This window comes from Lepisosteus platostomus, chromosome 6 (genome assembly GCF_059453375.1).
Source record: "Lepisosteus platostomus isolate fLepPlt1 chromosome 6, fLepPlt1.hap1, whole genome shotgun sequence".
Classification (NCBI taxonomy): Eukaryota; Metazoa; Chordata; class Actinopteri; order Semionotiformes; family Lepisosteidae; genus Lepisosteus; species Lepisosteus platostomus.
Genome location: NC_142616.1, coordinates 54,628,757 through 54,772,935, shown reverse-complemented (window position 1 = coordinate 54,772,935; position 144,179 = coordinate 54,628,757). Strand labels below are relative to the sequence as shown.

Here is a 144,179-nt window from a genome sequence, read left to right as displayed (position 1 = left end):
ATAGCAGAGACCCTCAATTATGCTACCATATACATTCTAGGAACTGGGCAGATAATAAATGTTCAGAGATAAGGGGAGGCCTATCTTTATAATTATAATAATAATTGCTTACACATATAGTGCTTTTCTGGACACTCCACTCAAAGCACTTTACAGGTGCGCCAGAATGCTCACCACACACCAGCTATCAGTGGGGAGGAGAGCAGAGTAATTAAGCCAATTTATAGATGGGGATTATTAGGAGGCCATGATTGGTAAGGGCCAATGGGAAATTTGGCCAGAACGCCGGGGTTACACCCCTACTCTTTTCTAAAAACGTCCTGGGATTTTTAATGACCACAGAGAGACAGGACCTCGATTTTACGTCTCATCCGAAGGACGGTGCCTGTTTACAGTATTCTGTCACTATACTGGGGCATTAGGACCCACATAGACCGCAGGGTGAGCTGGGTGAGCCCCACTAACACCTCTTCCAGCAGCAACCTTAGTTTTTCCCAGGAGGTCTCCCATCCAGGTACTGACCAGGCTCACACCTGCTTAGCTTCAGTGGGTTGCCAGTTGTGAATTGCAGAGTGATATGTAACAGGAAAAAGCACATTCCATAAATGCATGTATAAATGATTATTGTATATTTGCCACTTTGTTGTAAACCTGTTTTGTAATGACAATGAGTTGAAATGTAAATGATTTATTTTTACTAATTTTCATACACTTTTAATAGGTGGGGACTACCCTGTTTAGAGCATAATAGGAATGCCATTACATATCTCTAGGAAGCTTTAATCAGTATTAGGATGCAATTGAATGATTAAACTCTGTTACGAGCTGTTAAACTTGGGAGCCTGTTAAAGGAAGTCTTTTTATCAAAAGATCGACATGAGCGTTATGTGTGCTATTCCCAATTCCCAGCTTTGTTACTTTGTCCTCCTGCATTTCTTCCATTGTTCCTGCCGTGTTTGTTTTCGGTTCTGGCCTCCAGCACTGGAGATAAGCTGGGGGGGCTCTTTTTTCAGCTCTGCCACTGGAGCTTAACCGCTGGAGCTTCTCCAGTATGCCAGCAAATCCAGAGCACTGCCAGCACTAATTGGCACTCTCAAGAAACAAAGCCCCCTTGCCAAAGCATGGCAACATGACAACATAAACAGCTCATTGGCATAATTCCTTTCACTGTGATTGCAAACAAACAGACAAGAACTCGGGGCTAAGGTTCTCTCACCAAAAAAGTCGGTCCTTTAATGTTTAGATTACTCCTGTTATTACTTCTGCAAGGCACCCGTCACATTCAGTGCAGAATTGACATTAAAATCCAATTTCTGACTTTCAAGACTTTGAAAGGCTTGTTCCTTTTTTATGTAGCTAACCTTTTGCCCAAATATATCTCCAGCCACACTTTTCAGTATTGTTTTGCAGGTTTCTCATGTGTTCCAGACTGTGCACCACAGGTCACAGTGACTTCTGGTAAGATCTGATGCCTGCTGAGGACTTTTGCATGTTAAAACTCCTCTCAACCCAACATTAATCAAGGATCTGCAAGTACTGTAGTTACTGGTTGTAGTCAGGTTCAAAATGAATTAACAAAACGAGTGCCTACTGTAGCTCTGTTTGAGTTCAAGGTATACAAGTGATAGTACCCTATCTAAAACAATACATATACTGTAGTTCTAATGTGTAGAGAATACACACACATTGTGTAACACAATGCAAACTAAACAGAAATGAAAAAGTAGGGGTTCATTCTGCTTGGACAAGTAGAAACAATACAAAACAACATTTCAGCTGTGTTTCAAACCTGAGCTACCTGAAGAAGGCTCCAAGGCTAAAAGTATGTTTTTTTGTACAGTTTAGCATGGAATAAAATTATATGTGTCTCTTTGCAGCTTGCAGGCTGACAAAGCTCCCCACTGGAACAAAATTTAAATGAACAAATTCAAAAAAAACATTTAATGAATGTACCACTCATGGAATAAAGTCCCAGTCCCTTGGAACAGATGTGCATGACTTCCATACTTTTCCTGAAGGATTTTAAAAAGTAGCCAGTTAGAAGGTTTTGAAGAAAGAGCAGAGCCAATATAAGTTTCATTCCTAGTAATTCAATTTATGAAAAAAAAACATTAATAGGCAAAAGTTCTATCTTGCCTGTATATTCCAAAAACCACTGCTTCTTCTAGCAACAGGGTATTCAACTTATCCAGGGTCTGTTATATAGGCTACCTAAATAAAATCGGAAGATGTAGTTCTTATGAAGAACTTATTTAAATACATATATCTAAATATTTTTGTTGAAGATTTGCACTTTATTAAAATTTTAAATGATTTCACAGTCACCACCTCAGCTCTTGTTGAAATGCGTTCCTTTATAGAAACTTGTGCATGTACTGTAGATACAATAAGGAATGAGTCAAGCACATTAAACTTAATATGCAACATTTATGGTATCAACATTACTATAAACATTTTTGTTTATAGCAAAGCCCCAGTACTTACCTGGAGTCACTGCATTCGATACTTACTTTAAAATTCAGCATTAATTGGAAAGTACACTTGCATGGATTAGTATGTACAAAAGCCTACCAAACAAACAATTTCTAATAATTTGTAAAACATCTAAGGTAGAATCCAGCAATATTACAAACCAGTGCCTCAAATGCATTATTACCTGCAAATGCTGACAGTATTTACAGTGCACCTGAAACATCTGGTGGAACTACACTGAAAGGATGAAGTGTCTCTTAGAACTTGCCAGTCACCTGTGCAAACGTTAAAAACATTAACAATTGTGCGATATCACTTGTACTTAATGCTGTCCTAAATCAGTTCACCAAATAAGTCAATAAGAAAAGTATTCTCATCATAAGAAGGACAATTTATTCATCATAATTACATAAAATAACAGTTTAAGTTGAAATGCAAGACAATTCTTTTTCTGGCTGAAATTCACAAAGAAAATATGGGATACTGGAAAACTACAATGCTGGAAGTTTTAATTGTTAAACCTGACAGACCAGAATTTGAAATATCTGCAGTCTGATTATTAATACTGTAAGCATTTTAAAATGTTTTGCATTTATTTCCTGCATGGAATTTTAAGACCATAAAGGAAAAAAAATCCATCATTACTGTTAATAAAATCAGAGTATTCAGCTCCATGTTGTTTTGACAGATGATTTTACTTAGATACATTTAAAACAGTGAAGTGCATGAGGGCAAACGTGCAGAAATGTACCACAGGTAATTCTGTAAAAAAAGAATCCATTATATGGATCACACTGTATTATACTGTATGATCAAAATGAGTAGATAGAGGTGCTTTGTTGTGACTCATACTGCTAGTCTATAATGTAGCTTTTTTCTTAAACAGTTACATGCACTTTAAAAAGCACACATGGAGTAATCAAGGTCTTCCACATGTCATAAGCACATAAAAATTGTGCAAATGAGAGGCTATTTGGGCAATCTTATTTTTGTTTGGTTGACAGGAGCTTGCCAGGGAAATCATCCAGACATTTCCCAGATCTGTTTCTACAACACTGGTGAGTATTTTGCTCCATAAAATCAGGCACATACTGTACTGTGTCAGTCTCACAGTATTGTTGGTAAAGTGCTTATTGAAACAGATTACAGATCAGCAGTAAAGGGAAATGAAAGAATCTGATAATGAATGCCACACTCTGAATGTTCACCACTGTGGATGAATCAGAGAGAATGCATACAAGGAGAAGGGGCTTAATTTAAGACAGGGATATGAATGGTGCCTGCCTTTTGACAGGTCTTCCATCAAAGCTTAATTTTCATAAAACAAACACTGAATGCCTACTAAACATACAAAGCTCTGGACTCTTGTTGACATTAAAACATTTACTTGTTCCTTTCAAGAAAAAAAAAAGTGCATTTTTTCCATCTGCCAAACAACATGTTGGAGGGAAAGTAATGCTAAGATATGCAAAATATGTATATAGAAATAAAAAATATCAATAAACAAAAACTTAATCTCTTTTTAAATTAAGAATATTGATTGTTTCTGTGCATGGCTTCCTTTTGGCTAGTACCAATATTACCAGCATCCTAAGAACTGTGAAACAAATGTGCACAGTAGGCATCACCATTTTCGGATGTTACATCTGTATCAGTCACTTTTATCAGGCAAATGCAAAGCATATTAACCATAAACTGACTTTAAACTTATCAGAAGCAAGGCAGTGAGAGCAAAGTCCATTGAGGCTGCAGATGGATCTGTATGCCCATTTTAGCTGTATTTCTCTGTTTTAATTCATCAGAAACTCCTTTTTACAATGAGTCCTGTGTCTCTTTTTTGCAAAGTTGAATTCTATAAATAAAGGCTATTTACAAATAAACTTTAAACCACTTAGTTTTTTTTCTTCTGTTTGGAAAAAAATACAATATACTGTAAACCCTTTTCTAAATTAGAAGGGCTTCTGTAAATAGGTCTTTCTTATAATAGTTTCAATTGGCGGACATGATATAAAAAACATAGTGCAATCGTTGTGTGAAAGTCCGAAGACGTGGCGCGCCGAGCTCATGTGGAGGAAGTTTGAGTGATACTCTTCTGGCTGCTGCTGTTCTTGATGATGTAGGTGGAGGAGTTGCTTTTGCGGCTGGAGTCCAACTCGCAGGAGCACTGCGTGGCTTTCAGGTAGCTCGTGGAGCAGCACAGGAAGTGCTGCATCAGGTCGTGGAACAGATGTCCCGCAAAAAACATGTAAATCCAGGGATTGCAGCAGCTGTTCAAGCTGGCCAGCAACATGGCAATGATGAAGGCCAGCTCTGCAAGATAAAACAGAAATCACGCTTACTTGTACTCCGGAGCGGCGCTCACCACAAAGTTCACAGGTTTCCCCTGGGGTTGCACAACGTCTGCCGTTTATAAATGGTTGTTGTGTTGTGTTTCTACTAATCCTATCAGAGGGCAATTGAATTACCGAACATGTTTTCTTCACTTCTTACGTGCGTACCTTAATTTCAGATATTACATTTTATTTTAATAAATTATATTACTTTTGAGACACCTTGAAGCAAACCTGTAATGTGTTTCTTGATAATATTGGCAGTATGACTTATTTTGCCGTTTGTATTTTTCAGCATTCTTTTCACAATCATATCAGAAATAATCTCTTTAAAAAAAATTACGGATTGTTACCTTTTAGGAGTTTATCATGCATTACATTCCCACCATTCTAGATTGAATTAAAAACAGAAGTAACACGTTTTACCTTATTGATCTTTTATGTCTACTGATGCTTTGATGTCTAGCTGGGAGTGAAAATCTTCCACTGCTGTGTTGCAGAAATGAGCACACGCACACATTTCTGTGAAAAATTAAATCTGGCTGTGGCTCTGTTGTGTATCAAGCACAACAAATCACATTATTCATGGGTAATATTTAGGCAATGTTGAATAGGCCCCTGAAGCAAACTGGCATTTCGGAAATCAGTTCAAGATTAATCGAGGCAGCATTTTTCCTGTGTTAAAACCCATACTGCTGATCCTTTTTGTATTAATCTTGGCTTTCCTTTTAAATCTAGCGCAAAGACATTTTTGAATTTTTAAGTGGTTAAGGTGAATTAGAATATCAGAGGAATGCAATGAAGTTCCATCTTTAACCAGCAGGTGGTACTAATGTACTCGTGTGCTTCTAAATCATTAATTTTAATAAGATCAAAGAACTATCATCCACTTCAGGGACAAGAAAATATCTGGCACTTGGAAGATAATCTCATTATATTTAAGAAAAAAAACCCATTGTAAATCATACTTCATGACTCTCACCAGAATCATAGATGCATAGATAAATCATGCAAAAGAAAGCAGAAGAAAAACAATGCTATTCTTCAACCTCATTTAGCTTGTAGGAACAGTATTATATGAAACACTGAAAAAACACTGAAGCACTATTGAGCCACTATAAACAAAGAATTATGTCTTTTATAAAATCAGAAAAATTCACATTTTAAAGTTTAAAGTAAAAATCCTTTGTTTTCGTGACATGTGTGATGGTTTGCTTAATTTTAAAACACTGGACAGACATTTCCAGTACACAGTAATGTACCAGATCGACACCCTAGACACTTCACTACACAATATGATATGAAAGCAAAGAAACTGACAAGATATGCATTTCGACTGAGGGACCTTCACTTTCATTTATGTGTTTTTACAACTGTACAAGGCAGCTAGGTGACCTAATTTCCGCATCTGCCCGGTCTAGAGCCTGCAGAAGCAATGAAAGAATAAAGTGTGCAGCAGTATGAATGTCTGTGTATAGCAGGCTATTGACCACAAGGAAAAAAAGCCAAGCTACAGTATCTGCCACATACAGTGCCTTGCGAAAGTATTCGGCCCCCTTGAACTTTTCAACCTTTTGCCACATTTCAGGCTTCAAACATAAAGATATAAATTTTTTATTTTATGTGAAGAATCACCAACAAGTGGGACACAATTGGGAAGTGGAACGAAATCTATTGGATTTTTGAAACTTTTTTAACTAATAAAAAAATGAAAAGTGGGGCGTGCAAAATTATTCGGCCCCTTTACTTTCAGTGCAGCAAACTCACTCCAGAAGTTCAGCGAGGATCTCTGAATGATCCAATGTTGTCCTAAATGACTGATGGTGATAAATAGAATCCACCTGTGTGTAATCAAGTCTCTGTATAAATGCACCTGCTCTGTGATAGTCTCAAGGTTCTGTTGAAAGCGCAGAGAGCATCATGAAGACCAAGGAACACACCAGGCAGGTCCGTAATACTGTTGTGGAGAAGTTTAAAGCCGGATTTGGATACAAAAAGATTTCCCAAGCTTCAAACATCCCAAGGAGCACTGTGCAAGCGATCATCTTGAAATGGAAGGAGTATCAGACCACTGCAAATCTACCAAGACCTGGCCGTCCCTCTAAACTTTCAGCTCAGACAAGGAGAAGACTGATCAGAGATGCAGCCAAGAGGCCCATGATCACTCTGGATGAACTGCAGAGAACTACAGCTGAGGTGGGAGAGTCTGTCCATAGGACAACAATCAGTCTTACACTGCACAAATCTGGCCTTTATGGAAGAGTGGCAAGAAGAAAGCCATTTCTCAAAGATATCCATAAAAAGTCTCGTCTAAAGTTTGCCACAAGCCACCTGGGAGACACCCCAAACATGTGGAAGAAGGTGCTCTGGTCAGATGAAACCAAAATCGAACTTTTTGGCCACAATGCAAAACGATATGTTTGGCGTAAAAGCAACACAGCTCATCACCCTCAACACACCATCCCCACTGTCAAACATGGTGGTGGCAGCATCATGGTTTGGGCCTGCTTTTCTTCAGCAGGGACAGGGAAGATGGTTAAAATTGAGGGGAAGATGGATGCAGCCAAATACAGGACCATTCTGGATGAAAACCTGTTGGAGTCTGCAAAAGACCTGAAACTGGGACGGAGATTTATCTTCCAACAAGACAATGATCCCAAACATACAGCAAAATCTACAAAGGAATGGTTCACAAATAAACGTATCCAGGTGTTTGAATGGCCAAGTCAAAGTCCAGACCTGAATCCAATCGAGAATCTGTGGAAAGAGCTGAAAACTGCTGTTCACAAACGCTCTCCATCCAACCTCACTGAGCTCGAGCTGTTTTGCAAGGAAGAATGGGCAAGAATTTCAGTCTCTCGATGTGCAAAACTGATAGAGACATACCCCAAGCGACTTGCAGCTGTAATCGCAGCAAAAGGTGGCTCTACAAAGTATTAACGCAAGGGGGCCGAATAATTTTGCACGCCCCACTTTTCATTTTTTTATTAGTTAAAAAAGTTTCAAAAATCCAATAGATTTCATTCCACTTCACAATTGTGTCCCACTTGTTGGTGATTCTTCACATAAAATAAAAAATTTATATCTTTATGTTTGAAGCCTGAAATGTGGCAAAAGGTTGAAAAGTTCAAGGGGGCCGAATACTTTCGCAAGGCACTGTAGCTCCTGCTTTAGTGGAGAAAACAATGCAGAGACATGGCTATCCCCAGTGCTGAGATTTGTGAGGTTGGAAAACAAGACAAAAGCAATTTCTCCCCATGAGCTTCATAAACCACAAGCTGCAGTCAATTAACCTAAAATGTTCTCAAGTTAAAAAGCTAGAGCCTGTGTTAAAATAATGGTTAATTGTATACTAAAAAAAGTTATATCAGCCTATCAGTTCTATCAAATTCAAAACTCCTGTTGGAGGGAGCTAAGCAAAGCATTAAATTGCTTTTCTTTTCAGCCATGTAGAAACGTTATGCCAAGATGGAGTAGGGTTTGTAAAAACTCTAGATAAAGATGTTCCACAAGTTGTGACAAGTGCCACCTGCCCAAATAAAAACCTTCTCGGTCTATCTGTGCTGTGGCACGTCAAAACATTTTTTTTTATTTGTCTGCTTTCTAGTTTGTAGTTTAAGAGGGATATCATGTTCATTAAGTACTCAGCATTAATAGAAGGAGGATTATCAAACTGAAGTTACAGTAGATCGCAGCCAAAGTCACATTGCTTTGTGCCACAGGCTGCCTGCTCTGAGGTTTTATTTCCTCACTTAATAAAAGTCTTGCTACTGATAAACACATTCAAAAGCCATGAGGGGGTTTTATAAGGGACAGCAGGCTCTAATTTCCGTTGAAAAGAACAATGATGTGATGCTATATTAAAAAACAAACGTAATAAAAGAGAAGTGTTGCAAAATTTGAAATCCTCTTGAACACTGTGCTGTTAAAGAATTGAACCCAGTTAAGATCACTTTAGCCATATACAATTTCTTGCATTACAAATTTGTCTTTTTCACATACCCCAGCTTGCTCTCCATGAGACACACAGACAGGGAGAGAAGCTTGGGGTCAGAGTGCAGGATCAGCCATTTATATAGCAACCCTGGAGCAGTTGGGGTTAAGGGCCTTGCTCTAGAGCCCAAGGGAGTAGAACTCCCCTGCCAGCCATGGGACTTGAACCAGCAACCTGCCAGCCACAGGTGCAGATCCTTAACCACAGAGCCACCACTCTGCCCCTAAAAAAAAAAACCCAGTTAAGACTTTATCCATAGATTATCAGAAAGCAACAAATCCCTGGCAAGGCTTACGGCAACCATAGGTCTATCCTAGAAGCACTGGGCATAAGGTAGGACTGCACTCTCTATAGGACATCAGTCCCTCACATGGCACTAGCATGAGCATAATTTAAACACACCAGATAACATACCCAGCATTTCTTTGGGAGCACCCAGAGATGGCCATACCAGACATAGAGATAGCATGCAAGCTCCACACAGATGGTACCCCAAGCTGGAATCAAACTACGAACTGTTTGGTCCATATGCATTTTTTTTCTTTTGTTGAATGGTCAAAATGTAGAAAACAAAAAGATGTTGTTTTAAGGTGCTTGAAAAAAATGGAAGCTATTAACTGAAGTTCAGGAGGGATAACAGGGACAAGTCAATCTCCCACAGCTGTACCTAATCACCATCATTAAAAAAGTAGTTATATACAGTATATACTAGACTCAAATGCCTCTCAAAAATCGCTCCACCACCCCATCTCCACCTTACAGCTACCCCCAAGTTCACTCCTTCTGAATGGGGTTTGAGCCTCTTCATCCTATAGGTACAGTAGGAGCTTATACATTAACCAACAAGGTTAAGACATCTAATTAAATATTCCAAACATTCACAAAGCATTCAATTCTGGATATTGTTGTCTCTAGTGAAATAAGCATCAGCTGTCTTTATTTCCATCCAATGACAGGTGAGTGAAAAAAAGCAACAAAAAAAAATGCTATTAAAGATATAGTTAAAAATGACAATGTACCATTAATTTTCTGTTTGTCATCGTCTAGACTAATACATACTGTCTGCGAAGCTTCACAAAAACTATGTAATAGTCTAGAAGATGCAGTTCAAAGCATATTTCTGCAGTGTGTTTAGTTATACTGTCTAAAAATACTTTACAGACAAGAACAAATACATACTTTAAGAAAAGATAATAGAGAGACTAAGCTTCACATAATTAAAAAGATAAATCAAGTTGATAAATGCATGTGAGTTTATCAGGGATTTGCACTGCAGCACAGAGAATACAGTAAAAACTTTACATAATATTTAAAAAAAACAATGTAAAAACTTGTCTGTAACTCATAATTGATGTATTATCCGTATATAAATGGTGGAGACGTGAGCATACAGGATGTGCATGTTTTTAATAATGGACTAATTCACCAAGGTATTTAAAATTCACTACATAGAGAGCAACACCACTTGCATATTGTACCAATTAACACAGAGAGTTCTTGTACAGTACAGTATATGAACTAAGTGAATTGCTAAAACAGACATACAAGCATGGAAAGGTTAATGTCTTTAAATATCATTTTTTGAAATATATTAATTCTTTTTAATTTTGATTAGTTTATCCATAAATTATACTGCTCTAAAAGTATACTTTTTGTACATTCTTCTTTCCACATTAAATTACGTAGCACTTGCTGTGCCATGTTACCGTATAATATATTTGTTTTTCATTAGACAAAAAAAGTCAGCATAGTACAGTATTTTGCTTCATTTTTTTAAATGTTAACTAATCTACTTCTGAAGCTTCCCTTTACAGGACGTTAACTAAATGTATTTTCTAGATCAAGAAACAAATTTACAAACCACTTAAGCAAAAGAATAATATGAAGGCTTCTGGGCACGAATGTGTTAACTATAAGACACTTATGTACATTGAAGTAGAACTGATGTAGCTGTGTAGATGTAGCTTTTAATGGTTACCCTTAGGCCAAAAACTCAGATTTTAATGAAATTATTCTCATGTTTCCATTTTCCATCCCTGTTGTTGGCTTGTAGTTAGTTCAGGGGGAAATAAAAAGAAAACAATGTGGAATTATGCAGTCACTCATCTACTTAATGTAAAAAAGATGGAGTTAGGTTTGCCTTTCGTGCACTTCTATATAAAAAAGAAATTTGGGAGTAGGTATAGCTCAATATTTATGTTAGATATTGATAGTTGTCTGTCTGCCATCATCTCTACAACGTTATCTGCCAATCTCTCTTTCTATAAGTGGAAATATATAGATAAATAATCTAATAACCTTACTGAAACAATTGAATTTTATTGAGCCTGTAAGGTATCTCTCAGAAAGGCTGGTACAGATATGTTTTTTCTTAGCATTGAGCTACAGTATAATTCTTTTGGCAAACATTCCTTGAGGTTTTGAAAGCAGTCTGTAAAAGGGTTAAGACAAAAAGCGTTATTTTCTTTCAGCTTTCCTTTAAAAGAAAATTTAATATGCGTACATTTTCTTTTGTGATAAAAGGGGTTTTTAATACTCAGTATCATGCATATCACAAAAGGAAATTGCACCTCTCAAAATCCAATCACGAACTTTGAAGTAAAGATGTAAGAGAAATAATGGAAAAGTTTAAAGCAACAGCATATCCGAATTTACCTTTATCTGTATGCCATAAGCAATCATTGAAATTACTGTGACTTCTTTTTTAACATTTGCTTATAGTTCAAGTTATTTAAGGAATGAAAATACTTTTGTATATAATTTAGATTTGATAAGATCTGTTTGTTCAGTCTGGAGATAAAGACATAATCATAAATCATTTTCTTGGACACACAAATTTAGAATTTTTCGGAACAGTTATACCAAATATAGATTTAATTTTTGAACGTCTGTCTTCAGGGTGGATATGAGAATAATTTTTTAATGTATTATTTTCATGCTAACCAGTAGTCACGTCTTCTGCAAAATTCTATTTTATCATGTGTTGCATAGCAATATAAAGAAGAAGAAAATGAAGAGGTAGCAGAAAAATATGAAGAATGTTTTATAGGAATTGTAGCATACCTCCAAAAAAGTCTCAAAATATGCTTTTGAATGGCTTGTGAACTCACTCCATATTAATTTGATAAATTAGATAGATATTATTCTAATCGTCTAGATGTGCATCACATAAATGTATTTCTTCCAAGACAAATTCATGCTTGTTTTTGTATTCATTAAATTTTAATTTTAGTTAAGGCATCATATTATTGCTTAATGGAAACAAACATTTGTCTCCAGAATGCAATCACAAAGACATAACTGAATAATCAAAATTTTAGAAGCTACTGTAAGTGCTAATACATTACTGGTCAAATATTTAGATTTATCTGCCTTTGTTGCTTCCTTAGAGGAGCTTCATATGCACATAATGTCATTGATTAGTTGAATTAAACAATGAATTGCATGTTGACTACAGTTTCTATAGAGGTTCATCTGTATGGCAATAAAATTCTAAGGGATATTTAAAATGGATTTAGAATAAGGTTGGGCTTGTTTAACTGTTAGAGGTCTTTGAACAAGTTACTGTACATCAGTAACACATACAAAAAGAGCACCTTTAGATTTTCAAAAAGCTTTTGATAAGGTTTCTGATAAATTCTTATTATTAATATAATTCTCAAATTTCTGGTTATTGGCATACAAAGTAATGCAGTTTTTGGGTCAAACATGAATTAATGGAAAACACAAAGTATAGGTAAGGGGTGAATGCAAAAAAATGCTTACTGTATATCACTGACTTAGATTCTGGGATAGGTTAGGATATCTCACTTCCTGAGCTTCCTTTTGCACATCTTTCTCACATCCCTCTTACCACCCCATATGCACCCTTGCTGCAGCTCCCTGGCTCATTTCTCGTTAAAGAGAGCCTGCCTTTCCCTCAGCTAGGTGAATTACACCAAACAAAGCCCTAATACATTTAATCTCTATATCGTACTTAATAAGATCTGACTGAACTAATAGAAACAACAGAAAATTGATTGTATCTGCATTACTGGAGAAAACCTTTGGGTTCCTATGCTTATAGGAAGTAGGACTCTAAAACATACTTACTGTAAAAAAGCTGTCTTTAGTGTAACCTTTGTATAATCGTCGCAAAGAGTTCCAAGAACCTGTCTGTCATATGTGAGCTTGATTTATTACTCTGTCACCAGATCTGTGCCGGAAAATAAACTCACGTGCTTCTCATTTTGTTAACAGTTTATTATTTACCATGAGTAATAATAACCCAAGTTATTTCCCACCTTGCTATTTTGCTACAATATATTAATAAAGTATACTGAGGAAAGGTGCTTTAATTGCACATAAGTACTGGCATAAAGAATTTCCTTTTCCTCCTTTTTCTTCCATATGTTGAAAAATATTAATTTGATTCAGTGATTAATAAAAATAATGGAATGACAATTGTGACCAATTCTCTGAAAAGGTAAATTAATGTAGTCTTTAAACATTGACATCCTAATACGTGTATTTTACCTTATGATATTAATTTCTGTATGTGTCTTAAATGGGTAATAAAGTACATTTTTTCTCTAATTTACATAGATATTTGTCCTACGTATTAAAGCTGCACATGTAAATTCATGATTGAATTAGGCTAATTGTTTATCATGAAAAACACGTCTGATTCTGAGCTACAGTATGTTACAAAAAACATATTTTTCTGCATTTACTGTTACAGTATATGAGGAAGATCATGCTTAAACGTGTTGCCTATTTTCTGATGTGCACAATGTCCTATTTGTGAACGTTGTGAAATACACATAGAGTGGGACACATTGATTTTACACCTTTTATCCTGAATCGGAATATTTCCAATCAAGGTGTTTTGAACACTCAGCCACGAGAAAAAAAAGAACATTTTGTATTGTGAAGCATTGTGGGACTGGGTTCATCGTTTCTTGTTACTGTATTAACTGTCCGATGCAGTTGTGCAGCTGAGGAATTTTCCATTCCTGAAGTACATTTTGCAGTACTGTGAGACAAACAGATATTTTTATAAATCAAAACCAGCTCTTATAAGAACTGTATTACCAAACGTTCACAGTCACACAGTATAAAGGAAAGGAATGTTAATATTTATGCTACTGGTTGTTGTGGTATTCATGATTTTACTGGCAATCTAATTGGAGTTCTACAGTACACTGACCTTGTTAAAGTTGAAGTGCCACAGTGGCCTGTCCATCAGAGTCTTTTGAATAAGTTCATTCAGCATACAGTAAACAAACAGTTGGTGTAATTAGATTGGAATCCCTTCAGCACAAGCGGGGCCAGAAACTATAAGGACTATTGTTGCACGTAACAAAAAATTCATAAACTATGACAACTTGCTTTTACTCCTAACAATTATGATTATAATGATAGCAAAGAAGACTAAAAAAAATACTTTACTTGGCCTTATATAGCATTGACGGTAGATTCCGCACAAGACTTTAAATATTTCCAAGGAAGATATATCAGAAATAGTACTCTAACAACTGCGTTCATGCCAGGATTACCTTAATGGTCTGGCAGTATAGACATTCCAGTTCTTTTTAATACACTATATTTGTTTTAGAAATTGGTCTTTTCAGACCAAGCTAAATGTACTGGTCCTCAGCCTGTGACTTACTTATATGAACTTTAATGTAACTATTTTTTGAGTGTTTGCATTATTCGTATATGTGTGATCTGATGGTGCAGTGGTTAGCATTGTAGCCCCTCAGCACTGGTACCCTGGGGTAAACTCCTAGGCTGCTATCTATGTGAGTTTGCATGTTCTGTCCGTATTTATGTAGCTTTCCTCCGGGTGCCCTGGTTTCCTCCCACAGTCCAAAGACACACTGGTAGGTTAATTGGCTTCTGGGAAAAAACTGGCCCTTGTATGAGTGTGTTTGTCTGTGTGTCCTGCAATAGATTGGCATCCCACCCAGGGCATATCCTGCCTTGCACACTTTGCTTGCCATATTAAGCTCTGACTCCCCCGCCACCCTTTATTATTTAAAGCGGTTAGAAAATGCTGGATATTTGGGCATTCATCCTGCCTTTTAATGTGTCACTTTTTCATACTTTTATTTGAACAAGTAATTCAAAGGAGAAAAAAAGAATCTGCATTTAGAAGGACAACACAGAGACCCATTTTTACTGCACGACTCTCCAGGCCACAGACCGCCTTTACACCTTATTGGGAATGTTCCCTCCCACATTATCTGGGAAGAGCAAAGTGAAAAAAACAATAAGATAATTAAACCAATTTAGGACATGTTTAATGCTGAAACAAAGAAGCTATGAAAGACTACATCTCAAGCTCTAAATTTAAAGCTTATCTGAGTACAAAATGAGTGAAAAAGCTCAGTGGTGAGTCTTCCAGTGCCCATTCCTTTTTGCACTAGTCACTATTTAGGTCTTTTCTTTTTATGTTTTTATGCATTTCTAATAGCAATGTCAAACATTTTAGATTTTGAGAACATTGCATAAGTAACTGCATATGCAAAATGTAATACCAAAATATTGTCAGTATACTGAACTGTGCTCCATCCAAACCCCATGTCCCTGCTGCTTGCTAGAATTAAAACAACCTGAGTCTAAAATCTCTACTGCTGCAGATTGGTATGCCATCTGATGTGCCACAGTGGCCTATCCATGAGAAACAAGGAGAAAGCTCCTTATGCAATTTTGCAGAACCACCAGGGTGCTCAGGATAACATACGGAACAGATAAATTTGATGCTGACTTCAAGCATTTTTTGAGAAAGCTATACTGTAGTATAATGTTGTACTGTTTCATCTACAGTATAATCTGTTGAAATGTTGATGATACCATGCTGTATATTAAATGTTTAAATGTGATTTCTACTGTCATAGAAACTAAAAGGCATCTTTTGCTCTATACAAAATTCTACAGAATAAGGGATAATGGATGAGCTCTTAACAAAGAATACATATTTTTCCACGAATCCCAATTATACATTCTCAAAAACAATGCACCCAGATTTTTCCTATCCACAAACATCGTCCTGTTTTCATTTCAGGAACGCAAAAACGTTTTCTTGGAATGATCTTCTCTAAAAGCATTTCTAATTTAAACGTGTGTTTAAATGCTGTTTTCCGTCACTGAGATGTTTTGACAGATTAAATTTACAGGCTTCACAAAGAGGTCTATTAAGAATGTCCTTTTTCTCAAAATCCTGATTAGGAGGATGAGGATGCTCATACTCTGTGTTAGGTCATCTTGTTCTTTGTTGTGTTTGTACACCAGTCACGCATTTTCTGATTAAGCATACTGCATGTGCGCCGATAGCAATGTCAGTTTGGAAACATTTGTCATCACAGCTGCATCCTACATTTCTTCTGCACAAACAACATAATGAAATACAGTATGTACTGTATCTGATGTAAACTTGCTGATACGATCGCGACATACTGTACAATATAGTACACAGCTAACAGTCTAGCTAATTAATTTGAGGTCAATACGTTTATTTAGTTTTTTTTCTCTTTAACGAGTTATTTTCTTAATGCAATTTATCTTTAACAAAAATATATACTGTAAGTTCATTTGTAAAAAAAAGACCGAACTAAGTTGTGTTATTTTAAAAAAACCTATTCAGCTAATTTCCAGTGTAGTCAGGGGTATTCAACAGTTATGTCTCTTCAAAAGTTCAAAAGTTACCTTGCCAAAGAACTAAATACCAAAGAAGTTGCTGTCGGCCTAATTTTATATTCTATTATATTTAATGAATCAGGCAATGAGTGAAGTATCGAAGAAGATCAATCCTACACATTAATTATTAATACAATGTAACCTATTCACAACAACAGGGAACGTGTAGCATTTGGTTTTGTAAAGCCATGAAGTGGACAACTGCAATATTGGTGACTATATCCTAATTGCCCTCGCTATAAAACAGAACACCAAGAACATTATTGACACAATCTTCTGCTGTGCTGTATGCTGTGTGTTAAGAGTTTGATTCAGCTGGCAACAAACAGAGGCTATAGTCACGTAAGTCAGCCTTGGTTACTTTTGGCTTTATAACATTTCTAAATAAGCAAAATAATATATACACTAAAACTTAAAAACGGTTCTATCGTCTGCATTGTTGGTCTAGCCCAATACTTGCTAAATTAATACTCATCAATACCTAATACTTTGCCACGTCATTTGTTTCTATGATTTTATATGATGGATTTCCAGGGGATACTGAATTGGACACGACACCGGTGTCCACTGTATCTTGCGCTTTTGCCATTACATGCTTTTTTGTGAACAAACAAGACAAATAAAGACAATATCCTGGGACGTAGTTAGGAGAGCCCAAGTGCATGTGTCTTATGGTACTGAAATGCTTCAAATGATGACCTTAACAGTATTAACGGGCTTTTCTGTAAAACGCAATTAACGCACTGCAATTTGCTTTTTTTCTCCCTCCCCTACTCGATTGTCAATTTTGAGAATTAATTCACGGCAACAGAAGATGTACCTTCTCTGGGAGCTGCCGGGTCCCACGCCGACCACATCTGCACAAAGAAAAAAGGGGTCCAGCAAACGATGTAAGCCAAAACGATGACAAAAGTCATTTTCACCGTTCTGATTTTGGCTTTGGAGATCAGCTTTACGCTGCTCACTCGGGAAAGTGCTGACCCTTTGAAAGCTTTCGGCGTTAAAGGTATACTTTGGTCCTTCCGAGTTTTCAGTTTGAAGTTTTGCCATATTTTAAAACTGATCAGTCCGTAGCAGACACTTAGTATGGCCACTGGTATTATATAGATTGTGAGGCTGATCCATGTCACATAAGCTTTGGCGCCCCAAGGCTGAATAAAATCCCCCCAGCAGTCATAAACTCCAGAACCTGCCGGTATCTCCCTCAAAGAGAATATGTACACTTGTGGAATGCTAAACAAAAGACTGAGGACCCACGATGTAATGATGTAGAACCGATCGGCTCTTCTGTGTAAGGACCGCAGAGGCTGGCATATCGCCAAACATCTGTCTATGGACATCAGAACAAGCATATACGTTGAAGCGAACATTCCCACAACCTGCAGGTACTTTACTAATCTGCAGAGAAAATCGGGCCCATAAAAGCGAAAGGTGATGTCCCAGATGAGCTGCGGCAATACTTGAAAGATTGCCACGACCAGGTCTGCAATACTGAGGTGCTTCATGAAAAAGTACATCCGAGACTGGTTGTTTTTAGTCGTGTATATAGCCAGGAGGACACACAGGTTACCGGTCAATGCAAGTAGCAGGATGAGGGCTAGCACTGTTACTTCGACTTTGGCTACTTCTTCGTTCCGCAACACCGGGTTCACGGTGCCGTTTGCCTCTCTAGTGGCGTTAGCGAGGCTCGAGTTCTCCAAAGACGCATTCACGGACCACAAATCCTGATCCTTAAAGAGAATATCCTCCATCACGCTTAAAACTTTCCCCCCTTTTACCGTTTCGTTTTAAACGTCTGATGGGTCTACGTTTTTGCTTCAGTTGAATCACACGCAGGTGAGCATCTTTATGTTGTGGACTTATTGTCTTCGTTTAACTAAACAGATGCCACGTGAAATGATCACAATTCATTTAGCAGTTTCCATCATTTTGTTTTGCAAAGTCAGTTGTTTGTTTCTTGCGATTTTGCAGGAGAGCGTAGCTTCTTTGACCAAGGCAAAAACAGCTCAGTCACAAACTAGGAGAAACGAGAGTAAATAATTTGTTGATATGAAAGCAAAACATTCTGGTAACATGCATTATTTAAAAAAAAAATCAATGGCTCAAAATATAAGCATTGTGAATAATGAATTGGAAATAACTGGCAACGAAAAACATATTGACAAAACATTAACATACATTTTTAATATGGTAAATTATTTATGCAAGTAAAATTACATACCTTTAATGTTTTTTTTAACAAAAATCCAATTCCACAATTTAAGGTCTAAATTGTTGCTTTATATCCTTTATTGTGAATGTATTTAGTTCTTATATCCTTTTATAGAGATTATATTTGGTTTTCACACATAGTTCTTCATAGGTTTAAATCCAGCAAGTGAAGCCTCACTCTGAGCGCCACGCAATATATGTCCCGGGTCTTGATATTTATACCTCCTGTGCATCTCAGCCTATTGAAGGGGTCTGGCCTGGTCTTTTACATTTCTACCAGTAGGTGGAGCTTCGTGCAGTAATATAGCTTGAGCTAAGTACAGTATGATTAAGATACAGTACGCTCCTCTGCAGTTGCTACAGTACATTTACCCACAGTTACCTTTTTCAATTGGATGATTGATTTCATTGGCATTCTACCTATAATTTAACATATTTTTTTAGCCTACGTTATTCTAGGAAGATCTGTACAATGCTATTTCTCTGAGTTGCTATTTCAGAAAAGCAAGCAAACATAGTACTTTTTATTTCAACTTAATTTGAGAAAACATCGTAATGGTAAAATTAGATTATAGGATAGTACATTTAGACATGGATATTCAGTCAGAGTTGTCAAATCGATATCTGGCCAAAAAGCATTGCAACTAAACTGAAAAGACCAGCATTTTTAACAAACTGAAAAACTTTAGGATATTCTAATTGGGAACAATTAGAACAGTTTTTATTTTAATTCCCAGATAATTGGGGATTATATATAATTTGTGGGTTAAAGCTTTGGTTTCCATTGGCTCATAAATAATAATCATAATTCATATTTTTCTGCTAATAGACTGTACGTCTTAAGGTTCAGTACAAAACTACAAAGCGTCTTGAGTTACATTGAGCTACTTTGTCATTCTAAGCAAAATGCATGCAGATGGGAGGAAAATTGCATGTAACAGTTGGGAGGGAATATGTGCTACCTGTTGGCACAGCTGTCCAGAGGACACATTCTTCATGTTTACATTTTCAGTAGAGAATATTCTTTTTTGATGAAAATTAAAGTTTCTTTGAACTAGCTCCTTGAACCAGCTTCAAAGTGAACTAGCATTATGGAGAAACAAATTAATGTTATAAGTCATGGCTTTGTAATACAAGACAAGAAAAACAGCTAAAAATAGAGTCCATATTTTACTAAATAAATTGCTTTACTCATCAAACAAATGTCCCTCTATGGAGATTTTAATATTCTGAAGGGAAATTAAGCTTCATATGAAGTGTTCTTCTTTATACTGTAGATATATATATATTAAAGCAGAAAAAATTACTGATTTCTGACTCTATTGACAAATAATGTTCCACATACATGGATTAACTTTTGAAGGTCTAACAACATAGCACACATACTGTAGGAGATCGCTGTCTACATAAGTGCAAAAATAATATGGAGTGTAAACAGTTAAAGTAAGGAGTAAATTCATTTTATCCATATGTCTTTGCATCCATTTTTAACATATTAAGGTTGCATGTCATTTCTGTCTATACAGTTAAAAGAAATGTGTACTACAGACTTAAGCAACAACATTCATCTTACTTTGCAAGCATGCCTTTCACGAATCTTACAGAAAGTTTTCATTAGAGTGTGCAGCTATCTCAAAAGTTGTTTTCAAATGTTTCCACATTAAAAGCAAAGTTTCTTACTTTTTTTCTTGTCCATATGCTTCTGTAGAATCACCCCCTGCCAGCAGGCAGAAACAACAGTAGAACAGTTGCATGCTCGTTTGAGTATATGATATTCAAATCTGGTTTACTGTATGTCATCCTATCTGAACTCTCTCTGAAAACGTGAAGGTTTTTATAACATAGGATTTTGGAAGTGAAGACTGGATGTTAAAACATTCAGAAGGCATCTGTCTGTCTTTCAAAGAGAATATGGCAGTTTCTACAAAATGTACAATCACAGACTTACAGTACAGTTTACTGTAAATGCTTCACATGCAATTCTTACAGAATTGTTTCTGATTAAGTATACACTATGTGCGCCTATAGTAAATATAGATAAAATATCAGAACGGTTTATGGAATGTTTCAGGGCCACCTTGCAATTAATACATTTAAACCTTTATTCATTTTATATATTTCTTTTGTTGAAGTGGCCATACCATTTCAAATTAAACCAGGGATATTCCCCAAAAATTATTACAAAATATTTCAGATACAATATTTATACTGTTTGTTATTATTGTTATATATTATATAATGTTATTTATTTTTTTAATTAGCTTAGTTGTCAAGCCTGGCTCTTTATCATGCAAGGAGATGACAGAAATTCCCCATCATCATTTCCATAGCCCTGTATATATTTCTTAAAATGCTTAGTCTGGAGTAAATGTTTTTCTGGTCTCATAAGCTTACGAACTTTTATTCTAGGTTTACTTTTAGAGAGTTTCATCAACTGTGCTTCTGGATGTAATTATCAGAGAGAACATCTTACTATTTAAATTCATTCATAATTTTTCAAAGTTGTTGTAAATTATTGCAAAACAAATACTATTAAAACTTTGTTGAATCAAGGTCACTGATAATGCAGAGAGCAGGGAAAGCAAAAATGATGATAAATCTTTTTCCATTGCACTCTCAGCCTGTCTAAAACAATCTAGTAATTCATTACTATATCATCAGACATGTAATTGCTTAGATGTCTGTACCTGCAGAGAAGTTGAAAATAGCAGGGACAATTTGTGATTGTATACCTTGATTCAGCTGGATAATGAAAGGATAATATTATGTGCTATTTGGCACATATTTGATGTCTCATTGTATATTATTCTACTAACGTCACTGTATTTTCTGTCACACACTTTTAACAATTAATTTTTATCTGCCTTCACCCATTGCATAACATTTTGAATTAAATGCTAAATAATGAATGTCTAGTATTCACACCAGTTTAATCTGTTAGTATGCATAAAAATGTTTAAGATCAAGTACAGTAAATAAGTCTCTCAATTGTCATAATTAGAGATAATTGTTTTGTGTTTTCAGAGGAAATAGTCTTTACTGTTCTTAAATACTGTTCTTAAGTACAGTATGAACAAAATGAATGCTAGTGTGATGCTAGCATTTGTTTTGAAAGACGATTTTGACAAAATATCTGTGCAACTCAAAACAATATGACAGAAAAAATTAGAGAAAGCCTCAGGAATGTGTATCACTACAAAATTGTGTTTACAGTTTAGACCCAGCTGGAAAATAATCTAATCTTAAATAAAAATACAGAAGTGTTTAGACTTGGAGCTCACACTAGTTTAAATCATAAAAGAAACCTGAATTTAAAAATGGCAAACAAAGTACCACTGTTGTTTGTTGTTCTGTTTTAACATAATTATGTATGAAGGCCTTTTCCTCCGAAGCCCTAGCTTTTAGAAATACTGCCGTTTTCACTGCTGTGCCGTGGACACATACCGACAAACACGGAAAGACAAAATTGATATATTTAACAGGAGAGGAGGGGTCTGACACAGAACTCATAGCTTATTAATTCTTATGATGTCTGAAGCATTACTGTTCAGTATATGGTGGAATGGAAATGGTACAACACTAACACTGAGATCATAAGGGAAAGGCTTCTTTAGTTATACATGATTGATGTGTTCATTCTCTACCTCAGATTCAGTATGGTAAGCAACAGGAGCCCTTCCTATATTCCACATTAGACACCCTTGACTACAAATGCTAACATTTGTGATAAATGGTAGCAGGAGATAAGCAATGTATTCTCAATATACACAAACCGGTGTAAAACCACACTAAACTCCTTAATCCAGGTTGCCAGTTGGGTGTTTGCTCTTCTATCACAGCCTGATTAGGAATCTCAATTTGCTTTCCACAAGGTCAGTTAGCAGGCAAGACGTTTAGGTGAATCACTCTTAAAAGTTGGAAATATCTGGTCTTTTGAGGTCTGTATTTATTAAAACCAGCTTAGCGTCTCATGAGATCACAACCTGCTTTGTTCTCTATTTTCTCAGAAAAAAAAACTGTGCTGTAGCGATATTTTCCATTTTTTCAGAAATATGATTTTCTAGAGACGTTTGCATTGCCACTTTGATGCTACATTGAAAGGTCTACATTTATTTTACGTACATTATTTTTTAAATGTCTGTGTATTTCTGAAAAATAGATATCTGGTATTTTTTAGAGGTGTTATGCCAACGTTTTTGTTTGGTATAAGTACATCTTTAGATAATTTAAAAGACTACCAATATAGTGTTGCATAAAACTTTACCATTCGGTGTCCTTCTTAGTATTAAAGTCCTTTGCCATTTTCTCAATTAAGAAATATAAAAATATCAATTGGCTAGGGAGGGCACATTCAGTGGCCAGAACTGTTTTTTAAATTATATGATTTAAAGTTGCGCACAGCTTTTAAATCCAAACGCAGAAAAAAAAATCCTCTTTATGTACCGTACAAACCAGAGTATACATGCATTATGAGAAAGCTGCTTAGTTCTAGTAAATGACACAGCATATTAGGGATTTTTATATGGTGATGATTATTAGACTGCATAGATAGATCACTTTCAAGGTTCTCATATACTGTATTATGCAATACAAGAAAAGGATGTGTTTTTTGGTGTGGGGGCTGTGTGTATCATCCTGGTTTGTCATGTTTCAGAAGCACAAGGCAGACCTCACCATTAACAATCCAAACATGTTCTCTTCAAGCATCAGATATTTTTGTATTTTATTTTGTTCCAGAATGTGATATATCACAGAAGTATAACAGATAGTATCACTAGTAAAGTAATTGGGAGGTTAGAAATAATATAAGATTTTCTTCCTCAGTAAAAAAAAATAATTCTGGTTTCTGCTGGTTTGGCTCCCAAGGGAGGCATAGTGGCGCAGTGGTTAACATTGCTGCCTGGGAGAGCTGGGACCCTAGGTACAATTCCTGGGGTCCTATCTGCATGGAGTTTCTATATTCTCGTTGTGTTTGTGTGGGTTATCTCCAAGTGCTGCATTTTCCACCCACAGTCCAAAAAAACATTACTCTAATTTGCTTTTGGGAAAAACTGAGATGGACTGGCATCCTGTCTCTACTGTCTGTACTCACCTGTTGCAGAGACATGAATTGGATAAAGTTGTTAGAAAATGGATGGGTGGATGGATGATTTGCCCAATGGCTGTTAAGTTGTTCCCTACAAAGGAGAAGAAATGACAGAGAGCAAGGATGGAATTAATATTAATAAATGAGATCAAAGAACAACCAACACTGTTATGTGACATACTGTATCTCCATAATACCCCAAGATTAAAGGCTTCAAAGTTCTGAAAATGTTAAACTTTTTAACAATCTTGGTTTAGAAGAACCGTTATATCACTGTGCATCATAAGTATGCATCATAGCATCATTTTCCTGGAGTTGATAGGAAGTTTTTTTACATGAATTCAAACAATAACATCTGCATACAATATTGTAATATTTTGCTGTAACACATTGTCAGATCTGAAACCCAATAATTCCAATGTAAAAGGGAAAGGATGTAGACTTACCTTGCCAAGATTTTTTCTGCAACGTTTTATTAAATTACCTGCTCAGTTTATATTCAAGTCACAGTGAGCAAGAGAGCTGAGGAAATCCCTTATAACCTCAATGTGATACAGAGTGGAAAATACTTCAATGATCTGCTTGAACATTCTAAACTATTTCAAAAACTGTGGTGTTTTTGAAAAAAATAAAATAAAATGCATATATTACTTGGATAACATGTTTTGGGTTATTCAAAGCACTGGTGAAATGTTGAGTTTCTTATAATCTAACTTTAGTTTAACATTAAAGATGGAGAAGTCAGTTTTCAGTTTTCTCATACTCTCTCTCTCAGCTTTGCTTTAGGTATTCCATTGATTTAGTGAGGTGGAAAACAAAGATATGCTTTGATTGCTCCTAAAGAGACTTTTGTTGGTACAGTTTGTACAGCCTGATTAAGGATATGCGGCTTCCAAAGAGAGAACTAATTATATTAAGGAGATGCTGAGTATTTGTTGAAAAAGTGATGATGACAACATTTATGACATAACAATGAACTAAAGCAAAACAAGAAAAAAAGAGAAGACACATTTATGAAATGTTGTTCAAGTGCTTCTGCTTAGTAGAATAAGAATAAAATACATACATACAATTATTGTATTTATAAAAGCACCTCACATACAGGGGGAGACTCACCTCATTCATAATTGAAGTATAAAACACACCTGGGTGATACGAGGTAGATTTAAGAATAGCAGCCCCATAAGAAAATGCTCCCAGGGGAAATTTAGGAAGGCCAGATTGCTGAAGCCGAGATGGAATTTAGTCCCAGAAACATAGATTAACAAATCTGATGTCAACATTGTCATGAGATATTAATTGATCAAGTAATTGGTGTCACGGACGTCCAAAGGGACTAACCGTGGGGAGCAGGAGAGCGGAAAAAGACCCATATGCGTAGCGGCGAGACGGGAAAAAGGCCCGGGCTCATAATGCAAAGAGTTCAGGAATGCCGTATAGAAACCTATGCCCTCAGGGAGCGGACGTGGGGCGCCCTGGTGCTAGGCGGGTCTCAGGACATCCGAACGTCAATGCTGAGCGAGGACAGAGTGCAAGACCCGGAAATATATAGCCCAAGGGAAAGAGGGGGACAGGAAGGACAGCAGACCGGAAACTAGGGACAGGACAGAGAAGGAGCGCCCTCTGGCTGCAGAGGGCGTGACAATTGGAACCTCTGTTTAATGTCTCAAGAATGTGCTTCAGAAAAAAGAGGGTCAACTACTGGTACTCCCAAAAAACTTGTTTTCTACCACATCTACATCACATCTTTTGTTTCTATAGTCGTTCTTTGTGGAATTCGACGGAATTTATCCCCTGCTACGCATCCCCTGTACTAATACACATTCAGTTTAACAGTGTTGATGAATAAATGACATCACTCCCCCCAAGAAAAACATACATAAAAAATATGCAGTCATGAAACCAATGGTGTAATCAAAAAGGCATGCCTTTCACAATCTTTTCAAACATGTGCAGCTCAGTCCCATTCTTTTCTTTTAGCAGTATTGCTTTCAGATGAGGTTGTGATGAAGGAATTAGGGTTGGGACTTAGTAACTTAAAAAGGAAATGAAATCAAGAGAATTGTGCTGGTCAAAGAAAGGGTGAAAGCCTGTATTCTGCTTCTCATATCAACTATATATTGCATGCAGGTTCCTAATATCTTGTTCAATGATTGCATTATAAGTGATGTTATTATTGTTACTATGTGTGGTACTTGGGTGTCATTATTCCTCTTGAAACTAAATGTTTAAGCTGTGTGTTCCCCTCTTTTCTGTTTATACCAAGACTGTGGATATTTTAAAATTTGGTCAGTATGTTGCATCTCACTTAAAAAACAGAAACAAAGTTATCTAAAATGTTAAAATACCTGGTTTTGCATCACACCCAACTCGAACCAGCAGTTTATTTTATGATGATAAATCTTGAAGCTTATGTCTCATCCACTTCATTAACATCATACTGATCTTCAATACATTGCTATGCTGATGAAGTGGACTTTTACAGATTCATGTATTCTTAGATAAACAGATACTGTAAATTATTGTTCACCTTTACTGGATTCTCATGAGCTTTCAAGCCAGAGGAATTTGCACAAAACTACGTAAGGCAAGGAAAGTACTGGGGCCAGAGACCAAATGTTTCAATGCTTTTACACTAGAAAAGGGTAGCTATTTTCCCGAGAGTGACATTATCCTTTGCTGTGTTGTACTTTTGAGATGTGTCAGAAATAATCTCAGCATGCTGATGCAACATTTCACTCTATTCTCAAAAATAAGCAATATTGTGATTGCTTCTAGTTAAGTGACATTTACAGTACGAAAACAATACATGCTCCTTCATAAGAAAATGTTGTTTTAATTATATTTAATAAAATATATGATTCTGATAGAACACAATCAGTAATTTAAGCACCTTTTGCATGTACGAGTATGCATATACTGTACTGTATGTCAGGCTGGACTCATCTAATGTAAAATTGCTTAGGCTTATTTGTTACACATTTAACATTACAGTATTTACTGTTTCTTTATCCTGTGTGTCAGGAAAACAATTGAAAACTATATTGATTCATGGCACCAGGAGATCAGCTATCCCTGTAGGAACTCAGAAGAAATTATTTTTCAAGTCAAACATAAAATGCATGTAGTCTTACTTCTTTATTACTTATTTATATTGTATTTTCAGTTATTTGACATTTGTAATTATCCTACTTGTGAAAAAGCTGTTTATTTTCCTCCTTTTCTATAATTACTCTCCTTTACTGAGAAACATGATAAACCCATTAGTCCACATTTTCTGCACGTAGTCTGCTTGGTCAAATCTCCTGATGGTGTCTGTGAGAATCTATCAGCATTCCGTCATTGGCATTAACATGGATTTTTCATTAAAACAATTTCAAGCACATTTTTCTCATAAATAAACGTATTGGTTTGACAGGCATAGATACGTGATGTATTATCCTTTTGAACAACCAAGAGTAAAAAAAATATTTTAGCCACAACTCTGTAATCAAAGAGGAAGAAAATACATTTGGTTTAATTGAAATACTTTCAGTATGCCAAAAGTTGTGAGGAGGTTGGGGAAGGGAGCTCTGTCAGTGTGTATTGGCTGCAAAGGAAAAATTAAAAGATCTCATGCTGAAAAGTAAAAGAAAAAGTAAAAACAAGTTTCATGTGTGGAACCTTCTTCAGGTGTAACAAACTGAAACATCTTCTGATCTCCTTTTTTTTTTAACATATCGTGGTTAGGACACCTTCAGCCTATTTACAGTTGTGATAGCAGTTAATTTTCCTACTGCATTAAACCTTCAAAGTTCCTCACCTTGGTGAAATGAAGCTCACACTTTTTATACAGACAACAATCACACCAGCAAAATGTTTAATTAAGAATTTTAACTGACAAGAATTCTACTGCCAAGTCATAGACAGGTTGTTGTGTCTATGAGAAAATGTAAGCAAGGCATCCTAATTTAAATTATTTGTATTAATTTCTTTTTTTTTTATTTTACCGCATATTTCCTAGGAACTGCTATTATAGATAGTAGGTCAAGGTTTAAACAACAGAGACCAGAGACATACAGTACATTACATTCTTTACTTTAGTGCCGCTCACTGCTTCCTAAGAAATTCTCTTAAATCCCAAAGTACCACAGAAATGTAATACAATTATTTTTTTAAACTGGATGAAAACCACATATAAGATTTGTATAATTCAGGATCCCATTTTAAGAATCAACTGCTACTGTCTGATTTATATATGTTGTTTTAACTTCTTCACATACTGTACAGTATATCAGATATGTACATTGCTTTTTGTACTTACAGTATATTAATGATTTCACATTTCTTCTCTGAGGTAGCTGTTTTAGGAAGTCAGTCACCAGCCACAGATAAAAAGGAATGGTTCCCTGAAATAATCAATCTTTCATTATCCAACCCCTTCTTCCCTATTAAGACCCCAAGTGTCTAGGGGTAAAGGGGTGTAACATTTAGGATCATTTTTGATGCAGGTGGGTTCTGGTGAGGGACTAGGAAGTGTCCCTTCCTTGGGGTTGTAACATTTTTGGGGGCTCGTCCGGGATTTAAGGTCATGCAGGAGACTGAGCCCATCTCGGAAATCAACCAGAGCAAGACAAGGGTACACCCTCGACAAGATGCCAGTCTATCACAGGGCAGATGGACGAAAAACATAGACACGCACACACTCATGGCAGGGCTAATTTTCCCAGAAGCCGATTTATGTTTATTTTTGGACTGGGGGGGAAACTGGAGCACTGGGATGAAACCCATGCAAAACACGGGAAGAAAATACAAACTCTACACACATACTGTAGCACCCCAGGGGTGGGGCTGAACACTGAACCCCAGCTCTGCAAGCCACCAAAGTACCACCATGCCGCCCACTCTTAAATATACAGTACATAATAATAGTAATAGTAAAATAGGGAAAGTAAAATTAATTACAGACTATCTAAAATTGCTAAAATGTGTCGTTTTTGCTCTGAGAACTAGTTTTACTTATTACTAAACTCTTTGCCAACTTCTGAAAATCAGGGCTATACACTTTAATGAGGATTTTATGAATAGAATATGAAACCCTTAAGGCTACCAAGAACAGCTGCATCATTCACTAATTTGATTAATTCCTGTTGCTCCCTAGTGTTTCTGGTGTTGTGGCACATTGAATAACCATCTGTAGGACTATCTGAAACATTTAGCACTGGAAATAAGTTGTCACTCAGAATATAATAACTTTTGTTATTGAGAACATTTCACATTTAAGCTTCAAAATGGAGATCCTAATTAGTTAATCTGGGGGCAGTTGTTTAAGTAACAGCTCTAACTCTTGATTTAAAGTGAAGTGTCTTCTGTTATGCAGCTTTCGCTGTGAGGTACTGTGAGATGTAATCAACTTTAATTTTACATTTTGTAGGAGCAATATAACATTAACATCTGTTTCCAGTTGTGAATTATATTCCACAATACTGTACATATTGTTGACATATACTCATATATGAGGCTGCAGAAACAATGCATTTCTGCTATGTTGCAACATATATTTCAATAATAATTATACTGTAGTTTCTTGAATTTATAGAAAACATTTCATGCAAAAGATTTCAATGACCAGGTAATCAGGAGCTAAATGAGACTTTAACATCCACTGTAATTCAAAGGATGGCACCTCCTACAGCACAATGTCTCAGTCGACATACTGGGACATTGGTCTGTTGCAGAGGGAAGAGCACCACCTACTTGTCCACCAGAACCAATTGCACCAACAACATAGATTTTCCTGGAGGTCTCCATTTTTAATAATACTGATGGGATCTGGCTAAAAGGTAGCAATGTGACTGTAAGTGTCTTCTGCACTCCATTTCAACAGCAAATTTCCCACTTTTCTGCCTCTTCAGATGCTGGGATGCAAAACTGAGTTGCGAGAGATTTGAAACAGTTCTATTTACAGACGATCTATTTAGCCAGCTTTTAGCATATTATCCATGCAGTGAACATATGAGCTTTAAAGTCCATTCAGTTTTAGTCATGTGTACACAGGGAAGGAAAATAAGTAAACACAGATTGTGTTTGTACAACAAGTTTTCAATTAAATAAAAGTCAGGAGGGGATTTCCATGAAGATGCAATTTTAGGTTGTAGATAAAAGTTTCTTTAATTTTATCCTGTACAACAAGGATGTCAAGCAGATACTTCACAATGTTTTTTTAAAAGATTGAATATTTTCTTCCTCAGTTTTGAAATATGAGCATATGTACAGTCACTTGAGTAAATTAATTGGTTTCAAATACCCTATAATTTATGGGGTGTTGATTATTATACATCATAACACCATGTGCTATGGGACTGACAGGCTAAAGTGCATTATTTTGGTTTGCGTTCTACATTCTGGTTCAAAACCAAGAAACCTAATGATTTTCTGCTGTTGTTTTCAAACTGGCAGTATAGATTTTTGCTGCTGTTTCACTAAACTACTCAGTGTGTGTAGTTCTGTGTCATGTTTTTTCTAAAATTGCTTTTGTGCTTAGTATTTGAGCATTTGGTAGATTGCTACCATATTATAATGAGGCAATTTAATGTATTTACTTTTAGTTTTTAATGCATTTACATTTTTTTGTCTTTTCACATCATATGTTATTTGTTTGATTATAACTACAGAGTAAGTATACTTCTTTATCTACTCCTATGACATATAAAACCATATTCTGACATGTGGCTTGAATTTATTCAGCAACAGAGCAAAATGCATAGATTTTTTTCCACAAAGTGCCTTTCCTCTACCTCAAAATTGTCCTTTGCATGGAACTTTAAATGTAAATGATTTTAAATAAGCATAAAATATACTGTATATCTATACTGAAGATATTTTTTCTCTATACTTATTGAAGTATATCACTTCCACAGATATATTTCTGTATCTGAGCATGCCCTGTGTTCTGTGTTCATTTGATTTGGTTCCATGAATTACATGTTCAATATTTTAACGATTTTCATAACATCTTTTATCAAAGATTCTTAAAAACACTGACATTGATTCAATTAACTCTTGAAAATGTGAGCTTGCCCTGCTAACTTTCATTCTTTAATGATGACATTTTCTGTTTCTTTCTGATATTACTATTTTAGTTCCTTGTGTCTTAAAACTATTTGACAACTTTGGTAGACATAATGTAAAAGAAATCAGTTCAAATCAACCCTTACATCTTGAACCCCACTGCTATACCACAGCTATTTTTTACTCAACACTGTATTCCTAGTCTGTCATAATATTCAGATATTCCTTATCTGCATATTTCCCTAAATGTCAACAGATTTGTAAAGAAAATTTGCTTGTCCTAAATACAACTGAAAGCAAATTTATAGGCCACAATGCACGGTAGGGTTACTACATGTACAGTATGTACAAATGAATATGCACTGAGCACAAAAAGAAAACTAGACGTATTCCAGACAGCCACACCACAAACAGAATAACTATTCTGAATGCCAATTATACAGTATTTCATGTATATTTGGAGACAAAAAGCTATTGTATTTGTCAATAAATAGGGGGATGGTGATTAGTGTGCCTAAGAAGAAGAGATAAAAAATCCATAGACATGTGCTTCTTCACATGTGTTAATGTAATTACTGACAGCTCAAAAAAAGACACAGTGAGTAAAATGTGAACTACAGAAGACAACACAAAACTTTTTAAAATGATATAAGGAAATGGAATCAGGATTACTTGAAGAGGTAACAGTCTCTAAAATTCGCAAGCTTTTTTATTACACATTGATATAAAAAGGCACAGAAACAAACTGACAGGATTCTAACACATCATCAAAATCATTGTAAAACTTTTTTTCATTGCATTTTTTTTATTTTTAAGTCATGGCCTTTACTGTCCAAACAATATCTCAAAGGGACTTCTCTACTACACTAAAAATAGATTCTATTTAATTCCTGATAATCCTCTGATTTTTAAGATTCCTCAGCTAACAAGGCATAATCCATTGTCATTGATTTCCCAGTCTCCTTAGTGCACAATATGTATTCCCCAGATGAAAAAAGTAAACATTAAAATAATTTGGGGATGTTTATTGTTTATGTCTCTTTAATTATTCTTGACATTTCACATTTTTTAATTGCTCCTGATGATAAAAGAATGAAAAATAAAAATAGAAGATTGTCAAAAAGAGATGTCAAGTAGAGCTGAGTCACAGGAAGTTGGCATGAATTATGGAAAGTTTTTTTTAAATTAACTTTTTCCAGAAAAAAAGATTAGACTGATTTGCACACTGTATATATCAAAGAAGAAAATATAACACAGAAAAACAATTGTAAGATTGTAGAAATTAATAATGAATACAAAAAGCAAGCTATTACTGATGGAAATCATTTAGATAGGTTAACTGAAATATAAATATATACCTGTATTATTAATATTAGTAATATTAACTAAAGCTTTAGTAATATTAACTAAAACTATAACTTTCCTCCTAACAAAACCACCTGTCCTTAAATACAGTGTGCCAATTGTTCAAAACAATTTTCAGGAGAAATCATTTAATACATACAGTAGTGATATTTCTCTTCACTGTGGCTAACAAAGTGAGTGTAAGGAGTGTCTCACTGATTAACTCATTGTCCGTTATACTGGCAGGTTAATAGGTTTTTATGATAACAAGCTAAATAGTGTTATTGTTAATGCAAACACACAACTAGATTTCTAAATAATTTATTTGCATAGTTTACATTATGGTTATTTACAAAGTTGAACAAGAGGCGTGTTTCCACGCAGGAATCAATCTGAGAATCGCTTTTTGTGAATTCTAATGATGTTATTCTCGTTGCAGATCATGAACCAACACATTTTCTTGAAGAAACATTTAAGACAAAATATATCAGAGCTTGCTGTCTTTATTAGATCCCCATTAGCAGAGCTGACTTTGTCTTTGTTGGATTCCAGTTTAGTCCAATTAAAAACTGAACATGCTAATCACAGATACAGTGTATCCATGGACTATCATGTGCTTTCATTTTGACCTGTAAGACTAAAAGATATTACTGTAAGAGAGCTCGGTGATCTCAGGAGGCTGGCTGAGATTGCAGAGAAGGTGGATTTTGGAGACTGTCAGAGAAGGCAGAGGAGGGATGGAGATGGTGAAGGGAAATGGCGGTTGTGAGTACAGTAGGACTGAAAAGAGGGCAAGTGCAGTCATTAAGGCAGGAATGGACTGGGAGGCTGCGAAGCTAGAAAATAAACTGGCTGGAGAGACAGAGTGGCTGCTCTGGTTCTAAGCAGAAGGGTCATGTACGCTGGTGAGTCAGGTTCAGGACTGATTAGGTAGCCTTCAGGGAAAAAGAACATTTCAGATATGTGGGAACTGGGAGAGCACTGCTGGATGTCTGAAAGCAGCTCAATGACAGAGCTCTGTCCTAGTAACACAACAAGGTTTAAATAATGAGGAGTGTTTAGTGAATCACCTGTTAATTAGATGGGGTGGGGGGGGTTAGATAATAGGCCCAAACAAGTTCCAACTGCCCCAGGCTGAATGCCAGACTGTCACGCCCCACACTCTCCCTCGCATACAGCGTTGCATTCCCAAAACCACTGTTTCACAATCTCATTCCTAATTGAACCCATCACATTCCCACGTGCACTAGATTCCACAAATTCTCACTCCCAAACCAATTATCCAAACACATCCCTTTCCTTTCAGTATTAAAACTTCACTCACACACCTACCCATGCTCACTATTGAGAAGCCTCTAGTAGTATTCTCTTGTGTGTATTTCTAAACCTTTTGTCTGATTTCCTAGTACCAAATCTTTTCCTGCCTTTTTACCACTCCTTTTGGATTTCTCTCAATACTGGACTCATTGCCTCCCTAATTGGTCTAGTCCCTGGATTTTGTCTTTTGGATTTCTCTTGTTACCGGACTCTTTGCTTCCCTAATTGACCTAGCCCCTGGATTTCTTCTTTTGGATTGTTCCTGCGCTACTCTGCGTTCTGTGGGATTCACGGGTACGCATAAGGATCCTCCTATTCTACCAATAGATTCCCTGACACAGACCTTATGGGAATATGTTTGATTAGTCTCTGTGGAGACTATAGTAAGTGCTGGGAGCTCTGGATCTCCTGAAATGACTCCCAGGGCCTGGGAGGAATAATATTGGGATCTTCTTTGCTGAAGCACTAGGATAAAATCACAATGAATCATTATTTCACGTAAATAGTTGTGGTTAAAGACTGGCAAATATTCTAAAGAGAACTACATTTCTCTTTTTAATTTAATTATGCTCTTTAAAAATAAAGCAAGTAGCAAAAAAGGATTAAGTCACTTTCTATAGTGTCTATAAATTTCTTGCTCTTGTTCTTGCTCTTGCTCTTGTTCTAACTGATTAAGGTAGGGGCATTTCAGGCATTATTTATGTTTTGCATTAATGGCCCTTTTTAAATATAAGGTTTACAAATCAACATCCTAGCAGTGTTGAATTGCAAGGCAAATAAGAAAAACCTATTGACATATGGTTATTTAGATAAGCTGTACACACAACTGGTGGCTATACTAAGGCAACTGTAAAAAATGAAAGTGAACAAAGAATGGAAGAAAGTGAACAGATATTGTTTTTGAAAGCCTTTCTTCCATTCTGAAACGTACAGTAAAGCAATGAGAACTGTGATTGATAAAATTCAAGCTTTCAGTTTTCTCATTGTGTTTTTTAAAATGACTCGGACTTATCTTACCATACAGTAGCTTGAAAAGTTAAGAAGCTGTGTGAACTAATCGGAGAGAAAACAACATTTATTTAATAGGTTACACATAATGTATATGGAAAGGCACTGTCCTTTTTTGCTTTTAAGTACTAGCTAAGAAACATAAGAAGATGTCAATCAGTTGAGTTTTTTTTCCAATATCAAATTAAACACACAAGTAGGGTATTTTTTTTTTCATTTTTTTTCAGGAAAATAAGACAGATGAACCAAATTAGAAACAGTCACGAGTTACAGGGCTTAATCACAAACTACTATAAAGGAAAGCAAGAGTTATTGAAAGATTAAAAAATTTTCTGCAAATTAACAGCACAGGAAGTTGCTTGTTTTCCTGACAGCCTCTTCTAGGTTGGATGTAGCAGTGCCGATGCACATCTGGGATTTAAGAGGTTTCATAATAAAAACCTAAGATGATAATGTATGCATGGGATCATTGCATCCATCCATCTATTTCCCAATCTCTTTATCCACTACAGGGTCATAATGGGACCTGTAATCCTGGCAAGCAATAGGCCCAAGGACAGGTGTACCCTGGATGGGACACCTGTCCAGTGCAACGTACACATGACACAGAAGACATGAACTCACTCACAAGCAGATCCACTTTTCCAAGTCAGTTATCCTATGTGTATGTCTTTGGACTGTGGGAGGAAACTGGAACACCCAGAGGAAATGCAAGCGAACATGAGGAGAATGTACAAGCTCTATCATCCTGCAAACTTTGTAATTCAAGCTTTAAGCCTGCATGCGTAGTTACCACTGGAAATTGTAGCGTATCAGATTTAGGACTCCACAGCATGCACCATCCCTTTTGGACAGCACAGCCTATAATGTTGTGATACCACAAGTCTTGCTGTGTTTCAGTGTGTCTGTAGTACATCAATAAGTAATCTTCCTTACTTTCCAGATACCAATTAGCCTCCTAACCACACTTTCCGAAGAAAAGATGAATAAGTAACATAATGGAAAACACAATGTCAACCAGACATTTTAATAATTACATTGCCTTCTGCTGTTTATTTGTGTTACTTCCAAACACTGGAAGATGCAGTGCATGCATCTTCATAATTAGATAAACCATTATTCATGTTCAGGGCACAGAATTTCAAACCCACTGGAAGAATGGTATCCATCTAAGTCCTTTTATTAAGAAAAGATGTAACAATTTGAGTAAACATCTCTGTTCGACACAATCCAGGATGAAGATACAATACAGTTTGTAAGGGATGTTAGCTTTCTTGCTGTGGTTTGTATCAGATTTGGGCTAACACTATATTGTAGCAACAATTACACACCTATAACACAAAGAGCATGCAGGGCAAAATACATCAACAAGTTAGTCTGGCAAAATGTTTTGCAATCCTCTATTTCAATTTTTAGTTCCTGTAATAAAAATGATGAAGACAAGACAACCACCAGCTAACTGTACAACAAGTTGTGATTGCTGTCTGTTTTCAAGTAATTCAGTATTAGTTTAATTTCCAGACTCTTCTCACTTAATATTTGCTAGCATAGACTTCTAAACTGCTCTGACCACAAAGGTTCCACTGGTTAAAAGAAAGTCTACTGTCTTAGCTCTACCTGAGTCTGAGAAGCTTTGAAAGAAGAGAACCTTGAGTATGATGTGTGTTAAGTTCAATTAAATCTTTTCAAGAATAGAAATTCAGTCAGAACTGAAGAATTCTAAGGATCCCATTGGAATTGTTTCATGATCCAGTGGATAAGTCTTTGCCTCAACTCTCAGTATCATGCATCAAGCCTCAGTGGAGCAGAAGATGACGACAGAGAACAGATTTCCCACTTCTGGGATATTTATGGAGGAGTAATATTGGAACCTTGTTTACTGAAACACTAGGAAACAAACATTGAAAAAGTCTCCAATGAGATATGACTTATCTTTAGAGAGATTTGTTTAACGGAATATTAAAACAGAATAGTTTTCTATCTTGTAAATGAAATCGATATATTACCATAGAAGTCCATTTGGTTGGAAAGAAGAGTGTTTTTTGCTGTTGGATAGAAACCATTTATGTATTTTTTTGGATTTGAAATGAACTTTTACTACTGGATAAATTCTATTTGTTAAAATAAATTCAGGATTAAAACTACTACTGAGAATTTGGGGGTTTCAAGATTTACTCATATAACATCACCTATATTTTGTTTTTTTAAATCTTTCTCTATATTGCCATTAATAACCTCTCTTGTCTGCATTACTATACACTTGACTGTGTAAGCTGCAGTCTTTCTGTGTGGGTTATAGATGTATCAAACTGATGTTTCAATACCGTTGTGTTGACCTTTTGCCTTCCAGAATGTGGCCTGGCATCTCATTCTCTAGGCAATTTCTCTCAGAGAAACTATACTGACAAACCATATTGAGTTATAGTGATAGGAACTAGGTAATCTTCATTACTCAATTTGGACATGGTTGCATCTTTTGCTGTTCTGGTAGTAATTAAAATAATGTATTTTTGAGTGGCTATTTAGAAAATTTCTTAATTCAATTTTGGCAGTAGTAACTCAACTCAAACAATAAACACGCAAGCACATTACATGACATGAACTTAGTATTTAATTTCCTAAGGAACACTACAACTTAATCAACCAGTCTGCTTGTTTTGTCTTTTACTGCTCAAAAAACTGTTGAAGTTTTGTTACAGTGTCAATATAGTAATCTTTTTGAAAGAAAATGATCTTCAAGTAGTGTCATGCCTTACAAGCTAATCCCAGAAGGAAAAGGCATCCTTTTGACTAATCTCAAATTCATGTTAACAGTTTTGTGAGCAAACTCCTTTATCACATCTATAATCCTCTTAGTTTATGAAACTGAGAGAACAGCTGCTGACTGGATTTCGCACAAATCAGGAAACCAAAGACAACAGAAGGATTTGCCTTTTAATGTAAAGACCAAATCTTTTTACTATTTGTTTTGTGTAGATTTTCCATTTCTTTTTTGTGACAACAGAAGAAAAGCGATCAAACAAAAAAGTACAACCTAGTCATTTTAAGTGTGTCAGAAAGTATTGGTGATTTGTGATTTTGAAAACTAAAGATAAGTTTGTTTTACAGGGAGTTTTGTCTCTGAAGCGTTAAACAAGCTCAGTTACTAAACAGACATAAGTCTGGAAACTTAATCACAATTTCTTCTGTCACACTAATGCCTAATTTGCTTAAATGTAGTTTATAACAAAAATTTGGGAGGAATGACAAGTTCAGGTTCAATCAGATTCAGCTGTCAGTATTTTGTAATCACTTGTGATGTCATTTCCTCTCCTAAAACATTATAAATACAGTACAGAATCCCCTTTTCTCAATCACATACAGTACAGAATGTCTTTTTGCATGGACCGTGCTACAGCTCTGTTTGAGAAAACAAGAGAATGAAAGAATTAATATGCTACTTATTTCACACATGTTTAACGGAAATGCACCAAAGAAAGCTCTTTTTCTATATGCTGTATCTCTGAAGTTCATGTCAAGCAAACTGTGGTCATTCACATGCTTCCGCATTCATCAAGATCCCTGGGCCACCACTACTGCCAACCACTGGACCATCCACTCTACCTACTTCCCATGTTTGTTTCTTGCTTCAGTACTCTTCCTCAGTCTGTATCTGTATCCTCTTCTTCATTATCCTGTCCAGGCTACTCATTCCTCAGAATGTCAGAAAGCCATGTTCTTCCTTCACGTTCTTTAATTTAATCTCAACACATTCTCCTGCACTCTCTTTTGTTTCGGTTACCCATTATCCAACTCGGCCCCAGATTCCTCCCTCCCTCCCACTCCCATTGCCATCTCCTCAGCTCCGGGTCTGTCCGGCACCCCACAATTCAAGTGCTTATCTCTTTCAGGGATGAGGGACCTAAGCACAAAAATATGCTCAAGGGAATGATCATGTGGGTCCACTGCCAAATTTTATAGAGTGTTTTTTGGTTTGCTTAAAGAGTGCAGCACTTCGTTCACTCTTCAGCTCTGCTTTTTGTTGAATAACCCTGCAAAAGAAGAGTGCCAAATGCCAAAAAGGGGCACCATTGCTAAAACTAATACTGTATTTCTATAGTTTATCTCTTCTGTCTGTGGCTCTTATACCATGACTTTGCCTTTTAGACAAAACCCCTCTGAAGCCACTCCTGATTCAGGGGATAGCCAGGGTCTCTAAAGAGAAAAATAGGAGCAAAACAAAATATTCAGACTGCTGGTAATGGATTAGGATATTTTATCCTTTTCCCCAACAGCCAAGGGAGTCACTAAGCTATAACTGAGGTACACTGATAACAGAAAGAATATACAGTTAGGTATTCCACTGCCAAAAATACTGACACATCAGCTTTGTTTTCAGATAATTTGAACTGAACATAGTCAGGAATCAAGTCACAAAGTAATGGGGATAGATGTTCTTGAGTGCAAAATCCTATTCTTCCAAAATGCACAAAAAGCGAGACAGGGAAATTAATTTGTTATTACAGTAAAAGCAAAACAGGTTGGCATTTGAAATTTGGAATGTGCAAGCTTGCAAACACCTTCAGAAGTTTTAATACATTATCTTATCAATTCTTCATGGTTTAGGATAAGCTCAATTATTAAGCAGACATAAGTCTAGAAGCTTAATTGCAATTTCATTTGTCACACTAAAATGCAGTCTATTAAATTAGATGCCTAATTTGCTTAAATGTGGTTTATAACAAAAGTTTGGGTAGAATGATAACAGCCAAGTTCAGTTTCAGCAAACACATTTTATATAATTGCATGTTCGTCCTTACAGTAAGGAACAATAATAATTTGTTGTCTCTTAACTAATCATCAGCAAATTCACAGTTGCTAGCATCGATAAGGTATTTTTGATAGTCCTGGTTTTTTGCATACTCTTTTTTTCCTTAACCCTATTCATTTTTTACCGTGAATTACTAAGGTCCTTTATTGTCCTTTAATCACACAAAAAAACAGATCAAATTAACCACACTATAAAATCTAAGGGATTAGTTTGTAACACAAGAAGCACGGTACATAAAATTTCATAGAACATTAGTTACTAAAGACACTAAAAACAAGAAAGGATAATTAGAAAGTACTGACAGACTTTAGTATTATATTATTGCACTATTTTATACAAATCATAAATCACTATAGTAAAATCTTCCATTTATCACTGTTTCTTATTTTAGTAAAAGTTTTGAATATTGTAAGCAAAGCAAAACAAGTCTGAATATTTAAATAAGAAAACACAAATACACTGCACAGAGCCATATGAAACAAAAACTGCACTTGAGTTTTATAACCTTCTTGTGTCTCAAAGTAAATTTTTCTTCTATTGCCTATTAATGTTGATTAAAAAAGTACTATTACTAGACTTGAAATCTATTGTTATTGCATTTTAAACTAAAGCTTACATTAATACCATATATCATTAGACTAATAACTAATCCCCTGTATCTTTACATTTCTACTGTATGCCAAATGTGATAGCAATCCAGCAACAAGATAGGCGGATAAACTTCTGGACAGATTCCTCCCTACATCTTAAATAAAAAGCAACTACTGTACTCAAGTAATATGAATATTTTGATTCAAATTGGGAGCAGATCTCCAGGATAAGACTTGAGTCTGCTCCAGAATTACTGTACCTGGTATGACTGTCAGAAATAAAATTAATTTTAGTGTTTAGTGTTAAAAGTGTTTAAAAACTATTGAAATTGCACCTACTCAACATGAATGAATTGTGGTTTCATACAGTACTCATCAATTCAGGGATCTCTAATGTAATTAAATTAACTGGCAATGTTGTCAAAAATGCAAAGCAATACTATTAAACTAACTTATTCCTGGTGACTTTGCTTGGTTAGTGTTGTAAGAGTACACAATAATCCATTTTAAACCTCTTATTCTTAAAGGAAGCATTCACTTATGGTTCACTGAATGCACTTACTGTACATTAATATTGATTTCTCAATAATGTAGATTCACAGAGATGCGTTTGTAATCAGATTATGACATAAAAAAGGTCTCTCGTAGTTTAAGTCAGTGATTGTGGGTAAAATCTGACTGAACATGGTGTCTGGGAGTTGGGGCATAATTGGCTACAGTATATGAGGACACAATCAAGATGTTCTTGGATATAAAAGAATTAGTTCAGCTTGGGTGGGCTCAACAAACTGAAACAGCTACATGCATCAGTGTGTTATACATACATGCCTATAGGCCCGCATTGGATTTTGGGACTACACTTTGAGAATGACAGAAAAAATAAATGCATGACAGAAAAAAAGACATACAGTACAGTACAGACCAAAGTATTATAAACTTATCTTTTTGGCTAAATCTGAGCTGTGTAATTAAATGTTTCTGCTCTCTATAAAAACAATTAAAACACTTGGACATGACTTGAAATTAGGGGGGGCATTGTTTTATCCTACCATTTGGTTCATATCGACTCTCCACAGCCACGTTGGCTGGTGGAGTCTTGCAGCAGTTACCAATTAACTTTGCTAGTGATGAATGTGAACCTTTCTGACACAGAGCCTGCAGCCCTGGAATCCAAACTAGTGCCAGCATTGCAGCCAATTTGAAAGGTCACATAGGCTCTTAATTACCAGCATCTATCTCACAAGGACGTTTAGAATTTAGCTCTTAACCTGTTGTGTACAGTGTAGGTTTTACAGGAGATACAAAAATGAATCATTTTTCCAATGAGGAATACAGTATTAAAAAAATTGCACACCTATTTCATCTCAACATAAAAGTATATTTTATTTTATAAAATAGAACCTTATAGAACCTTTCTTGATTCTCAGGATGTGACTTAGGAGAGAAGATATCTTCCACTGCCTGTGGTAGGCAACCACACACTCCCACATCCTGGGCTCACCATTTTATCCCTGACTCCACCACTATAGATACTGTATGTGAATTACACCACCAGCAAAGCTTCTTCCATTGCTGGATGTCTGGTTTCCCTGTCTTCTTCAGTCATCTCATCAACAGCATCAGTATTCTCCACCGTAGAATCTTACAGCACTGTGTAAAATGTGAAATTGGAATCAACAGGAGTAGCCTTCATTAGCTAAAACATTTCCTGTGTTTTCCATGTTCTTAGTGAAAAACTTGATCAGTACCATCGTTTTAAAAAGTCTCATGCAACGCTGAGACATAGTTAAAAACACCATTAAAATGCAGAGTAATGAAGAGTAATCATAGATTCCTGAGAACAGGACCTTAAGCACAGTGTAGACCATTATCACAACCACTTGGGAAACTGCAACACAAATGGTAGTGGGGCTTTGAGTCCAGGCAGTATTTCTGGGACAGGGGCTTTTTATTGACTTAATACCAAGAACTCAAGTTCTACCCCGTTTCCACATCAAAAGGATGGTAGATTACCTTATGTAAATACAGAAGTGCTTAAAAGTGTTTCTGTGGGTTCAGAAATTCATTCTTAAAAGGAATTTATACTGTACTTTTATTAAGATGACCATAGTTAGCTGACAGCTCTTATAGGTAACAGAGAACAGATTCTCTTCTCTGACTCACAGACTAGTGCCCCCCCACACAGCCACTATCTATTTCCAGAAAGTGGGATGACTTACAACAGAGCAGTAGAACATTTTTGTACATTTGACTCACAGAATGGTCCCATCATGTTCATATGCTAATCAAATTCACACAATGTCCAAAAACCTCTAAAAAGATCTGACACTTATTACAAACACACAAGAACCTTTAAACAGCCAAAGCTCCTATCATGCCTGCATGGTTGTCATGTCCAGGAGAGGTCCAATAAAACCCAAGGCTGCTGTGTCCAACTCCTGCCAACAGCAGCCCAAAGGCATTACCATATGCAAAATCTTTCTACATAAAAAAAACAATATTTGGTCTGCTTCTTCTTGAGTTTTTATAATACATTTTGAGCAACATTACTTGCACAGACGCAGAAATTCCATTTCATTTCAGTCTTTGAAAACGTTGACTTGCTCAGTTCTGTAAATGGTTCTTTCTTTCAGTGAATGATCGAAATTGCAATCGAATCCATAACAAAAGAACCCCTCAGAGGTCTGTGTCTGTAAATGAACACGCTAGTCTGCGGTTGTGCTGATCAGTGTCCGTGTTGGAAGAATGTGTAGTATGTGGAAGTGTCTTTATGAAATGTAATTGTCTGGCACTTGACAAACATTGAAAGCAGCAACGTCTCCATGTTTTGTTTCTTTCACAAAGAAAACACAACAATACCATTCCGTGAGCCCTTTCTCCCAGGCAATCAAAAGAAGAAACGTATGTGAGGTTTTTAAATGTACTTTTTTGTGAGTAGAAAAACAGCCTTTCTCTCCAAGACGTTACGCTTTTTTTCTAGTTTAGGAATCATCTCATTTAGGTTTTTGTTCAGATCTGGATCAAAAGAGTAAAAGAATAGCAACATTTTTGATAAGTGGCCAACATTAAAATGAGTCAGATCCTTTAATGGAATTAAAGCAATAGAGGATGTCAGTAAAATCATGTGCTAGTGGTGTGCAATATATCATCTTATTTGTGGGCACACATTCACATAGGCAGAACAGATTAATTATACTTTTCATCCTTTCAGTAAGGATGCTTAAATTTACATTAATGCGACTAAATAGATTTAAAACACGGCTCTTGGGAGTGAGAGTGCATTATTAGCCTCTGAAACCAGAAGAGAGGATTTAAACTTCGATACCACATGGCCTGGGATCTGGGATTCCCTACCATTTTTTATGGTCAGTTGAAATCCCCCCCCCCCCCCCCCAAAAAAAAAAGAAAACAGCAACCATTCATTGATGAAATAATAATTGTAATTCCTTGCATTTTGATAGCACTTTTAATTCCAAAGGATCTCTTTATGTATAGGAGTCGACCCACTTTTTTATCACTAATTTGCAGCACCCACCTGCTAATTAATGACCAAGTAATTAGGACTTGGGTTTAGTGTCTTTTCCTGAGGATGGCAACTCCTACAGCACAGTGTCCCCATTTCATCATACCGGGACATTATTTTTTTAAAAAGTGCCCCTTGATGGTCCACCAACACTACACCCTGCAGTTACCTGGTTACCCATCATATTGTACTGACTGCCCGGCCCTGCCTTGCTATACTTCTGACATCAAATGAAATTCAGCTGTGAGGTGCAAATGCTGCTGCCAAATAGAATCTGACAGTAATATGCAGTTTGTCAGACTGGAAATTTAAATGTCAAAGAAAAACAAACTGAACATGAATATTTCACATTAAAGCAATAATGGTCTGTCTTCACAGTTTCCTTTTTTGTCTTGGATTTTAACATTCTGCATGCAGATGTCCTAGCATGGAGACAGTTTGGGAGTTCAGCTCCAAAGCAAAACATGAAGCAGTGTCGATATATTTATCCTCAGTGCTTTGCCTTAGCACCTTATTGCTATTGTTTCCAACCACTTTTAGAACTGGGTCTTTTTTGAAGTATGTTCTTCTTTGAAGTCTGTTCCAGGCAGTCAGGAAAATAGTTTTAGGTACAGTACAACAACACAATTTTCCAAAAGGCATTTATATTCTAAATACAGTATGTTTAAACTCTATACATTTTAATAAACAATATTTCATATTAAGAAGGACAACAGCTAAAGTCTTTTTTTCTCATTTTTCTAGTTTTCAGAATAGAATGAACCTTTTCTTGCTGCTTTGGATCTCACACTCCGACTAAATTTCTTATTGATACTTTTCAGAAAATATTGTCTGCCCTTCAAAGTCTGCACATCAAGTTTTTCCACTTGTTTTGTTGAAAATGCAAATATAATTTGCTGTGGGAAAAGCTATAATTCTTTTAAGGCCATTTCTGGCCTAAAAATATATCTGTTTTTAATTAATTCCCGCTTTTAGCGGGGAAAATGTCACCTGAAGTAGAAGAAAAAAGCTCATATGCCTGGACACCTTTGAGAATGGCTATTTAATGAGTATTCCTTGGTCAGCAGCACAGTTTTGTGTTTTGCATGCTGGCAAGTTAATGATCTAGGTAACGTTTTTGTCTTAAAGCAACATCGCACTTTGCAAGTTTTAATTTTAGCTTGACTGTATGTACTGTAGAGTAACAATAATGAGGTATCATTAAAAACCTAAAACATTTACAAAAATCTTTTTATAGTAAAAACACAGTACAGGAAGGCAGAGCTGTTGCAGCGTTTTACTTCCCTCCTAGCAAGATTTAGAAAAATAAAATATATAACAAAATATAAATGAATACTTTTCTGACATTTTGAATTCATTTCAAGCCCGTGAGTGTTAACATGCTGGGGATAAAGTCTTTCATGGTTTCACCACTAAAATTCAGCCTTGGTTTGCTGTCCGAGAGTATCCTCCCTCAGTTACATACAGTACAGTACATATAGTAGAAAGGAAACACTTCTGCAATAAGACAGTGATATACCTGTAAATACTTCCAGACCTTCTAGTTGTGGTCTGACTGAACCAAATAAGTACTATTCTATTACTATATCATAATGCATTTATCTACTGTAAATAATAATACAATTTCAATATCAAACTGAAATAAATGGCCTCTTGTGTCCTACATTCATTTTTAATTTAAATATTCGTACACTTTTAATAAATAGCAAACACTGTTATCCTAAAAAATAATTTAATTTATATTTTTCTTTAAGGATAGCAGTGTTTTAAAACTATTCAATCCGAGGACGACTCAACTGATTTGGACTCTCTAGGGAAGCACCTTTTTGTTCAACTGCTTAATGGAATTTGAGACACCTCAAATTCACTTAAATTCAGGAGACTCATATCTTCAGGGTCTTTCCCAGAAAACAAGTTTTATATAAATATATTTTGCAAAAAAATTTAGTGGTTATTGATTGCATCATCTTTCTAGGCTATATCTTTTGAGGCCATTTAAAAGAACAGATTACCATTGAACAGTAATAAAGCAAAAGCTGGGAAGCTGACATTTTCAACGACTTTACATGATTTAATAATTGCATGAGAGAAGCTATCATTTTTTACATGTTCCTAGCACAAAAAACAATGAATCCACTTGGAATCAATGCATCACAAAGTAAAGCTCTCAAAGTCAGTAAGCTATTTTCCCTTTTTATTACGACTTATCTGAGTGTTACTTATTGTACAGTACAAGCTTTATAAATGTCAAGAAATTGTTCTCCTTGCTTTGAAGCCTCTGAAATTTCATACTTTTCCTTTTCAGGAAATTTGAGAAAATGTTTTTTTGAGATCAAACATGCTTATGAAATGGTTTTCCTTATATCTGCCTATACACTGTAACATGTATTGTATATACAGTACATGTTATATATAATACAGATCCACTTGTTGAACGCATAAGTAAGTGTGTACTGTACACATAATGTCCATAGTGTAAAAATAAATATGTATATACTATCATTATTTATATGTAGGAGGTGTTTGTTATAAAACACTGTTACCTGCATAGAGCAGATATACCCAGTCTGGAAATGCCAAATGTTTCATAATGACTTAGATCACAGCAAGGACTCCTATGAATATTTATAAAATGCCTATTATATAAATAGACTGTATATATACTACACAAACCTGCTCATCAAGCCAGTTATTTCTGTGAAGCTGCATAGTCTCCTGCAGGAGAAGTGACTCATACACGAAGATCGGTGTGTCAATCACTAACGTTACTCTCAATTTTAAGCCTGGCTGCCAGAGTTTAAATTTTGAAAGTGGCTACTTTTAGATGGAAATCTCAGTATTGAAGCATGTTTACAGGTATGTATGGTATACAAGTAGCATTCCATAAGTTTGGAGACTGGCCTAGAATAGAAAGGTACAAACTCTTCAAATTCCATAGACACAGATTTATTTCTCATTGTGCATTTGTTATATGCTGTAAATGTATGTTTTCCCACTGGTGTTCATACTGTACATTCCACAGAAAAGACATCTCATTCAGTGCCAAGATATATTTTCTAATTTTCGAATATTCCTAGAAACAGAAAGTCGTCTGAGGAAAATATGACTATAACCTCTTAAAATCCCAAAGCTTTAGAGTTTGTGCCTACAGTAAGTAAAGCAGAAACATTGACCACAGTATAAGAATATGACAGTGTTTGCTAGAGCTCTCTCAACTCCCAAAGAAACAGCTAATTCTTGAGACTTCCTGGGAGTCTGAAAACTTGCAATGGAATCAGTGAAGTAACAGTGGAGCTTGTTGTATTTAAAAAGCTGAACACATCAATGGAACTTCCTCGTTCTATCAGTTTCATTGTTCTATCAGTGGTTACAGGAGGTAAAGCTGTTAACTGAGACATAGTTACACTACTGGTGATTACAAACTCAGTGGGTATGGAAAAAATAAGAATGGTAAGGATATATTTGCATGAGGCAAAAAATCATTATAACTCTTTCATAAACATTACACAATGCAATAAACCTACAAGCAAAAAAAAAAAACAGATAACAAAATAAAATTTCACATAAACACATCAGGGTGCTGTGATTAAATTCCTGGGGTTTTCCCCATGTTTTGCGGGGTTTTCCCTCTCACAGTCCAAAGACATACTGTTAGGTTGATTGGCTTCTGGGAAAATTGACCCTGGTGTGTGTGTGTGTGTGTGCACCCTGTGATGGACTAGGATACACCCATCCAGGGTGTATCCTGGGTTGCACTCATTGTTTGTCTGAATACACTCTAGTTCTCCTGAGACCCTGAATTGGAATGAAATGGTTAGAAAATGGATGGATGGATACACATACCAGAACCACTGTTACTGAGATGCATCTGCATCTGAAGTTTCTCGTCAGCTCTTCAGCTCTCAAGTCTTCAGTGGTGTCTTCCATTATTTTCTCCTGACTTCTGTCTACCGGGAGTTCACCTCTTAGCTTTTGCCTGGAAGTATGTCTTCATATAAAACTGGTATGGATAATTGTGTTCCTGTATTATAATATGCTCAAATCGTTGTGAAGAATTATACATATTCCTAATGTTGTGTAGTGTTAAAAAAGGACCTATGATATTAACCTCACTCAAGCAAAGCATCACCAAAATAATTGTAGTTTTCTGGTTGATGCACCCACGCCAGAAAATACAGAATATCAAGAACATTAAAAACATTTAATCCAACAATACAGATTCTTTGTCGGGCTCCTCACAAGCTTCCTGTGTGTAACAGGTCTCGTTGTGTAAGATGACACAGTTGTGTCAATGGAACAAGTAATAGGTTTATTCCATGCTGAAAAGAGAAGAAAGAAAACACAACGTTTCGGCTGTGAAGCCGAAATTGTATCAATGTCGCCAACTTGAATTTCCAATGGTTTTCAAGTCTCCTGAAGCAAGAAGTCAGTATTTTACCATAGTGGATTCATCAGGTGCTTGTGTTGACTGTGAGGCACAAGTGCTAGGAGGTGTCTGAGAAATGGCACCTAAAATTCCACGACTAATTGCACAGGCTACATGTGCATGAATCTTGTACATTCTGTATGCATGTTTATATCCATTGCAACTACAGTATGTAAAAGAACAACAGAAAGGCTAAATTTATCTGTATTAAATATTAACTTAAAGCCAGGAAAGTACAAGACTGAAATATTTTAAAAGGATAAAAATATCTCTATTCATTTTTGGAAATAATAGGGGATTACGCTGTGCCCTTGCTGCTAAATAAAGTCCCAGATGTATCAGTGTGGAATCCCCAATGACATTAAATCATGACCTGAGGGGAAGCAGTTCATTCCTCAGACAGACTACAAGCTTTTATGTTTCCCGAGGCACTGAAATCAATTTGGCAAGACCTCCGTGTGCACCAGTGACTTCTTGACTTGAATCTTTGGGAAGAAGAACTGACACTTGACAAGAGTTAAGAACCTTGGAAAAAACTCCCATTGTTTCAGTTTGGATTTTATTTAAAAGAATGTTCAGGTTTTCACCAAAGGATGAAGCTAGAAGACGTTGAAGGGTTTGGGATGTTTTGAATCTTGCCATAAATGAAGTACTCACCTTACTTTTATTCTCGTTAAGGAGATGCATCAGATAACTGACACCCCACTCTTCCATACAGCAGAAGAAATAACATTTTTAGAAGTAAAAATTAAAAAAAATTCTTGACTTGTTTTACTGTAACTTTTCCTTCTGTAAATATTTTGTAAAAACAATACCAAACCTTTGGATTCCAATTAATTTACAAATGGAGTCTTCTCTAATGGCAATTGTTGGATTAAAATACCTTACAAGGCAATTGTATTAATAAATAACTGTAATGCAATGGCTAACATATCATATGGCTTCTCCTTTTCTAGGAAACTACAAAAATAAAGCTGTACAAAGGAAATGCCATTCTGATTTTCTGAGACGTTGATTTGAAAGAACATAACAGGTGTAAAATTGTACAACGGCAAGGGAATTGAATCAATGGGCAAATTGTTGTCCATGGGAAGTTGCATATCCCTGCAAAAGCTTTTTCCTAATGCAAAAATAAATAAGAAAAAATCCACAGGGAATTTAAAAATGCAGATCCACCTTTCCCCTCTTCTTCAGTGGAAAGAGTAATGTCCTTTCTGCTTTTCCAAATTCCATGCTACACTGCCCCAGAAACGCTCAAGATTTTATCAACAAATATTTTGCATTAATGAGACCTTGTCAGTGCAGACCTACTGTAAGTGGAGCTATTCTGCAATTTGCCTGATGTGCATACACGTGGACAAAGACATATTTATGGATTAAGGTTTATTGAGAAGTGAATCACTTGACTGGAATGTTAACAAAAATGGAATTGTGTTTAAGGGATGTCTTCTAATAAAGAGCGTATGTGCAGCAAAAAGATACTGTATACCCGGTCCATTTAATCTTCAACATACGAAAACACTAAGTCCCCATAGAAATGAAAATGTGTGAAAGCAGTTTAATAGTTAAGAATAAAGTAAACTCAGCTTTCTTCTTTACTAAATTACAATTTTCCAAATTGTTCTTTTTTTTATTAATGTATTTTTTACGTATAAGAATCATCAGCAAAATGTAGTCAGGCAATTAATTAGAGATGAGATGGCAAAATATGATGGTAAATGAAAGACAAAAATAAATGATAGAATTATAGGTGCTAAAACTAAGAACAAACTCATATACCATTTTATGAGTGACTTTTGCAATACTCAAACAGAGAACAGTGGACAGTGGTTAAAACATCTACTCATATGTAAGAAAGCACAGACATATTATAAAGGAATAAGAAAAGTACTTGACCTGTTTGGAAAAAAAAAGCAGGATCATTCCCATTGACTCTAACTGATGCCAACCTGGAATCCATCACTGTAGTGAAATATGACTTCGACAAAACACAGGGACCCTGACTTTGTGGCCTAACAGATTTTAACAGCTTCACTGAAATGGTATTTGTATATTTACTGTCTTTGATGGATAACACATCCCATAGTACCTTGTGCTATATCTGAGAAAAAGTTATTTTGATTCTTCTTTTCAAAATATTCTTGCTTACGAGTTTCCAGACAGTTGTCTAACACATTGAATGGATGCGCATCGAGCTGTTTATCCCAGCAGCAGATGTACTTACAGTAATACAGATCTCTCATTAAAAAGAAACACCAGTGTAAGCTCAGTATTGTGCAACTGGTACACCGCTTTATAAATACTCTATCAAAGGAGCAATAAACAAACCCTACTAAAGTATGTTCTAACATGCAACAAGCAGGAAATAAAAGATTTTGTTTTAAACGCACACCGTATTGTATTTTATCATACCCTGCTTGCGGCTTTTTTCCTGACAGAGGGGAAGGTTGGTGGTACACTGTACATATTAAAGTAAACAGGGCTGAGTTATTTGAATGCCTGCAATATCTTGCGTTTTGAAGGCAGTGTGCTTCAAGATTACAGAACTGAAAACATATAAAGTTGTCAAGATTTTGTCCAACATAATTTGCCTCAGTCTATGCTCTCTTTGAAAGGGATGTCCTTTTTAAATGACAACCATAAAAACAAAGATGGGATGATTAATGGGAGATAATGCAAGTGCTGACATGACCGTTGGCATTAGAAAACCCAGGATTTTCTTCAAGGCTGGGGAAGGACAGCGCTGCAGAATACTCTTTTTCACACATCCTTGAAATAACATTGAATACTGCTACTTTTAAATAGAGTCGCACAAACGACCTCTAAAGTGCCTTGTTTTGAGAACATCCTGAACATAATTACGTGGTGCTTCTCAGTATGCTGTGAATTAGGACCATACTGGTTAATATATAACGTGTCAGACTGCCATAATGAAAAAATAAACACGTCAGCATTGTTCACACTTTTCTTTTTCCTGGTTTTGAGCTTGGTTTGACTGCAAAATGGAAATGAGTTTGGCAATCACACAAAATAGGGACACGCACTAAATACTCATTCTTAATGATCTATTGTGCTTAATGTTAGAGGGATGCTTTTAGTGTCGTAAACACTCAAGAGACTAAGAATCCATCATAATAAATAGAAAAACAAGATACAAGCATAATATTTTCAGGGTTGACAGGACTGTTCAAGTAAATGATGACTGTTATCTTGACTTAGACTCCTAACCTGAAGGGACAGTCTAAAATTATGTAATCAGTTCGATTCTTCTGTGTACATTAGAAAATCTAAATTAGTAGAATTGTCTACAGTATTTAATTACAATATTAGTTTTGATTAGTTAAATAAAATCAGTGAATGGCTAAACCATTTAAAAAATTTAATTTTAAAAACACAAGAACATATCTTGATGTTATTTCTAAATCTTAAAAAGGTCCACTGATACACATTTCACTTTGCATTATGTACAGTATATTATTATTATGTGAATTATGCTTAATTTATTATATTGAGCTGCTCATGCAGGAGCTCTCAGCAAGCACTCTTTCTACTTGAGTCTTACACTCTGCAGCATTCTGTCAGATTGTGTGTGGGGAAAACTTCCACCCACAAGCCAGCAGCCAGCTCTCAACTGGCTACCCACTGATGCCAAGCAGGGTTGAGTCTGGTCAGTACCTGGATGGGAGATCCCCTGGGAAGCTATGGTTACTGCTGGAAGTGGTGTTAGTGGGACCAGTGGGGTGCACCCACCCTGCGGTCTGTGTGGGTCCTAATGCCACAGTATAGTTGTGTTGACACTATACTGTAGTGGGTGCCATCTTTCGGATGAGACGTTAAACCGAGGTCCTGACTCTCAGTGGTCATTAAAGATCCCCGTGCATTTCTCTATAACAGTAGGGAGTTATCCCGGTGTCCGGGCCAAATTTCCTCCCTTGACCTTTACCATGGTCTGCAAGTTGTCCCCATGAATGATTGGCTTGCACTTGCCCTGCAATGGAATGGTGCTCCGTCCAGGGTGTACCCTGTCTTGCACTCTTTGCTTGCCAGGTAGGCTCCGGCTTCCAATGACACCGTATGGTATAAAGCGGTTTGGCAAATATATACAAAAACTTCCACCCACTTTTTGGGATCTGGACCGAAAAACATTGCTTCTCTCTTTGGTTTCTCCTTAATGTTTATTTCTGCATCATGGATTTTATAAACATATGTCTTTAGTGCACAAATAATTGAGTTTGTTTGCTCCTTATGTGTTGGGCGCTTTGTTAACTTTGCTTCAAATTTATAATACATTAGACTGAATTCATAAAAGAATCACAATCAGATCAAATACAAAAAAATGCAGGAAAACCTCTTCACCATCTATTCCTCCATACTTGCATTGCATGAGTGGCATGTAATCTAGTTTCCACTAGCTGTGCTGTCATGCTGTGGTTTTGCCAGCAGAAAATTCCCAAACTTGAAACTTTCACAAGCTTTCACTGATCTGGAACAATCCCTTCTTAATTACTGTCTCTCAGCCTTTTATTTATCTAAACATCTTATAAAAAAAAGTTAATACTCCTGTGATATTTTTGATGATAATGGTTTCTGCATGTTTCATGATGCAAGGGAAAGTTACACGCTCAGTATTTGTTTCTTGTTTTATGCACTAATCAACTCCTCAGGTGCAAGAGACATGGGATCCTGCCCTGCCTTCTCATCCACCTCATCTAGAGGTTTATAATACAGTACTTATATGGCAAAGCATTTTCCTGTTTGAAACGCCTCAATCATCAGTTGCTCATTTTAAATGTATACATCAAGGCAATGCATTACAAGTGTTTCACTTTACTTTCAGCCTTATCTGTCACAGATGTATTCAGTGTGCAACCAGAATGTATTTACATTGTATTTATTTATATTGTAATGAACAGTGGATGGGGAGCTTGTGTAAATACATTAGGCTAAGCTAAAGTTAGAAAGTCGGCTCTAATAGTAGGCAGTTTAGCAAGCACATTTGAGAAATTAAAAATGCCACCCTGGTCAGGGAAGGGAGACCTCTTTTTCCCTTAGCACAGCATAGTTTCTTAGAAAATACATACTGTAGGGAATAAGACTAAAAACTTAAAAAACAAAGGATTAAACATGTATTCTTGAACGTATGAGTACCTGGACCTGAGGTTTAACTCCCTCCACTGTATATACCAACACCATCCTAATGAGTCACAAGTCACGTGACAAAAGAAGGTAAACCCATTTCTTCTAACTGGGTGTTACCTTTCTCATTATACCAAATATTTCATTGAAATACATCAATGAGAGGTTTGTCCTCAACAACATTTTTCTAGCACCACTAGTACAAGGGTATCTTTTATCAATACTATGATTAAGGCACAGATTTCTGGAGATTCTGTTCCCATGTCTAAAAAAATGTGACCATACAGTATACTGCTGTACAAGCATGTACATTTTTAAATGCATTATTATTCTTAACCATTAATTGTGCTAGTATCTATGGATCATTCCATATATTTCAGGTCATTTGGGATGTTATTAGATTGATTAGCGAACCACATAAATAAATATCATAGTTTCATTAGGAAATTTCTGATTTTACAAACATCTGACAGGCAGGCTTGAATGCAAACACTATTATTACAGGAATACAACAGGTGAACAAGACCTTGTAATAGGTTTATTCCATGTTGAAAAGAGAAGAAAGTAAACACAGCGTTTCGGCTGTGGAGCCTTCTTCGGGTGTCAAGCCTTCTTCCTTCCTGGGCTACTTGCCCCCCTCTCTTACTGAACAAGAACGTTTTGCTTATGACTAGGACTGTAATGAGGATGTTTATTTCACACAGGACTCAAATAACAAAGTATATTAACATTTAAGGAAAAGCTTTATCAATATGATATAGAAGTGGAAGCAATTAAAAGAGCCAATGTCTGTAATATTAAAATCTATGTAGCCAGACTTTAATTAAGCTGATACACATATACTTCATAAAATAAATTAGAATCTGATAGAAAGTAATTGACACACTTTGTTCCTGTAAAACATCCAAATCTGTTGTGAGCAATAACTCCGTGAGGCTGCAGTACTTTCATTTTGGACCTTAATTATTCTTCAGACACCCTGTTGAACCAGTAGGAAGATTTTAACTCTCTTTCTTTATACATTTATCCAGCCAGTAAGAACCTAAGTGGCCGATAATGAAATAAATGAACTGCAAAATACTTCTTTATGAAAAACTAAAGAACAAACAACTTTATCATAAATTAAAGGACTTTCATTATCTATCCATTTTCAGGCAAATTAATCTTTTTTCAATCACAATATCATTTCATATGTATAATCTATCTAAAATTTAGTAAAACAAGCCAGGATTTGAGAGTTATTCAACCTCCTCTCTTCCTTTAAATAGGTTTCACAATGTAGTTGAATTGCTTTGATAAAGTATCTTCTAAGCACTACTTCAACAATAAGCATCATTAAGCATATTGACAAGCCTTGGAAATTCAAATAGCTCTGAATCAGAAAACATTTCCTTAGAAATAAAAGTTTAGCCTCTTTCTGTGAGTCATGAGCTGCTTTACATGGAGCTGTACTTTTGTGGTCATACCAATAATGTTTACAGTGTCAGTAGAAAAAGGAAAAGTTATGATTACATAGCATTAGATTAGACACAGGCAAGTTACATCTTAAGAAACAATGAGTAAAGGAAACATTGATCACAGAAATATAATATGATCGTCACTGCGGAGATTAATAAAACTGCTAATTAAATTTTTTAAAAAACAAAAGAAATAACACTATAAATATGGCTATGGAAATGTTTTAGGTATATTTGACACAATCAGAACCTAGACTCTAGGGTCAGATTGTGTCAAAGATACAGTACCTGAAACTTTTCAATGTTGTTGTTTCTTTTGTTATTTTTAAGAGTATGCAGTATATGATGAGCACCAACAATTTACTCAAAGTGTATATCACTGTTTCCTACAATTACAATAATTTTAATTATAAGTAATACAGCCTAACTTGGGGGAGAAATCATGTTTACTATAGCAATATTTGATTAATATACATTAACATCTTTAAACACTTACTGGTTACAAATAACTCACGAGAAATTATCCATGCCACCAATATGACGTTATAATAGCTAACTCCTCATATTTACCAGTCAAATTAAATTTATTTATTCTAATTGAATTATCAGATGTTCAAGCTAAAAGATAAAGTTTTGTACAACAAAAATTGTACCTACAGTATGTGATATAACTCTTAAAACAGTTACCAAATCACCATAGAATTGTGTTTCTTTGTAAAGAAGGGAAAACTACAGTTGCATAGAACAATGTTAAATGTGTTTTGACCAGCAGTGTAATATAGGCCATACAATTACACAAAGATGTTTTATGCCGTTCCAATTTCTAGAAAAAAAAGCTATTATTGTGAAACGTGTCCATAAAACCTCACTTTCTACTGTTTCACGTATTAATCCTTCTGTTTTATAACTCTAAGAGCTTCAAAGGATTCTTGTTCAGCTTGCATATCTAAGGCTTCAGTGCTTTTGCCTAAGAAAATTGGGAGTGGAAACTGTCTATGATGATAACTCCTCCTGATGAATTCCCCTTGTAATACATTGTTGATTGGGCTCAGCTTTTTATAATTTATTTTGACTCAAATTTTTCCATTTGCTTGTCTTAGCCTCACGCCACAGTCTTTCTTAAGATGAACGAATGGATGGGTTATGAGTTAAAATAAATTAAAACAACTGAGCCTAAACAACAATGTATTACAAGGAGAGTACACCAGGACTTATCATAAACAGTTTCCAGTCCCAATTTTCTTAGGTCAAAGCTCTAGGTCTTAGCTTCGCAAGCTGAACAAGAATCTTTTAAAGTACGAGAAAACATACAGTATGGTGTTTCCAGCAAGTCTTTGTTCCCATATTTTCTTTCATGACTTATTCACCTCCTTTCCCTAATAAAACATCCATAATGCCCTAATGTTGAAACTTGACAAACAGACTATCAAGCAAGACCTGCAGGTTTACTTGTTCCTCAATCAACATTCACCTGTTATAATAAATGTTTTTTAACAAGAGACCTCTAGAAATAGACATCACCCCTTCATTGTGGCTGGTCTCTGACCAGTTAAATGTTTAGTCCAGTTTATTACTATATGACGGTTAGACTCTGACACTTGAGAAACACAATACAGAACATGGAAAAGTACAGCAGATCAGGGTCAAACAACAGTGAGTTGTCTGTGTCTGTGAGTTGACTTCATCTGTCAAAAACAATCTATGTAATTGGTTGTTCACAAAAAGACTACAGTCTGTACTACAATGAGTGATTTCCTCTTCCATTCTTGTTTAACATTTTTTGTGCCACCATATGAATCCTTTAGGCTTTGATCTGTCTCCATCTCAATAGCTGTAAAGAATAGGGGCAAGTAAAATTACATCCTTTTGGTCAGAGCTAAGACCAAACATTTTTTTAAATCAAGTTAATACATCTGTCCTTGCGGTCAGTATAAATACAGAAGAGGAAAAAAAGATTAATTTACTAAGGAACATCACATTCTTGACCACAGTGCAGTGATTCGAAATAAAGATTTTGACACTTCATAAATGTACTGAGAGCAATATGAAGTATATTTCTCATTGTGACCTTAGAAAAGCTTTGGTAGGAAAGGTTTGATGCATTAGCTGTGACATCTGGATGATTTATGTGAAATGAAGATAATTCCAATATGTCAAGGTGAACACAAAACAGAATGTTATGTGCCAGGCATCTTTGGATGAAGGGAAGAAAGGATGATGGGAGATTGAGTGGAGACTACAGCTGATAACTGGAATAATTTCAGTTCTTGCAAAAGTTCTTAAAATTCCTTAAAATTCCTGGACCACGTCCATAAAATATTTCAGTAGGAGCCAAAAACACCCCAAATTGTTGGAAAATAACACATAGAAGCACTTGATATTTTTAAATATGTTATATTGTTTATTCTTTCCACCACAGAAAGAACAAAATAGAAAAAATAAACAATTCTAGGAAAATCAAAATAAATATAAAAACAGACAGTTTCCTTGCCATGTTACATAATCAATTCATAATCATTCAGCTTTACTTGTTTAACTGCCTTTTCTTCAAGACATTTATTCCCATATTTATGTAACTGTGCATTTCAAGGCTCTGTTTATTGACCATGTACTGCAATCCTGAACCTGTGTTTTGAATTGATAACTTTAACAATAACTCTGTGGATATAATACAGTGTGAGGCTTATTTATAGGAAGTTATTTCCTCAGCAGAGCAGAGGGTACCATTGCTCCCTTGCAGCACTGGAGCCCTGGGTTCAATTCTGGAACTGGCATTCTATCCGCATGGAGTTTGTACTGTATGTTCTCCCTGTGTTTGTGAATTTCCTCCCACAGTCAAAAAAACATATTGGTAGAGTAATTGGCTGCTGGGAACATTGGTCGTGGTGTGAGAATGTTTGTGACTGTCCACCCTGCAATGGACTGGCATCCTGTCCACAGTGGACGCTGCCTTGTTCCCGCTGTTTATTGGGATATGCTCCAGCTTTTCTGTACCTGAATTGGAAGAAGCAGTTAGAAGATGGATGGATGTCCTAAGTGCTGGCATTTAATTCCATTAATGTTTACACTACACTGACTGCACCCCCCCATCCTCAGTTTGGGTCATTAGCTGTCCAGCCAGAGGGCATTTACAGGAATCCTATTGTATTAGCATGCATGTCTAATAAAGTTTTGCTTGGAGCTCATCCTACGTAAAAATCTTGCATACCTACACCTGTTCATGGGTTTTTTCATTTGTTCTTTAGAATTTTATTCCACAACATCAACATTAGTTATACCCAATTATATACATATCATGGCTCGATTTCTGCAACCCTTTACTCTGTGGGCTTTCTAACACTCTTCTCACTAAGTTGCAATATGTCCAAAACTCTGCGGCTAGACTACTAACTCACACCAGACCTTGGCAGCACATCACTCCTACACTTACTTCTCAGCATTTGTTTGTCTATAAAGTCAATGTATTAAATATAAGATCTTGTTACTGACTTTTAAAGGCTTTAAAAAATTTGGCTCAATCATAATGTATACCTCTGAACTCCTAACTTGTTTACACTCCCTCCTGTAGGCTCCTTTCAGTTGAGCCTGGCCCTTTGCTCACTGAACCCAGGATGAAATTTCGGTATTTAGGTGACTGTGCCTTTTCTGTCACTTCTCCTTTGTTATGGAATGCCCTTCCTCAGACTCTATAAGAGACAAAGTGTTCAACTCTTTTCAAATCCAGTCAAAACTAATCTTTTTCTAAAAGCCCAAGTCTGGTTGCCCTACATTCTGTCTGTATGTATTTATGTTCTTGTTTATTTTTTGTAATTTTACTTTCCAGTGTCACTTTTTTGTCTTTTTTCTTTATCACTATGTTCAGCAAACTTGGTTTTGGAAAAGTGCTTTAAAAAATAAAAGTTATAATTACTACCACTACTATTACTACAGCACAATGATTGTGTTTTTACTAGGGACATAAAGATTTATCTTACATCAAATGCATCAGATTGAAGCTGTTTTTAGTTTTGTATTTGTTCAAATCCTAATTATGCAATTGGCAAAGTACATAAAGGGATGCAATGGATAATAAGGAAAAATACCCTCTAAATTCAATTTCAAGTAATTATTTGATAATGTTGTTCATTTGACTAGCTCAGTTTATTTGCAATCATCTTGACCTGATGAAAAGACAATGAAATGGCCAAAAGTGCAAGGCTATCAGTCCCACTACAAAGAACATAATATTTATTATAATTATGATTATTGATTTATTTGGATCTGTATTGCTGCAGATTTACATAAGCTTGCATTCATTTTCGATTACGTCGATCGTTTGAAGAATGATTTTCGGTTATTATATTATAAATATTTCTGATCTGGTTTGCTAGTTGCAACAAGTGTAGGATAACCTTTCCAACAGGAAAAAAACAAGAACACAAAACACCACACCAGAGCCACAACCAAGAAGCACAATTAACGTGGCTGGGTGTTCTCTGGTTGTTTTTGGCCACCAACCGTGAGAGAGATTGTTTTTTAAACAAGAGTGAACTGTGCATTTTAGTCAGGGTTCACGGTTTGTTAGAAAGCTTTGGAAATAAGTGAACTGCTTAGGAGAGTGCCAAAGGCCTTTTCTCAACAATAGTTTGATACCCAAATAAAGTGGATAAGCCGCCATCTGGTTGAGCAAACACAATACATTGCGTGTGGAAAACTATGCAAGTTCTTGTTACATACATCTGGAGCTAAAAGGCACTTTTTAATGTAGACCATGCACTTTCAAGTACTCTAAAATGTGCCAAATGTCCTTCAAAGCATCTGTACATTTTAGTAAATGTTGTCCTTCTTGCTGTTATCATCCTCTTCTCCTAAAAGGGTGGATTAAATCAAGTCTGAAGAACTACTACCAATGAAGCTTATGCATAAAACATACTTGTAGGCTGTTGAACTGTAAGATCTACAACAATTTCTGCAAGATTATACAATCATATATAACTGGTAGTTACTGCATGGGACAGTAGAAAGCTGTAGAACAACTATAATTTTACAGCCTATGTCACTTTAAAGGTGAACATATACTAACCTCTTAGTCTTCTTGCACAATGTCTACTATAGTACAATATCAGCTGACAAAACAGTACACACTATTGTACAGAATTGTAATCTACAGTGGTAGCAGATTTTATTGTCAACTAACTTGTGCTATATTATCCTATCTTTAATTTTTAGAAACTGATCCTGAAATGAATGAGAACTGACAGACAGCAACATATTAGCAATTAATCTTGAATAATTAAAATTTACATTAGGACTAAGAAATTTTTGGATTTTTTAAAAGTATCTGCAGTAGAAAAATACAGATAAACACCTCCATTTTTAATAATCATAGGCTTTGTTATTACTGGTGTCTGAGTTTGGCATTACTACCACATAACTGGTGAAACTGCTTACGCAGCTCATATAAAATTAGTCACTTCATTAACTGTATTGTAAATGGCACTCACTGGCTGGATTTGAATTGTAAAAAAAACTGAAAAAATATAACAAAAATAAACTAAGGCACCATAAAAACATAATTATGGCATCTTGGTACTGAACAACCTTATGAGGCAGTGTGCAAATAGTAAAGAGTTTTTAAGTAACATTTCTAAAAGAGCCTTTTTTACATACAATGCTCTAAAAGCAGTTGATATTCAACAAATATTATTCTCAACCTTCAACTCTCATTTGAAGATTTGTCTGTCCAGCTGATTCAGGACTCTGTTACATGATGTTACATCCTTGTCCAGACTCCAACATGTTCTGTTTTCTGTTTAAGGCAGGTTTCTCAAGTGTCCTTGACATGGAGTTAAAACTGTTTTATTTTTGTGTTTGTTTTTTTATCCAAGCCTCTCAGAGTCAGCCTTTCATATGCTTTTGAACTCCACTCAGTTTGAAAGCTGTTTATAAATTAGTACTTTGTAGGAATTAAAACTGACAGGAAATTTACATCAGTTTTCCTAATTCCAGCTGATAAACTTCAGAAAAAGTTCATTTTAAGCACATGAAAAGGGGAAAGTTGCTAATGTGTTCAGACTTGTTTGGACAACACTCCAAAAGCACAAAATATTAATAACAGTTTAAATTGTATCAGATTTTGTTTGCTAAATATACAGTACATGACAAAAAAAAACCCAACCAATCCTTCATTGTGGTACAAACAATAATTTTATTTTTCAGAACTGGTTAAGTGCCGTGATACTTCAAGGCTAGCATGTTTGTCTGAACACTTAATAAAAAAGAAAATTGGATTTTGCTGTCTCAAACATAATTTATAGTGTTAAGAGTTTTGGCAGCAATGCCACACAGAGAAGCCAGACATCCTTCTTTACTGTATCATATCATACTAACTTCAACTTCTCTAACAATGCAAAAGAAGTGCTATTAGCTTTAAACCTATTAAATGAAAGATTGTTAGGTAAATTAAAGAAAAAGGGAAAACAAAACCAATAAAATCTCAAACCTCAAGGCCCCATATTTTTTTGGAAGGTATAATACTGTTGTCATGCAAAATAATGATTTGATGGGTAACTTTTATAAAACCAACATGGAAATCTCAGTTTACAAACTTCACATACAACAGGAGTCTTATGAAATGAAAGTCTAGTATTTTTCTTTCCATACTGTGTATGTCACACACATTAATGACAACACATCCATGTTTTTACATACATACTTTTAAAGTACTGTATGAAGGGCACCAGCCCCATCCTTATGCAAGGAAATGGCAAGGGTAAACTGTAACCCCTGTTTGCCTTACATGTGAAAATCTGTTTTTCATCCATCCATTTTCTAATCTCTTTATCCAATACAGGGCTGGGGGGAGCTGGAGCCTATTCTGGCAAAGCAATGGGCGCAAGTCGAGGTGCACCCTGGATGGGATGCTAATCTAGTGCAAAGCACACACAAACGCACATACTCACACCAGGTCAATTAACCTACCAGTATGTCTTTTGACTGTGGGAGGAAACCGGAGCACCGGGAAACCCACACATACATGGGAAACATACAAACTCCATGCAGATAGAACCCCAGTACCTTAGTGGTACGAGGCAGCAATGTTAACCACTGCCCGGAATCTGTTTTACATCACTACAGTATGTAACTATTGTTGTAACATAATCATATGAAAAGGTAGAAGTACAATGAACTACTGTATATGGCTTCTCATCTCCAGTGTAAACACATGCAGTAAAGGCTATGAAGGTATTCAGTTTTCAGCTCAGTGTTAGTTTGGTGGAAAGGTACAGTACATACAGTATAAATACAAATATGTTGTTGTGCAAAATGTATTTTTACCATAAATGGAACATACCCAGAACTGTTTAGAACTCCAATTTGATAAAAAATATTTTAACAGCAAATAAGTTCCCCCCCAAAAAAAGAAATAGAACACTTAGCCAGGAGTGACACAGAGATTCTGCTTCTTGCCTTTGGTCTTTTGTATTACAGACTTTTTACTCACCTGTTGAATATTGTTAATGCCCAGGTTCACCATCACCATCCATTATCCTGGAGTACTGTACATATAAAGAATAATTGTCTTTATTTTACTCATCACCGTTACTATTTTATTGTATTCTTAATTTTGTATAGAAAATAGTATTTTGTTCTTGGAATTTGTTAATTAATTCTTACCTATGATCCTTAATCCTGTCTGTTCCACAGTTCTGTTGAGTTACAGACCCTGACTCCCCTGTAGTTCAAATGGATTCTTACCTGTCCATCAGGGAGAGACTGAGGTGGGGCTTAGGATATTTAACTTGGACTTTCAACATTATTGGTGCTAAGCTCCCTGACAAGCTCCAGTTTGGGGCTACTGTTTGTTGTTTTCTGTTTTTTAAAAGGGGAACTACAGTTCCAATTTCTCAGAGCAGTTATCAAATCTCAGTAACAAAATAAATTAATTGAGGGTATAGAACAAATTTACACATTTCGAATAAAGCACAAAATCATGACCATTGTAAAAGTTGGTTGTATTGTGACATGATGAGGCCCTTCCTGCTCACTAGTCACTGTAATAACTAATGCAATGTGATGCATAAGCGACTTCAGCTGTGCAGCAGATATTTCACCATGTAAATGTTTCAAATGCGATCTGCAATGCAGTGTTAACAAATAATTTCCATTTATTGGCAAAACCGTCTCAAAGCAGAGAGCAATATTTCTATTGGATTAGAAGACAATTATTCACAAGCCTATTTTTTTAGAATAGGCCCGCATTCAACAGTAACAGGGCTGGTTCGCCTTACTGGACATTTTATTGCCTTGTTACAAATATGGTGCTGCACATATCTGGAAAATTAGTATATTTTGCAATGTAAATCAGAGGTTTTACAAGTTACTGTGTAGATTTGACATTTATTGCGGTTTTAAATGTGCAATGCAGCTGATTCTATCTAACCCTGAAAAATAAAATTTGGATTGCAGTTCCCCTTTAGTATTTTTCTGCAGTAGAGTATTTTAGTAAATTGAAACTTATTTGGTACTTTATTAAGTCTGCTGTGCAGTTTTTTATGACTACAGTGATCCCCTCCTTACAAAACAGCAGTTTATTCAAGATGCTATCTTGGAGAGCAACAAAGTAAACTAGAATGTACTTGGAAAGATACACATTTCAGGTGCTAATAAAGCTTGTTAAAGCAGTGCCTAACATCCTACTTAATCACATCTACAGTATTTTAATATATGGAGATTTTGAACCACCTATAGTAGATGTAGCTACACATTTTCATATGCTGCTTTATCAATTACTGAAAACTCTTTGTTTCCTTTAAATGAGTACAGTAGCTATGGACATCAATATTAATTAAGTAATACTTCTCAGAACATTAAATCTGTATTTAGTTTACGGTTAGCTTCCCTCAATAACATTATGTTTATACATGTTGTTCTCCTCTCTTGGGTTGTATTGTACGGTAAATTCATATAAATAAAAATTAGATTACATTCAGTAATTAGTACTCGGCCTGTTTCAAGGAAAATATCCATTACTAAATTTCACAAAATACATACTGTACACCGTTTATGCTTGGTCATATCTGCATTATCGGCTCAGTTTTCACCCACTGTATACATCCTGCAGTAATTTCCATCTAAATAAAGTGAAACTCTTTCTTGTATAGACGTAGTTTTCCATGAACGTCTGGTTTCTGAATGCTTTATTTATATATCAATTTTGTGTCTGGGGGCTTATTTCAAAACACGAGAAAAAAAGGGAAGACAATCCCGCAGTGGTTTGAGACAGTGGGTAAATCCAGCTTTTAGCAATTATGAGGATTTTAAGTAGAAAGTCATGGTTATTTTAGAATGCATCACAGAAATGTAACCGCTGTCTTGGGCACCTTTGTATTTTAAAGGCTTCCTGGCGAGTGACAATACCAGAGTGAACCTATAACCTACGGGAAATGGTAATGATTCATTTTCATATAATAAATTAATAAACCTAAAAAGGAGCAAGATGGTTAAATTGGTATCCAGAGGCATTTCAAAACAATGTTTATGTTTCTTGTTTGCTAATTGTATTTCCAATATTCCCATATTACACACGTTCAGCTCTACAGACTGACTGTTGTGCAAGGCAGGAAATCAGGATTTAAGGAAACTGAATCATTCGTTTCAAAATCTGACTGAAACTCAAAGCACAGCTTTTCTTCAACTAGTCTTTGGTGCCTGTCAGGGAAGGAAGAACCCTTACAGTAGAGGTCATCACTAGCATGCAGGACCAAGGTAACAATAGTGGCTTCAAAGAGGTTAACCATTGTGGCTTTGTACATCATAGACACCATGTGGCACCCAGACATGTTCAGGTAGCTGGAGCAAAGGCACAGATGTCTAGGAATGTACTGACTCTGCCTCCAAAGTCTGGGAGCATGGGCATCAGCAGCATTTACATTGTGAGACCTTGGCCCATGCGATGTTGATGTTGATGTGATGTTGACCTGCCCATCTCATAAGGGTCCTTCCTAAGAACTTCAAAGGAGATGACATAGTTCACTAATATGGTGTACAAGTCCACAGATGATAAGCAGACAGCTGGAGAGGGTGACATCAAGTTCAAAATAAGGGTCTGTAAGGACTCAAGGGTGCTGCAGCGAGTTCCCAACGGTTTTGCTCCAGATGCCATGGCTTGAGCAAAAATATCAGGTCATGAGTCTGAAATACAGAGAAGTAAACGTCTCACAGTCAGAGGGGACAATGGTGTCGTGGTGATGACACCTCTTCATTCAGAGTAAGAAGAGTATGAAGCAGACTGAGGGTGAGAGTATCAAGTCACGCACCCAGGTGCCACTTCAGGGGATGGTTTGGTCGTAGCTGCTGAGGGGAAGCGAAATTGTTGTTCTGACAGTGAAGAAGGGAAAGCACTTGCACCCTGAGTGGTAGTGACTCTGCTCTGCTTCTGACAATGTTCATGTCCATAGCGGTCGAAGGACTTTATTCAGACAGAGATGGAAGGGCAAGAATCCTAGCATGGTGCTGCTCAACAACAAGAAAGCTGCTTGGGTGTTTTTATTTTGGACTTGGTTTACTCATTTTTTATTTGGTTTATTTATTTTCCTATTACTTTGTTTTCAATTCCAAAGATTTCAATTCTGACAGTAAGAACCAGGGCACAAACTAAACAATGGTTGGACTGAGCAGAGGAATTATTGTAAGGATAAACCAGTGGAGATGCATCAGCAGGGAACACACTGAAATACCCAGTGAATCAAAGTGAGCAAGACAGGACTGAATGGCAAGGGGAGATGCATTGGCAGGAATGAATGAAAAGGATGTCAACTGGTCATTGAATCAAACCAAGCAGGGCTGAAATAAACAGAGTGTTCCTGGTAGAACACCCAAGCCCCCTTGATTCAGTGTTCGAGTGCGTTAGCACTGAACAGGATTGAACAGGGCCAAACCAAACCAATGTGCTTGGAACAGAGAGAAAACTGCTGATAACAGGAGCCAAGATGGACATGTGCAAGCTGTTGCTCTGCACAGAGCCTCATGTGTTACAGCCTGTAGCTGAACAGGCTTGCTGTGACCTGCACATGCCCTGAAGGGGAGCACAAGTAATTGTCTAGACTTAGTGGACAATAATGCTGGGATTTATTATGACAAGAGAGGAGAGAATAAGAGAAATGTTAGGGAACAGATAAATACAATGCTATTGATTACCATTCAAGGAAACATAGAGTAAGTCATGCACTCTAGCATCAGAGAACAACTGAACTGGAAGAGATGTGAATATGGAAGAAGAAGCATAGGAGAGTTTCATATCCAATCAACCACCTAATGGTAAGAAAACCTCAGATGGGAATAATTGAAAACTGAGTTTTATTCTCACAGTTAAATCAGCACAAAACTTACTTGATGGAAAGTCAAGATCCTGAGTGACGAAAACAGCGCTGGTGGAAAGTCCTGACTTGACAAGCACTAAGCAAGTTTGGTAGGTGTTTGATAAAAGAGCTGTCAGCAAGTACATATCTGCAGGAAAAAAGCAGCAATTCGAACGTGAAAGGGAACCACACCAATGCAGGCAGGGGTCAACATGTAGACGATTGTGTCCTTAAAAAGCCACATGCTCATGCACAAAAGAAACTTGCCAGCCTGCATGTGCTGTTCTCATCACAAACCCTGAAGAGCCACTGAGCGAAGTCTGGCTGCCTATGTTTACTTTAGCATAAATATCCTACAGCTTTATAACAAGATGTACGTTTGACCATCGCCCCCGTAATAAACATTGTTCTCACATGAAAATATTTCTTTGAATTTTAAGTTATCTTCAAAATAAAATCAATTCAAATGATTGTACTGTATATGAAACGTTTCATAAACTTGACATTTTCTAGTACGTGAAGGTCTTTTATTGCTGTAAAATACTGCTTCAGCTTGAAAGGCTTATAAAACAATAGTATATCCTTGTTGCTAATTTAAACATGGACTTTTGCAAGTGTTATTTTGTATTAACCTCAAATACATGAGAATTTAGTTATGGAAAATTATATTAATACGTTTTTTGTTTGATTTTCATACTTTTATCTCCAAAGGGGCTTACATGGGGCATTCAACTGATGTAAATATGAGGCACATTTAGAGTGATTCTGAAGTAAATTTTATACAAATACATGTACAAGCATAGAAACAACAAAAAAAAGATGTATAAATGAATTTTAAGTACTAACAGCTACGGTGTCTAAATCCTTGACGGAATACCAGTCTATTTCATTGATCAGACAGATACACACACAAGAGAAAACAATTTAAATATATCGAAGTGTGTCTTTGGAAAATGAGGCCAAAGCACCCAGTGAAGGTTCACTCAAACTCAGGGAAAACATGCAAATTCCACATACAAGACACCCTCAATCAGCTGTACTAACCATCATGTTGATATGCTGCCCTCACTAGATCACGCCATACATCAAGCCAGTAAGTTTGTAGAAAAAAAGAAAATTACTTTTTCAGCGATAAGGATTGAAGGATTAAGCTTTATATTCAGTGTGAAGTTATAACATGTGGTAGTGCATGACAATTATTCTGCATGTTGTGTTTTAAATGTATAGGATACCTACCTCTAGCAATGCTGCTATTAGTGAATACTGGAGGTGAGCATAGTATGCAGTAAAAGTGCTTAACAAGCACAAAATAATGAATAAGACCCATTGAATGTTATTAACCTACCAAGACTGGGATTTTAACACTGTTGTGCATTGCAAAAAGTGTAAAAAATATTCTTGTTTTTCCTAATTCAAAGCTATCAAGTGGAATTTAAAGAAAATGACAAAAATGACTTCTGCACCTTTGACAAAGATTTAATTATACCCATTCAATCTTCATCTATGCAGCTGACTAAGGATGGTGGTAATAGATATGTCTGACTCTGCTCAATAACTTAGTTTTAGTATTTTTTGTTTTATTATTAATTTTAAAACCAAAGATGAAACACTTTTCTAAGCAAAGCATAATTCTGCAGGAGACAGCAGGATGTTAGTGCTTGTGACATTTGTGCCTTCTCCCTTGTGTGGAAGGACTTGGATTAATCAGCTCCTGGTCGATTACACTGAGACATTCCAGTCATTTGAGCTTTTAAATATCAGCTGGGGAACTGAACACACTGCAATTCCTTGTGAATAACATTAGTGATGTACCTTGTTAAGGTTTCTGTTGACAACCGCAGCAATATTAATTGTGAAACACTTATCATCCTTATGACACTTTTGGGGTTATTCACACAATAGCATTTCCAGATCACTCCATTAAAACAGTGATAGGGTAAAATCATTTTTAGCTATCAGTAAATGACTTGCAAGTTTACAGCATCCTATAATTTCTTGCAAATGAAATGGTGCAGGCCTGGTGACAGAGCTGTTAAAGTTTGTCCTATGATAATGGCTTATGGAATTTAAAGTGATGACAGATGCTTTACTTGCAGAGAAAACAAATCTGGGGACAGATACCTGGCCATCCTGATGCTATCTGGGCCATAAAACAGTCTTGGACTGTTGAAAGAGATGGCAGAGAGAAAGCCGCTAAAAACAAGTTACAACCATTGGAAGACAAAACTGAAGGACTGATTTAGCATCATGATAATATCATAACACTTGTAATCTTATATATGCACCTTCTGTGAAAGCTAGCAGTGATTCAAAGTTGCTTGTGTTAAAAACACTTTTGTTACCAAAAAAAGGCCTGATGATTGACACAAAAGCCTGATGATTGCTGCACCTCACAATCATGGACTCTGATTCTTTTTTTCTTGGGGCTCCTCAAGAGGGATACTCTCGCCCATTCATTCGCATTCAATATTTCAAAAGGACCTGCTAACTCAAATTCAATTTTTCGTTAGGCTTTTGTGAGCATTCCGCTGTTTTGGATAAAATAATAAGTTAGTGGTCCTGGAAGACTGCCGTCTCTGCTGATCTTCATTCCTGCTCAGCTTTTAAATCACTGATGCCTTTTATTTGATGCACTAGGATCAGTGGGGTTCCTCACCTCAGAAACTGATACAGACTTGATACCAATTACATACTCAAAGCAAGGTAGAGGACCTGAAGGGAATATGGAAACAATTCTTCAAAAAAGCTAAATGCAATTAGCTTGCGATTAATAACTCAGAACATGAACCAGAAGAGACTGTGTTTCTCCAGGACGGCAACGACTGCTACACATCACAGTTCATCTGTGTGCTTGCACTGGTACTGGCTGGAGCACATGATGAAAACAATGATTCTGTATTTTTTTTTAATTCATACCACAAACATGTTCTATTGGTATACCTGAATATAATAGAATGCCACTCTTTGGATTTTAAAGGTAAACTGCAGATGTGCAATGATCTGAAATAAAGCTGCAATGTATTTAGAGCTGTTTAATGAACATTTCAAACTGAAAATGTGCAACAAATAAAAATGTTATTTAAATAAAATCATAAGAAATGTGCATCATACATGTTTAACAAAAACAAAAGGTTTGATTGACTACGTATACACAAAAGAAAAACATATTTGACGAAAATGATTTCCTTCCCAGTCTGAGAAGTCTCATTCCCTTTTGCAATCTTATTTCCTCTTCGGCTCTTCTTCTTTAGTCCGTTTTGGGTTCTGGATGAAAGGTCCCTCTGTGGCCCTACAGATCTTCCGTTTCCTGGGGGGCGTTTCTCCAAAATTGCTGTAACAGAGTTTGATATACATCAGACAAAATCTCTTGACCGACGCCTGAATAATAGAAGATTTCTATGACCGTGCCACAAGACCAGTAGATAGTTTGTGTCTGGTCTTTTCTTCTATGATATAGTTTGTGTTAACAATAAACAAGAACACAATGTTTGTAAAACAAAAAGGCATTCAGTTAAAAAATATGCTGAAGAACCGATACACCAATCAACTTCCATTAATAAACAAGAACATTCTTTCCATAACTTACTATTTGAAAACCTAAAGTTGCTCTTGCTCACCTGACTGCTATGGGAAGTTTGCCAATTTCCTTCATAGTATAACTGCAAATCTCACTTGAGGGTGCACATTATTTGTTCGTGCTGTGGTAGCTGCTTATCTTCATAATGCTTATTATTCTTATTTCCTGTCAGGGACTATTCCTGTGACTACAGGCCATACAGCTATTTCCAGGACCAAGACCACTAATCTATAGAACAAGCTCTGGTTTTGGAACAGACCAAGGTTCTTGTGAGACAGAACGGATAATGTGTCATCTCAGGATACTGGAGGAGGATAAGCCAGCTTTGCTTTTCTGCAGGGACTCTGTTCTTCCTGTTCCCGATTCCCACACTCCACTCTGACACAAAAAGCTTCAGCCATGGGCAGAACCCTGGCCTTCTATTAAAAGGTCAAAATACTTCGTAACCCAGCCTTGTACAAGATTTGTTTGTATTCCTTAAAGATGTCTTCAGATCATAAAAAAGACACCATGGACAAAACAAAATGTTTGATATACACAACATGGTGCCATAAAGGGACTGTTCATCGGTTGTTAGTTAAAGGGTAAAATGTAACCCAGATTTCCCCTCCATTCCCTTGCATATTGTCACTTAACCATTTTTGGAATTTGTTTTACTTACTAAAAAAACTGATCAGATTATATATGAATGAGCATAACGGCTCCTTTCAAGCTGGGCTAAAGCTTTTTGGTCCATTATCTCATTTAAAAACCACATGCACAATGCTCTAAGTGCCCTTTTAAGCACTCCACCTGAATCCTCCTCTCCATCATACAGTAAATTATAAAAATTAAAACCCTTCAAACTGTGAGGAAACAGTATTATTACAAAAATTAGAGATGACATTAAATATGTGCAAAAAATCGATTAGGTTAAATATTTTTGAACTGCTTATTTTCTTAGGAATGCAGTCTAATGTTCGTAATTTGCTTGTAACAGCATGTATTCAAGCTGTTGTCATTTCTGACTAACACCCAAACATGCTTCAATAACTAATACACCCTGCCTGGAAAATTACAATTTGATTATGATTTCATCCTAAATATCTGAACAAAGGGAAACTGACAGAATAACCTAGATATATCACATTGGCAGTACAGGAATGAGCAAGGTCAAAAAAGAAGCAGTCACTGCCAGGGCATTTATTAAATAATACTCACTGTATAATACTCACAAGTAAATTAAATGATTCAAAACAATGACCTTTATATACTTTAGAAATATCTACACTGCTCCCCTGACATTCTAAAATGAATATTCCACTTTACTTCAGTCTAGGTACTGTGATTTGTAATTACCCACTGAAGACCTGGCAAACCTGCCAAAGGATTTCCTCCTGTAATTCTAAAGGTATATGCATTCCAAGACTGACACACTCTGGCATACTCATCAACGAAGGTGGCTCATCTGTCTACACGGAACATTAATTATACAGAGTTTAAAACTAGACGGCAACACAGATATAGCACTCTGGACCTTTTACTCCGATAGGCCCAACACCCAGGTACAGAAACCCCTATCAAACAGCAAAATTCATCAAAGTTGCTTAGACTCACTAGACACTACTGTAAGATCCAATACAAAGCCTACCGTAATTATGCCAAAACCGAACCCAAACATTCTGAATAACAGTGGAAAAAGGGGGGTTTGTTAAAAAGAGTAAATTATGTGACTGCATTATATTTTCAGCGGGCAAATAAACTTTTTTATTGGAAGCTGATTAGGTCTTATTTTTGGCAGGTCACTGTTCCTTAACCCCTGGATGTCAGTTTTATGCGTGCTCTCAGTGGACATTCACTGGAGGCCTGAGCGTTAGCTTCTCTTTTAACCTTTATGACATTATACTGATATAGTTGGAAACAAAACAAAACAAGCTCAACAAAGGCAGCCAGAAAAGATCATTTATAAAAAATGGCAAAACCTGGATCAAAGTTGTACCATCATAAAACACTGCACTGATGGATGAGGTCTTTTCTAGAAACTCAGAATGCTGCACCACATTACAGCAGAGAAATAAAATGTTAAATAAACAAAAACGAAAAAAAAACAACAGATCGGTTTAGTCAAACCCCAGATTTACTCAAAAGATGGGTCTTTAAGCAAATTATGAAAGGGTTAACTGTTGCAGAGACTCAAATGGATTTGTGCAGTGAGCTACACAGATGTGGTGCTGCACTGTGTGGAGGCAGAGCACAAATTAATTCTAGATTATACACAAGCATTTAATCCTTAAAATAATAAGGAGATAAACCACTCAGTGTTTTATGACCTGAGAATAACTTCACTGGAAGCCAGTATTGATGGTCATGCTGAAGCCACAGTTTTAAGAGATTCTTTGTTCCAAATTCACCTAAACCCACATTATTTGAAAACTAATAGTACTTAATTTGTAGACTACAAAACTACTTAATTAAATGTAATGATTTTGCTAGGCGGATTCAAAAGTTTGCAATATCTAATTCACCAAAACATTTGTTCAATTTATAGCTGGCATGAAGCACACAGCATAATGACAAAGCACCTATGAAAAAGGGTTCCACTGCAAGACTAAAATGTCTTAATGTCACCAAGCCCACAACAACTTGGAAAACAGCTTCCATTTGCCAATTAAAATTTGTTACAGATTCATCCTGTACATTTTGTAATCCTTTTTACACTAAATTCAGGATTTATCTGGTACGACTTGACTACAGTTGGGGGTGTGACAGCAAAATATCACTGAAATGTCTGGCTTCCCAGAAGCCAGGTTGTGTGATGACTCCAAAAGGTAAATGCACGAGTCTTATTTGGCTCAGACTAAAACATTCATGTGAAACTTTTCCAATTAATCAAAATAAGTTACACTAGTAACTATATATGCTGTAATGCTATACTGCATTCCTTTATTTGCCAGGAGTGGATGTCATATTTTTAAACTTGGAACATGAGAAATTATACCAGTTTTCACACAAGGTTAAAATTGAAAGCAGTAAACTGGCTCGGTCTGCAGTGATACCTGACACAGACTGGTAGAATTGATTTTATTCAGACACTAAAATATGGCTGCTACACGTTCTCTAATGATCTGAGAATTTGAAATATATTTTGTAGTTTATCCCGTGAAACCAGTTTCCCACTGGGATCAATACAAGGAAAACTACCCCAGTTTCACCTGCATCATCATATCAAGAAGTAATGTTTTATTGTATTTGATCAAGTTGTATAAATAAAAGTAAAAATTCATACATTACAAAAAGCTGTTTGTGATTATTATTTTTGTTCTTTTCTTGTGAGTATTGTGATTATTATTTTTTGAATACCTATTTCCATTGCATGTAAAACAGTAAATGGTCAACTTCCATAAAAGGACCACATGGCCCAGTCTCAGTTTTTCAATGATTAATGAGAAAAGTGTAAAGATTAGAAATCAAAAGGGCACTTTATGATGCTATTTTTTCGCTGGCTGTGTATTCTTTATCGAGGTGCAAAAGGACTGGGACAATCACGTTTTCCTTGAACCTACTGTAATTAACTCCAAAGCAACCCAGTTTCTCAATGATAATCTGCCTAAATCCCATTTGATTTCAAGTGGAATAACTGAGAAAGACACTATAAATTGTCCCATAACATGGGGAAAAAGGATTTAGTCTTGAAAATCAGGACACTTCTGCCAATTATTAATTTTGCCTTGTCTGATACATATTTTTCAAATCATGTAGCTCCTACAGATTTACTGCTGCATTCATTTACTTTTCTGTAAAGCTTCAGGTAATAATAATGCTCACTTCTAAGGGGCAAAAAAGAGAAATTCAGGAAGTCATCAAGGACTTTATATAATGCACTTTGCTTGGAAGTCTAAAATCCATGGAAGTTGATTATCCCACAAAAAGTCAGAACGCTAGAGAATCCTGCACCATATTGCAAATTACTACTTTACAACAAATGCAGACATACTTTTTCACAACTCACTGGCCTAACTATGGGACCCTGTGTTTTTCTCTTATTCTTTGGATTATGAACTGCAAAGTATAATGTAAAGTAAAACAAAAGATACAGGGAAAATAAAATATTATTACATAGGGAGTGCAAGAAAGACAGCACTGGGATTAGATTAAATTAATAAATACATGTTAATTCCACACTGAAAATCAGAAAGAAAAGACATTTCAGGTGTGACAACTGATGAAGGCTTAACAGCCGAAACATTGCATTTTTTCTTTCAACATTTCAGCGTGGAATTAACCTTTACTTGTTCCTTGGCAGCCAAAGCACTCTGACGCAGCTCTACGCTCAAATTACTTGAATTCGGTCAGACAAGAAAAATTAAAAATGTACTTGCTCATCTGGTACTTTAAAAATAAAATATTATGTAAAAGGGAATACAATCTGGAGGGTGGCGTAGTTATTTCTACTCAAGAACACAGTAATCAAATATTTGAATTGCTGTTTATTGCATCACAAGTAAAAAATCTAAATCTGAAACATATAAAAAAGTTATTCAAAAAGTAGTTATTCAATAGTAATAATTCGGCAGTAGTTATTCAAAAGTAACCCTCCCATCTGCAATCCAGTGTAAGTGTGTGTTGCTTAATATACTGTACTGTATATAGAGATTGGTAATATTTTCACTTGCAAACAGTGTACAAACTCTTGATCACTGCTCTTATTAAAATAACATAATATTACAGATAAAAGCATCTTCTTTCCTTGAAGATATACAATTACATTAGCTTTATTAAATTTAGTACCAAATGAAACACCAATGTGCAGCTTTTTGTGGTCATAATTTAGATGCTTAAAAAATATGGTAACTATTTGCCATAAATGCTAATTGCAGAGGAAAATAAAACTTAATCATCAAACACATTCTTGCATCAGCTGCTTATGACATGAATTAGACATATCACTGTGTAAAAATGCTCAATGACAATTTTAGGCAAATTAAGGCTGACTAGATAATTCAATCATTTAAGCAGTAACTAGAAATATTCCAAGATTATTTTAAAATTTTAAACCAGTCATGTAACTACTCAAGCTCTGTTATTTTTCTCTTAATAAAGTAATTTGTTGTAGGTCTGATACAGTATCACATACATTTTGCTTATTTATTTTCCATTGAAGTTTGAAAAGGGTTTTAGTTTGTATTGTGTGTATACAGTTATAAGAGCAAATTAAAATAATACGGTAAAACAGTATCGTGGAAGACGTTTGCGACGACAAAATCTCAGCTTGGGAAAAAGTCACAGATATTAGCAAAATTGCTAATACAAAACGGTCAAATACAAGATGATCACAGTACGAGAACTCTGTAAATCTGTTGTCTACTGCACGCAATCTTCACCACCCACATAAGCCTTGTGAACCTATAGTTGAAGAGACAGCACATTGCCAGAGAACACAACAAATAGCTACACTTATGCATATTGGCATATTATAACTACACATATACTTGTATAAAGAATGGCTCAATTCACCAACTGAATCTTCACTTTATTTTGTTATCCTACTTTTTCTAGAAATGAAAAGGGTAAAATTACATTTACAATGATTTTTTGGACCCAAAGAGCATTTTTAAATTAAAAGTAAGTTTTATTTTATTCAGAAATTTGTAACTTAAACCTTTATTTGACAAAAAAAAGAACTTTTGAAGCCAGGAGTTCATCACTCTAAACAGTTTTGCCAGACTTCCTACCCTTTCCACATTGTATAAACTGAGTCACGAGAGATCCCTGCCGACATATGCAGTGTACTGAACAAGATTAAACTCATTCTGATCAAATAACCCCAAAAAATCAATAACATTATTTATTAAGGTTCTTAGAACATCTGAGAACATTAGAACATGAGGTCACAAAAAATAAATTGACATGCCACCATGCTCAGTTCGCGGAATTAAAGTAACACTACCTGTGTATCACTTATAATGTAGCCAAGTGAAACGTACCATATGGACGACTAAAGAGTTTTTCAGTGAGTGAAAGGCATGCTTCCTTGAAAGGAAAAATAAAAACCATGAAACAAGTGACAGAGCACGTCTCTTCTCCTGACAGAGAACAGAAAATAAATATATATATTCCAAAGATAAAGCTCAGCTAACACACCCCAAGGGAAGTTCCACAAACTGACAGAATTTCACATATGGTACCATTTAAAAAGAAACCAGACTTCAAATGAAAAAAAAAAAAAAAAACTTGATGCTGTATGTGTTCGTGAGTCATATCTGTTATTTTCTTGAAATTGGATGGCCAAGGTCCATCAGTATCTGTCCCACATTGGGCTACAGAAGTCAAATGAAATCGTAGCAGTTATATGCATGGGAAGTCAATCTCATTCCCAATTAACTGTGGCATATTTTCAATGCATGAGTGGATATAAATTGACTGTCTAAAAGCAGTCAGTTAATAACTTGCTTCTGCTGGGAAACTGAAAAATATTTAGGTACAGTAATATATAAAAAAACATTCTGTTCTCCTCTGCTAAAGCCATTAAATTGTAAACTGCATCTCAGATATTGATATGTCATAAAGGCATGCTCAAAACAAATTGACAAATTGCAACGCATTACATTTTGGAAGGGTTCGTTTGTTCACTTGGCTACACGAAAGAACTGGACTTTCCAAAACTTAATATTAACCCTAGGTATTTCGTTAACACTAAGTAGTACTACAAGGCCAAACTAAGACTCCTTGAGGTCCTTAGTGTGCAAAAATTACTTATTGTACATTCATAATTACGCGATCACAATCCCATTTCTGAAGTTTCAGGCAAACCATCTGGATAACAGTGAAACGCTGAATACTTTCATGCCTCTTTTGTCCCAAGCTTCCTGCTGAGTTAAGAGTATGTGGCTCTATGTGTATTGGGGCATGAAGCAGTGCTTGTACTTTCTGAAACATAATATCCTACCTTTTTACCTAAACTGCAATTTATGAGCCATAAAAAACAGGCAAGAATATCCAAATGACTACAATGTTTTCAGCACAATTCCATAAAGGCCATGTGCTACTATCCAGGCACAACAGTGAAATACAGCACTTTAAAAAAGGTTTTGGAGGTTGTTTTCAAAGGGAATTTCACACATACATTTTTTGTTGCTAAGCAGCCTGGGCTTCTCACAGAAGGACATGAGAAAAATATTTTTTACACGCTTGGTTAAATCTGACGCATACAAAAGGATAAGTATCATGGCCTTTGATTTAGGTTTCTGAGGCTAACATAATTCCCAATTTTAAACTCTCAAATCTGCTCACAAATCCCACTGAATGACAACCCCTTTGATTCAGCATTTCAGTCAATCTAACGCACGTCATCTTGTATTAAGAAATTCACAGGGGCACAGGTTACAGTTGTGTGCTGCATTCTAACTCAGTTCTCTTGACAGATTTTGTGAAGTATGACAATCAATATTCTGAACTGTGAATCTTCCAGTGACATGCTAAATGTCTGTAAATTAACTGTGTGTATCAGCCTATGACATTTACTGTATACATACAACATTTTTAAAAAGAAAAAAAAATTAAAAGATGTAAAAAGTGTTGCCTATGTAAATGTGTATTTAAGAGATATGCATGTACACGCTATCATTTAGGTTTTGATTCTAAGAACATGCACAAATATACAGTTAAGCTTAGTGTAACATGCAGTATCATTATGTAGTCATTACAGTCTCTTTAAGTAATATTTTTAAAGAAAAGCTGGACTTATAGCTTTGACCTCTTCATTGATAACCATCTCTCCAGACATGATTGATCTGGTCTCTCCTTCACCTTGAATGAACATGCTTTCTTTACAAACACTGCAGAATGGGCTGGCCTCCATTTTAATTCTCAGCTCTCATATAACCAGATACTGCACTCACATACAAATGAGAACTAAGAAGGATACAGTAAGAAAACAGACAAATGTTTATCACAATTAAAATACTTACACAGAATCACAATTCAGTTAAAAAAGACTGACAGCAATGTATTTTTCATAAGGTGTATTTTGGGATATAATACTCTGTTGATTCCATTTTAAATAAAACAGTTTTGCACCAGAATTATTTTTTTCAGAATTTGAAAGGGGTAGTTCCTTCACAGATGTCGTTTCAGGATAATAGCTAACACCTGGTAGTATAATAATTCATCTTCAAACATTGAATACTTATGACTACTTTGTTTTAAAACTAATTGGAATGTGAAGCAGATTACTTAAAAAGCAATTACAAAACATTTCAGCTAATTTAACAAGTCTTACCAAATGGTGCAAAGATTCCAGTTAAAATTCCCATTTAAAAGTCTTGCCACAGTCTCAGTATTTTTCAGAAAAGGATATAAAACTGCAAAGGACCAAAAAGCTTTCCAAACCAAGGGATAATGTAAAGTGGAGGGGATAGAAACTTCATATTACTGTATGGATTACACGGACACTTAATTCACATTCACAAGAGTATTACTTTAGAACCTTTAGGGTTTAGAATGAATTAAATGCAGTATTTCACACACTGGGTCTAAACCATTATAGCAGGATGGTGAAATATATTTTAAATCTAGGCAATATTTGATGCAGACCTTTTAAAAACCTTGCAACTATTTTGCAAAAGCATATGGAAATCTCTGCAAACTGAAACGCGCTGTGGCATTTACTTATGGATTTTCTCCAAAACACATCAACATGATCACCAAACAAACCAGGAGTTTTCCTCCCCCGTGTCCTGACAGATGATATTTACTTGTCAAGGTCTGCTGACAGCAGAAATGCACCACCTTTACCTGCTCCACACAGTGTGCTCTCAATTGCCAATAGCTTACGTACAGGGTACAGTGCATAACTCTAACTAACCAACTTAAAAGAATAATGGAGTCTTAATGATCACAGCATGACAGCTGTACTGTACAGAGAAAATGTCCAGTAACCTTGTAAGTAATGGCTCAATGCCAAACTGAACAGCTACTCAACTGGCATCAATACCAATGTGTACTGTACTTAATGTATTTGCAGATCAAAGCCACTGCACTCATTAATTTTCTAACTGTCATCTGTAGAAAAAGCAGGGAGGTAATACTCAAACCAGATGGAGCAGCAACAGCACATAGAGGAACTAACAGCTTGCACCTAAGTGTTTGCAGCCACACTAATTATAAAGAAATATTTTGTCACGTTACTATATTCCTAATCCAGTTAGTTCTGATTAATATAAATGCAAGACATCAATATACATTTCTAAATGTATATTTGAAAACTGTATATTTCTACATTTTTGTAATATTACTCCTCAGCAGCAAGACTGTGGAATTCACTTGGCATTTACTAATGAACTTGAAAATCCATTTTCTTTTCATTTTTTCTAAAGATACTAAAGAAACCTGTTTCAAGTTTCAAGTCCTGCTTGCTGATACTGTTTTAGGTCTTGGCGGGCTATAATTTCTTCTGTTCCTACTTAAGCTGCAATGAAAGACACTTTCTTTTTTCAATCTTTTCATTTTCTCTAAAGATACTAAAGAAACCTGTTTCAAGTCCTGCTTGCTGATACTATTTTAGGTCATGGCGGGCTGTAATTTCTTCTGTTCCCGCTTAAGCTACAATGAAAATTATTTATACACTGCAGCACTTTAAAGTACAGCTCTTCTGCATGCTTCAATGAACAGTTTATTGCTTAACATCATATCGTAAGTAGAGAAGGAGAGATGCATAAATACATAAGTCATACAATAACCTTCAACCAAAGCTTGTAGTGAATAATTGGCGAAAAAGACTATTCTGTTTAGATAAAATGACTCATTACGGAGGGACATTTTCCCTCAAGCAGGTGTCGTGAGAAAATGTTCGTCATTACACCCTTCATAGATTTTATGTTCGCCTATTTGATTCAACAAATAAACCCGACATACAGCACAGCTGATAATGGGTACTTTCTTGGGTTTAACACGTTGACTGTCTGTGAAACAGGTGAGTCTATAAATAAATGAAATATAATTTCACAGCAGTCTGCAAGAAATGACTTTTTTTGGATATAACTGATTATCAATCACTTTTTCTTGAATGTAAAAAATATACAAGGTGCAAATCCCACAGCTGTTATAGCAAATTATGTGAATATAAAAAAAACAGTCCTTTGTTGAACACCCTATATGCAGAAGCATACAGGAGCTGTACAGTGCCTTGTGACTGTAGCCAGACCCTTCCTCTGGAGTCCCATTTTATAAAAATCCTAAAATAATGCAGTTTTTAAAAAAGTTATTCAAAACCTGAAAGCTCAAAATAAAGAATTCTAAGGGCAGTAAATGTTAACAACAACTAATGAGAAAAAAACAAATATGTTGATTACATAAGTATTCAGACTTGATATCTGGTGGGAGAGTTCTCTGGCAGAAATGTATAGCCACAAGTGTTTCTGGGTAAGTTCTACCAGTTGTGGTGCAATTTTTGCCTGTTTTTCTTGGCAGATTTTCTTGAGTTGCTTGGGGATCGCTTATCGACAGCAGTTTTTAATCCTTTCCACACATTCTCAATAGGATTCAAGTCAGGACTTTGACTCGGCCACTCAAGGACATCTACTTGCTTATTCTTAAGCCATTCCAGTGCTTTGGGTCATTGTCCTGCTTAAAGCTGAATTTCTGTCCCAGTATGAACAGATAGGTATGAAGCAGAGTTTCCTCTAGCATTTGCCAATACTTTGCTCCATATACGTTCTCGTCAGTCTTTGACAAGCTTCCAAGTTCCAGGTGATGAGAAGCAGATCTATAACAATGGTGTGAGTGACTGATGCACTATGTTGGATCACAGGTGGCTTTACAGTGGTATCCTTAACCTGACAACACCATGCTCAGAGTTATTAAAGGTCTTTTATTTTTTTCCATCTTCTCCCTAATCTGTGGCTATATATAACTGTATCCCAGAGTTGTTTTGAAAGCTTCATGGTTTTCATGGTTCAAACTTTAATTGAAATTCACTACCTTACTGAAGAACCTTACAGGAACAAATGCATGTATTCTGAAATCATGCAGATGACTATTGATTATAATAAGAATTAATTTTGTGTACTAAATTTAGGTTTGCCACAGTAAAGAGTTTGCATATTTATGCAATCATGACTGCTCCATTTTTCCTTCATATTAATTCCTTTTTTGTTTTGAATCTCTGAAGTAGGTTGTGTACATATCAAATACTAATTGCTACGTGAAAGTGCCTTGACTTCAGCTTTAAAGCAACAATATGAAAACTGAGCAAGGCTCTGAATACTTTTGCAAGGCAGTATATACACACAAATGTGAAATCGAAGCAGCTGTCCTCGCTTGTCAGTGAAGTCTGGCTTGAATTGCATTGCCCAAAAGCTTAAAATGAAAAGGGAAAAAAAAAAACTTACTCTTTGCTTTCATCAGCAGAGTCTGAACTGAAAACATTACTGCGGGAGCTGAAACAGGAAAGAGTGTTTTGTGAGAAAAAAAGATATTCAACAACATTTAATATAACGCCATTTAGGCTTACATCATTAAAGTAGGACGAGAGTAATGGAGTGTGCTCGTCTGTCATAATGGCTGTTAATCTGTCAGTGTGATATCTATAAAGCACTCGACAGAGCTTGAATAAATCTGCATAACTCAGGTTATCTCTGGAGCACAAAGTATCATACTGTGACTTGAGTCCCAAATCACAATAGAATTAATCCAGTTAAGACAATGCACAGTTGAATAGCAACCTGAAGTGGTAGAACCATCAGTTGTGCATTTAATAACTTTCATATGTGAACCATTTTCAGTACTGGAAAGCAGTAGATGCATTTATATCAGTTCAATCTCAAAAAGGTCTTCTTAATGTTTACAGCTTACTAAATATTTCAGATTTCCTCGTTTCTTAAGTTGTGGAGTTTTATGTTTAAGCATTTTAGAAAAAAATAAAACTATATTCAACTTGTACTTCTTTTTGATATACATATTTAGGATCACAAGATCTTTATGAATCCGCTGTCCTTCAACATGCCAAAACTAAATACGTGTTGATTATTAAGGAAGATTTTCAGTGAAGACATGAAAATGAAAATGTGAGACAAAATTGGATAGATTGCTTAGAGCAAGATTTGACAAAAGAAAGTCTGGTGTAACATCTGTTATACAAGAGCCTATAAATTGAAAGATGCAGAGTTTAATTAAAAACAGCATCAAGTACATTATAGACTTCAAGTGTTCTCATCTTGTTTGAAGATGCTCGTCTGAGAAAAAAACATGAAGATCCTAGACATTTGACCTCAAACACAATGCTCAGAGATTCAGTCTAAATCTTCAGTATTTTCTATTAAGTTTAGATGGTCACGCTCAAGGTTCTGCACTGCTGGAACTGTGTGGGAAGGGGCTGTGTAAGTGTAGTGTTTTCCAAGTAAAGTAGGCATATATACAATACATACAGTATATTATATACAGAGACTATCATAAGTATTCACCTCCTTGGACTTTTTAAATGTTTATTGTATTAGTATATGAAATCAAAATGTATTAATTGTGATTGTTTACCATTGATCAACCAAAAACACTTTTAAATGTTAAAGTGAAAACAAAATTCTACTACAATAAAAACATTACTTGTGTAGCACCTCGGTTTAAGTATTATCCTAAGTATAGACAAACCATTAATGTGCTGTAATTCTACAATAATACCGGAAATTTTTAATAGTTTTATCATGTCATCTACATCAATATAAAGAGTTGTTTAAATTCATAGGGATTATTACCAAATCATTATTCCAGTGTCTTCGAAATGGAGGGGGTAGGTTTAGTTTTGTTATTTTCTTTACGTCACATAAAACCAGAATTATTACATTCCTGAACTTTTGCACGTAACTGGAAGGGACCTTAACTTTCAGTGGTATTTTGGATGTTTTCCTTTTTTGTTCTGTAACCCCAGAGTTAAAGGATTAAAAAGCAAAAAACCGTTAAGGTCACCTTTCAAATCTCTACAAGTATGGAGCAAAAACATTTTTCAGGGTTGAACAATGCTGAAGCTAGTGCTAAAAATGACCTTCTCTAACATACTGTATATCCCTTCTAACTTTAAACTTTAAAATTTCATTTTTTGCTAGAAGACAACCAAGAATACCAAGCATTGATAGCAAATGGTAGTAAGTAGCCTTACTTTCAAATTGCAAAAGATGCACAACTATCTGAGAAAAAGCTTCCTTACACTGTGTGATGTACTGCATTGTCTTAAGGTCTTAAATATGAATGATTTATAAATTGTGATTAATCAACACACTCAGTTCACAGTAAACTGGCCTTACCATATGTTTAACCTTATTGAGCATTCCCGTTTAGTGGAGACAATTCTCTCTCAGTTAACACCAAAATGATCTCTAAATGACCCCCACGGAGAATTTTTACTTTCCAACTTTAGTCTACACATTAAAACCACAAAAACCTTTCCTGAATATTGCTGTCACACCTATAGAGGCTTACGCAGGACAGGAGATCAATTGATTCTCAGTATTCATCTTGGAGCTCTCCCTGGGAGTTCTGATGAATCTGCTGTTAGTTTTCAAGACTTGGCTTTGCCATCAAGAAGGTATGGCTGCCTGAGTATACTGTTTGAAAAGCGATTACAGAACTGTGTGCCTTTAATGAAATACACAAGGAAACAAAAACTAGCTCTACAACGACGGGAGTAAGGAAATTACAAGTCTAAGGGTGTACTGCACTGAAATAAGTCAGGCCAAAGCCAGCTATGTGCAGCTCAAAGGTGGCATAAGAAAATTGCATCTGAAACTATAAAGGTAAGGCCCATTACTGTTTGCAATAAGGCAAAAGGAAAATGGATTAGAACTAAAAACAGGTCTGGAATGGGGGTGAATGCCATTCCTAAAAGAAATCCATATTCAAACAAATATATAAGTAAAAATTCATAATTCAGCTTGGCTTTATTCCTTGGTTAAATTAGGATGGTAATAATTCCTGAAATCAAAAGCTTAAACTTAATCTGTATTTATTTTCTCCTAGCTCTTACAAAATATTAGATCACATTACTGAACATATTATGCATCATGTTATTCCATTCTGTAATTCTTCCCCTCCTTTATAACCCCGGAGCAGTGTGACACTTTAGGCTCCAATTTGCCTTTTTTTTTAATGAGTGAAACACTGCAATTTTTAAATTCTGAATGAAAACCCTGTCTAGTACCAAGCATCTTGACAGTAAGCTTCACATTTCTGGAAGTCTTTCAGTCTAGTACAAAACATCTTGACAGCAGGCTTCACATTCCTTAAAATTACAATCAACATTCATACCAAAAGATGGAATTTGCATATTTGTTTCAAAATTGCAAAATTGTTGAGTTTCAATTGAAACCAGACTCGGAGATCCTGTACAGCACACCATTCACTTGCTCTGCTTTACCAGAAATTGAAAAGGGCTGTGCCAAGCAATAAATATTCAAGGCAACAACTTAAAAAAGATTTTTGCTTTTGATCAGACCCATAATTTCCTTATTTTGCTTCCAAGTTGAACGAATTACAACCATTACAATAGAATTGTTTATTAATGGCTTTAAGCACTTAAAATTCTGTTTAACTAGAATAAGCCCAGTGTGTGAGCTACAAATAAAAGCAGGAAACACAAAAGTGTAATACAGTTAATTCTACTGTTAGGTAGAGGCAGCAGGGCTACTTTGCATTTAAATTCTAATTTGAGTTCTAAAATTGAGACATTGATAAATGTCAATAACAGCTACCAGAGCTTTTCATATTTCTTGATGCAAATTACTGATTGAGCCACTATATTAAAAAAAAAACCTACTTCTCTACATACCAAATATAAAAAAAAACAGACTTATTCCCTTGAGAGAGTTCAAAACCCATATCACAATAATGCAAGTCTGCAGGAATGAGAGGTGCACTAAAAAATGGCACTAATAAATTATGCAGATCTGGTCCAGTTAACATAACTCCTTTTTGATGTAAGACAATACTTGTCAATAGATACAATACTTGTCAAATAAAAGTTTAGCTTTAATGTAAGCCAATGCCCAACTCCTCATGGAGTTGAGCCGTGTTCCTTTGGGCTTTACACTAGTCATATATTTATATGGACTAGTTTCAAATTATTATAGAAAGCATAAATAGCATAGGGCCCCGATCCAACAGAAAGAAGAAACAAGAGTTGTGCCACTGGCCTGTGAGTATCTTTGGGCTTCATTTCTCAGTGCAGAAATTATATAGATCAACTTTGTGCAAGGTCCAAAATAGAAATGGTGACAGTGCTATACCATTTAGCATTAAAAGCTATACTGTCCAGATAAAAAGTTTTCTTTGAAATGCAGTCAGAAAAGGAAAGTCTTAAGTGCACCATGACCTAAAATGGCTAATTCTGCATCTTCGCATTGAATTTCAACGTAACAAAGATCAACTGGTTCATTGCACACCAACGCAACCAGAGCTGTTACCCAACTCTCTTACATGCTGCCTAAAACAAAATCACACAGTGGGTTTTGGGTGTGCAGGGGAAAACGGGAACATTCTTTTAAAAAAATTCCCATAACCTAGCAAAGCTACAATCAAAATATCCCTTTACTGGTTTTGTGTGAAATCTCACTGCCAGAGATTCTGCAATTAATCGGTAAATAAGCTCTTTCTTTGAGGACGGTAACTTTCTTTATCACGTTACCATAATAATTCAAAGTCCTCAAAAGGGAACAAACATTGCATTTTGTTGAGTGATTCTTGCTACCCATGGGAAGGCACTGCTTATTCTCAAATAAGACTTAGCATTACATTCATAAACTTTCATCAGAAATAATTAATGGGACTGGTCTCAATTTTATGCCAAGAAACTGAGCTCATTTGTTGATTTTTCTGAAGTGGCCATTACTCACGCTGCCACCTCTAGCCTGTAAATAAAAACTGTTTCATTCATAAATAATACCATTTTGGTGAGATATAGTCAACACCGATTCACTTCTCAGATTATCCGACATTTTCAGCAGTGATAACACCCACTTGAGGAACACATATACTTGTTCTGTATGATGTATTGTTAGCATTCTTTATGTTAACTCATACAAACTCAGATTTGGAGGCATCTTTCACCAGTGTAAGTTATTTAGCTAAGTGAACGGGGAAATGTCATCTTACCATATTGGGCATCTAAAACAAAGTGAAGGTTATTCTAAAACCTACCATCCACAGTAGTAAAAGCTGTTTTTGTCTCCTTCTGTTTACTAGCATGGCAGTAAATTACCATGACAGACGGCAATACTGTCACAATTGCCCCAGAGTCTCATTTCCATAAACCACAATGCATGGACTAATTTGATGATGCTAAATGGTTTTAACTGGCATGAACACATAGCATATTCTCAACTGATGGCAGTAATAAAACAAGAATGCCCTTTGGAAAACTATTCCACTTTTATGTCTGACAGAATCATTTAAATGCAATGTATACTGAGCACATATACTGTAACACAAGATAACCAGCAACAAAGGCCCAAATATCAGAAAAACGATCAATCTTTTCAGACGCAGGTGCACTGATATTTAATTGAACATACTTGACAGTGTAGCGGGAAAACAGAAGCCAGGTTGTCTGGTGAACTGTACATATATGGTTACTAGGGTAATAAAGATAAAGAGAGATGGGGCAATCGATGAGAAATGGGACAATTGTCTGTGGGTTAAATGCACACATTGGCATGTAAGATCTGAACGACATAGCTGCATAGCTGCATTAGAGACCGATGAACACAGATTTGTCATCTTGTGGAAGAGCACACAAAGAGAATGCCCATGATGATATCATCAGTCATGAGAGCGAGATACATCAGCTTGGTTGGAGCCTCTGGTGGAGTATTAACCTGTCTCTCTGTTGTAAGGCTTAGACGGGATAACTTAGGTGACATCTGGAGAGCAGTCTCCAAGGAGGCAGGAGGGCTCTGAGTGAAGGAAAGAAAAGGCTAGATCTTTTCATAGGTTGGCTCTAAAGGTCAAGTTAATTAAGGGTTAAATTATGTAACTAAGATGTTGGATAGATTAAAAAAAAAAGTGTTTTGTCCTCCAAGACCAAGACTGGGAAGCCCTGCTCTAGGCAAATGCTGAAAAGTTAAATGTCTAAAACAATAAAAAGAACAGTACTTTACGAAGTCATAGCCTTTTAAGTTTTGTGTTCGTTTTAGCACAAATATATTTCCTAACAATAAATTACACATAGCATTCTGTACAAGAACACTGACAAATAAGTGGATAATGATTCTACATCTGAAAGTATTTAAAGTGGTATTGAAATATTTATCCAGAGAACAATTTATGTTGGTGTCAGAACACAAGTGGTATAACCTAGTATAACATACTTCAAATAAAAAAACCAAACTTGGAAAAAAACATTTTAGACCACGTTTATGATTGTTTTCTAACATTTCTAACTTCTGTTCCTTTCTATGTTTTCCAGTGAAACTCTTGTATAAACTGTATTTCAATATTGAAGATCAAAGAAAAGTACATACTTCAGCACACTGGCTCAGATGCTTTAATTGTGGGTGGCTAAAATTTTCTGTTGTTCTTAAAGGAAGCATTTTAATAAGCACTCATAATGAGGAATTGTTTTACTTTCAAAAGACATTAAAAAACAAAAATAAACAGCCAATGAATTTTAAGAAATGAGGCAGCACAGTGGGAATGTGGTTAGCGCTCCTGCCTTAAGTCTTCGATTGTGCACTGGGGCACCTTCTGTGAGAAGTTTGCATGCTCGCTCCAGCTCTGGGTCTTCTGATTTCCTCCCATTTTCCAAAGACATGCTGGCTATATCACCCTCCTTCCATAAATGTACCTATGTGAGTGCCACCTGTGACAGGCTTCTGTCTTTTTGAGTTTCTGTCCCATCTTGTACCTTGCTCCTGGGATAAGCTCCGGGCTGCCATAACCCTTACCGGGTATTATAGGCTTTCTTAAGACGAATGGACAATGGATTTTAGAAATGTTGCTCAACTGCAAAAGCAGAGCAGTTTAAATTCTTTCCTCCTTGTCTTTCAAGTATTCTCATTCATCTATTACTTTCTTAAGATATCTTGAGTGAAGCTGTTTACCTCTTACACATCAACACAACCTACATTACATTATCATGTATACCACATCTATACACACATTACACAAACTAAGAATTCTATTAAAAATGTATGTTATTAAATAGTCACATATTGATATGTGGTTAATAAACAAAAATTGAATGGAGACCAATAGGAAATCATTAAACTTTACTTTTCGCACATATCTTTTTCCATCTTAACTATAACACCTGTTGTAAAAGCAAGAGATGCCATACAAATGGACAGGCTTTAATTGAAAAGGCAAGTTGACAATTTGGAGATCCTAAGCCAGGGAAAACTTGGACTCTGCAAGGTTGTTAAAATAGAAAAATGAAGCAGGTACAGTATTACATTTCTTAAGAGTTATAACAGTTACCATATGTTAAATAATCAGGTAAAAAAATTCTAAAACAGTCACTAAAGGAAAATAAAGTTAAACTCTATTAAATCAAGAGTTTTTGATATGCAACGAATTGTTCATGGATTTCTCCATCTAAGGGAAAAACACTTAAGAGGATATTAATACCAATCACTGTTTTCTAAACCCTTCAAAGTAAAAAAAAAAACTTTCTAAAAACATTTTAAAAGAACAGGGACTGCTTGAAAAATTATTTGAAATGTTCATTGAGCCTGCACTATACTGAGGGAACAATGTGTAATTTATGACAAGATTTAACAACAGCGACAAAGGCTACCAAAGACAGACAGGGCTTCAGGGCACACGCTGATGAAGGGCAGAGGTGATTGACAGATGAGAAACAAATTGATTGGAGGATTCTGAACGACCATAACGTGAACAAAGCATAATTAGTTGTGGCCTCGACATAGCTCAGTGTTTCAAAGGAGTTAAAATTGTTTTGGAGAAAGGACTGCCACTATATCATTAGTTATTTCAAGGTCTCTTGGATATCCCCTAAGGTACTGTATGTTTGGTTAAGGTCCATGCCACTACAACTAGTCCATTTCTTTTATTCAGATGACACATAAAATCTAGGTCCTACTGTAACTCTCCCTGGTCAATAAGAAGGGTTGTTCAACCCGGCATCCTGGCCAGATTTTCACCCGCTTTTACCAATCTAATAATCTCCATCTATGAATTGGTTTCATTACTCTATTGTCCTCCCCACTGGGAGCTGATGTATGGTGAGCACACTGGTGCACTTTGGCTGCTGTCACATCGGGCAGGTAATTAAACTGTAAAGTACTGTGAGTGGAATATCCAGAATAGTGCTTTATAAGTGTGATGATGATTTTATTGATATCAAAACTAGCACAATTATCTTATCTTTATAGGCTGATTTTGTGTTTCAATGTTAATGCTCATTGTACTAAAAGCTACAGCACTTGAAAGAAAACAAAGCCTTATGTAAGTGTAGGCAATTATTATTATTATTATTATTATTATTATTATTATTATTACATTTCACTTTGATCTTCTCTCTGTAACCCTTTAGACTGGTGTGGTAGATATAGTCATGTAAGTCTTATGTGCTTTTCACGCAAATGTTTACATATTGATAATTAGACACTTGACACTCCATAATTTCTTATAGCCTCAGGCGCCAGTTAAAAAATACCATATGAAAAGTCTCAGAAATGGAAAGTTCAGGCAACCAAAGAATCAAATGCTCCTGCATTCAGTGTGCTACATTACAATAATGTGGAAGCAGCAGTTCACATACTCTTTTAGTATTCTGGATAGTTATGAGCTGACTAAGATGCATTTAGCATTCTTCAGAATCCGTCCCCTCCCTTGATCGTAATCTTTATTATTCAGTGTCCTTTTTAAGCAGTCAAGTTACCACAAAAATCCCAAAGCACATGTCTCACACCCTACCCCAGCTTTCTCAGACCTGCAACAGGTAAATGCCAAACCACGGGAAAGAAACTGTGCAGGGCTGTTTATAGTACAAGTCCTCTGCCGTCATTTTTAAATATACTAACATCATGATGAATGACCCAACAGGAAAAAAAACAAACAAACCAAAAAACGTGAACACTTTTCTGATTCCATGATAAATTGCCAGATGACTTAGGACTTGAATCACTTATCTCCGGGTGATTTCACTTCAGAGGAATATTCCTTTCCATCGCATAAATATCCATGAAGAACAGTAAGAAAAACATGGTCACATAAGGATCATTTAATTCAGATCTGTTGAAAACCACAAACATCACAAATAAGTTCCTATAAATTCCGTAGTATTTTTTTTTACCTGTACACAAGGTTACAGGAGCTTGGGAAAAACAATAAGCCACAGAGGAGAAGCTCAAATGCCTGGATCAATAAATATCAAATTACTGGGATAAACAGATATAGAAGCTCTGGGTTTTGTGGAAGCTGAATCACTCAAAAGTCTTCCTTGTCTAAGACTTAAAAAATGTGAAGTGTAGAAAATGTAACCTTAGTGTCAAAATTCATGATTTCAATGTTAAAATATTTCTACTAAAGGGAAAAAAGTCAAAACCAATTCAGAATTATGAAGCAATAGGTGTCGAATAAAATTGCTTTTGAACGTAGAACATACCACCAAATTTCAAATATATAAAACCTATTCCGAGAATTTACCTATATTACGCTTTGACCTCTCAAAGCATAAAAAGTGTAGGCTTGTACAATGTGCTTCACTGAACAACAGAGAACTTGGACATTGAAAAATCAAAACGGAAATAGAAAAAAAATGAGAGGATTACTGATTGCATCATAAAAACTTGAAACTTTTATCCTGTATTGGAGCAGCTATTCAATTTTATGGTCAGTTAACTTTTTTGAAAATAAAACATGTACTTCTTATATTTAGAACCTTTTTGTATTACTTTATTAACAAGTGATATTCTAAGCACTTTATTGAACTTTTACACATTCAAACACATTCCATTCAAAGTTAAAAAAATATAGTTGCCAGCTACTAACCAGCCAAGTTTCAGGAAACTTTACAAACTGCAGTATAAATCAAAAAGGCCAAACTGCTTCCTACCTTTCCCTTAAACTCCAAACCTCTATCGCACTGTTGCTAACAAACCTGTTCAACAGAAACAGACAGCCCCAACACTAAATATTTAGAGACACTTAATATATGCTATATGTATATAGATGTATATAGGGGCAGAGCGGTGGCTCTGTGGCTAAGGATCTGCGCCTGTGCCAGGAAGGTTGCTGGTTCAAATCCTGCAGCCAGCAGAGGAATCCTTCTCCGTTGGGCCCCTGAGCAAGGCCCTTAACCCCAACTGCTCCAGGGGCGCTGTACAATAGCTGACCCTGCACTCTGACCCCAGGCTTCTCTCCCTGTCTCATGGAGAGCAAGCTGGGGTATGCGAAAAGACGAATTCCTAACGCAAGAAATTGTATAGGGCCAATAAAGTGATGTTATGTTATGTTCTGTGTTGATCTGACTGGAATAGGTATTATGAGTCAGACATACAAAAAACAATTTGGAAGTCTAAAGCATGGTTATATCTTACCTGCTAATGGACACTTCACTGACAGAAGGACTGGGTGGTCCAGGAACATGATCTAACGTGACATTCTCTTCATGGGAAACTTCAGATGATTCTACACAGGAAAAAAAGAGTTCCAAAAAGACCATTCAATACAGAACATGAGAAAAACATTTAAATGAGGCAAAGGCCTACTTGCCTCAAGATCTCTATGCTTTGTGTCAAATAATTTGGGGAAAGCTAGCTTTAGCCAAATATGGATAATATAGATTGCTGATAAAAATAAATTCTGCTTTCATTCAGGCCTAAACAATCCATTTTGCTTGAGTCAGCAAATTTCAGAAATACTGCAGGTCCTCTTCAATACAGTATATACACAAATATTCACATGTACTGTACATGCATGTTCATAAGCATATATAATATTCAGTAAAGCCTAAGAATGTGTTTATTTAAATGAATTCAAAAACAAAATACAAAAACCTTCTTGTAAACAGTAATTCACAAGCCACAAGTGTTTCAGGGAAATCTAATCAATCTGTACCAAGGGTTAAAAAAAAACATAGCGATGCAATATAAACTTCAGAGAATGAAGGAGGGAGAAATAACAGGGGGCTTCCAATATGAGCTGCTAGACAGAGTGTGATGATGTAGTAAACTTAAAACCCATTTCTGAAGCTGCTGTTTTAGCTCTGGTGAAATATTGTGCATTTTAGACTGCAATGCAGACTATTAATAAGAAATATTACCAGCTTTAAATAAAGAATAATGCATGATTGTGCTTTGTTATTCAATCCCTTTATGGTTAGTGAAGTTTTAACATTATTTGTGATACTGAAAATGACTGTTAGCCACTGTTAAATGATGGCCGCCTCACAGATCTTCCACATCAATTACATATTTACGGGTCTCGGTATGGACTGTCACAGTACAGTGTTGTACAGTGTAATAGCAGTTCTGGACATGGACCATAGAGTCTGTATGTTCTCCCAGTGTCTGCAAGGGTTTCTTTCTGAGTGCTCCGGTTTTCTCCAACAGTCCAAAGATATACTTTTAGAACTGGCTTCTGTGAAAATTGACCCTAATGCAAGTGTGTGTATGACTGTGTGTACCCTGTGAAGGACTGGCGCCCGGTCCTGGGTGTACCCTGCCCTGTGGCGAAATACTGTATGTTCTGAAGGTAATTCCCCTGCCTGTACCTGTAGAGCATTCCCTTTCGTGATCCATTTCCTCCTCTGGCTCCTGTTTCACCTGCTTTTTCTTATAGCGCCCTCTCACCTGTGCAATAAGTTGAGAGAACTCATCCTTGTGCTGTTTCCCTGCAACAAATCATAGCCACAACGCATTGATTACTCATAATAGATGCATGACATCAAATTCACGGTCTTTTCAATAGGCACTTTAATTAAATTTACAAGGGTAAAGAAAGTAAGGTGTTTTTTGTGAGATAATGGGATGCAAAGCGATGCTTTTAATCTCTCATGCTTTTAAGCATTCATTTCTCATTTATGCAGCCCTGTCCAAAAAAAGTATGAAACCACAACCATATTTTCCATACCCATTTATAAATGTTTAGTGCATTCATAACCAACACAGCTTCCAAAAAATCTCATTACAGTCCACCTACCATTTCATACATAATAAAGATTTGAAAAAAATATTCATTCAAGTGTTATTAAATATTTAGGGACAATGAGTTTTGTTCTGACAAATGAGTTTGGCACCTGACAAAACAAAAATTCTTCTGAATCAGTCTGAATCTCTCCTCACAACCTTCACACTACCACTCAGACCACTTTTTTCTGTTATTCCGTCACCAAAATTCAATAAGAGGTAGCCTTTAGTACTAACTACTAAATGTATTCATTGTTCTACAATAAACTATAAATGGCAATGGCACCATTAGGGAATACAACTACATAAATCAGCTACTTGAACAAACACGTTACACATAAAACACTGTCATAACACTTGTAAAGATAAAGTAGCAGTGAAAAGGTTTTCTAGGTTGGTAAACTCCAAAACCCCACAATAGAGATTCTACATTTGTACAGAACTGAAATGGAAAATAACAATGGCAATGGTTTCACTTATTTATTTCTCTAGACAGAAAAGAATGAAGCTTCTTATCTGCAAGAGCATCATTAGCCACCGACCATAATACAAGCCTGTCAATCCAAAGACTTGGATCACATGGATTATGTTTACTGAACATCATAAAAATAAGAGCTGCAAAAACAGTCAGAACACAAGAAAAAGCATACTGCTGCCTGCATATTGTCTGCATATTCACACATTCAGACACAGTTCTGGTGCCCAGAAAACAACTGACTTTTGTACAAATTCCTCATTTTGTTTGAATTAACCCAAGAATCTGTACCAAGATTACACCACAAAATAACATACAAAACGTTTAAAACAATCAGAACTAATAACTAAAAAGGTCCGTTTTAAATGTGAGCAAGTGGGCTTTGTTTTTTCCTTATTTCAATTTATCCTGAAAATTGTATCAAGTATTTGCACGTCTTTCTAAAGCTTGGAAGGCAAGGGAGCCAGGAACTATACATCCTAATAGTCATTTAGCATATATACTGTATATACAGCAAACTGACTGGAAATAAAACTTTATTGTATATATTGGTTTATATTAATTGTAAATTGATTATTACAGTATGTGTCATACTAAAGCAGTGCAGTTTTTATTTTGCATTCTTAATCTTATTCTAAATAAATCTGGTCACCAAGAAGAAAAGGTGTGAAGGACCTGTTTAGATAAAGAGATCACCTTGTATTGGTCCCGAATCCCTTAAAGACAGTATGAATTTCTGTAGTACTTTAACATTTTCATCAAGTGCATAATTCCCTTTTTCTGATGCTTTTTCTAGCAGCTGTATGGTGTAAAGATGAGTAGATTATTGAAAATGACAGCATAAACCTATGACTCAAATGCACAAACAGTTCTATATGTTGGGATAAACACAGATACAAAAATAGATTTAGATTAAAGGAAGAAAATGAATGTTTTGTGTTAGATTTGGCAGACCGACATGACTATTAGATTATGTTAGCGGGAATCAAAACAGAAACAAACAGTAACTGAAAACAGTTGTACACAAAAAGCAATATGGAACAGAGCATCCTCTTTGATGATGAAGACAATGTTATTTTCTTAATGTAACAAACATGAAAATGGACATGTGAGTTCATTTGTGAGTTAATCATTCCATTGAATTAAAACCATAACAGAAAATCAGTTTTTAAAAAGATACTTCTATAATGAATATATTCAGAGAAAGAAACGGAAAGAATAATTTTGTCCTAATATATTACATTTTAAAGCATACTATAACCGCAGAGCAAAAACCTTAGACACTTACTACTGTATATGAAAACGTATAGACAACATGACAAATGAGATTTGGATTAAACCTCTGGACATTATATTTTGCAGCTTTAAATTTGTATTATTAATTTTTAGTACAATTCACTTACTAAAATCTTTTGATCAGAACAAAGTCTCTTACCATATAGCAATACTACAAAAACTATCTCAGCACCAGGTATAAAAAGATGTGAAAACGATGACAGCACAAAGTTGCTTTTATTTCCTTCACAGAATAATCCTTACAATGCTTTACTACATTTGGAACAGGTTCCATCCAAAGCTACGTAGAGCTCTTTCATATTTCTAATTTTCTGTAGTGTACCATTCATCCATTTCCTAACTGTTTCATTCAATTCAGGGTCGCGGGGGAACCGGTACCTATCTTGGCAAGCAAAGGGTACAAGGCAGGATACACCCTGGATGGGAAGCCAATCCATCACAGGGCACACAGATGCACACACACACCAAGTAAGTTTTCCCAGAAGCCAATTAACCTACGAGTATGTTTTTGGACTGTGGGAGCAAACTGGACCACCCAGTGGAAACCCATGTGAACACATGGAGAACATACAAACTCCATGCAGACAGCGACCCCAGGTCTAGGATTGAACACAGGGCCTCAGTGCTGGAAGGCAGCAAAGTTAACCGCTGTGCCACTGGTAGCGCATAGTGTACCATTTTAAATAACACAATAATAATCTGCAATTTTTATCGAATTTTTTAGATGGACTTCAAAATCACAAAACGCAAAAACTTCTTTTTTATATTCATTTAGAAAAGCACCTTGGAGTTTCTTCCTCTTGTTGCACACAGGAATCTCAAAGATGGAACCTTACACATAAGTCTAATCTAAAAAGATATTGCTGCATTGGAGTCAGTCCCGAGAAAAGCAACTAGGTACCTTCCAGAGTTCATGGAAGTGTCCTAAACTTACTGGTTGAAGGAAGAGAACCTTTTTAGACTTACACAAGTGCAAACTACATGGAAATGCATTTTCCCCAAAATGTCACATGCTACACACATTGTTGACACCAACACACTGGATTGTTATGAAATATCTGGATTAGATGCTTAGATCAATTAGCTACTAACTACGTAACAGATAGATCGAATAGCCTCCTCTTGTTTGTAATCATTCTTATGTTCTTAATTTAAACGAACTATGTATGAACTGAAAGACAATACTGCTGTTTTTCCAATCCATGCTTTCAATTATGTGCTTTTAAGTGGTCAGTGTGGAAAGAAAAGCAGCCTTAATGCACTTAAATGGAATGTAACAAAAAATGTGATTATACTGACAAAAATGCGTGATGGTTTTAAGGATTAAAATCATTCCCAAATTACGAACGCTCTGTCCGTCTATGAAAACCAAGGGCTTGGTAAGAAGCAACTCCAACCCTGACAAAAATATGCATCTCATTAAACAACTATGGCAGCTACGATGCCGTTAAATAACTGTTGCATCATGAATTCTTGGAAAGCAAATATTTTGACTGGAATAATTAAAAACATTCTTCTATTTTCAGATTGCATTTCTGGGGCAATCTAGGTTCTCTCTGCTCACCTTCATCTGGAACATATTACCTTTTTTTATGTAATGCACTTGTTACAGGACATGCTAGAGGATTACACTTTTATTTTACTTTATAAGCCACAATTCTTCCACTGTGCGTAAATGTTTATAATATTTGTCAAATTCCATCACGCAAAAATACTCTTGGATATTTGGTAATTTCAGCAAAAAACTAACCAAAATCTTTCTTGAAGCCCACATGTTATATTGGAGATGAAATGGCTAATCACAACTACTTCAAATATGCACATGAAACATCCATTTTAAGGTATGAAGTGTACAATCTTTTACTCCTTGTACTTTAGCTTACTGCTCATCCACTGTTATGCACTATTTGGTACTATTTGACACTGCTGCCTCACAGCTTCAGGGTGCTGGGTTCAATTCTATTTTTGAGTACCTTTTTGTATGGAGTGGAAATATTCCTATGCTTTTTCCTGTACTTTGATTTTCTGTGCAGGTTAGGTTTGATTGGCTACTTCAGCACATAACACCTAGACCCCAGGATGAAGAAGATATCTGAAAGCTCATTATACAGCCCTCATACCACAGATGGGCAGATAATGGTTCTGGTGCTTCTGTGCCTTATGCTTGGATTGGAGTACAAATTCCACTAAAAAAAATTATCTTCTAATGTTAGCAAGCACCGAACAAAAACATCATTTTGAGCACCCCATTACGGTCAAATCTTTGGTGAAAAATACAGGGATGGTTAACTGCAGCTTTCTAAGGTTATCTGGTGTATGATCTTAAATGCCTAGTTTACAATGTATCCAATAAAATATGCAGTCTCTTAAAACCATGATGATTTTCACAACCTGCACCATGAGATGGGGAATTCTATTTTTCAATAGAAGGCAGGACTTGTTGAACATTCTATTTTAATAATTCTGAGGCTTTCTGTTGGATTTTTTAAAATTATACAGTGACTCATGCAACACTTGCATTCTTCCACTGTACGCTTCATTAGCAACAAAATCAGACAAGACTGCTTTTGAAATCTTTGTGAAATAGGAAACTTTTTATACGTGAAAAACAAAATCAACAAAAGAGGTTCAAAGAATACGCAGAGAAGAAGAAAAAAAAAACATGAGCTGGATTCAAAGAACCAGGACTAAATAATGCTCAATATCAGGTTGGGGCAAATGGGGACTTGAAGAGAAGGTTAGTTTGTACACAAACTAAGTGGACTAAGTCAAGTGCAGGAACAGCAAGGTCATGAAAGTACAGTTCAGGAAGATGGTGAGGTCAGCAAATGGTTTTTCTGTAAGACTTTTCTAAAACTATATTCCCAAGAGAGTTAAGGCATTGCAGGGGCCTTAGATGACATCCCAAGGGCTCTCCGCACGGTTTTCGCCTGCATTTCATAAAAACAATCCAAATGCATACCCGCAGACTACGTATTTGAAGATATGATTGGAAATAATATCCCTCCTCCCCCCTTTCAATGTCATTCCCAGTCATGGAATTCCAACATTTTTGTCTTTTACGGGAAGCATCATACCACAGATGGGCAGACATTCTTTGGAGCATACCCTTAGAAATTGGCTGTGTGACACCCCATGAAGGCCCCACATCCGAAACGTTGTGTTTTCTTTCTTCTCTTTTCACCATGGAATAAACCTTTACTTGTTCCTTCTTGAAAGCTATACAGTCAAACACAATAAATAATTAAAAAACAAATCTCTGTAGGTCCAATAGATAATTTAATTCTTGTATTTTACAGACTCATGTCGGCAGGCGATAATGCAACATTTGGAAGTGTATTTTTCCTCCATCAATTCTTTACCTCAAGAAATAAACCAGTAGTTCTATCATTTTCAGTGCAAGGCTGATCTTTCTCTGAAGACATTTTTATGTCATTGTCACTGCTCTGAACCAAAAAGACATTAATAATGCCTGGTGACAAGCTTGCAGACCTGTGGAGATTGGCTTCAAGAAGTGACATTACAAGATAAAGTTGACAAAAGGGAGTATCTAAGGTTCAACAGCTTGGCTTTCCTGATTTAGAGCTTTTGTACCCAATATTATCTTTGACCAAAATAATAAAATCTGAAACACTTCTTTTCTGTTTTACTTTTTATAGCTGTCACATTTACTTGAGATTTTGTTTACTGATTTTGTTAGTTTTTCAAGAGACTGGAAATTTACCAAAGCAAAACTGCTGTATTTCAGGATATGTGCAAGTCTTTGAACAGCTTGTAAAGAGTTGATTAATAAAGTAAGCTCCTGAATCCTAGATACTTCCATTAAAAATACTCTAGCTGATTCTGTAATGGGTCATAGATAATGATGTAAAAAACAATCATTACGAAATGAGACCTTGAACTTCATGACTAATAGAAATGAATACGCCATTAGTTCAGGCATACAGTACGTGCTCTTATGTCAGTTCATGTCTGAGCCTTCTAGAAAACGAAAGAATACATATACTGCTCTCAAAATGAGGGACATTTTTGGTTTTGGCAGATTTGTATTTGTCAGTGTTCTTTTTTTCCCCAATAAATCCAAAATCACATTTACTTTTAAATGTAGGCCCATCCAATGTGGAATTCCTAATTATGTATCCCCAAAATAAAAACAGAAAATAGACGAAAAAAAAAACTATACATTCATCCATTTTTCAACCACTTTATCCAATATGATACAAGGGGAGCCGGAGCTGGAGCCTAAGCCAGCAAGCAACGGGCACAACCAGGACGAGATACAAGTCCTTTGAAAGGCAGACACAGTCACAAAGGGCCAATTCTCCTAGAATGCAATTAACCTGCCAGTATGTATTTGGACTGTGGGAGGAAACGCATGGGAAAACAGTGAGAAAATACAACTTTTACACAGATAGCACCCCAGTTACAGAATTGAACCTACGGTTCCAGTGCTGTGAGGCATCAGTGATAACCGACTGCACTATCATGGTGCCTCCCTCTCACAATACAGCCATTCAACAAAATTTCCAGGGGACAACGGAACTAGAAACTTATACGTCAGCGCACAGAGTGCGCACAGCACAGAAGTTGTGTGAAGTGACCAGGGCTGAACAAATATTTAATTATTGCTTGTATCGCTTAAAAACATAGCAAGGACAAGGAGTTTGCAACTGCATGTAAGTTTCTGCCAGGGAATTAGACGAAATGTATTATCCAGTGAACATTAAGTTAACCTTAACTTAGAGAGAGATCTTCTTAAAATAAAAATACTATATGCATTCACAGGCATTCCAGTAATAAACTGACATCTCAACATGAAAGTAACCTACCGTGTGGTAAATGGTACCGAAGCAAGTTCACCAGATTACAGAACAGCTTCTACCTCCAGGCAATAAGACTGCTAAACAGCCAACCTGCAGCTCCTTTAGCAAATCACCCATAATGGCTACATGGACACACAGTTTTCATTGTATTCAGCATAACTGCACTACTTGGACATAATATATTGCATACACCATGGACACATAGCAGCTCTATTCATATTGAGTTTTATTCAATTTCTACTACATTATTATTTATTATCATGTAACTTTATTTTCGTAACCTTAATTTTGTGATTTTTGTTATTCTTGTGATTTTTGTGAGCTCGCACAAAAGACATTTCATTGCCAGCGACTACTACTGCACGCTGTATTGTTGTGCATTTGATAAATAAACTTTGATTTGATTTGAACAAATACCACAACTACACCTACAAAATAATATAAAAACAAACTAACAAAGTCAGTTGTCTGCAACAATGCATTATGCAATACAGCTGCATAATGTTGAACACATGAAAAGGAATATGATACAAAACAGAAGTAGTATTTTATTCATTTTTTAAACATGACTAACCTCTGCAATACTACACTGTCAGCAGGTCAAGGTGGTTAAGACGACATTTTGTGTGTTTTGTTTTAAAAGCCAAATTTTCATTTGAAATTCCACTTCAAGCATCTCGTTTGAAAGACTTAAACCACAACCAGTCAAAAAAATGAAGAAAAGCAATGTTCAGATGTGCAATCTAAACAGATTTGATAGCTTCTCAAACAATAACCACAACAAAGAGGAAAGATCCTGGATAAGAGGCTGTTTTTGAGGGTTTTTGTGTGATCACAGACATGTAATTTAATATTAAACTGGAAACAAATAAGATACATACAAGCTTTTATAGTAATTAAGGACAGTTTCATCCAGGCCATCACAATCTTTGCTGAACAAATCTGAATGTCACAACATTATTTTACTGAAATTATTTAAATGTTTTGGGAAAATAATAGTTTTTAATTTTAAATAAGTATAGAATACATACAATTCTATACTTAGAACATAAAGAAGAAACAGAAAAAATACTGTCTCGATTCCAGTATTGAAAAGAAAGAAATTTCTTTTTACAGGAGTGCAATCAGCCTTAATGCCCTAGGAAAAACAAAATATATATATAATCACAGAAAATATTTACTAAGGAGCTACGCTAGCCATGTCTAGAATGTCATTACGATTTTTTTTTCTCCCTAAGGACATGATTCTTAACTTAAATCAAAAGAACACAACAGAACATACAGGATCATTGCACTAGTGTATTTTCTATAACACTTGGCTGCATTTGGAAGCATTTTTCATTTCCCATGGTATACTTAAAATACATTCACATTTTAACTAACTTTTAAACTGTCAGTCTCACTTTGCTTAAAAACTCAATTTAAAAAGTAATGACAGCAATATCTGTACTAAAAATAATCCCCCAGGACCCAGGCAGGTATTTTTACAGCCTTCTCTTTTTAAGTGCAGGCAATGTTTATAACACTAGAATCATGACGAGCAGAACTGTGACTCATTGGTCTCAAGTGATTAATTAAGAATTTATCACTGCCGGTTTTCTATTCATAGGTCTACATACTGGTTCTAGATTAATGTTTTAAATTTCCTTCAAAGTAAAATCTGTACGTTACCGCTTTTATCATCTGCTAGTAAAAAAACAACGGCAGACTTTTTAGGTCATGTCCTTCTCATACTGTTGGTCATTACAATACTTGACTACAAATAAAATACTTGCTGTCGCAACTGGAAGTCAATCATGCCACTTGCTGTATACTTTAAATACATAAGCCTCAGGAGAAACAGCGAGAATGGATCCTGTGCTTTTGCAAAGGAAAAAGGAACTCATTAAATGCCTTAACATGCATTTCCCCCTCTAACATGGAAAATCTTTCAGAGGGATAAGCTCCCAGCTACCGTGTAAGCAGCCAGACAGAACATTGTAAGTGTTGTGGCCCTTTTATGTAATCCACCAATACTTTGGCCTTTGTTGCAGACCTCAAATTAACTTTGCTTGTTTATATGGAATACTATACTATATGGTTCAATATAAAGTTTTTAAGTGGTATAGTACATCATGTGAACTACCTACACCAGAACAGAGTTGTAATGGTGGTCTTTATGAACAGTGATGCTAGTTAAAAAGCAGAACCGGAAGTGTAGCCTGAACTCACGTAAGAGTTTGCAAGGAAACAGCTGTGGATGTAGCTGGCTTTCTTTGGTAACTTAATCGTCATGCTCTAAAGGGTAAATACAACCTAAAAAGTGTAAAGAATGACATTTTTACCCCATTCCACCCCCATATTTCACTGAACCGTGTATTTATTATTAATAGCTGTTCATAACTTTGTTTGGGATATTAACAATCTTAAAAGGAATCTAAAACCTTTTCATACAAAGGCTGCTTTGTTGGGCGATGCAGTGACAATAAGGCCACCACAAGAGGCTGCCATAGAGTTGCCCTTAAGGACAGGTTAATCTCCAATTGCCCACCTATTGTTTATACTGTAGGAGTTCACCTGTATTTCACATGGTGATTAACTAGTTAGAATACTGAATGTGATCGTGGGGTGTAGGATAGTTAAAGGTGCTTAAGACTTACACAAGAAAGTCAGTTCAGAGTTTTAGAAATTAGTGTTAGTGTTAGTGTTCGGTCCCTTCCACAGCCATGCTGCCCGCAGGGATGATCATGCGCTTAACTTGTGCCATAAAACTATCACAAGACAAAACATGCCACAATTTGTACAGAGCAACCTAATGTAATACTCCATCCATTAGTGTAACATAAAATTATCTGATCATTCTTAATTTGATTTAACACAACACCAAACTACAAACAAGTCACAATTCAAAATAACATGCATCCTTATATTGACATTATGTCAATGGAGTGTTCAGAGGTCCTACACATGCCTCTGAACAAACATACCTTTGCACCTGCTGTCCCCACTACCGGTCATTACCAGTAGTGAAACTGTTTCATATGACAGAAACCACCTATTCAGACAGTGGGCGTTTGTGCTTGGCTAAGGAGCCAATGGTGCAAAACTATAATCTGCTAGATTATGACTTGAACATCTCTAAATCAGGATCTGCCCTAAAAGGTGCATGTGACACCAATATCATGCAACAAGTCATTGAGACTGATGCCAATAAATTACTGAGGTTGCTTTAAAATTTGGCAGAGAATATAACAGGACCCAGCTACTATGAGCCTTAGTGGAGCTTTAATCCCAGCCAGAAATGAGCAATGGTGTTTTTTTTCCTGCTTTTATATACTTTTATTTATTACCGGATATTTTTTTATCCGACCTGTTGACTGGCGTGTCTTTTGAGAAAGCAGTCTGTATGAAAGGGATAACCTAATTTGTGCTGCGTGAAAGTGTTTTTGAAGAATTCTTGATTTGCCCCTGAAATGGTACCATACCCACAATCCCGTGAAAAAATATCTTGGGCGACGAGAAAAAATGTCAATATGTGCGTACAAATTTAGATGCAGTATATTACATAAAGTACAGCTGTAAAAGAACTGATACCCTATTCAATTTGATATATATAAATTGGATGCACAACATCTTACACAGATAAGACATTTGCAAATCCACTTAACATCATGTTGCAAAGTAATAAGTAATTGAAGGTTTTAAAAATGCATTATTGCCAATGGGATAAAATCAATTCACATTAACCTCAGATCCCTATGTGCTAAAGAAAATTAATATCAATTAATTTGACATTTAATGTTGCTATTCAAATAAAAACACTTCAGGATACTACAACAGCAGAGACTCTCCTTATCCCACAATTTCACAAACTAGATGATGGTCCACAAATTGTTTTAAGAAAGATAATGTAATTGAACACTAACTTACGATATTTGGAATGTAATTCATCTATTTCTTCTTCAGTTTGATTTTTTGAAAACACCATTACCTAAAAACAAGCAAACAAAAAGACAAAAATATTTTTACTTTGCATAAAATCTAAATCCTAACAAAGCAATAATATATATACCTTACAAACCTTTGCCTTTCACTGTAGACCCCTTGTTAATGAGAAACATCATTCAGCAAAATGGACTTAATTCATGTCTGATCTTTAAAGTGTACCTCCTACAAAATGGTCATTTTCATGATAATATTGTTGCAGTAAGTTTCGTTGAAGGTCAGTATATTAGACAGGTCACATCACTTATGACTCTGGATAAGGGCATCATTAAAATGAATACATAGCTTTTATACCTGCTGAGGTAACTGTAACTTCCCTTATTTTATAAATTAAAACCACAATTCCCTTCAAAATCAGAAAACACAAGATGAAAAATACATGAGTCCTCACCGCAATGTGAATATACACAAAACGCAGATCAAGAAGGCAATTACAAAACCAAATTATGTATTAATAGTAATCCACTTTCTTTAGTCTTTAAGTGTAGTGCTATGTTCAACCCATGAGTGGAAGCAGATGGAGCACTGAAATAATCATCACACGTAATGCTTGCTTAAAAGAGGGCAGAAAAAAAACACCTCCTCCTCCAGCACACTTCCAATTCCGTATTAAAAAAAACATGCTCTAGAAAAACAAAACTTGCCGCGGAAAAAGCTGGAAAACAGCACGTTTGTCTACTTCAGGACGCGATTTGATTGGAAGGGTACATCCAGCCCCGTAACTCCATCCTGTTGTTGCTTTCAAGCTGATTTTTATTTACAGCAGAGCCATTGCAATGCACAGTGGCGCAAGAGGAATTTGTCTCAGAAAGACGCAGAAAGTGCCTTTTCTGGGATAAGATGAAACTAAATATGGGTAATTAGCATTTAAACTATACAAACCTCCGATAGCTGGAAGTGCCATGTTTACTTATATCGGATTAATTATATAGACTATTAATACATCAGTGCACCTCCCATTAACAGAAGATCTGAAGACTGATATTGCAGAATGCAGTCTAAAAAGCTATTATATAAACTATCACAAGCATGATAGCTCAGCTTCCACATAATATAAAGGCTCATATTTAATGTTAATTGCTGATTTTTCATTTTCTGGTCAATAATCCATCCATCCACTTTCTAAACCCTTTATCCAATACAGGATTGCAGGGGAGCCAGAGCCTATTTTGTTCAATAATGTAGGCAAAAATATTACATAGCCCCAGTTAGATAAATAGACCTTCTGTGGCAGCCACAGGCAATGTACAATCTGTTGACATAACATAAGACTATCACCGTCTCAGGTTTAAGATTTAAATTCTATTGAAAATCCACAGTTCAGTCACATATACTATTACGCTCATCACAACTTCAGTTTCATGCTGAGGGGAATGAGATGCAACAGAGTAGAAAATCTTTCCAAAATTTTGTGGAACACCCAGAGAGGCCTAACAGTTCATTCAATGCAGGTTCTTAACATTGTGGTCAGGGAGTATATTCACATATCATTAATGCAATTAGGTTTAATAACACCTAACGGAGCAGTTTTTCCTTGCAGCACTGGGTACCTGGGTTCAGCTCCTAGTGTGCTATCTGTGTGGAGGTTGCATGTACTACCTGGGTTTTTGTGGGTTTCCTCTGGGTGCTCCAGTTTCCTGCCACAGTCCAGATATGCTCGTAGGTTAACCAACCTCAGTGAAAATTGTCCCTGGTGTGAGTGTGCATCTGTGTTTGTGCCCTGCAATGCACCTACCAAAGCTATGGTTTTTAACTGCTGAAAGATCAAGCTAATCACATCATGTTCATATAGGAATAGAGTAACATCTCGCAAAAATATTAAAGAGTAGTGAAAAAATACATTTAATTGCAGTGTAAAAAACAAAAAAAAGCTAATTAAATGGGATTTTTATTTTTTTACAAAAACACTGTATGAAAAATAAATTGAAAAGCACTTCACAGACATTACAAAAAAACACTTACACGTTTAGATTTACCCTCCAACTGGGTTTTCAGCTTCTCATTTTTTTCAACTTCTTTTGCTATCTCTTGTGCTGCAAAAAAAAAAGTCCAAAATCATGAATACTATTCAAAACAATAGCAAATAAATATGTAATGGAATAACAATGCTGGGCTACACTAAAATTTTAATCTTTAATAACTAGTTATTGTAATTGTAGCCACAATCACTGAAAGAAAGCCTTAATGAGTAAGAATTAATGTCCTTAAAATAGTGGCATTAATACATTTCAGAATCAGTTTCAGATTAATAAAAAAATAGAGATATTAACATTTGTAGACGGGTTTTTCTGCAAGTAAAACTAAGATTCATGAAGCAAAATGATATCCCTTCAACATTCATACAAATATACAAAAGGGCTTCTTAAACTTCATTTTTTAAATTTTAATTCCTCAGACGGTGGGGAGGAAGTGAGGGTGCTAGTGCTGAAAAAAATAGTTTTCAGTTTACATCACAGTCTGTTCATATACTATATATATATGATCTGGACAGTTTATTGCTGACAGGTTTGGGCACAATCAGTCATCCTAAAATGTTGAATGCTTCACAAAGGAAAGCCCAATGTGAAAACTCCACATAAGAAGGTTAAAAAGGAAGGCACATCATTTGGTATGTCTAGCTCATTTTGCTAATAGAAGCTAATTGTTCCAGATATCTGGTTAGGGTATCAAATAGCTTAGTTCAGGCTCTGCAAGCTTTTCTGTGAAGCTTCACAGTCTTTGTCTCTCCCACAAACACATTTAGACATTTGAAAAACATTCAAAAAATAAAATATACCCATTTTGTTTCCTCACAAAATATTTTTCAAGCATTTGAAGAAAAAAAAATAAAATTCCAATCCTATCCTTTATATCTCCATAAAGCATGGGGTTTGAATTTTAATTTACAGCATGTAGGCTGTTTATCTTTTTGAACAAAAGCTGGAAGCGAAGCCTCAGAATGAGGAGTGATATTTGTAATATAAATAAGTACTATGTACATTTCTAAATCTTTAGCTACTGTGAGAATGTGTAAATGTTCTTTATTATAAAATAAAAGTGTAGCTACAGTCTAAAAGTTTTCTTTTTTAAACAGAAATGCAGCACAACACAGCAAAAGGTATTCTTCTTTGATCACTGCTAAGGCAGATGCCTCAAAAACTATGCTGCACTCCATTCTGACATACACATATCCAATGCAACAACAATTCTTAACTGAGTTACTGTGTGCATTTTCAACATAAAGAAGTGTATGGATTTCTTCTAGATTAGATTTAAAAAATAGATTACAATTAATGGTCAATGAACATAATCTTCAGCTTCTCTTTAAACACTTTAGTGCCAATAGTGAATAAGTTTGTGAATAAGTAAGCAATAATATTCTAAGAGCTTGATGTTTTCATTTACCCATTTTCATTTTAACAGTATACAGTCCTAATGTTGCACATCAAGTATTGATTTTCACTTTAAAGTAGACACTAAGGCTTATAATTAAGGTACATCATTATCTTGGTGTTTTTCTAAAGTGGCAATACCACTGTTGATGCATGGCAAATCCATAACTTAAAACTGAGTGCTCTTAAAACAAATAAATTATTTGTAAACTAAATCCTAGCCAAAAGCTAGCACTGCTAATATAATGCAGCGGTACGGGTTATTATTACAAAGACAAAAATAGCACAAAACACCCCTGTTATTTTTCATCTTTTATACCTGAAAGGAAGGCATACCAATTTAAAAGAAATCACTCTGCACTGCAAGGTGATCTCTTTATATTCTGTGTATATTTAAAATCTAGATAGGCTTAAAACAAATGTTTTAAGACTTAAGAGTTAAATAAAAAGTGGAAAAAACCTGGATACAATCCTAGACAAATAAACCAGAACAGGAAAATACAGGCCATCTCATCTGAACATTTTGAAATGGTAATTGAATGTTAGCTAGCCTCCTCTGGATAGTAAAAAACGAATACATTCCCACAGGTCATGACGAACAAGCTGTTTGTGTCAACAGCAAGGGAATAGAATGGTGTCCATCTGCCAGCCACCCCTTTCGGACACAAGTGAGTGTTGGTATGGGAAAACCAGTGGACTTCAACAAAAACATTTAAAAATGACATGCAGAACGCAATGCGTGAGAATTTCTCCTGAGGTTTTTGTTAAAAATAAAGCATAAAGAACTTATTGAGTCCTATCAATGGGAAAAGTTGGGAGTCTGCCTTAGGCAACTTGCTGCCTGAGAGAAAACATTACTGAAGGAAACGCAAGTAGACACAGAAGGAATCTGCTGTGTCTTTATAAATGAAGAAATCAATATTCATGGTAATAAAGAGAAAGACAACGCAAAAATCAGTTTGAAACAGCTATAATAAGCATATGTAATATAACACGCTTGACAGGTTTTTCTTCCCATTAATATTCTCTGGCAGTTTAGAACGATATAGTGATATATAGAACATTTCTGGGATTGTTTAATATTCTTCAGATTTATAGGCTAAGTAATGAGTTGTTAAATCAAATATGAAATGCTGTGTAATAGTATTAATCATGCCATCTTGATAATCTATTATTTTAGTTTTCAAAGTCTGCAGTCCTTTAATAACTTTGAGAAAAGAGCAATGGAGATTCATTGTAACTGCAAAGCATTCTCAGACAATAATAGCTGTAGAAATAAAGGACGGAGCTTTTTTCTCCAACCACAAAAAATCAGCTCTACACTGTTTGAGAACGTTAGCAAATAAATAAACATTTTTACTATAGCTATCGGTTTGCATACCTTAAATTAGAGAATTAGACCAAACTGGACATAAATTGAACTTTTATAGCAAATGCTTTTTGTGAATAATCCAATTAAATACTGCTTCATTAAACACCAGCAAAGGAGTCAGTAACATACATAATAAGTATAATAAATAGCTATATAATTCTAATAAAAATAAACTCAGATTAATAAAGAGAAAGTCACTCTACATTTGGCAACTATAGATTCTGTGGAAAATTCCTCTGGTTTAAATCATATTTTAATATTCCCTTTTACAGGAATTATTTATATTATTCATTTTTATGCTGTTTGAAAAGTAGATGTTATTGGCACTTCCTGAGATTTACTGTAAGTTCAGTTTTACAGCATTTCATAAAGTCCTATTCATAACAAATGTTATAAGCAAATCATTTCAAATAATTTGATTATTATATAAGTAATTTCCTGTAGAAATTATTAGAAAGTAAAAGTTCATTTTAGAAAATATTCTTTAAATAGACTTTCTTTAGTATTGAAATGGGTGAGTGTAATATTTGTCAACATCCATTTTGATTTTCCAAATGCACATAAAAATGCTCAGAGAGTTTCATGAAAAAATTACCTAAATTTGAATGATGTTCTACAACAGAGGATAATCAAAACTGAGCAAAGAGAAGATGCAATTAAATTAATTGTATTCAGCAAGTGCAGGTTTATTTCATCTTAAGTTGCAAAGAATTACTCCAGGAACTTGTGCAAATTTACTTTAGTGCCTATGCATGCTAAAGCAGCTTAAAAGGGCTCTCATGTGGTATACACTACAGGATCTGACAGAAGAGAATGAGTAAATCGTAACCCATTTGCTTTGGTTTTTAAGATTTAATCCCTGGAGGGCAGGCTTCAAGAAACTGGCCAAAAAACAGGAAATTAAAAACACAAAAAGTACTGAAGGTGTATAAACTTTTGACAGATCTATTCTGCGCTATAGTGTCGCTTTGAAATGAAAGTGATAAACCGTGCCATAACACAATGGGATTTTTTTTAGAGATGACTACTGTAAAAATATATATAGATATATTTTATCTTCAAGTGCAGTGTCCTCTCATCTTTCGATCTGCAATTCTACAAAACAAAATAATGTCCCGTCTTAAGATCTTTTTCATCTCAACACAAAAAGCACATGCAAATACCTGATTTGGGATTTAAAGAGTCACACTGGGCGTTGTACACGTGTACAAACTCCTGGTGCCTTTTAATAAGTTGTTGACGGCTACCGTAGGTAGGAAGGTTGAGGTCCTTGAGTCTCTTTTTCAATTCCCGTTCAGAAAGGAGATCGTAAACCACTTTTGCCACATTCTTCCTTCTGCTAACAGAGCTGCAAAAAGACACAAAGTTCATGCCAATGGTCCTTTTCATGTCCAAAAGAAGTCTAGAAAGTTTAGTTTAGAAACAAAGCAGAAGCATGAAAAAGAGTAGGTGCTTATCAATAAATAAGCATTACCAAGTAAAGAAAGTGTGACATACTTGTTTTCAAGTTCACAGAGCACCTTAACATCCATTCTCTTCAATGAGGATGAAACATTTTGAAGAACAAATTTAAGCTAATTGAGATTTTACAGGACTGTATTATTTAGCCGAAGGCCTGTCATTCTATCAGAAATACTGTAATTACATATTTAGAAACAATAACATTATAAATATTCTTCTGAAGATTAACAAATCACTGAAAGATGTGAAAAAATAAAATCAACAAGATATAGTATAGTAGCAACCTCGCCTTTACAAGTGCCTTTTTATAATTCGAATTGCTTATTTTACTAGTTACCACTGTGTTTTACTACATTTGATTTCCAGCTACAAATTTCAAAGTCAACTATTTTTTTTTACACTTTACACGTCATAAAGTGGCTATTAATGATTAAAACATTGGGTAGCACATTACAGTTCACAACCACCCTTTTTCTAATGAAGTCTTCCACAGAGACTTAAAGATACAGTATATTCTGACCACTTCTTTAACATTTTATATGGGGGACATTCTCAATAAAATCTCAAATTTAAATTTCAAATTTAAGTACAGTATGGTATACTAGCTAGGAGAGCTAGGAGAGTTGGCAAATTCTACAAGGCTTTCTTCATAGACATCTCAAATTCTGGATTGCTTCAAGTTATTTGCCAACACTGTTCAATGTTAGAAAAAGCACATTACTTTATATATTGTTCAACTATGGAGTCAGGGGGCAGTCACTTTCAAGTCAGAGTAAACAAAAATGAGCGCCTTTAATAAAGTATTGTTTATAAGGACAAATTCTGCAAGCAAAAGAAGCTCCTTCAAGTTGGTGTTTATGTCAAGACTGTTCTACCAAGCTGGCTTTGGAAGATAAGATTAAATAATAATGCCCAAATTCAAACTTACATTCCCTTTTTAACCAAATAGTTTATAGCTTAGATCTAGCTGCGTAGGGGGTAAAACTTCCCACAAAGACCCAGACATAAGTTATCTTTAAGTTTTGACAAAAGCATACAGTGGTACTTTAGGGTATCGATCTCTAGTGCTGTTGAATACCAAAGCAGTCTGCATTTGTCGCAGTATGAACTACGAGTAAAGTCATTTTTACCTTTACTGCCTCTAAACCAGCAAAAAGGAGTAAAGCCATATTTGGCAAAGTAAAACTTGTATACTGTAGAACTTTGCTGAGGATGACAACATTGCCTGAAATATCAAAAATATCATTCAATATCTGTAGCAAATGCATTTTCTAATGGAAATTAAGAAAAAACATACAATGCAGGAAAAGTAAATTATAAGCCAAGCATATTATTTTTATGTTCCTCAGAGATAATATTCATTTCCAAATGAAACTTTTTTTTACTGATACTTTTATCAAGATGTTCAAGGCAAAAGGGGAAACATTTACTAAGGCAATTGCGATTCTTGTATTAAAAAGTCAAGTTCCCAAGAATAACTGAGTAGGTCTAGTTATGACTTAAGCAACTGCATTGACTTCACATGCTGCAAATTTGAAAAAGCCTGCCAAGGAAAACTATGTAATGTAGAATTTGTTCATTGTCAGGACATCTAAACACAATAATAACAAAATGGAATGAACAATGTCTATTTTTAAGATGTCTGTTTTCTGTCATAATGCTTCATATTAATGGGTAGCTCAGTAATGTACAATAATGTGCCGCACTAACATTCTTAAACAAACTATACAGCCATTTAAAATGCACAAAAGCAATAGTATTCTTGTGCAACTTTGACAACTTCAGGGTGTCTCAATATTAATTTCTGCATAGTAGTTGCTCTAACCAGAAAAGAACTGTCATTATCTTACCTGAAGCAGAGATGTGCATGGATAAGTGCAGAGGCTACTTACACAAGAATACATAGGGTTCAATGACAACACATTTTCATTCAACGGGTCCAAAGCACTGGCCATGCTCTTCAGTTTTTAAAAATAATTAATAAAGGAATATAAGTGAACTGGGCTGCGATTGCAACTACACGAGTATGTGGAATGCATATGAACAGAACACTGCTCCATCAGGTCATTAAAGGTTTTGAAATTCTCCCCTTTCAAGAAACATAAGATTATTTGGCTAAGTATGTGGGAATTGTGCTCTGTCTTTTTACAGACCATGTACAACTGAAACCGTGCATGTTTTGCTGCCTTTACATAGTAGGGAACATTGACCTTAATAAGCCTTTGCTGGAGATAAAGCCCTGTGAGTCATAGGCTTCCTTTTGGGATTGTTTTCAGCCCTTGGTAAAAATGTTCTTACTCCTGTGGTTATTTACTAATCAGACAAATCTTTTGAAATATTAACTCACAAAATAATGTTAAAGTTTCTGCCATATGACAAAAAAGGGCACTTTTTCTTATTTATGGAAACAGACTGAATTTTCAAATACAAAAGACTATTTTGTAATTTAATTATGATTAACAACTTTTTCCTTATATATATACAGTATGAGTTATAGCAGCATAGCTATTGAATATTACATAATATTAAATATAAGGGAGAAGCTGTTAATCATAATTAAATTACAAAAAAGACTTTGCTATTAGAAACTATTGTCAAGAAACGTCCCATGTCAAACAGCTCATCACTATACAAGATTTGGTTTTTCTCCAAAGCATAACCTTGCTAATCATATCAAACTCCTGTGTATATGTGTCCCAGCATTCCTGTAATAAAAATGAAACTGGAAATGAAACTCTTGAATATTTCTGTATATTAACAGAGGTTTTCTGATTTGTTCCAGTTTTTAGATTTAATGATAGTTACCTGAAATTCAAATTACAGCAAAGTCGAGAGTAATTTTATAATGCTAAATTACAAATCAGATACTAACAACAAGTTCTGGTTGCTACATTTGTGCAATCATTGCCTTTTTTTCAAGAAAAAAATATGACTTGCACAAATAAGAATCAAAAACCCTCCTTACCTTCTCAAGCTCTCTTTTTTCTCATCCCTCGTTAGGCAGCTGTCCAAGTGCTTATTAATGTGCTGCCCTAAAACACCAACACCACACACAGGACACTCCACTGGAACGACAAAGATAAAATTAAGATTCTATATTTCAGGAATTGTTTACTGAAACAATCAGAAAAGCCATTTAATGTGTAGGAAGCCAGTTAATAACTTGGTCTTTAAACCTTAAGCAGGGGTTTCACAGACCACGACTATAACTGATCCTAGGCTTCACGGTGTTAATTTAGATAAGCAAAACCTAACTGGGAGTGAGCTGTCCCTAGGCATTTAACACAGAAAAATGTACAATATATTATATATGTGACTTGACTTGACTTTACTTTACTTTATCCCAGTGCATCGCACAAATTGATCATCACCTCATAATACCATATTGTTGAAAAGCATCAATTATTGCACAAATGATCTGATCCACAGATCTAAGCAGCCAAAAATGTATATCAAACTAAACTTAAGTTGACTAACTATTTAATAGATGCATTTGCTTGTTTCTTTTTGGAAGAGAGGTAGAGATAGGGATGTCACCTTTTATGACAGGTTTAACTTCAGTTGAAGTTGATGGAAGTTCCGGGCTGTAAGAAGCACTAGATATAGTAGGCAACTCTTCTGGTTCTTCCTTTACAGTCTTGTTGAAACGGTCTTCATTGACTTTATCGTCTTGATGGGTATTTTGTGGTTTCGGCACATTTGAAGGAGAGGAAGACTTCCCTTTTTGGAAAAAACAGCTCATAATTGTACCTTCCATCTTTGGAACAGAAGGCCCCTTAGAATTTGCTTGCTTGAGTTTGTCAGAGGTCAAAGGGGTCTTTGGAGAGACGGGTGGTGACTCAAAATTCATTCGTAAAAGCTGATGCCTGCAGAAAAAGAATTGTTATGGTTTGTATGCAGTCTTTGCAAAAAATATATCCCAAGACTCACACTCAATGCTGCTCTAGGATCATAATTCCTTCTTAAAAGGTAAAAAAAAGAAGAGCAACCCCAAATACCAAATAATAAACAAAATCAATACAGATACAATACAAAAGCAGTTTTTGTGACCAACTATTTTCAACAAAGACTTTACTCTCTCAAAACTACTCATGCTACAGAAACTATATCAGGAAACAAATATGATTACCGACCACAATTCTCAAGTGTGATGTAAGCTGTCAATTCATGAATTTATTTCTAAATCATTTTTCTGCATGTTTAACGATAATATAGTTTCAACATTCACCACTCCATATTATCAACCAGAAAGAAAAAAACGTACTTTAGATTAGAGAAATATAAATATTTTACAACTTAAAGTGGCAAGTAATACTAATACTAAAATAGTAGTAATAATAAACTAATAACTAATAAGAAATGTGGATTATTTTCCTGTTTATGTTGCATGATAAATACAATTTATTTTCAAACTTCACTATTAAAACCTTCTGTATTTAACTTAATATTATGTCATCATGCATTAAAAATTTAGACTACATACCGTACAGGATACAGGGAAAAGTGATGATTTTCTAATTACGGATCCAGTATTAAGACACCACTTCATAAGTGTCTTTAATTTGGTTTCTTATTACAGTTAAAGCTACATATAATTAAACAGCTGTTATTCTTACAAATATTGATGCTTTTATTATAAATTATCAATTTTTATTCCATTATATTCTTATTAGTTATTGTTTTAAATAAATACATACAAATGGTCAATGGTCAACAACCGACACCTTGTGAATTTCTGATGCACAGAGTAAGAGCTCTATCCCTGCAGAAATTTAAATATGCATCTCCCTTCTGTTAAGAAAACAGCCTTTACAACTTAAAGTTTCATTAGGTTTGAAACACAGAAATACAAACACACCAAAACAGCACCTAAAAACTGTACCGTTGCATACAGTATGCTACACCTAACTACTGTATGTGCACTTTTAATAATAATGGATGTTTAATAATGTAATAGATGTTGATTTCTGTGATGGACTGGTGTCCCATCCAGAGTGCATCCTGCCTTGCACCATTAAATTGTTGGGACAGGCTCCGGCTCCCCTGCAACCCTGAAACAGTTAGTATTGATGGACGGATTGTGATTACATCTCCACTGCACTCCAGTCATGTGCAGTTCATTACACGTTTGGCATGGATTGAAGAACTTCTGTAAAAGGATAGTGATTTAATAAATTCCCAGGGCTTTTAATAGCAGATGTAACAGTGCAGAGGAGTGGAAGGTTATGGGCACAGTTTTCAGGTGGGGGTAATGCTGTCAAACCGTTCACTCAGAACACTGCCCTTCAGTATACGTAGATACAAATGTATGTCACATTGGACAAAAGCATAAGTCAAATAAAATAATAAGATAATGAAAATTAACATATTATTGCAATCAGCCTTTCATATGAGTGTCATGGTACTGTGAGGAATCTGCTCCCCTTTCTGGGAGGGATTTCCATTTTACAGAAACCAGTGTGGACACAGTGGGCCTGGACATCTGCACTTCACATGATTTTAAAATTTTGTGAGCTGGATAACAGGCGGCACTGAGGTCAGTGCATCTCCTGACCAGCACTCCTTATTGTTTTTTCCATTTTATTGGCGTGACACCAATAAAATGTTTAAAGATACGCAATATATGGCATAAGCAAAGAAGTTTCCAAAATTGTACTTAAAAGAACAAAGTAAAAACAGTTCCTACACACAATGAATCATCATAAACATGTCCGTTTTCGCAATTTAAAGTGAGGATTTAAAGAGCAAAACTGATTAAATAAATCTAAATTCTGTTCTGTAAAAAAGAGTGCAAAAGTGCCTGAAAAACTGTTAGAAAAACAGATCCCCTTGCCAAAACGTAGAAGGTTCAGGAGTTCAAAATATAAGCAGCGTCTTAAATACATTAAAGCATAAGGCAGCTTGTGGATCTTTACAAGTTCAATTATAGCAAACAGAGCCAGTTTACCACAATGCCAATACTGATGTAATATGGGCTCTAATTATAAGAACAGTACTAAAAGGTCATTTGCTTAACCTGCACGACAAACATCAGGTTTAATCTTACTTTCAGTTTGTATTTAAATCTAGGTGAAAATAAGCTTTTTCAAGCTTTAGAAATAATAGCTAATAGTTGACAAGTCTTTGCACTAAGACAGACATAAAAACACATAACAGAAACTGAAAAGAACTGAAAAGGTCTGTCTTATTTAAGAATGTAATTCAAACAAAAACCTACATGACTATTCCATTTAAAATGACCTATGATGTTCAGCCACTCCAACCTTTAGGACTCTAACTCACTTGCAGGGTTTGTTAAAAAATTAGGCCTAATCTTAGCACACTCTGCTTAGCTTTATAAAAATATTTTTTACAGATGGTTTAGTCTATTAAAAAATGCTAACTGCTAATTCGAACAGTAAGCAAAAAAGCTATTATAGACAGCAGCTGAGTCACCATATAATCTCAAATGTCAGCAAATTGCCTTGCACATGTAAAATGAAGAGAGGCACTTGTACTGACACATTCTAACAAATGGACAAGCAATGTCCATGTGCAAAGACCAGCTTAGGGCTGTAAACAATAGTATACAGAGCAGTCTCTTGCACGAAAAGGGTGGGCAACAATGTTCTGTATTCATAATGATTTTTAATAAGAGTTACTATTTCAGCATAACCAATAATTCACTTTACTTAGAAGTTGAGTTGTCATTTGTGTGCCCAGCACAAAATAAGTCTTTTGGTAAAATTGTGTGGAAAACTAAAATTAAAGCACTTATTTCTGCAACGTTCAATACCAGGTACAATAAACTGTAATTTATTTTTGTAGTACACATTTCATATCATTTCATGACCATTCTGTAAATGCTGGATCTATTTTTTGCATTTCAAAATACCTGGTTAAATTCAGCAGCAGCAAAGGAAATACAAAAAGAAGTTAGAGAAATACTCCTAACTGGTTTGGTTAACACAAATCTGAGGGTGCAATCCAGGACAGAGATTTAAGTGTTTGTATTCAGCAAGCGAGCTGAGTGCTCCTAGCCCTGGTTCCTTGTGGACCACTGTCACTTCTGGTATTTGTTCCACACAAGGCCTAAATTACTGGGGATAATTTAGCAGAACTATGTGCTTGGAAACTAATTGCAGATTTTGCCCTTGGGTGTAAGTTACTCTCCCAGGCTACAGTACTTCTTTGACCACACATTTGGGTAAAATATTAGGTCTTCCTAGTGCAGTAGCAACTATTCCATTAGCTTTAACTTGGTGTACATAGCATTCTAAACTAGGATGTATTATACATTTTTTACAATTGTCACTACATTTTCTTAGGATGATAATATTTTGTCTTAAATCTCTTGACATTTCCTATGAAGAAGTAGTACTGTCCAATTTACTGCACTCAGCCTCCTTTAAATACGCAGCAGAAGTTAAGGTAATTAAAATTACTAACCTTCTGAGCTTTGAGAAACCACATAATGACTACCAACATTTTTATACTTTGAATGAATTAGAATACTGTGCATTTTGATTTTTTCCCCAGTTATTAACATATTTCTTTACATTGCAGCACTTGTGTCCTTAATGCAGACTAAGTGTCCTTAATGTTGATGTGTGCAATGTAATTTACATGCACATGTAACTTCATCACAGGTTTAATGAAAAGACATACCACAAGGTACATCTGAAGATATACGTATCTTACATGATAGGTATCTATATGATAGGTATGGACTATAAAGAATGGGACTAATAGCGAGAACATGTGGAAAAATGTAGAAAACAATACCTAGAAGAAATCAGAGATTAGAAAATTGAATATAAAAAAGTCAATCTTGCAGGCCTCTTAAATTTAAAGCTGGCAGAAAAAAACGAATGTAAGGGATTAAACCAATGAAGCTCCTAGTTGAAGAGGGTGTTGCCCACTAAGGTGCCAATAGTGTGTTTGTGCTCAGTCTGTATTCGGAGAGGATTCCTTCCTTTGACATACAGTACCAATTAGTGTTGACCTTGCCCAGTAAATTCTGGGTATTTGTGGCCATGGGCTTCTTAACTATTCTCATTTTCTTTTGAAAACAAAGTGCCTTTCTTTGTATGTGCCTCTTCTGTCTGCAAATATGTTACTAATTTAGATATGTCTTAAGATTCCAAGATTTTTGCAAATTACATGTGCATATATTCTTTATACATAGCTAATCCATGTGTTACTTCTTTACAAAACATTTAAATATAAAAGCATGAATTTAGAATTTACCAAATCTAACTAGACATCTTCTAATATTCTAGACATGAAAAATGCAAGCATAAGCTTTGCAAGTAAATTCAAGAACAAAGAATATTTTAAACCAGATAAAGAGATGTATTTAAAAATACATTTTATTTTTATACAGAGGTTATTTCTCAGTTGCTCTTTGATATCTGTTTATATATTGATATTTTAAAATAATATTTTTAGACAGTGTGGTTAATATGTCCCATCTAACTAATGGTAGTTCAGCCACATTAAATGGGTTAATTTCATTTGAACTTTGTTTATTAACTGTAGACTCCTTTAAATGTTCAATTAGTGTACAAACTGCAAACAATGATACTTTATAAATATCAAGCAGATACTGAGAAAGTCTATCTGAAATCAATATAAATCTACATGACAGTCCCCACTATTTTCCTGGACTACTTTGTTGCTTCAAACTAAAAAAAAGTCATATCTGACTACACACAATGAAGATCTTTATAATTACATATAGGTTGTCAGAGTATTTAGTCCTCAAAAGCCAAGAAATTTATAGAACTCTAGATCTACTACTATCTACTATAGATCTACTAAACATGTCTAAATTTTTAGCACAGTGAACAGGTATGTCAAGATTAAAATGTACAGATGTAAATGTTTAGAATTATTTACAAAAAATTAAAACTCATTCATTTGAGACAAGCCATGACATAATGTATTTTCATCACTGCAATGTTAAGACATCTAGTCACATTTTAACATTCTCTTCAATAGGATTTCTAAAATAATTATTGCCCAAAAAAATCATTGTTGATATAAGGGGGTTAGAAGCATTTCATCATGAAAAACAAAGTTTTGTAAAAGAGCTTTGGGTAATTTCTCATTGATCAACATGCAAGTCACCCTCAAACAGGAAGAAAATTAGAAAGGAAGTCAATAACCAAAAGAAAAATGGATGTCTAACTGCTTCTCCATCACTCAGCTGTGCCTGAGACTTCAGGTCACAAAGGCGACAGCTGACATGCAGCTCTGACAATAATCCAACCACTAATGAGAAATTAAATGCAAATGAGAGTAGACTTTCTGTGCCACTTTCCTGACACTTTGGGTGACGTCATTGATGGTTGATTCTCCACTACTCTGCAATCAGGATTTTATTCCACCTGCACTGGTTGCCTGGTCACACTGCTGGCCTAAAGCCAGCATTTTTCCTTTTTAAATGAAAGCCAGAACTTTCCTTTTATCAATAGAGCATAAAAACAAAACAAGTGATCTAATAGTTCTAATCAAAATAAAATGTTATTTATCAGGAAAAAAAAAATATTTAGAAGAAATATTTTTAACCCAGAGATTAAAAATAAGCTTACTCAAAGAGAGCTTGAGGCATCCTCAGTTATATTGATACAGCCCTAGATATGACATGGGTTAAAAGTACCCATTTCTACAACCTTGTTAAATGATTATGACTTTTGACTCAACTGTATTAAAATGTGTTGATTGGTATATAAGATTTGCACTGTTCAAATTACTTTCAATTCATACATTTTTAATGATAAATGAATTGTCTTTAACAGTTCAAATGATTTGAACAGACCTATAAGGATGCCCTTAAGCCTGCCAGATTGAGTGGTAGTAATGCTACAGCGTTTTTTTTCTATCGCCAAAAAATGTTTCACCAGGTTAAGTCCGATTTTCCTCCCTCTCTTAAACAACGTAACACATTCATGCAGTTCATCTAACAAAAATACATACTATTAATAACCAGTTGTTGACCGCACCTCCTGCAGTCATGACAACTATGCCCTCTCCTGCTTTTGCAGGTTAGAGTTTCTCTCGTATTACTGCTGTGGATGCTACTCCTATAACTGTGTTGGTAGCTAAATTGAAACTTAATATTTGTGCTTTGGATCATATTCCTTTGCCCTGACTCAAAGCTGCCCCTTTGCCCATTTGATGTCAACCTCATAAGTGCGTCCTTGAACCATGTTCTCGTACTTACAGGATTTAAATCTGCAGCTATCTGGCCTGCTAAAAAAAATTACCTGGACCATCAAGTACTTAAATACTGTCCTATTTTCAATTTGCCTTTCCTTACAGATATTCTGAGAGAGGCATTGGCAGCTCAATTACAATCTCATCTTGCATCTAATGAGCTCTTTGAACCTTTCCAGTCAGAATTTAAACAAACTCATATTACCAAGCCAGCCACTGTTAAGGTTAGTTAATTTTCTTCTTTTGGACTGAAGTGCAACTTTTGACACTGTCAATCACAGAATCCCACAGGAAAGCATAGAAAATTATATAGAGATCACTGGTACTTCCCTTCATTGGTTAGAATCTCATATGGCTAAAATATCTAATATGCAAGCCTTCTGTTGGATTTCAGTATAAAGCAATCCCTTCTTATAAGTATTTAAAATTAAATAGTGGCATATTTGGTAGCTTTAAAGTGGATCTGGGGTTAGAATTCCATACCCCGTTAAACTGTGTAGTGTTTTACATTTAATTCCAAACATTTTTGGAGACTGGGAATGGGCATAGAGTTTGAATTTGCACAAACTGAACTGTGTTCTTCATTGGTCACCATACCACAAAATGTTTATTACGGCTTTAGAGAAGTGTTTTGAAAAGAGGAACAAGGACGATTCAAATTGTTACTTTTTAAATCCTTCATTTAACCATATGAGTAAGTTGACACCAAATTCTCATTTACAGGATGGTCTACAAAGTACCCAGTTACTCAGAAGGGCATTCACTGCAACCACCTGAGTGGAATACCTTACTCAGTGATATCTGGGCTGCAACCACCTTAGAGATTTGAATGTCAGACCTTTTGGTCTTGACTCTATAATAATAATTGCTTACACTTATATAGCGCTTTTCTGGACACTCCACTCAATGCGCTTTATAGGTAATGGGGTCTCCCCTCCACCACCACCAATGTGCAGCATCCACCTGGATGATGCGGCGGCAGCCACAGTGCACCAGAACGCTCACCACACATCAGCTATCAGTGGGGAGGAGAGCAGAGCAATGAAGCCAATTCATAGATTGTAACCACTACTCCATACTGCAGAAATATTTGGTCTCTTTACCCGTCTGGATCTTTGCTGCCTAGAACAAACCATATTTGATAATAATAAAACATTAAGGGATATACTGTACACAGGATCAAACAAGAGGACTAGTGCACACTCACTTTATAACAAAGACAGAGGATCGCAACTGGAAACTAAAAGGAAATTCTTTTAAAACGGAAAATGAGATTTTTTGACTCACTGACTAACGTTAGGTAGAATGGGCTAATGTCGTTTGCAAACTTATGTTCTCATATCTTCATTCCCATGGTAGTGCATGTAGTTATACTGATAACTTGTCAATAAATAGAAAAACACAGAGCATGGATAAAGGAGCAAACACTCCCTTGTAGAGATGGAATTAATAAAGTACCAGAATAATCTCGATTAAGACTACGATTCTTCTACCAAGATCTAGTTTCTGGTATAATTAGCAAAAAAGGTAAGGTTTAAGACTCTAATTAAATAGTAGGCTTAGCAAACAGTGCAGTAGCGGCAAGCATCCTGCACTGAACCTTTTAGGTCTTAAAAAGAGGAGGCACGAGGGCATCTACTCGGGTAATCCTAATCCTTAATGGACTTTAGAATCTCAACAGTGAAACAGAAACTATAACACACAAAGAAGTGTAATTATAAGTGCAAATATACAATTGAGAACAGAAAGCACCACCATATACAGTACAAAGGACTGTGGGAATATGGAACAAGCTACCCCCTCATACTCTTGAGGGCCAAACGTTGGCATCTTTCATTAAAGAATGAGATTCTTGAACAATTACCTATGTAGCAACAAAACAAGTTAGATGGACCAAATGAAGTCCTTGCAAATCTCACCCCCTTGTATTCTTTTATTTTAAAATATTCTTTTTGCCTTTAGTTATTTAGTAAATGTCAAGATCCCTGCACACAGCCTTTGGTTACTCTTTTCTAAAACATAAGCTGCTTAAAATTTCTCATTTCCTTAAATAGTACAGAAATAAGTAACAAAAAAACAATATCATTTAGTTTTATGAAGCCTAAATCCCTATCTTATTGCCACAGGAAATCTAATATTCTACAGTGGATGAAGTAATGAAACGGTTTATTGTAAGTTGCTCCACCAGGGAGAAAGAAATAGCCAGGGAATTAAAGTGAAGGCTGTATTATTGTTTAAATAGTTTAGGACGAGTTACAGTACCTTTGTTCCAATAGAACACACTTACCGATCTGGTACTTTTTGCTAAATAAAATACCTTGTTGTCATGCATCTCCTTCCAAATGACTGAATACATACAACAATTCAACTTTGACTTTGGAGATGTTTTATCTAAAACTAAATAATATTACACCGAAATGCCCTTTATTTTTTCAGACAACCCTGTGGGACCAAGTCTTAGGCTTCAACTATACTTACAGATGTCTTCTGTGAAAGGTTCCTTGGAATTTGTACAATCCCATTTCCTCTGTGTCTGGTATGGGCTCATCGCATCAACTCCACTCGTCAAATGTTGAAACCATCCACAATTTACTTTGAACTGGATCTAATGCATGATGGATGCAAACCAGCTCTTGCTTTACTCATCAATATGTTCTGATCTGAGTTCACCTCTCAATCCTTGCAAGTGGATTTCTCACTGCAATACTTAATCAATCCATTTTCTAACCACTTCTTCCAATTTATGGAGGAGCCGGAGTCTGTCCTGGCAAGCAACAGGCACAAGGCTGCCAGTCTATCTCTGGGCTGACAGACACACTCATACCAGGGCCATTTTGTCCCAGAAGGCAATTAACCTATCAGTATGTTTTAGGACTGTGGGAGGAAACCAACGTGAATACAGTGAGAACATACAAACTCCAAGCAGATAGTCTGTACGTTCTCACTGGTCTAGAATTGAACCCAGGGCCCCATCGCTGCGAGGTGAGGAATGCTAACCACTGTGCTACTATGCCACCCCTTGATTCTAAATGCATCCATTTTCTAACCTCACTTCTTCACTTCTTCCAGTCCAGGGTTGCAGGGGAGCCAGAATCTCAGCAAGCAATGAGTGCAAGACAACTTATACCCTGGATGGGATGCCAGTCCATCACAAGACAGACATACACATACATTAGGGCCAACTTTTCCAGAAGCCAGTTTACCTACCAGTATGTTATTGTGGGAGGTAACCAGAGCACAATGCCTAATATTTTATCAAATTAGAATAAAATGAAAATTAAGCAGAGATGAAAAAAACATTTGAATCACGGCTACCCTAACATTCCCCACACTTGGACTGATGTCTCTCTCATTACTTCCTTTTGAAAAAGCAAATATTCACCCATTTGGCTTCTTTGCTTCACTCATTCATGATAATTATATCTCCAACTATTTGTACCTCATTCTTTCAGTAATCCTGCAAAATGGCATTTTACCTTAAAATTTCTTATAAAGCTTTGAAGAAGTAAAATGTTGTAAAATATTGGTTAGTGGACAAATCAGAGAGAAAAGTTAATATTTAAATGCATAGGATGAGTAAGATAACTATTTTCAAAATACTGCATATTATTAGAGATAACGCACTCCATTTTCTTGGGTTATGCTACTTTCAATTTACATCCAGTCAGTGCACAAAAGTGATTCACTACCATCAGGATTGTTAGAATTTTAAATACAGTATTACAGGACCCCTTCAGCCCAATTCTAAAACATCACATACATCTAAAGTGGGAGCTTATGTTGTTTTTGTCAATTTCATTAGACGTAAACTGCAACTTTTTTATTTTATTTGGTCAGTGACCATAACTCCTTCTCTGTCTGAGATTTCTCCACTTACAGTGAATGTTGTGAGCAAGGTAGTACTATAAAGGAAACATTTTGCAACTGCCATTGCAAAATAAGCAGTGAAAACACACAGTGCCTCAACAATATATAATGAATACTGAGAAACTCTGTGTAACAAATAAAATTATAAAAGAGGTACACACAGGGTAAAACTGAAGAAATGTGCTTAAGTTGATTTTTTTAAATGTTATCAATGACTGCTAAAAGCATATGGTACCTTGCTAACTGGAAGGTCTTCACCAGATCATCAAGTATTCTATTGTTTCTGAGATCTGATTCTGTCGCTGCCTGGAATAAAAGAAGAAACAAAAATCATGAAACAATTTAGTCATTTATATTTAGTTCTCTATTTTTTCCTAATGCCCCAGTACAGTGATGGGGAAACTATACTGTAAACAGGCGCTGTCCTTTGGATGAAATGTAAAACCGAGGTCCTGACTCTCTGTGGTCATTAAAAATCCCAGGGTGTTTTTGGACAAATTTCCCATGGCCCTTACCAATCATGGCCTTTTAATAATCCCCATCTATAAATTGGCTTCATTACTCTGCTCTCCTCCTCACTGATAGCTGATGTGTGGTGAGCCTACTGGCGCACTATGGCTGCTGTCGCTTCATCCAGGTGAATGCTGCACATTGGTGGTGGTGGAGGGGAGTCCCCATTACTTGTAAAGTGCTTTGAGTGGAGTGCCCAGAAAAGCGCTATATAAGTGTAAGCAATTATTATTATTATTATTTCAAGTCATGATTAGGTGAGAGAGAAAGCTGAGAGATAAAAGTTTGGTGCGACAGGAAATACGTCCAAATGTTAACATTATGTAACAATGTAAGCAATGTAAACAATGTAAAGAACAGAAAACATTATCCTCAATACAGATCTGAACAGTTCCTTTATCAGTAGCCTTTATAAAAGGCTAGCCTTATGCCTGATAATACATAACAAATATTTTATTCTTGTGGGAAACTGCGCTACAGTATCAAATAACTCCAAGACACGTCTTAACAAGCTACCTTTAAATGCATTATGCTTCTGTGATTAGGTAATACAAAGATCTCAAATGTAATGCTTAAGTAAATTGGATAAATATACTAGATAGAGAAGCATTAAAAAGCAACAAATGATGTTAGTGTAAAATTATACCAAAAAAAGAACACAGACTGATCCATGTCTTACGCAGTAAAAATGGACTGCATATAAACCTGAGGCACCCTTAACACATTCAAGTTCAACTCTATTATCAAATAAAAGGGGACCATTTTAGTTAGTTCTATATCTCCTATTCACTGCAAGTAATGCTCACACCTGAAAAACATTACAAGGGTGTTTATGTCGAGTATGCTCAGCAGACATACAGAATAGGTTCCTAATGACACAGTATGTCCCACAGATACACAGATACACTATTGGGTTCAGGTCAGATGAATAGGTTGGTTGGTACCTCCTAAGCATAATTTGCTGTGACAAGAAAGTCTGACAAATGTGTGCAATATGTGATAATGAATTCTCACACATAAATGTGTAGGGCATAATTTTGACCAAAGTAAGGTGCAATGCATGTGCCAACAACATTGCCACTATTGTTTTGCACAGTCAAGGAACCATAAAATAGCACTATCTGTGTCTAAACTCACTGCTTAAGAAGGAGACCTGTGAGAAATACCATACCATCACATCTCCAGCTTCAGATACACCCACATTTGAAACAATGTGGATGGTACTTCTTTGCTTTATGCCCTATGCCCACTGTTGTGCTACATCAAAATGACCCATGACCCACCACTTAACACAACGTTGCTCCAATTTTAATATGCACATTGCACTTTATGTACCGTACCCTGTCAGAAATGTCTATGTCTACATTGTCTGTAGCATTTTCTTGCCAGTGTCTGTATTCGCACCGTAGACCCGGAGAACAATATCCAGCTCCTCTTTATACTTGTATATGGCTGGACTGACAAATAAACTTGAACTTGAATTTGCCTTAGGCCAGTTTCAGTTGCCCAAGCATGACATGTTGCCCTATGATGGTTATTCAACAGCAACCCTATGTGTACAATGGGCTCTCATGCCTTCATTCTCAAGACACTATCTTTCTGTCTGGGAGCTGGTCTGGATATGTAGACATCCAGGTGACTGGGCAGTAGGTTAGGATGCAGGACAAATTTCATCCTCCGAGATATCTCAATGGGATATACCTCAAACAGGTGTGGTGACTCGTGGCCGCTTGGTTACTGTCAGTAACAAGTTAAACTCGTGTGAAGCACACCAAAGTGTCTATTTCCCCTAAACGCTGACATACTTGCACTCCTTGCATCCCAATGGCCTCTTCTTTTCTACCCTACCATGGCTGTGGTAGCCATGGGATTTTGTTTCAGCCATGTTTGTGCACACAGTTGCAGACGCAGTAACATCTGAACATCATAGTGATCACATCTACATTTGCATACTGTACATGCCTATGATACAAATGACTGAAATGGGTTTAGCACATTTGGTTAACTAATAGTGCAGAATTATTCTCTTTCTGATAAACTGAACCCCTTACTTTTGGAAAAATATTGGCAACAAGACCCTGTTGCCTTTTTAATGCCTCCCAGTAAATAAAACTCAAGTCATGTTTTTTTTTTCTCTCTCTAGCTTAAATGCTTGAACTGACAAAATATTTGCAACCATAAGAAGCTAGTCTTAACCTTCCCAAATCAGTGGGGATTATAAAATAATCAGTTTGGTTCTGCTTTGTCAAATGCCATTGATGTTGATCAGATACTGAAATAACATACAAGCATAATACAGTATTTAAAGCAGTCAGATACAGCACCTTTACACCCGAAGAAAGCACCACAGACAAAACATTGTTTCTTTTCTTCTCTTTTCAGCATGGAATCAACATTTACTTGTTCCAAACAGTATTTACCCCTGACCAAAAACAGTGCAAGAAATAGAACTATTTAAATCTAATTAGAAATGTCAGCTTCTGGTTGTATAGAAAACTGCTTACAGATATGAAATTTCACATTCTTGCTTCAACATCCACATCAGATATTTCTTACCAAAATACTGTATGTAGGCTTGTTTATTGGTGACAACCACATGATTTCAGAAAACGTTTAGGTATAGGTTTTCTAATCCACGCAAAACGCCATTGTTACATAAATATGCTATGGAACAATGGTAATTTGCACGTATTAGGAAAGTTTTAAAACAAGAATACTGTACTTACCGAATTACATACTGGACACTTCAGTTTGTAGGACAGAAATTTCCGTATACATAAAGAGCAAACTGAAAGCAACAAACATATTTTTAATATGAATCTACACTACAGCACAGTATAACAACACCATTGCAGGAGGCAGCTTCTATACTTAAAATGTTAAAGCAAATATTTTTTTTATAGAATTACATGATTTGAGCTCTCTGATATAATTAAAAAGGAACATTTAAAATCTATCGAAATTATTTAAGCACTTAGTAAAAAACGTGACCAACTAAACATTTCGGTTTAAAGTTTTGCTTGGAAACAAAAATAATGTACTTATGTTTTACAAATCTCAAACTGAAATGTGTACTCACAGTTATGGGAACAGTGCTGAACCATCATTGAAATGTCCAGATAATCAAAGCAGATTGGACATCTAAACAAAGAATCTAGATTCTAAAAACAAAGAGAGTCCATGACGTGAGTTGGCTATTCTACATGCAACTACTGTACTCTGTAATTTCATCTACACTACAGTAAACTACTATTTATTTTCCATTCTTAAGAACGACGCACACAACAGTAAATATTTTACAAAGTGAAACATCACAGCTCCTTGAATGAAATAAAAGGTGCGATGGCAAAAAGACTGCTGTGTAAATACGAGCACATATACTGTAGTATTTGGTTACAAATGATAGGCCAATCCAAAATGCTTGAAAAAGAAAATCCGCATTTTAAAAGCCCGCATTTTGAAAAGAATCGCAACTTTTATTACCTAAAAAAAATATTACCTAGATTCAAAGGATCTGTTCTCACGGTGCACACTTAACAGTAAGTTTCGGTTGTCTTATGACCTACTACTTCTTGACATCACATGGTATCAATTTTGTGGATATACAGCATAAACGTATATTATGTCACTTTGCTTACACTAAGGAGCATTAATCATATAGTGCCTAAATAAAAGTTGCACTGACGTTTCCTACACTTACTTTGAGATGACACAGATTAGGGGGGATTTCCGCTTCAGTAAAGCTTTGTGACATCTTATAAACACTTGATAAAATACTCCTTCTTTAACTTAAAATGTTAAGAAAAAGAACCTGACTGCAAATACACTTATTATTTAACACTCCCGCGCCAGTGACGGAAGTTGAGTAAAAGCTTCCGCAGTGAAAATCGTCACTTCCTGCAGTGAAGAGTGAACTGGATGTGGTAGGCTTGGTAGAATCTGCAATGATCACAGTACATTACTAATTTTTACGCATGTTTACGGCTGTAAACCTTAGTGTATGAAGTTCCACTGTCTTTATCCAATCTTACTTCTTCTATTCCTATGTTAGTAGCACAAATGAGCGCAGAGAAAATAATTACTGTTTCCATTGAGCTTCTACACAAAAGACATTTGCACTGCAAGCACTCAAGAGTCCCGCGCGTCCATGACAAAATCGCCTCCACCGGAAAGCGAAAAATAAGGAACTGCCCCAAAACGAAAATCACTGGTGAGGCGGGCCTTTCACCCCCACTTCAGTCAGGTGCATTATTAGATCTCAAAAGATAACTTTAAAAACTGTGATACCTCGAAGCGCCTGCAGGTTCCTATTTACTGATTTACAGGGCATTCTCTTATCAACAGGAGGGTTATTTTGGTAATAATGGGCTAGTTCTTTATTTAGTAATGTCAAATGAATACAAATTATTTTTTATAATGACGACCTGGAGAGCCATTTATTCAGCAGGTTAATGACTGGAGTAATTTGAGTGAATTACCTTGCTTAAGGGTACAATGGCAGTGTCTTACCTGGGATATGAACTCACAGCTATCTGGACTGGATTCCAGAGTCCTAATTACTTCTCCATGCTGCACATTCAAATTGCCTAAAAGAAGATCTTGTGTAATGGAGAGGCATTTTTTATCACCAATTCAGAAATAATAATAATAATAATAATAAAAAACTTTTTTATTTTATATAACGCCTTTAAAGGTGGCTTCTCAAAGCGCTTTACAGAATGACATCAACAATAAATAAAACGAATACACAAGATAAAACACAATTACAATACACAGAGGAGACCGTGGATGGTGGTACTAAGTATAGTAGGAGCAGAGGTGTAAAGAATGGAACCAGTTAAGTAAAGGCTCTTATGAGTTTGGATTTGAAGGAGTTAAGAGGAGGTGACTCTGATATCCTTGGGAAGAGAGTTCCAGAGCTTGGGGGCATAGCAGGAGATGGCCCTGTCACCCATAGAATGTTGAAGGGCTTGGGGAACAGTTAGGAGACCAGAATTAGAAGAGGTTGCGAGGTGGGAAGTAGGGCGATAATAGTTCAGACAGGTACTGAAGTGTCAAACCATGCAGAACCTTATAGGTGAGCATGAGGATTTTAAAGTCCACATGGAATTTGACAGAAAGCCAGTACAAGGACTCCAGGATAGGAGTATTGTGATCACTTGGACTAGACCTGGTCAGGATCCTGGCTGCCAAATTTTGGACTTACTGCAGTTTGTTCAATGTAGATTTAGATACCTCAGCGAGCAGAGCATTACAGTAGTCAGTTCAGGAGAACACAAATGTGTTGATCAGCTTTTCAGCCACAGTTAGTGGCTGAAAAATAACTGTTTTAATCTATGACAACTAATGAATATTTTGCGTATTTCCCATCTATCTGAAGTTTGGGTGAATTCATTGCAGACTATACTCAGACACCCTTGAACAATTACATATTTAGCAATGAATTGTATTGTGGAGTTAAATGTTTTGGAATTCTAATCAGGTAGTCCAGTATAAGAAGCCATTAATCACGCGTCTTGGATCAGAGATACAGTCATTTTCAAGTACACACTCACATAGGGTCCATAATAACAAAAATTCCATTTCCAATAATAAAGCACCATCTATTTTTGAAAGCTGACCTGACTGTTTATTCTGTTTTGCATCATTACCCTCTCTTGGGGTGAGTGTCAAGTTAGGAAAACAGTATGCTTCTCAGTATTAACCTAAAGGAGAGTGTTTTCTTACTAAAAACAATCTTTCTGATCTTCATCTGTACATAATTATCTGAACTCATTCAGTCATATGCATACTAACCTCTGGGAGATGAAAAATACTTTTCATTTTGTGGATCAATCTAAACCAAGTATTCAAGTATCTTCACCATTTGACTTGTCCCTGCATCATCATCATCATCATTATTAATATTTATTAATAAACATTCATTTATTAAATAATAATAATGATAATAAATGTCCTTACATGTACAGTATATAGTGCTTTGACACTCTGCTCAAAGCGTTTTACAAGTAAGGGAGACTCCCCTCCACCACCACCAACATCGAGCACCCAGCTGGATCATGCAATGTCAGCCAAAATGCACCAGTAGACATCAGATGTCAGTGGGGAGGAGAACAGAGTAGTGAAGCCAATTCATAGATGGGGATTATTAGGAGGGCATTATTATTATTGGTAAAGGCCAAGGTAACATTTGGCCAGGACACTGGGATAACACCCCAACTCTTTTTTTGAGAAATGCCCTGGGATTTTTAGTGGCCACAGACATTTGCTTTACATCTCATCCAATACTATTTTACAGTACAGTATATTGTATAGCTGCAGTATATATGAATTAGATACAGTATATCCAATATTATATAGTAGCTTTGTTTGCCATGATGGTCGCAAAATGGTAGTATATAAAAAAGTAGTTTAAAATTATTTGTTTTTAAAGAATATACATTGTCCATACAATTTCCCTACGACACTTCCTGAGCTTTTGCAGAAAACTGAATTAAAGTCAAAACCCATTTTGTGGATGTTTTAAAGTAAACAATTTCCTGTTATGGATGGGGGGGGGGGTCTATATTTAAGATACTGATGCACAAAGCAGGCAGTTGTATTGGTAATGTGGGGAAGAACATTGAGCTGTATTATTATTTTGAGAATAACCTCTTTAAGAACATAATGGCTAAAAATAAATCGGAGCTTTCTGATCGTATCCTTTGCCTTGACATAGAGGATTAACATTCCCATTTCCATCTGATCTAGACCAGTTACAGTAGACTAGACTGAAAACTGTCTCTCAGAAAAAAGAATCAATAAACTGAAGTGGTGAGGGAAGCAGAAACAAGGTCAACAAGTCGGGCTTTTGTTTATTCAACAGAAGAACAGCTCCAAGCATTGCATTTATTAAATACTGACACCCATACTACCTTTACACATCTAGATTCTCATAACTCTACAATTGGATTTTCAGTTTTCATTTTGAAAGTTAACCTGTGCCCAGTTCACAAGACTGTTCACAACATTTCACAACACGGACTTTTAAATGCCGTCTTTATCACTTGTTAAGAAGTTAAAATGTGGTTTTGTAGAATGAATGCAGTAATCTAGTTTCTTAAAATCAAAATGTGTCTTTCTCTTGTCTCATTCTATTGAGGCTGCTGTGAATAAAGCCATTTGTAAATCTAATATTTCCGTTGCCCATCTGTGTTCTATAAACTATGTGTCATGTATACAGTACATGGACATAAATCAAGAGACCGTCATTACATTTGTTATATAATTCAAAAGCCTAGTGGCATTAAAAAGACAGTAAATAAATTAAGAGTGTTATAATTCATGACTCAGAACTGAAGCAGCATATAGTGGTTTTCTATTCTATACTTTCTATATTACAATTTAATAACATTCAACTCATTAATCAATTTTAAACGTGTTTATTGCAATCTGACTTCTTTAAATACCCAGTTTCTGAAATACATTTATGTTCAGTCCAGTATTTGGTGTCATTATATTTAATAGTGTCAAAACACGTGAAATGACCTTTTCCTTTCAGTTTCCAATTTAACAGATGCCTACAGTGTACAAGATGCTGTTCTCTTTTACCGAACATTACAGCTGAGCAGGTTGCTTATGATAACTATATCTCTTACAGGCAGTGAGTGCCACGTGCTAGGAAAACACATGTTCCTTAGAGTGATGTGGACTTTTCTATTAATCTTTAAGAGGAAACACAAGGTAAAAAACACTACGCTTTCTTCTGAACTTTTGTCTTAAAAATGTACCTTTAAAATACATTAATTGGAAGTTGCTAGGCAAACATAAGTAGAATTAAAATATGTTTTTTTTTCTTTGCATCTCTGAGCTGCTGACCTCCAGCATCCCACTGATATGATAGTTTTCTTTCATTTTTAACAACTCAAATGTTCTTTCTCTATGACATACTGCCACTGGAAATAGAGCATTTATTACTTCTTAAGCTCCATGTGCTGACATGTACTGTGCAGCACAGAAGCTCATAAAGAATGGTGAAGTGCTACAAGAACTGCCTTTGCATGGCTTGGATATAGTTCTCACATAAAACTAGAAAATTTGACAAGAACCCATTATCCATCAGTAGTTCCCTGGCAACTTCTGACTTTCAGTTATTTAATTATATATATATTTTTACTTTTAGGGAGTCTATTTGGAACTGCAGTTTATTGGTAGTCATGGAACAGATTTGAATAATATCCCTTAGGGTACTGATATTCACCCATGGAGGCCTGCCATGTCCTCTGGTTTTCATTCCACACTGGAGTCTTAATAACTTTAAGAAAATTGTTCACTAAATTGGTCTACATTACCACTGTTTCAATGTCGTGACTCAGTGAGGATAACCTATAAAACATTGTGCACCACTGCTCCCCAGAACCAATACAATATGAATATGGTTTTCTAAGACTTTTCTTGGGAATGTTGTACACCTGTAATTAAAATTAATATGACAAAATTCCAAACTGTGAAGGGAACATTATAGAAGCTTTTTCCATAATGTGACTGCAACCACATATTTAAACATGTATGTACTGTATAAGCATACAGTATTAACCAGTGCAAAGTTACAACTTTTTATGATGTTGCCACAGTGGTATATGGGTAACCAAGAATTTCCCTGTCTATTCAGGTATGTTATTGAGTAAAGGTATTTCTAACCCATATATTCCTATTCCCATATTTTCCCAGGCATTTCTCATTATGCCACATGTTCCATGCAAGGCTGCTAATGCATGCATTTCTCTACCAGTAATCATTTATTACAGGGGAAGTTTTACAGTTATTAGTTAAGATCAAAATTTATGGGGAGATACTGTATAGCAGATGTAATTAAACCAAAATCTAACTGTTTGAATTATACATTGGTGGTGGTCTGTGATGTCTGCAGTTTTAAAACCTTTGTAAATCAGATAAAGAAGGAGGGTTAACTTAGCATTATTACAAAAGCCCTTATGCCAAAACCCTGTCTGATGAAGCTGCTTTTAAAGGATAACTACGGAAAAATAATATGATTTTTCAATTTCTCCAGATGGTAACCACTAAATCCTTGATATCTAAGACACCACGTTTTGGAAATTCATGCAATGTTTCCAGGAAACAGGGATAGACCTTCACATATCTTTCGAAAGTTTAAGGTTTTACACTTTTGTCTAATGGAAAAAAAGATAATTGATTTTAACAATAAACACCAGTGCTCCTGGACAAGATAAGCACATTCTATTGTCTTTTCCATCCTTTATTAGCTTTTATGTTATAATAATATCACAAATCTGCAAATGGAATTATGTCAAAATATAGTTTGCATAATACTGACAGTTATAGTTGATTGAACTCTTAAAATCTTCTTGGAGGCTTAGGATGTGGGAGTCTTCGCATGAAGATAAGATTGTCTGCCCTGGATAATTTATTTTGTCAGCATGAACTTACTGTTTCCATTGCAGTCACTATGAAATTTTCAAAAACATTATCTTTTCCTTTCAAAGCAGCCTTTTGATTTGAAGCAGATATCCTCAGCATCACGAACCTGCAGTAATTACAGAACTCTGCAGTTCATCAGCAACACTGCTTTCTACTGCTATTTGAGGTTCTCTAGCAGAGAAAACTTTCCTCGTCATGTTTTTTCATGCTCATTCATCAGTCTCAAAATAATTTCTTGCCTCAATATTAATTCAGAAACACTACATTTGTTTAGAAAAATCTACTTGATTTCACATAGCCCTATAACAAAATTTTCACTCTCTATGGCTACATTTTACAACAGTATTCATCTCCTTTGCTCAGAATAATCATGTACATTTACAGTTACAGACAAAAGTATTTGAACATTTAAAAAATAAACCAAGGGGCTCTTAACTGGTTCAACAAGCAGGTTAGCATTGTGCAACACCCAAGCAATTAAGTTAGTTTTGGTGTTGTGTAATACTACTGTTAAATTCACCCTTTGTACAGTATCTTGACCAGATGCAATTTATAGGTGTTTGGATATAAAAATCTGCCAAATGAATGAAGCCAAGATATATGGCAGGGTGATGGAGAGGTTAGCATCACTGCCTTGCTGTGCTGGGGCCCTGGGTTCAAGTCTGGACCACTGGTGCTATCTGAGTAGAGTGTGTGTTTTCCCTGTGTTGTCGTTGGTTTACTCTGGGTGCTGGGTGCGTGTGTGTGTGTGTGTGTGTGTGTGTGTGTGTGTGTGTGTGTGTGTGTGTGTGTGTGTGTGTGCCTGCCCTGAGATGGACCGGGGCCCATCTAGGGTGTATCCTGGTGTCCATTGCTTGCCAGGATGGTTTCTGGCCGAATTGGATTCACAACCCTGAATTGGATGAAGAGATAGAAAATGTATGGAAATTGAGATCTACTATATGAACTAGATGTTGCATTTTAAAGCTTCGGTCATCCCACTGTCGAACAGGAACTGTGAATGAAGCGGAAGAGCACCTGGTTCAGTGCCACTGGAGGTTTGGGTTTCTCTCTACTCTTGGTCAAACCACTACCTTCTGACATCCTGGGGACCTGTAGGTCTGTGGTGACATCAGTGAAGGAAGCACCACTTCTCAAAATGACACTAACCATTATGTACTGTAAGTGAGGAGCTTGTAAGAGTGTCGAAAGATGAGTGGCCTGATGAATAGGTGGTCAGAGGACGACCTCTGCCCTTCCTCAGGGTCCCTGTGTGAGAACAGGCTGTTGCTTCACCGAGCCCAAATCAAATGATTCCAAATTGGGCAGACAACAAATGAATTTGTCTAAAATAAAAAAGAAGTAATGTCTATTAAATCTCACCGTGCAACAAAAATAAATTAGATTCTGCTTTATTTTAAAACATTACATTCTATAAATAAACTAAACTAAATAGATGTAAGAAATAATTTCATACCCAGGCAGACTATTCTGTACTAAAAACATTTGTTTAAAACACATTTGGTGGTTTAGAAATAAAATACAATTGTCAAACTGGATACCTATGATAAATACAACAGAACTGGTTAAAAGTAAACAATACAGCAACAATGTCAAAGCTGTTATGACTAAAACAAATAAATCTTACTGCAAAAATAGCAAAACCACACAGTTCACCAAAAATCACAGAGAAGGGGAACAGTGGCAGTTAGCTCCACTAGTGACAGACAAAGCAGGATTTCTTCAACATGTGGAAGAAGAATCGTTTGGGTCTCCTGGCAAAGTTCAACAATGTCTGCAAATGATTTTACACTAGAATTCAAAGTAGATGGTTGAGTAATTCACCAATAAATTTCCCAATGAACAATTTAATAATACCTTAAATAGAAGAATGTCCATGGGCAAAAACTATGATGCAAGCCTCTGTTAAAAGCAATGCACAAAATAAAGACACTTAAGCTTAACCATTTAATTCTAATACCATTTTACATTTTTTGGTCAGATACATTCAACATTGTTTTTTTTTACCAAGATGATACCAATGTGTTTGGAAAAATAGCTAAAGTATTTGAATATATATTTATCATTCTTAGTGTTAGACATGGGGGAGACTTTGTGATTATCTGGGGTAGTTTTTGTTCCCTCAGGCACAGCTGAACTTGGTACTGTATTATAGAAGGATCATTGAATGTTACAAAATATCAAGAAATATTGTATAAGCAGTATTAGGTGCCAAATCATTCTACAAAGCATACCAAAGAACACTGAATTTATATGGTGACCAATTCACAAACTCGTACTTCTTACGAACCAATATTTATTAATTTCCAAAAATAGAACTGAACAAGAATAAACTTCAATACTGCCCCCTCTGCACTCCCTCAACCTCACTCTAGGACTTAACCACAAACTAAAAATAAAAACCAGTTGCAAAAAAAAACATCTAATTATTGCAATACAGTGGTATTAAAATCACACAGTGGGTGGGTGTGGGTCGGGGGTGGTAGCAGTCCTTCAGTTTGAACACCTTGCATTTTCTGTTGCCTCTTCTCACCTGAAATTAAGACTAATTGCTGAATAGATAACATCTGATAACATGAGACCATACAGGTTGTAAAAGAGCACAAATCTATTCAGACAATCACTCATTTTGTTTCTGGTAAGTAAGTGATGCAAATATCTGGTCCAGCCATTTCTTAAAATACGCTAAGAGATCAGTTTCTACATCATGGCTGAACAGCAGTACTTGATCTATATACCCACAACCCTCTGTGTAAAATAATACTCCCTGTTCCCATTCTCACTATTCACTCTAGATTCTAAGTGCAATTTCACCTTCTCAGATCCTTTGAATATTTGAAGTTCTTGAAGTTCTTAAGTTTCCCCTTTTGAATATATCTTGCAAGGGTTTTGTTAACAACCCATTGTTAACAACACTGTGTTTATGAATAGCACAGCGGTGTTAAGTGTGAGATAGCACATACCCAGGTGGTCTCTCAAGATGGTGATGTGTGTAAGCCAGGCTTGTGAGTAAAAATTGGACACACCTGTCTTGATTGCCTGATTAGTGTCGTGTGACTATAAAACCACTGAAGCTACATTGATTGGTACAGTGAGCAATTCAACATTCCATGGGATTTACTATTGGGTTATACTTGCTGCTAGGTGTGTATCTAGCTAGGGGCTGCATCTATGCTCCTGCAGTTCTGGGGGAGAGTCAGGAGAAGGATGAATTCTAGGGATTTTAGATAGCATAGGAGTTAATAAGTGACTCCTGTGCTTTGACATCAGCAGCTAGCCTGTAGTCCTAAAGCAGATTAAGTCTGAAGGATGTAAGAGAGATAAAGAAGAAACTTGCAAGTATTTGTTTGCTTTGGATTGGATTTAATTATTGTTGGAAGGAATCAGTGAATTTAGTATTTTTGTATTTAAGTAGTCCTGGATATAACTTGAATCCTCCATAGTCTATGAAGAGCTGTAAAGTGGTGCTGAAGAAGTTCCATTTTCCCTGGTGGATTAAAAAGGACCTGAAGAGCTGGTTGCAGGAGATGAAGAGGAATGAAACAATACATCTATTACTTCTGTGCTGGACTGGTTTTAAGACTGTGGCTTCTCCTAAAGGGGACCAACGGTACATCGTAGGAGCCTGGAGGGGTTCCAAAAAGTCAATAACAGTGATATACCGCTGGTGATAACCTGGTGGTATGCTGGCTCAGAGTCAAATTTTGTGGCCTGGAGGTTGGCTTTCACCACAAATAGCAACTACTGTATTTTCTTTGAGTACAATTGGTAGAATACCACCAAGGCTCCAACATTTATCTCAAGTGTTTATAATAGTAATAATTACTTACACTTATATAAAAGACTTAAGGAGAAAAGTCTTTTCATTTCTTTGGTTACTTTTAGGTAGATTTTTATATTAATTCTCCAGAGTTTATGGGAAAAAAATGAACAAAGAATTTTGGATCATTATTTTAGTGAGATTTTAATATATGTTCTGAGTTATTGAAATCATTGTACATGAGTTACAATAAGTACAGTTATTTGAAAAATATTTTTTTTTAACAAAAAGGCTCTAATATTCTCACTCCTGAACACTTTTCATAAATTAAATACATTGTGCATATACTGTTATGGAAGCTTTTCTTTTCATTTCATTTAAATTTTTATTTTAAGAAAAGTGGGAACATCCTGCTAGATTTCATTTAATTTTATTCAGATTCACATGTAATCAATTGATATTACTGACTGAAGTTTAAAGTTGAAAAAACATTTGTTTCTTTTACTAGAATGTTCTTCTTCTTGTTTTTTCTTTTGAAACCAAAATCATTTACAATTTGATGTCTAGATTAAATTGATTAATCTAGATTAAATGGTATTTGAGAAGAATATTCTAATAGAAAATATTCTAATAGTTTTATTATATGCACCAATAAAAGAATAGCACAGCAGAAATGAAAACCTACTATTGAACTTCAACATTGTTAATACAAATCCAAAACAATAAGTGTACAGTACCTTGCTGTTTATAGTACTAACCACAGCAATATTATTATGAAATTCAAGCCAAACTCTATGAATTTCTAAACTGTGCTTGCCAGTACTGATCCTGTAACTTGTCTATATTTGGCAGACACATATTTGGACACACTCCATTTAAATTTCTTTGATTTCACTAATTCTTATTGAAGCTCATCTGCAAGGACATTGGAGGCTTTGGTAAACTACAGACTGTAAAATTGCTGGTAACCATGCTGGTAATTTTTGGAATTTTTGGTTCCTAGTTTACAGAAGCTAGATCGTAATCTTGGAAAATGTATCAGTAATGTAGGAGGGATTTTAGACGAACACCCAAGTACATTTACATTGAGCATTTACTGTACTTTTAGAATTCTTCAAACTATTGCCTACTTGCAAACTGTTAAAATTATGAAACTTCTTCAAATGCCACTTTATACATTTTGAGCTATTACTTTGTGTGTATACACAAGAGTAATAATGATTATTATCGGTTATGTAACAAAGCAGTTAAAAAAGTAATTGAATGGGTTCTGCTGGACCAGTTATTGTACTGCATGCCAGCTTGGCAGATTTAATATACCACATTGTTCTTGTACTCAGCTTCAGAAAGACTGGTTGTGTTTTCTTTCAGAAGCAGTAGAAAAAGCAGGCTTTCGGAGTAAGACAACTCCGTAAACTCCAGCAAATAAATGGTAAAGTCCTTCATGTGTATGCTTGTTGTTCTGAGAATATTACAGCTCGGTTAAGATGGTGTGAAGTAGTAGCACAAACCTCAGACAGTAGAAGAGTTAAATATTACAGTGAGTATTGCTAAGCATCCCATTAAAATGATTATCTAAATCCATCACTATTGTGAAATGAACATGTAGAAGTGCAAGCTTAATACGCACTTGAAGTGAAATAGTATCCAGTTTCCCTCACATAATTATCCCAGCCCGCCTGGGCACTTTACAGTCTTGCCTTTCAAAACCAACACGTATTTATCTGTATTCTGTCTAATTAAGCATGAGAGGCATTAAAGCCAATCCTACTCTGTAACAAAGCACTATAGATTATTTCAGATCATAATACTGTGTTAATTTTCTTGAATGCCTTGAGTTGGATAAAATTTCTAACCAAAATAGTTAATAGTGGAGGAGTCGATGAACATTAGTAGGCACACAAGGACACATCACATCTGTGGTAAATAGATAAATCACACTTTACTACAGTATGTTTACATGACAACAATGCAGCAAAACAAAGTACTGCAGGCGTTACTGCAGCAAAAAATAGCTTCCATGGGACATTAAGGGAATTGAGCCATTAAATGAATATTATATCATGCTGATCTTTATAATAACAGCATTAGAGTCTTACACAGAAAGGTGGGAGTTTGTTCCTATATCTCACTTTCAATTTAACATTGAGATTAAAGACAGATCTTTTGTCATTTAGGAACTGTTATGCATTGTTTTCATAGAGTGAAAAATAGATTTATTCATTATGAGAAAGTAATTTGTCTGGTAAGGGTTGCAACACCCATAACTAGTTCTGGATGCTTTGGGCAGAACACAAGACATCTCTTGTGCTAGTTACTGTAGGACTCCAATACAAAGGGCCAGTTACAAAGGGTCACAAAACCTGCATCAGATATTTATAAAAATCAGATTTGTGACAAATTTGTGACAAAAGGACACAAGCATATGTTTATTCGTTCCATAGTTGTATGAAATAAGTGTCCTTTGATGTTAGAAATAATCTAAAATGTAAACATTTCAAGACAAACCAAATTACAAACTACAATAAATACGGAAAGTGGAAAAACATTCCCCCAGTATTAGTGATACAGTCCTCTGAATCTCCTGCTGAAATCATACAAAAGAAGAATTGCAGACATGTAAATGTCAAGAAAGGCCAAGACCCATTTATGCCAAGGAAAAGAATGCAGTGAATCACAATGAAAATAATCTTTTTAGCCACAGTGAGGCCACCCAACCAGACCCACTGCTGCTGTTGTGATAGACCAAACTGTCTCCAAAAGACATTCACATGCAGGCACTTCCAAGACATGTGAAAGATAGTGTGTTACACTAATAGTGACTTGAAACAAATCAAAAAGGAGAAAAAAGAACTTTGAATGCTGGGCAGGTAAAATTGCTAATCATGACATTTCATTAAGAAACAAAAACTTTCATGGTATTTGCCAATAGCATAATGTTACCTGTAACCTTCAGACACTTGTGCAATACTTGCAGTTAGAAGCTGGGTGTTTTTCAGGCTGGTCCAGAGTAAACTATTAATGATAGAGGTCATAAGCTCCATGGACTAATGTAACTGTAATATAAAGAATATACAATTATTGTACACTCAATCAAGCAACACTTAGTACAAACATTAGTGGCACATAGAGTGGGGCTGTTCATGAAGTGAGTGGAAATTACAGGTATGTGCCAAATGAAATGGACCGATTCACAAAAACAAAATTGACATCAAATGTTAATGGACCTTCCTTCAATTATAAGCTTATTCAGAAACACCATGTTAAAATCACAGAAAAATATAGTGTACCAAAAACAATGCAAAGGTGTGGCAAAGAATACAGAGCTATAGTAAAGCATGATACAAAAAAGTAAGATAAAGTAAGCCTGTAGAGTGATACACCACAGAAATATTGAACAGATTCATATTGCTAATCTTTCATAAGTGCTTGTGAACATTTTATTATGAGAAGTAATATATCACTCAGCATGGCTGCTTTCCATCAGGCTACGACTCACACAAAATTGAAAAACCAGCCTCTGTTCTAAAACAGGTAAAAAAAAAATAAAGAAGCTCATGATTGGCAATATTGACTTTCATACCATGGCAAAGCATGCATTTCTGTCTCCCAGAGTCTTTTCATCACCTTTCTTTATATGATACATTGAGGGGCAGGGCCAGGGTGTAGGGTTATAATATGTGTCAGGGAATAGTTTAATTGTGAAATGAATACAATACATAAAGTAAGTAATGAAAAAACAGGCTGGGTTATCCAGCATTCTGTGAGTATTACACAAATTCCTAGCTATGTCTTTAGAGCTCTGTCTTACTTCCTAGTAGAAGATGGAAAGCAAGACTATCTAGCACACATAAATCAAAAGAAAACAAATGGGGACTTTGCTGTAAATCAGGGTATTTTGCAAGCTTAAGTCTATACCCAGGTCTGGGTCTCCTCCAGACAAAAGCAGTTCCTATAGTTACTTCAGTCAGTTTAATTTTAGGCCTTGGTTCTGACTCCACCAAGCCCACACCTAAACAACCATCCCTCAACTCAGTCTTTTATACTGTACCTGTGCTGAGTGCTTCTGTGCTGAGTGCTTCTGCACAGGTGTGTCCATTTAGCTCAGACTATTTTTCCCTCTTGAGCACTAAGAATTCTGGAGCCTGTAGTTCCCAAATCTGCTTTCACCTGTACCTCCATTAGCTCCCAGTTAATATATCCCTTCCCTCTACATTATTATACATATAATGGTAATAGTTTGCATTTTATACACTTTTCATCCCAAAGGATCCCAGGGTATTTCAGGAATAAGAAGGAACACACTCCATTCTCCACTGTGCTGTGGGGAAGAGCAGCACCTGGGTGATGTGTGGTAGCAATTTCACGCCAGCAGCCCAAGTACACAACTTACACAACTCACTATGGGGGAACTAAGAAATTGTTTGAATTTCTCAAAAAAATTGAGTTAAGGCAGAAATTTAGAGAGGCCAGATAATGCAACCCAAGGGGGAATTGTACCATGGGATTAAAACCCCTCCCGTTATGAAAAGTGCCTCGGAAACAAGTAGTCATGACTTGGTTTAATGTCTTTTCTGAAGGATGGCAGGTTTGAAAATATCATGTCATTAGTTATCCTGTGATATTATCCTGTGATATTATTTCCAGATTATTCAAATTGAAACTGCTGAAACTCTGGTTTTAGTTGGAATATTTTGGCAACATCTTTACGTTATTCCATTTAAAAAAAGCTTTCATTTGCAAAAAATTAAATTGATAATCAGATTAAATATGTAACTCCAGTAACTCTATGGTTTCAGGTTTCTCTGAATTATTCTAACCTTTAAATGGGTGTCAGTTAAGAAATATTTTACTTATGTGAGACAATTGGAGCCTAGACTTGGAAATAGGATGGTGTGAGATAAGTAGTCTATAATTCAGGTTCTATATGTTTTATTTAATTTTTTGATTAAGCTCCATAGAGTAAAATTTGATTGTTTGACTGCAATTGCAATTACTGAACTTAAAATACACATCTAACATATATCTGATAAACTTAAAAAAATAATTGTGTGTCCTTTGAATACATTATATACACCATAGTTCTTAGTTGAAGAGAAGAAAACAAAAGAGCCCTTTAAAATGCTGTTATTCATTAGTTTCAGGGAAAGCGTTACACTGTAAGTATGAGTCATATCTTGACACCTGGCAGTAGACTTTCCTAGTTTATTTGATAAAGGCCTAATTCACATCCTTGCAATCCAGACAGTGTTAACAGAAGGGTGTTAAACTCTAAACCTCATCACTTGTTTAATACACTCACTTGCTGTTAGGAATAAACAGCTCATAAACAAACATGATGGAATTTTTGATGGACGTCTGTTCAGAAGCAATTAGGATCTCAAGTTTCCCTTCATGAAACCACAAACAGCTGGATCCACAGAGCTTAAAGTCTGCAGGGAGAGAAAAAGGGGCTGAAAATGAGGGTTTATTTTATTTTTTACAGGTAACAAAGTAGGAGAAGGAGGGATTCCTCCTCGTTTGTGCAAGATGTTTGTGATGGCAGTTCTCTGTAACTCATTTCCACATATGGCCAGAGTTCACTAGCCATGCACTTATAATTTGATGAAGAATGCAGTGTCAAGCTCAATTGATAGCTAATGCTGCACAGAAACATTTATCCCCCCAAAAATCCAGTTCTAATTATTTTGGCTCTCGTCTTTTGCTTCTTGCATCTTTCCATTCTTGTAGTTCGTTTCCAAGTTTAAGAGCAGTTTTAAAAGTACACTTTATCTTTCAAAACCCCAAACACTCCAGTAGTACTTACTCATCAATGTCTAATTGATTTATATTTTTCCTTAATGTGATTTTTCTCTAAAAAATAATTTCTGCAATTTGTAATTTTAGAGCAGAAACATATACAGTATATATAAATAATATATACATTTTATATATACAGTATTCTTATACTATACTTTTTTGTATAGAAAAGGTACACTTTGATATAACAAGCCCTCTGTTTCATTCAGATGGTGTAGTAGACTCAGAACCTTTAAATTGCCAAAACCATATGACTCACAAGTCTCTCTTGAGTAAATTTAATTTAGAAAATACATGTACACAACATAAAACAGCTGTCTTGATAAGATTTACTATCGATAGAGACTGAATATGAATTAAACTGGCATTCTACCTTGCACAGCTCTGAGCAAATATGAATAATATTTTCACAGACTCTCAGTCTCAGTAATGTTACCAGTGAGCAAAAACCGTCCACTGAAGTTTTTTTCTTAATATACCTTTATTGAAATGCAATACACTTAATTGACTTACAGTTAGACAGCTGCAGTAGTATCTGGAGTGAAAAAATAATATGAGAAAAATGTACATCCAATTTTAAATTGAATTAATTTTAAATACCTAATACAAATCAGGTGTTTTGTTAATCACAAATGAGATAGAAGAAAGCCAAAAACAACCTGTGCTGTCCAGTGCTGTCATTTTGTCTTTTTTAACTGTGGGTTAAATGTGACAGTGCTCAATAGAATGTGGAAGAATAATAATAACACAAAAAATACTGCAATATCGCACCTCAAATAGCAAACCACCATCACCATACTTAGAAACTGGGTATTATGTGAAACCACCTGCTCCTTTTTCTTACACGAAGGCTGTTAAAATACTGTATAAATTTGGCTCATATATTGTTTAGCGCCAGACTCTCAGAAAAGTATGAGGTTCACTGTTCTGTCAAATGCAGTTTCTCACATTAACTCTACTTTGCAATGGATAGTAGAGTTAACCTTGAATTACCTGTATGTTTTAATTCTGTATTTGGTTTAAAGAAGGCCTGATTCAGTTGCATGTACTATTGGAACAGATAAAATAGGAAATGTATTTACAGTATTCCCAACATTTTTATTAATAGCAGTTAAGGGTAAATTGAATTAAAACAGCTAGAATTCTAAAACCTAAAAAGGAAACCCCCCTTTAAAAATGAAATCCCAGAAAGCTTTATTTTCTTGAGTGGTTCATCTATGGCTGAACCCTGAGGAAGACTGCAAGCACAGCACGAACAATTATAGTATTCAATCTAGGTAATAGTTTTTAAACACGCTACATTTCCTCGCAGCTGTATCCTCTTTTCTCAACTATAGGACCCAATTGTATAAAATAATATCA

At 35.7% G+C, this 144,179-nt stretch overlaps 2 protein-coding genes across 4 annotated transcripts; both read right to left on the bottom strand.

Annotated features, from left to right (window-relative positions):
* Nucleotides 1–2,842: 2,842 nt before the first annotated feature.
* oxtra (oxytocin receptor a) lies at nucleotides 2,843–18,899 on the bottom strand. The gene is made up of 3 exons (XM_088636381.1): nucleotides 18,698–18,899; nucleotides 17,297–18,493; nucleotides 2,843–4,782 (listed from the first exon to the last, which is right to left on the bottom strand). The coding sequence occupies exons 2-3, from the start codon at nucleotides 18,225–18,227 to the stop codon at nucleotides 4,535–4,537; spliced, it is 1,179 nt and encodes a 392-aa protein (XP_088492507.1). The 5' UTR covers nucleotides 18,228–18,493; nucleotides 18,698–18,899; the 3' UTR covers nucleotides 2,843–4,534.
* A 49,891-nt stretch (nucleotides 18,900–68,790) lies between these two features.
* rad18 (RAD18 E3 ubiquitin protein ligase) lies at nucleotides 68,791–127,962 on the bottom strand. Of its 3 annotated transcripts, XM_088636378.1 has the most exons (14): nucleotides 127,521–127,962; nucleotides 126,900–126,981; nucleotides 126,547–126,608; nucleotides 123,546–123,616; nucleotides 112,781–113,109; nucleotides 112,209–112,308; nucleotides 108,946–109,130; nucleotides 105,002–105,072; nucleotides 102,965–103,025; nucleotides 97,341–97,451; nucleotides 92,047–92,166; nucleotides 90,872–90,962; nucleotides 80,717–80,764; nucleotides 68,791–69,104 (listed from the first exon to the last, which is right to left on the bottom strand). In XM_088636378.1, the coding sequence occupies exons 1-14, from the start codon at nucleotides 127,572–127,574 to the stop codon at nucleotides 68,996–68,998; spliced, it is 1,494 nt and encodes a 497-aa protein (XP_088492504.1). In that variant the 5' UTR covers nucleotides 127,575–127,962; the 3' UTR covers nucleotides 68,791–68,995. The 3 variants fall into 3 exon arrangements, with proteins under 3 accessions (XP_088492504.1, XP_088492505.1, XP_088492506.1); XM_088636379.1 differs by lacking the exon at nucleotides 80,717–80,764 and having other exon boundaries at nucleotides 127,521–127,960; XM_088636380.1 differs by lacking the exon at nucleotides 97,341–97,451 and having other exon boundaries at nucleotides 127,521–127,957.
* Between the last annotated feature and the right edge of the window lie 16,217 nt (nucleotides 127,963–144,179).

Excerpts from the sequence above, each read along its gene's own strand:
- oxtra (XM_088636381.1), bottom strand. The coding sequence starts at position 18,227 with ATGGAGGATATTCTCTTTAAGGATCAGGATTTGTGGTCCGTGAATGCG. Across the intron at positions 4,783-17,296 it reads CCCGGCAGCTCCCAGAGAAG|AGCTGGCCTTCATCATTGCC; the intron begins GTACATCTTCTG and ends TTTATCTTGCAG.
- rad18 (XM_088636378.1), bottom strand. The coding sequence starts at position 127,574 with ATGTCACAAAGCTTTACTGAAGCGGAAATCCCCCCTAATCTGTGTCAT. Across the intron at positions 123,617-126,546 it reads AGTGTCCAGTATGTAATTCG|GCAGCGACAGAATCAGATCT; the intron begins GTAAGTACAGTA and ends CTTTTATTCCAG. Across the intron at positions 109,131-112,208 it reads AAAAAAGAGAGCTTGAGAAG|CTCTGTTAGCAGAAGGAAGA; the intron begins GTAAGGAGGGTT and ends GTCTTTTTGCAG.